The 144,179-nt window shown below is 46.8% G+C and overlaps 1 protein-coding gene across 8 annotated transcripts; it reads right to left on the bottom strand.

The window, feature by feature from the left end:
* Window positions 1-39,194: 39,194 nt before the first annotated feature.
* Window positions 39,195-132,902, bottom strand: LOC137521083 (stAR-related lipid transfer protein 9-like). Of its 8 annotated transcripts, none has more exons than XM_068239856.1 (11): window positions 132,688-132,902; window positions 127,887-127,980; window positions 121,579-121,671; window positions 115,587-115,671; window positions 112,037-112,148; window positions 101,495-101,606; window positions 70,015-70,069; window positions 60,574-60,721; window positions 55,396-55,465; window positions 42,534-42,704; window positions 39,195-40,331 (listed from the first exon to the last, which is right to left on the bottom strand). In XM_068239856.1, exons 10-11 carry the CDS (start codon window positions 42,568-42,570, stop codon window positions 39,997-39,999), a joined length of 372 nt encoding a protein of 123 aa, XP_068095957.1. In that variant the 5' UTR covers window positions 42,571-42,704; window positions 55,396-55,465; window positions 60,574-60,721; window positions 70,015-70,069; window positions 101,495-101,606; window positions 112,037-112,148; window positions 115,587-115,671; window positions 121,579-121,671; window positions 127,887-127,980; window positions 132,688-132,902; the 3' UTR covers window positions 39,195-39,996. The 8 variants fall into 8 exon arrangements, with proteins under 8 accessions (XP_068095957.1, XP_068095958.1, XP_068095960.1 ...); XM_068239857.1 differs by having other exon boundaries at window positions 70,037-70,069; XM_068239859.1 differs by lacking the exon at window positions 70,015-70,069 and adding an exon at window positions 127,175-127,387 and having other exon boundaries at window positions 127,902-127,980.
* Between the last annotated feature and the right edge of the window lie 11,277 nt (window positions 132,903-144,179).

The raw sequence follows: 144,179 nt of genomic DNA, 5'->3' as shown, positions 1-144,179 counted from the left end.
ATAACTTGGCTGCAAGCTATTGCTGACAACCAAATTACAATGTTTTTATAGAAATTTGGACTCCATTTTGACGGGACCTAAATTACTGTCTGAGCGCCGCAATTACTGTTATGGCCTTGCCAAAACCTCCGGCGCAGTTTGTACTTGCTTCACCCCTTAAAGCCCACTAGTCCCCAGGGACCAGCCTCGGTTGCCTAGTGGATGATCCTGCTCTGCATAGAATACTGATTTAATGGACTATTACAGTTTCCCTTTTATAAAATATATGCATGCAAATCTTGCCAACACATCACAAGCAAGTGCAAGGACTGCCAGCGACATAAACACGCCATCAATAAATCATGCAGAAAGTCTTGCATGCAAGGTATAGCTTACATTTTTTATTGCAGGACATGATTGCAAACCAAAATACACATCAAATAATGCACTGGAAAAAATTCCAACCCCACTATTTGAGACAAATAAATAAATAAATAAAGGTGGCCACTACTGTCAAAAATCTAACCAATCAAATCAGATTAAAAAGGGAGAAACTGTTCCTGCAACACTGCAAACAATGGTGTGCTAGGCCATCAAATAGATCAATTTACTAGGGAAGAAAATATAGCCCATAGAATAGCACCACTCCTTGAGTATAGAAAAGTTTAAACGATTTATACATAATGACACTAAATATAAAAATAGGTCAGACACTTCATGCAATGAATGAGCCAATATACTAATAATAAATCATGGAACCAGGGCCGGATTTACCATAAGGCACTGCAGGCACGTGCCTACAGGCGCCTGATGATGGAAAGGCGGCTCACTCCCATCCCAGAGCACCTCCCTCCCTCCTTCCCTATGCAGAGTCCCAAGCAGAGCGTAAATGAGAGGTTACTGACCCAGCTTATGGCATTCCTCTCTCTTACTTTGGGGTACCACTAGCTACTTAATACTGAGGATACCTCTGACTACCTAATACAAAGGGGCATCTGTAGCTACCTATGATGATGGGCAAGGAAAGGGAGAAGTGACAGTTGGGCCCGCCAGCACCCTTGCGGTTCAGTAGGTGTTTGTAGGTTCATGAAGGGCAAAATCTAGGCTGCTAGGACATCTGTGCCTATAAGCTCCTGTGATGTAAATCCGGCCCCGCATGGAACCAACCATGAAAAATGTCAAAATAGTTTATTCCATCACCTGAGGTGTGCACTATAGGTTCAGAAACTGCTCATAGGTTACATTGCAATAATAAGTGCATACACAACAGGGCTGTGGAGTCGGTACAAAAATCTGCCTCCTCAGTTTATGAAACAGACTCCAGGTACCCAAAATTGCTCCGACTCCACAGCTCTGATACACAACATGGGATCAAGCATCCATCATCCAATAACAAGCCATAAAACACAATATTATCAATGTGCAAGTGCAAACAATGAAATAATTCTAAACTGCACAATTGCTAAGGGATGCAGAGCATGGTAAAGCCAGTAAAAATGATGCTGGATACACTGAGTGAGGGAGACATGAGAGTAGTATACGTCACCCGAGAGGAGGAGGCAGCCACGAGGTGTGCGACGAGACAGGGAGCACCCGGCAGATACACCGCTTTATCGAGAGAGGGTACTCCAGGTAATATAGGAGCAGTTTCTGAACCGGAGTTCAAGCCCTGTGGAGGCTCTATAGTGAGCACCTCAATTGATAGTTTATTCCGTTTTACCATTTTTCATGGTTGGTGACATGATGTAATAATAATAATTACAGTGGCTTGCACAAGTATTCATCCCCCTTGAAGTTTTTCACATTTTGTCATATTACTGCCACAAACAGGAATCAATGTTATTGGAATTCCACATGAAAGACCAACACAAAGTGGTGTACACATGAGAAGTGGAACGAAAATCATACATGATTCCAAACATTTTTTACAAACAAACAACTGCAAAGTGGTGTGTGCATCACTATTCGTCCCCTTTGATCTGAGTGCAGTCAGTTGCCTATAGACCTTGCCTGATGAGTGCTAATGACTAAATAGAGTGCACCTGTGTGTAATCTAATGTCAGTACAAATACAGCTGCTCTGTGAGGGCCTCAGAGGTTGTCTAAGAGAATGTTGGGAGCAACAACACCGTGAAGTCCAAAGAACACGCAAGACAGGTCAAGGATCAAGTTATTGAGAAATTTAAAGCAGGCTTAGGCTACAAAAAGATTTCCAAAGCCTTGAACATCTCACGCAGCGCTGTTCAAGCAATCATTCAGAAATGGAAGGAGTATGGAACAACTGTAAACCTACCAAGACAAGGCCATACACCTAAACTCACAGGCCGAACAAGGAGAGCGCTGATCAGAAATGCAGTCAAGAGGCCCATGGTGACTCTGGACGAGCTGCAGAGATCTACAGCTCAAGTGGGAGACTCTGTCCATAGGACAAGTATTAGTCATGCACTGTACAAAGTTGGCCTTTATGGAAGAGTGGCAAGAAGAAAGGCATTGTTAACAGAAAGCATAAGAAGTCCCATTTGCAGATTGCCACAAGTCATGTGGGGGACACAGCAACCATGTGGAAGAAGGTGCTCTGGTCAGATGAGACCAAAATGGAACTTTTTGGCCAAAATGCAAAACGCTATGTGTGACGGAAAACTAACACTGCACATCACTCTGAACACACCATCCTCACTGTCAAATATGGTGGCGGCAGCATCATGCTCGGGGGGTGCATCTCTTCAGCAGGGACAGGGAAGCTGGTCAGAGTTGATGGGAAGATGGATGGAGCCAAATACAGGGCAAACTTGGAAGAAAACCTCTTGGTGACTGCAAAATACTTGAGACTGGGGCGGAGGTTCACCTTCCAGCAGGACAATGACCCTAAACATAAAGCCAGGGCAACAATGGAATGGTTTAAAACAAAACATATCTATGTGTTAGAATGGCCCAGTCAAAGTCCAGATCTAAATCCAATTGAGAATCTGTGGCAAGATCTGAAAACTGCTGTTCACAAACGCTGTCCATCTAATCTGACTGAGCTGGAGCTGTTTTGCAAACAATAATGGGCAAGGATTTCAGTCTCTAGATGTGCAAAGCTGGTAGAGACATACCCTAAAAGACTGGCAGCTGTAATTGCAGCAAAAGGTGGTTCTACAAAGTATTGACTCAGGGGGACGAATAATTACGCACACCCCACTTTGCAGTTATTTATTTGTAAAAAATGTTTGGAATGATGTATGACTTTCGATCCACTTCTCACGGGTACACCACTTTGTATTGGTCTTTCACATGGAATTCCAATAAAATTGATGCATGTTTGTGGCAGTAATGTGTCAAAATGTGGAAAACTTCAAGCAGGCCGAATATTTTTGCAACCCACTTTATATTGGCTCATTCATTGCATGAGGTGTCTGACCCGTTTTTAAATAGTGTCACAATTTATACATAGTTATTGGCTATTCTATGGGCCATATTTTCTTCCCTTGTAACTAAATACAATCAGATTGACAGAATTGATCCAAAAATCATATAGATTTCATCTCATCCGATTGGTTAGGAGATTTTTGTCTATTAGAAGTCCCAAACAATCATTTCCGATCGTTCATATGAATAATCATTTGTAATCAATCCTCAAATCATTTGTAATCAATCCACAAAAACAGAAAACCTCACAAAACTAAGGCCTCTTTCACAGAGCAACTTTAAAGTTGCACGTTAGAAAATGCACACAGTATAGGTAGCCAGGCATAGGTGCCGCAGTATCAGTAGTCAGTATCAGGGATGCTCAAATCCGAATTGGGGTGAAACTGGATAGTTGCTATCCGGATTTCACCCAGTAAACCTGTGCGGGGTGAGCGGTGAGGGGGGAGCAATGGGGTGGGGGGGGGTCAAGCTTACCTGTCCGACGTCTTCTTTGGTCCGTCCCTCGGCGCCTCTCACTATGCGGTCCACGCGCATCACGTGACTACAAACACCCGGAAGGAGGAAGTGTTTGTACTCACGTGACCGCTGCGTGGAATGCATCGTGGGAGGCGCCGAGGGACGGACCGAAGAAGACGTCAGACAGGTAAGCTTGACCCCCCGCCCACCCCGCACAGGTTTACTGGGTGAAATCCGGATAGCAACTATCCAAATTCACCCCAATTCGGATTTGAGCATCCCTGGTCAGTATACAGGTCCTTTTCAAAAAATTAGCATATTGTGATAAAGTTCATTATTTTCTGTAATGTACTGATAAACATTAGACTTTCATATATTTTAGATTCATTACACACAACTGAAGTAGTTCAAGCCTTTTATTGTTTTTAATATTGATAATTTTGGCATACAGCTCATGAAAACCCAAAACTCCTATCTCAAAAAATTAGCATATTTCATCCAACCAATAAAAGAAAAGTGTTTTTAAAACAAAAAAAAAAAGTGCCCTTCAAATAATTATGTTCAGTTATGCACTCAATACTTGGTCGGGAATCCTTTTGCAGAAACAACTGCTTCAATGTAGGGTGGCATGGAGGCAATCAGCTTGTGGCACTGCTCAGGTGTTATGGAGGCCCAGGATGCTTCGATAGCGGCCTTAAGCTCATCCGGAGTGTTGGGTCTTGCGTCTCTCAACTTTCTTTCTGCAATATCCTAAATACAGCACAATATCCCTCTATACTGAATCTAGTTAAAAATTAACTTTTATTGGTCAATTAAAATAGGGACTGACTGACACTATACATACTCTCAAGTATTGTCGGGCCTACTGCGTAAGTAATAAGGAGGTCACTTAGTAACCCAGGCCCAGTAACAATACTGCAAAATTATTAAAATCACACAACCCCCACCAAACAACCCGACATGTTTCACTCCAAAACGGAGCTTTTTCAAGGGTGAAGTGACATAAAAGTGCAATTAGTGATAAGGTGCAAGTTTACATAATTATACAAATATAGAGTATGGCCTATAGGCTCATAACATCATAGCAGCCAAACACAAATGGCAGTTGGCTTCCCTTATATACCCTATCCGAGGGTGTGGTAGACATAGCCCCTCCCCTAGAGGTCATCCTCTGGCAGGGCCAGCACTCCATTGGTTACGAGTGCTGTACATCATGTACTCCACCAATGACAATAGAGGTGTATGTATGCTCTGTGTATCAAATTATCCCCCTAAGAATGATATTGTACTCATTACAAATACATGGGGAAGTACCTCCAGTCTAGATGAAGATATACATGGGTACTGTACAAGCCGGCTCTCATTCTTGTACCCCCAAGACGCTTCCAAACACTTACTCCGTGAAATGAGCCTGCTGATTGGCTCACATTGTCTCTCCCCTCTAGAGCGCATAAGCCAATTGGCAACGAGTACCTCGCATGATGTATGCGGAAGTATTTCCGCATTATACGCGTGAAGCGCATACGTCATATCCTCAATACGGGAGGCCTCGTATTGCGTCCTGCGTTAGATGTGTGGGGATGAGACGTTGCCATGGTAACCCATTTATAAACAAAGGTACGTACGGAGACCAGCAGACTCCGGTCTCCCCCTAGCGTACCAACTAATGTCAAATAAGACATCCTGGGGATCACCATGGCAACGCTACGTATTAGTGAACAGTAGATGCAATATAATTCACAAAAAAGCGTATATATTGGTTAGCGCAGCTGGGGCACTTTCCCCTCCGAGCTGTCACCATGACATGGTAGATATAAAAGCGGGGGGATAGTAATACATACAGGATGTATGGCATAACATAAACACAGGTAAGTGTACATGTAAAGAAAAGGTGGGGACCAGGGATAGGGTATAGCTGAGAGTGGATTCAGCACACATGGTTAGACATCAAAACGAGAAACTATGTCAGAATATCAGAGGTACACTGAGGGGTCTCATTTCCCCAGACAGACCTTTTGGCAGATCATAACCAAAACTATATGGGGATTGGCTTAATGGCAGATACAATTATAAAACCTATTATAAGAAGGGTGAGAAGGTAAAACCCTCATTAGGGCCCTCCGGACTGAGGGTGCCCAGCCTATATATCCACTTGGATTCCAATTGTCTCAATTTAAGATCTAGGTTGCCTCCCCTGGGACCCAACCTCCATTCCTGGATGACCCAAAATTTGAAGGTCCCAATATCGCCCCCATGTTTATCATTGAAATGGCGGGCAACAGAAGTGTTTCTCTTATGTTTTATATCGCCCAGATGTTCAAGAATCCTTGTTTTAACTGCCCTTGTCGTTTCTCCAATATACAATAGTGGGCAGGAACACTGGATTGCATATATGACCCCCTCTGTATCGCAGTTGTAAAAATCCAACAGATCATACTTTTGGCCATTTTTTGGTGCAATGAAATCTCTGCATTTAGATACATGGGTACAGGCCTTACATTTGCCACATTTATGCATGCCATTTAGTCTGTGATCTAGCCAGGTTTTTCTCTTATAGTTACATTTTTCTGCAGAATTCAGAGATTTATCAGACAGAAAAGAGTGTACCAGTGTATCGCCAAGGTTCTTTCCCCTCCTATATGTAATGAGTGGGTTGGGGGGAATGAGGCTCCTAAGATCGCGGTCCAATTGAAGGATGGGCCAGTGTGTACTGATAATTTTCTTTATAGTCGGTGATTGCTTCGAGTAGGTACTGATAATCCTCATCGCACCAGAATCTGATGGCATTCTATCTTTAGGATGCAACAATTCTGTTCTCTCAGTGGATCTCGCTTTAGATTCCGCTTCCTCTAAGACTCTCTGAGGATATCCCCTGTCTCTAAATCTTTTCTGTAGACTATTGCATTCCTTGTCAAATTCTCTCTGATCAGAACAGTTTCTCCGTGCTCTGAGGAACTGACCCCTCGGAAATCCACGTTTTAGGGGCTCAGGATGGTGACTCTCCCAAGCTAATAAGGAGTTGGTTGCTGTAGGTTTACGAAAGATGCTCGTATCCAAACCCCCAGCGAAGTTTTTAACAATATGCACATCCAAAAAGTCTATAGAGGTAGGATTAATCTCATGAGTAAAGAACATACCTATGTTGTTATTGTTCAGTTCGCCAACAAATTCCACAAACATATCCCTGGGGCCGTCCCACAAGACGAACACATCGTCTATGAAACGGCCCCAAAACAGTATATGTGAAGCATAGACTGCCAATTCATCACCAAATACATAGGCATCCTCCCACCAGCCCAGGAAGAGGTTGGCGTACGAGGGGGCACACGCCGTCCCCATGGCACAACCCCTTTCCTGCAGAAAAAACTGGTTCTGGAAGAGAAAGTAATTGTGGGTAAGTATGTATCGCAAGAGATCTAGAACAAATAGGGAGTGTTCCCTGACATGAATACTGCGAGACTTGAGGAAGTAGTCAACCGCTTGAATCCCAAGATTATGTTGTATGTTGTTATACAGGGATTCCACATCCAATGTTGCCAGCCACACATTATCATTTATTTTGATGTCATGTAATTTATTGAGCAGGTCCATAGTGTCCCTAAGATAGGACAGGAGACTCTCCACAAAGGGTCTAAGGAAAAAATCGACATATCTGCTTGCATTTTCAGTCAGACTATTATTGCCCGCAACAATCGGTCTGCCTGGTGGTGTGGATACATTTTTGTGGACCTTTGGAAGTGCATAGAACACTGGGACGGTGGGATGCTTTGTGTTGATACACTCAAAATCACCCTTATCCAATATCTCCTTATCTCGTGCCTGTTTTAATAAAGCCTCAAATTCTGTCTGATACTTAATTGTTGGGTCATGTAGAAGTTTCCGATATTGTCTATCATCTCTGAGCAGTTTGTTACACATCTCAATGTAACCCACTCTTGACATGACCACTATATTGCCACCTTTGTCTGATTTTTTGATGATCAGATTGCCCCAGCTGCGCTAACTAATATATACGCTTTTTCGTGAATTATATTGCATCTACTGTTCACTAATACGTAGCGTTGCCATGGTGATCCCCAGGATGTCTTATTTGACATTAGTTGGTACGCTAGGGGGAGACCGGAGTCTGCTGGTCTCCGTATGTACCTTTGTTTATAAATGGGTTACCATGGCAACGTCTCATCCCCACACATCTAACGCAGGACGCAATACGAGGCCTCCCGTATTGAGGATATGACGTATGCGCTTCACGCGTATAATGCGGAAATACTTCCGCATACGTCATGCGAGGTACTCGTTGCCAATTGGTTTATGCGCTCTAGAGGGGAGAGACAATGTGAGCCAATCAGCAGGCTCATTTCACGGAGTAAGTGTTTGGAAGCGTCTTGGGGGTACAAGAATGAGAGCCGGCTTGTACAGTACCCATGTATATCTTCATCTAGACTGGAGGTACTTCCCCATGTATTTGTAATGAGTACAATATCATTCTTAGGGGGATAATTTGATACACAGAGCATACATACACCTCTATTGTCATTGGTGGAGGACATGATGTACAGCACTCGTAACCAATGGAGTGCTGGCCCTGCTAGAGGATGACCTCTAGGGGAGGGGCTATGTCTACCACACCCTCGGATAGGGTATATAAGGGAAGCCAACTGCTATTTGTGTTTGGCTGCTATGATGTTATGAGCCTATAGGCCATACTCTATATTTGTATAATTATGTAAACTTGCACCTTATCACTAATTGCACTTTTATGTCACTTCACCCTTGAAAAAGCTCCGTTTTGGAGTGAAACATGTCGGGTTGTTTGGTGGGGGTTGTGTGATTTTAATAATTTTGCAGTATTGTTACTGGGCCTGGGTTACTAAGTGACCTCCTTATTACTTACGCAGTAGGCCCGACAATACTTGAGAGTATGTATAGTGTCAGTCAGTCCCTATTTTAATTGACCAATAAAAGTTAATTTTTAACTAGATTCAGTATAGAGGGATATTGTGTTGTATTTTCTGCAATATCCCACAGATTCTCTATGGGGTTCAGATCAGGAGAGTTGGCAGGCCAATTCAGCACAGTAATACCATGGTCAGTAAACCATTTACCAGTGGTTTTGGCACTGTGAGCAGGTGCCAAGTCGTGCTGAAAAATGAAATCTTCATCTCCATAAAGCTTTTCAGCAGATGGAAGCATGAAGTGCTCCAAAATCTCCTGATGGCTAGCTGTATTGACCCTGCCCTTGATAAAACACAGTGGACCAATACCAGCAGCTGACATGGCACCCCAGACTATCACTGACTGTGGGTACTTGACACTGGACTTCAGGCATTTTGGCATTTCCCTCTCCCCAGTCTTCCTCCAAACTCTGGCACCTTGATTTCCAAATGACATGCAAAAGTTGCTTTCATCCAAAAAAAGTACTTTGGACCACTGAGCAACAGTCCAGTGCTGCTTCTCTGTAGCCCAGGTCAGGCGCTTCTGCCGCTGTTTCTGCACCTGTAGCCCATTTCCTGCACACACCTGTACACGGTGGCTCTGGATGTTTCTACTCCAGACTCAGTCCACTGCTTCCACAGGTCCCCCAAGGTCTGGAATCGGTCCTTCTCCACAATCATCCTCAGGGTCCGGTCACCTCTTCTCGTTGTGCAGCGTTTTCTGCCACACTTTTTCCTTCCCACAGATTTCCCACTGAGGTGCCTTGATACAGCACTCTGGGAAGAGCCTATTCATTCAGAAATTTCTTTCTGTGTCTTAACCTCTTGCTTGAGGGTGTCAATGATGGCCTTCAGGTCGTCAGTCTTACCCATGATTGTGGTTTTGAGTAATGGCTGGGGTTTTTTAAAAGCCTCAGGAATCTTTTGCAGGTGTTTAAAGTTAATTAGTTGATTTAGATGATTAGGTTAATAGCTTGTTTAGAGAACCTTTTCGTTATATGCTAATTTTTTGAGATAGGAATGTTGGGTTTTCATGAGTTGTATGCCAAAATCATCAATATTAAACAATAAAAGGCTTTCAACTACTTCAGTTGTGTGTAATGAAACTGAAATATATGAAAGTCTAATGTTTATCAGTACATTACAGAAAATAATGAACTTTATCACAATATGCTAATTTTTTGAAAAGGACCTGTAATTGCCCCCAGTAGAGTTGGGCCAAACGGTTCGCCTGCGAACGGTTCCATGCGAACTTCAGTGGTTCGCGTCCCGCAGGCGAACTTTTGCGGAAGTTCGGTTCGCCCCATAATGCACCATGAGGGTCAACTTTGACCCTCTACATCACAGTCAGCAGGCCCAGTGTAGCCAATTAGGCTACACTAGCCCCTGGAGCCACTCCCCCCCTAATAAAAGGCAGACAGCGGCGACCATTAATGTCACTCGTGTGCCTGCGTTAGTGAGAGTAGGACGAGCTGCTGCAGACTGTCTCTCATAGGGAAAGATTAGTTAGGCTTAGCTTGTTCCTGGCTGCATACCTGTTCTGTTGCATACCTGTACTGTGAACCCACCACTGCATACCTGTACTGTGAACCCACCACTGCATACCTGTTCAGTGAACCCACCACTGCATACCTGTTCAGTGAACCCACCACTGCATACCTGTTCAGTGAACCTGCCACTGCATACCTGTTCTGTGAACCCACCACTGCATACCTGTACTGTGAACCCACCACTGCATACCTGTTCAGTGAACCCACCACTGCATACCTGTTCAGTGAACCCGCCCCAGCATACCTGTTCTGTGAACCCACCACTGAATACCTGTACTGTGAACCCACCACTGCATACCTGTTCAGTGAACCTGCCACTGCATACCTGTTCAGTGAACCCACCACTGCATACCTGTTCAGTGAACCTGCCACTGCATACCTGTTCAGTGAACCCACCACTGCATACCTGTTCAGTGAACCTGCCACTGCATACCTGTTCTGTTCAGTGAACCCGCCACTGTATTCCTGTTCAGTGAACCCGCCACTACATACCTGTTCTGTTCAGTGAACCCGCCACTGTATTCCTGTTCAGTGAACCCCCTACTGCATACCTGTTCAGTGAACCTGCCACTGCATACCTGTTCTGTTCAGTGAACCCGCCACTGTATTCCTGTTCAGTGAACCCGCCACTGCATACCTGTTCTGTTCAGTGAACCCGCCACTGTATTCCTGTTCAGTGAACCCGCCACTGCATACCTGTTGTGTTCAGTGAACCCGCCACTGTATACCTGTTCAGTGAACCTGCCACTGCATACCTGTTCTGTGAACCCGCCACTGTATACCTGTTCTGTTCAGTGAACCCGCCACTGCATACCTGTTCTGTTCAGTGAACCCGCCACTGCATACCTGTTCTGTTCAGTGAACCCGCCACTGCATACCTGTTCTCGCCATGGTGCGCACCAGTCCAGCACGGCCGTCACTACACAAACAGCTGTTTGCGGTGCGTTACACGGTGAGTTTGGTGTGTCAGTGTGAAGCAGTACCTTAAAGGGAAGGTTCAGAGAGGGTGGGTAAAAAATCAAAATCAATTTCCACTTACCTGGGGCTTCCTCCAGCCCGTGGCAGGCAGGATGTGCCCTCGCCGCCGCTCCGCAGGCTCCCGGTGGTCTCCGGTGGCGCGCCCGACCTGGCCAGGCCGGCTGCCAGGTCGGGCTCTTCTGCGCTCCAAGGCCCGGAACTTCTGCGTCCCACGCCGGCGCTCTGACATCATCGGACGTCCTCCGGGCTCTACTGCGCATGCGCAGTAGAGCCCGGAGGACGTCCGATGACATCAGAGCGCCGGCGTGGGACGCAGAAGTTCCGGGCCTTGGAGCGCAGAAGAGCCCGACCTGGCAGCCGGCCTGGCCAGGTCGGGCGCGCCACCGGAGACCAACGGGAGCCTGAGGAGCGGCGGCGAGGGCACCTCCTGCCTGCCACGGGCTGGAGGAAGCCCCAGGTAAGTGGAAATTGATTTTGATTTTTTACCCACCCTCCCTGAACCTTTCCTTTAATTACACTACCTGATTGATGTATACACATGCAAGATGTTTTAAAGCACTTTAGGCCTGTCATTTAGCATTCAATGTGATTTCTGCCCTTAAAACGCTGCTTTGCGTCAAATCCAGATTTTTCCCGGGGACTTTTGGCATGTATCCCACTCCTCCACCTGGGGGTCCAGGTGTTAGACCCCTTGAAACATCTTTTCCATCACTTTTGTGGCCAGCATATTTTTTTTTTTCTTCAAAGTTCGCATCCCCATTGAAGTCTATTGCGGTTCGCGAACTTTTACGCGAACCGAACCTTACGCGGAAGTTCGTGAACCTAAAATCGGAGGTTCGGCCCCACTCTAGCCCCCAGTAGAGGTTAGCCAGGTAGGTGCCTCCAGTATAGGTAACCAGTATTGTTGCCCCCAGTATAGGTTAGATAGGCAGGAACCCCCAGTATAGATAGCCAGTATAGTTGCCTCCAGTATAGGTTGGCTAGGTAGGTGCCTCCAATATTTGCAGCCAGTATAGTTGCCACCAGTATACAGTAGGTTAGATAGGTAGGCGCCCCCAGTATAGGTTAGCTAGATAGGTGCACGCAATATAGGTTATATAGGTAGGAGTCCCCAGTATAGGTTCGATAGGTAGGTGCCATAAACCTTTTTTAGGGTACAACCAGGGACCACAGAGACCCCCATGGACTCAATTTCAACGACCGGAATACGAACCCATGCAACAACCAACCCCCGGGGGACACAAACGAAGACCAGAAGGGGTGTACGAGGAGGGAGGCGCATACAAACGAAGAAGAGAGAAGTAGGGAAAGGAATATTTAACATATCAGGTGCAACACTAAATAGGGAGGAGTTGCAACTTTTAGACCAAGGTTTGAAACATGCACCGAATCAACCGCTCAATAAATTTGGCACGTATATAGACCTGCAAAAAGTACACCAGGACATTAAATATCAAAAAATATTTCCTGAATAAAGAAGGCCCTTCAACTAGATCAAACCCTGTAAGTCAATATCAACACACGGGGATGAAAAATCGGTCCTTATTTAACCCACAATCCAGCAACAATGGAAATTCAGTGGATGTATTCAAAAGAATGGTGGAGAATGATCTAAATAAAATGGAAATGAAAAAAAACTAGGGGGATAACAAAACTAACCCAGGGGTTATTGGAGGATAAGCAGCTAGTAATAAGACCAGCAGACAAGGGGGGAGGAGTGGTTGTGATGAGGCAAGACCAGTACAGTGCAGAGCTGGACCGGATTGTTAATGATACAAGTACCTATGTAAAATTAAGAGGTAATCCACTGATGACCTATACAAATGAATAGAGAAAGATACTACGTGAGGGACTGGATGAGGGTATCCTTGAGGATAAAGAATTCGAATTTTTAATGCCCACAGCACCAAGAACACCTGTAATATATCAGGTACCTAAAGTACATAAAAACGCAGAGCAGCCACCGGGACGACCTATCCTAAGTGGAATTGGATCGCTAACACATAGACTGGGCCAGTACCTGGACTAAGTCTTACAGCCGCTAGAAAGAAACCTCCCACAGACAGTTAAAGATACGAAACATATGTTACAAATATTGGAAACTCTGGAGGTGGAACAAAATGACATTCTGGTGACAGCAGATGTCACAGCATTGTACTCGAACATACCGCATGAGCAAGGGATGGAGGCAGTACATTACTATTTGGCAAAGGATCCTGATATAAAGATTCAACAGAGAGATTTTATAATGAAATTACTGAACTTTGCACTAACAAAAAATTACTTCTGGCATCAAGGGGATTACTATTTGCAGGTGAAGGGATGTGCAATCAGGGCGGGCTTCGCCCCCTCCCTAGCAAATTTATTCATGGGACGATGGGAAGAACTAGTGCTGGGAGAAGAAAGAGATGATAGAATAAAAACTTGGCGAAGATTCATAGACGATTTATTCGTACTGTGGGGAGGATGGAAGGATGATCTACCAGCTTTCTTTGAAATTTATGAGACTGCGGAGGAACTGCAGTAATTTAAACGATTATGTAACTCAATCGCATCTAGTGGCTGAAGGGTTTATTGAGAAAGGTTATGATAATATAGAGATACAGAGAGAAATTATGGAAGTGGGGAGAATAGAGAGGAGGGCTTTGTTAGGACAAGGCCCAAGGAATTTAAAGGGACCTCAACAGATGGACTGTCTACCATTTATCACCGATTATTCCATCCAATATAGGCAGGTAGAATATATAATTAGAAAATATTGGCCTATACTGAAGGAGGATGCAACACTTAAGAGAATCTTGCCAGAAGATCCACGATTTATTTATAGAAGGGCAAAAAATCTGAAAAGCTATGTGGCTCCAAGCTGTGTAAACCCACCAAAGATAGTACTCCTGTTTTGGCAGAAAGACGGTTTCTTCCCATGTAGGGACTGTGTGGGATGTAGGGAAGCAACTCCAATAAAAAGTAAAGAAGTGGTTTCAACATCAAGAGGAATAACATATAAAATAAAACAGAATATAACCTGCAGTACAAAGGAGTCGTATACATGGTGTGGTGCCCAGGCAATATACAGTATAGTGGGAGAACAACCAGACAACTGAAAGCAAGAATCGGAGAGCATATAGGGAATATTAGAAGAGAATTTACAGGTCATAGTGTTTCTGACCATTTCAGGACACATAACTCCGACCCTAGGTCTCTCAAATTTTGTGGACTGGAAAAGGCAAACTACTTTTGGAGAGGATGCAACAAGACAAGAGATATATCAAAATGTGAAACCAAATGGATATATAACATGGGAACCCTAAAACCAAAGGGACATAACATTGAACTAGATCTTAACTGTTTTATAGCAAATAGTTAGGTATAGTGGTGTATCTCATGAAGGTCTTTTAATTTTTAATCTTTAATTTTTAATATTATTTATGCTAGTCCAAAGGATTTGTTGGTTTATAAAATTTGTGACCGTAAAAATTATGCGATTCATTGCAAATCCTTATGTTTGAAACAAGATGGAATGATTTGGTAATAATTCTTAATTCTAATAATTTGTAACTAGATTTATTTTAAAATAAGGAACGTGTAGTATACATTTTTGGCCACAAGATGGCATAAGATATAGGAACATGATTATGTGGCAATGGACTGTGAAAGTAATTAACAACTTTCGTATTATTGTATTGGTAATATCTGTTAGATTGATGTAGTTAACACAGTGCTGGGCCGAAATTACGCATGCGCGTAATTACGCACCGTAATTTACCGCTATTTTACGCGTAAGCGCTACGCGTAATTTACGGTCTTACGCGTAAGTATGCACGCGTAAGTCGTAAAGCGGTATTGTAATTACGCCGGCTACCGTAATAGCGTTGGCATGCGTAATTTTACGGCAAATTACGCATAATTTTACGCGTAATTTCGTAGGCACAACTCCCCTTTTCTAGGAGTAGCCAATCAGTTATCAAGTTTGTTTGGGAGCTACATCCTAAGCAACCAATAGTATCTTCTCCCGCCCTTCAGTATATAAGCTGTCAGCCATGATCTGTGTTCTTTGTGGGTTGCTTTCACTTTCTGAGGAGAAGGAGTAAGACAGAGAGTGATACAGTTACACATCCATATTAATTGCAATTCTATTGCATTTTCTTACATCTTTGATCTGTGTGATTGTAAGCCTGTGTTAGGAAGTTGATTATTGTAGTTAGGGCTTTGTTTAGGGTTAGAATTCTGTTGTTTAGTGAGGCAGGGAAAACTGATTATAGGGCTTGTGATTTTACAGTGAAAGCGTGTAGATTGTAGAGACCAGAGAGGGCCTGTGATATGTAATAGAGTGAAATCAGTTAGATTCAGGGATCGTGTGCTGAGAGTGAATTGTATTTGTGTTTTGTTTTGTTTTTTTTATCATTTTAATTATTTGATTTGATTGAATTTTATTTTCATTTTTTTTGTGGGGGGATTTATTTCAAGTGCGTTGTCCAAAAGCAATTGATATATAATTTGGACTAGCTCTCCAGTCCTCTCCTCCCTCATTACATTGAAATTTTAATTTGATTTATTTTTATTTTATTTTATACGTTTATCATTTGTCACTTTCCCCTACATTTCAATAAAACACTAACGTTTGGCACTTGCTGAACATATTCCCTACAATGTCTGGCAGAGGTGGAGCAGGCCGTGCCCGTGGCCGAGGAATTGAAACCACTGCAAAAAGATGTTTGTTTGACACCTTGACAGGCAGTGATCAAGAACCAGCAGCCCAAAAAGTACATCCCTATTTCACAGCAGGAAGGGGACGCTCTGCACCAAGCAGGGGATGCACTGTACCCGGCAGGGGTCAGTCCAAAACTGGCAGGGGACAGTCAGTTGGTAGTGGACAATCAGTGCGAGGTAGTGGCCAATCCTCAACAGGCACAGTGAGGAGTGAAGATGTAACTCCAAAAAAAGTCTACAACCTTACGCGCGATTCTATGATGATGAAGGGCCCACGACGCCCCATTAGGGAGAGCCAGGCTGATGAAATTGTGGAGTTTGTGATGAGAGATAGCGGTTCTCAGTCCCCCAATCTTCAGGCCCTGGAGAGTAGCAGCAGTACCAGCAGCACACCCATGCCTGCTCAAAGATCTGCCACCAACATCCAAAATGAGCCTTCACTTCCATATACTGCACATATTGCAGACCTTGTGGACAAAGCTCTTTCGCAGTCCGACATAAACCTAGAGTCTGATGCCCAGAATTTTTTTAATGAACCTCAGAATGTTATCGATGAGGGATTGGCGGGTGATGATCATGATGACAACTTGTACCATGCCCGCGATCAGTCTCAGTCCTCAATGGGAGAACATAACATCCAGTATGAGGGCTCTCCCAACCTTCTTTCTCCCAATTATCCTGATGATGATGAGCTGGGTTCTTATAAGGGATATAGTGACGATGATCTGGATAGGGACTATGCCCCGCCTGAACGTCACGATGATGCCAGCTCAGATGATTCAGAGCCGCAGAGGCTGCATCAGCATACCGTGAGACCTAGTGGAAGCAGTGGCTCCTCTGGTAGGCTTTTTCAAACGAGGCAGCAGCCACAGCCTGAGCCTGCATCTGAAAGCACCCTCTCCCAAATTGTTGTGCCTGAGACTGAAAAAACAGTTAAAAAATCATCTAAGAAAGCCCCAGTTTGGAAGTACTTTACCGTTGATGAATCTGATCCCCACATTGCCATATGCAACATTTGTGGTCATAAGGTGCGTTTAGGGAAGGACTTGTCAAGAGCGGGCACAGGTGGACCACTCTCCCACATAAAAAAGCATAAGAGAGAAAATCAGCTTGTTCAGGAAGCAATGGGTAAAAGACCCCGCACAGTGCCCCATCCTTCTTCCCATTCAGGTTCTGACATCGGCACCCCTTCCCCCTGCTTTCACTCCGCAACACAGTCTGGCAGTAGAGGCCACATGTCAGCTACCTCAATTGCACGTTTCTCGTCAGTGGCTCACAGCACCCAGCCCTTAATTACTGAGTCGATAAGGTCGACAAAGCCACTGCCTTCCCATCACAGCAGGATCCGGAGGCTGAATGGGCTGCTGTCACAGGCTATGGTCCAGCAGTTATTGCCCTACAGTCTTGTAGAGGAGGGTACAGCCATTCGCGAGCTGCTGAGGTTTGGCATACCAGAATGGCGGATCCCCAGCCGCCATTTTTTTTGCTAGGACAGCAATACCTGACCTGTATCGCCACACTGTGGATAATGTGACCCTGTCCCTTGACTATTCTGTAGGCAACAGGGTACATCTCACGACGGATTGCTGGACCAGCAGTCATGGCCAGGGACGTTATATGTCCTTTACGGCACATTGGGTCACCCTCCAATGTCAACAGGAGGGTTCCAGTCCTGGGGCGGCCAATGAGCTGGTTGCGCCGCCCCGTGGTGTCAAGGGGAACAGTTCCACACTTGCCTCTAGTCATGTCGCAACCGCTACAGCTGAGGCCCCCAGTAAGCGTGCCCGTGGGACTGGCCACAGCAGGGTGGTACATCGACGCTGTCAGGCGGTTCTGGGCTTAGTCAGCGTTGAGCAGCAGAGACTTACTGCACCAAATGTCCTGGCCATTATCAACGGACAGGTGCAGAAGTGGCTGACCCCAAGAAGACTCCAGGCTGGTCATGTTGTATGTGACAACGCAGCAAATCTGATTGCCGCCCTGAATCAGGGCAACATCCCCCATGTGCCATGTTTTGCCCACATACTCAACCTGGTGGTGCAGCGCTTTATACGCACCTACCCAGGTTTGAGTGATGTGGTGCAGCATGCAAGAAGAGTTGTATCGAAGTTACGTTATTCTTCAAATGCCAAAGATTCGCTGTCTAAATTGCAGGAGAAACATGGCCTGCCCCCCCATAGGCTCATTGCAGACAGTGCAACACGGTGGAACTCCACACTTCGCATGCTGAATAGGTTGTGCGAGCAGAAAAAGGCGGTTGCAGAGTACCTCCGAGGAGGACATGGCACCCAGGGCGCACCTGCCCGATTCACCCAGGAAGAGTGGCGGCTGATGTATCAAGTCTGCCGTGTCTTGTCCCCATTCGATCAGGCTACAACATTCGTAAGTGGGGCACAAGTCTGTATCAGCGAAGTGATCCCTCTCGTGTACATGCTGGACGAGAGTCTGAGTAGCCTGATGGCAGCTGGGGAGGATGCGCTTGATGAGCTTGAACAACAAAGCTTGCTCCAAGCCACCCAAACTCAGGCACATGAGGAGGAGGAGGAGGAGCTTACTTTCACGCGGGACTTACTTGAGGTGCCTGACCATTGTGAGGAGGGAGAGCAGGCCAGTGCGGCATCTGTGGTTCATGGGTGGGTAGACATTGGAAGGCAGGACGAGCAGCAGCAGCAGTCAGAGGATTTTGATGTGTTGAGCAGACCGGATGATTTGGAGGCGCAGGCTCATCTCTTCCCCATGGCTGTTCATATGTTGAAATGCTTACGCAGAGATCCCCGGATCCAAAACATTAAGGAGAGGGATGACTACTGGTTGGCCGCCCTTTTAGACCCTCGATGCAAGGGGAAACTGGGTCAGTTCATTCCAGCAAGCCGGCAGGAGGAGAGGATGCGGGAGCTGCAGCAGGCCCTAATACGTCATGTGCAGGAGGCCTTTCCACAGTCTGAGATCACAGCTATCCCCACTCATCGCACCCAGCAAGTAGCTGAGCCTAGCAGACCCATTCTTCCTGGAGACCTTTTTGGAGCAATGAGATCCTTTTACTTCTCTGAGCGTCCAACAATAACAAGAACAGTAGAAGGAAGTTTTCACCAGCGGGTGAGCCGCATGGTCAGTGATTACATGGGGTCACTTGGTGCATCTGACAGTATGCGCACAGAGGACCCTATGGAATTTTGGTCCGCCAGACTGAAAACCTGTCCCGAGCTGGCGCAGTATGCGCTTCAACTTCTGTCATGCCCGGCTTCCAGCGTCATTTCTGAGCGTGCATTCAGTGCGGCAGGTGGGGTGGTTACTGAAAAGCGATCCTGTTTGTCTACAGATTCAGTGAACAGACTGACCTTCTTAAAAATGAATCAGTCCTGGATTGATGGTGAATACTCAGCCCCTGCCCTCAGAGACAGAAACTGAATGAGATCGCTTTCAACTCCCTCTGATATACCTATGTGTCCTATAAGATAAACATTAAATATTTAATGTTCAGTTTGTGTTCCCAACATTATTGTGCACTGCACAATTTGATTCAAAGGTACAGCAGTCTTCCCACTTTTATGGAGCTCTATGGTTAAACCCCCCCCCCCCCCCCCCCCCCCCCCCCCCCAAAAAAAAAACCTTTTATTGATATCGTTGCTCACACCGTTACAGTGCACTGCACAATTTCATTTTTTTTCTGCTCCTGCTGCAAAAGTATTTCAGTGTTCCTTCCTACCCTCATGGAGCACTGCTATGTCCTGCTATGTTTACTGTTGTCCCTGATGTTGCTGCTGTTTTGTTTATTGGTCTTCCACCTTTCCGGTGACTTTGCCTACTACCTGCCACCAAAATGGCTTTGGCTTACTGAGGGTGATGGTCAACTTACTATATGACTGAGCCGCTGCTCCTCTCAGGGCCACAAGCTAGGACTTTGCCTACTACCTGCCACCAAAATGGCTTTGGCTTACTTGAGGGTGATGGTCAACTTACTATATGACTGAGCCGCTGCTCCTCTCAGGGCCACAAGCTAGGACTTTGCCTACTACCTGCCACCAAAATGGCTTTGGCTTACTGAGGGTGATGGTCAACTTACTATGTGACTGAGCCGCTGCTCCTCTCAGGGCCACAAGCTAGGACTTTGCCTACTACCTGCCACCAAAATGGCTTTGGCTTACTGAGGGTGATGGTCAACTACTATATGACTGAGCCGCTGCTCCTCTCAGGGCCACAAGCTAGGACTTTGCCTACTACCTGCCACCAAAATGGCTTTGGCTTACTGAGGGTGATGGTCCAACTTACTATGTGACTGAGCCGCTGCTCCTCTCAGGGCCACAAGCTAGGACGTTGCCTACTACCTGCCACCAAAATGGCTTTGGCTTACTGAGGGTGATGGTCAACTTACTATATGACTGAGCCGCTGCTCCTCTCAGGGCCACAAGCTAAGACTTTGCCTACTACCTGCCACCAAAATGGCTTTGGCTTACTGAGGGTGATGGTCAACTTACTATATGACTGAGCCGCTGCTCCTCTCAGGGCCACAAGCTAGGACTTTGCCTACTACCTGCCACCAAAATGGCTTTGGCTTACTGAGGGTGATGGTCAACTTACTATATGACTGAGCCGCTGCTCCTCTCAGGGCCACAAGCTAGGACTTTGCCTACTACCTGCCACCAAAATGGCTTTGGCTTACTGAGGGTGATGGTCAACTTACTATATGACTGAGCCGCTGCTCCTCTCAGGGCCACAAGCTAGGACTTTGCCTACTACCTGCCACCAAAATGGCTTCTGCTGACTTAAAAAAAAAAACTCACCTTTTTCTTGTTCAGTTTCTTGGTGTCCCCACCGTTAGGGTGCACCGCACTTTTTTAAATAATTTACCACCTTCTCTTGATTATAGATAGCTGTGTTCCCACTGTCAGGGAGCACTCACACACAAAAAAAAAAAAAAAAAAACTCACCTGTTCCTGTTCAATTTCTTGGGTGTCCCCACCGTTAGGGTACTCCACACTTTTTATTATAATGTACCACCTTCTTTTGATTATAGATAGCAGTGTTCCCACTGTCAGGGAGCACTCCACAAAAAAAAAAAAACAAAAAAAAAAACTCACCTGTTCCTGTTCAATTTCTTGGGTGTCCCCACCGTTAGGGTACTCCACACTTTTTATTATAATGTACCACCTTCTTTTGATTATAGATAGCTGTGCTCCCACTGTCAGGGAGCACTCCACAAAAAAAAAAAAAAAATCACCTGTTCCTGTTCAATTTCTTGGGTGTCCCCACCGTTAGGGTACTCCACACTTTTTATTATAATGTACCACCTTCTTTTGATTATAGATAGCAGTGTTCCCACTGTCAGGGAGCACTCCACAAAAAAAAAAAAACAACTCACCTGTTCCTGTTCAATTTCTTGGGTGTCCCCCACCGTTAGGGTACTCCACACTTTTTATTATAATGTACCACCTTCTTTTGATTATAGATAGCTGTGTTCCCACTGTCAGGGAGCACTCCACAAAAAAAAAAAAAAACTCACTGTTCCTGTTCAATTTCTTGGGTGTCCCCACCGTTAGGGTACTCCACACTTTTTATTATAATGTACCACCTTCTTTTGATTATAGATAGTAGTGTTCCCACTGTCATGGAGCACTCCCAAAAAAAATAAAATATACTGAAACTGAATTTCTGGGGGGAGGGTGGAAGGGGTTCAGGTCTGGTTACCTATGATTTACTGGGGGAGGGTGGAAGGGGTTCAGGTCTGGTTACCTATGAATTTCTGGGGGGAGGGTGGAAGGGGTTCAGGTCTGGTTACCTATGATTTACTGGGGGGAGGGTGGAAGGGGTTCAGGTCTGGTTACCTATGAATTTCTGGGGGGAGGGTGGAAGGGGTTCAGGTCTGGTTACCTATGAATTTCTGGGGGGAGGGTGGAAGGGGTTCAGGTCTGGTTACCTATGGATTACTGGGGGGAAGGGGAGAGGTCTGGCTACCTATGAACTACTGGGGGGAGCGTGGAAGGGGTTCAGGTCTGGTTACCTATGATTTACTGGGGGGAGGGTGGAAGGGGTTCAGGTCTGGTTACCTATGAATTTCTGGGGGAGGGTGGAAGGGGTTCAGGTCTGGTTACCTATGATTTACTGGGGGGAGGGTGGAAGGGGTTCAGGTCTGGTTACCTATGGATTTCTGGGGGGAGGGTGGAGGGTTCAGGTCTGGTTACCTATGATTTACTGGGGGGAGGGTGGAAGGGGTTCAGGTCTGGTTACCTATGAATTTCTGGGGGGAGGGTGGAAGGGGTTCAGGTCTGGTTACCTATGATTTACTGGGGGGAGGGGTGGAAGGGGTTCAGGTCTGGTTACCTATGAATTTCTGGGGGGAGGGTGGAAGGGGGTTCAGGTCTGGTTACCTATGAATTTCTGGGGGGAGGGTGGAAGGGTTCAGGTCTGGTTACCTATGGATTACTGGGGGGAAGGGGAGAGGTCTGGCTACCTATGAACTACTGGGGGGAGCGTGGAAGGGGTTCAGGTCTGGTTACCTATGATTTACTGGGGGGAGGGTGGAAGGGGTTCAGGTCTGGTTACCTATGAATTTCTGGGGGGAGGGTGGAAGGGGTTCAGGTCTGGTTACCTATGATTTACTGGGGGGAGGGTGGAAGGGGTTCAGGTCTGGTTACCTATGGATTTCTGGGGGGAGGGTGGAAGGGGTTCAGGTCTGGTTACCTATGAATTTCTGGGGGGAGGGTGGAAGGGGTTCAGGTCTGGTTACCTATGATTTACTGGGGGGAGGGTGGAAGGGGTTCAGGTCTGGTTACCTATGGATTACTGGGGGAAGGGGAGAGGTCTGGCTACCTATGAATTACTGGGGGGAGAGGGGAGAGGTCTGGGTACCTATGAATTACTGGGGGGGGGGGAGAGGGGAGAGGTCTGGCTACCTATGAATTACTGGGGGGAAAGGGGAGAGGTCTGGCTACCTATGAATTAGTGGGGGGAGAGGTCTGGGTACCTATGAATTACTGGGGGGAGAGGGGTAGAGGTCTGGCTACCTATGAATCACTGGGGGGGGGGGGGGAGAGGGGAGAGGTCTGGCTACCTATGAATTACTGGGGGGAAAGGGGAGAGGTCTGGCTACCTATGAATTACTGGGGGAGATGGGAGAGGTCTGGGTACCTATGAATTACTTGGGAGGGTGGGGGATTAGGTCTGGCTACCTATATTTAACTGGATGGAGAGGTCTGGCTACCTCTATTTATATGTGTATCAGATATACATGCATGGAGATTTATTAATCAGATGCCTATATATATATATATATATATCTATATATATATCTACTATATATATCTATATATATATATATATATATATATATATATATTATTTATACATATACTGTATATACATATGTCCCCAATATCCACCAGCTGTGATCACTTGAAGCCGTATTCATGTGCTTGTCGGTTGCTTACTTGAACCACCAGCAGAAAAAAACGCAAACCTGCTCCAAAATATTCACTGAAACCTCCAGCAACATCTTTCAGCCCTCCTGAAACTCCTAGCGGCTTTCTGCCATCCTCCTTGCATGGAAGCCGGCGTGTTACCTGACCTGCCTAGAGTCGAGTGATACGCCTGCTGCCGTGAACAGAGTACGTCGGAAAGCCAATAGGAGCATGCTAGGAGCTTCAGGAAGGCTACAAAACGCCGCTGGAGGCTCGGTAAGTATTTTGTAATGCCTGCAAACCAGGCCCAAATTCTTCTCCCCCACCCTAAAGAAAGAACCCCTGAAAGGGACACTGAGCAGGGGCACAGGGTATGTTTATAAAGGGACTTCAAGATCAAATTAAACGCAAAATGTGAACTTACCCGGGCTTTGCTGTAGCCCAGTGTTGGTCTGTAGTTGGCCGGCGGATCCTGGCGACACTCGGGCCGAGTGTCGGGCTCCTTCTTCCGCATACATCACGCGTAACGTCATTACGCCGGCCGCCTCGCGTCATCACGGTGGCCGGCGTGACAGTACGGCGCATGCGCGATTAAACCACGCATGCGCCGTACTGTGACGCCGGACGCCGTAATGACGTTACGCGTGATGTATGCGGAAGAAGGAGCCCGACAATCGGCCCGAGTGTCGCCAGGATCCGCCGGCCAACCATTTCTGAAGAGGCATTGGGAGAAGACCCGGAGGTACGTCGTGGGAACTACAGACCAGCACTGGGCTACAGCAAAGCCCGGGTAAGTTCACATTTTGCGTTTAATTTGATCTTGGAGTCCCTTTAAGTATACCCAAGTGTATATGAAGTGTATACACTTCCTCTCTTAATCCCTCTCCATCCCGGTATGCCCACTCTCAATGCTATTGAAAACATGGCTCCTACAGAAAGTAGAGCTGAAACATGAAAAATGATGTCTGTGGGTCCTTACAGCGCATGCGCAGTCTCTGTCTCCTCGAATTATTTTCCGACTCTCTGCATCGCATCATAGTTCCGTGCACTATGACGCGTGCCACAGAGAGGAGGGGAGGAAGAAAGTAGAGTAGCCTGAACCTGCATGCGCTGTAAAAGAGAACTAAAAAGCAATGAATAATTGCTACATATACTCTTTACACTTTAAATGTCTATTTTGCACACTGGTGCTTTGTGTTGGACACAGAAGAAGATCTACAAAATTAAGGGATTGCATCACACAAGCAATGTGACACATACAACTAAGTATTCTGCATAAATATATGTTTTTAAAATGCATTGTATTAACAATGTCATTGCATTTCTTTTGCGATTATTTAGTCCAACACAATGTGTCAGTGTCAGAGATCGTACAACAAAAGAGAAGAAACTTATCCTTTTTTAAGAAAAAAATTTATTTTTTTGTGAAAAGTTTTTCTTTTCTTTTTTTTTTTTTTTTTAAAGGGGAACTTCAGCCTAAACAAATATACTGTCATTAAGTTACATTAGTTATGTTAATTAGAATAGATAGGTAATATAATCTCTTACCCACCCTGTTTTAAAAGAACAGTCAAATGTTTGTGATTCATGGGGACAGCCATCTTTGTCATGGGGGCAGCCATCTTTTTGGTTGAAAGGAGGTGACAGGGAGCAGGAGACACAGTTCCAACTGTCCTGTGTCCTGATCACCCCTCCCAGCTGCACACCCTAGGCTTCAAATGTCAAATTCAAAATGTTAAAAAAAAAAAAAAAATTGAACCAAAACAGCAGAACGAGAACAACAACATCAGAAATCCCATCATGCTTTGCCCGGATTCAGGGGCAAAATGCCCGGGCAGTTTTCTTCTGTACAGCTAAAAATGAGGCTTGTATAAGAGAAACAAAGTTCTGATGCTGTGAAACACCAGGCCTGTGAACCTTGCTGCATTGTGGAAAATAGCTGTTTACAGCTGTTTCCAACTGCCAAAAAACCATGCAGCAGCTACATCACCTGCCAGCAGTAAAAATCTTCAACAACAACAAAAAAAAAAAAACAACAAAAAAAAAAACCCTCAGTCCACCCTACCGCCTACCCCCTGTCCCCTTCAACTGGCGGACCTCCTCCTCCACATTCGCCATATGCTGACGCATTTCAAGCATCTGCTGCTTCAGTAAGCGGATTTCCCGCTCATGCCTCCTCTTCGTCTTCGTCAGCCTCCTCACCTGGCCCCTCAGCCTCGTATATGTTGATAGAGGAACTGTAGAAAAAAATGTGCAAAATAGGTAAACCCAGCAATCCATCAACTTGTACATATTTCAATCTCATTGATCATCCCTAAAATTAAGAACCTGTAATGTAATACATATAACATAGCATTTACTTGCTTTTCCATAGTATGCAATGTTAATCATACAGTAAGAGAATTTTACCATAAAGCGGTGTCCTGGCTCTAAGCAGATAAGCCCTCTGGCTATGATGGCTGGGGCCAGGTGAGGAGGCTCTTGAGGAAGAAGGCCTGGGTGCAGAGGATCCCCGGGGCCGGGCAGTGCGGGTACCACTTGCAGCTGTAGTAAGGAGTAATGAATAATACAATTTAATCAAAATATATGATAAAATGGATAAAAAGTAATAACTTTATTGTTTGAACTACAATTACTTTTATTTCTATTTTCAAGTGAACTTTGATAAGGACCTTACTCTAAACACAGAACAAAAAATCATATTCTTATTCCTTTAATGTATTTATTATACATGAAAGAATATGACTCTTCAATACAGTAAAATAAAACTAGGATAGGCTTTAAAGTGATCCTTTGCGGCTATTGCGGCCTCCGGGACGTAATAGTAGCATAGGGGGCGATATTTTTGCTGGGAACACGAAGAATCACTCGCGTTCCCAATGCCTGTCGGTTCCTGACAGCGAAACCGGAAGTGGTCGCCGTGGGGTCCAGGAGGATCTGAGCGAGGCGGCGAGGGCACCGATCGACTGCAGGGGGCTCAGGGAAGCCACAGTTGAGTCAAAATCTTTTTCTTTTTTTTTTTACAGGCTTAAGGATCACTTTAAAGAGAGCACTTGGAACGCAGACTGGGGCAATGGTTCATCTTGTAGTAGGAATACGACCCTGGGCACACAGTCAAGATATCAATGGTGTGGCTCCGAGACAACTCTGTGTATGTTCTTGAGTGGCCCAGCAAGAGCTTAGGCTTCAATACGATTGAATAGCTCTGGAGAGATCTTTAAAAAAAATTGCTGTGCAACAAAGCCGGACCATCCACAAGGCAAACCTAGCCACTTGCCTAGGGCCTGGAGAGGATATAGGGTCCAGATGGACGACAGCACCTATCAAATTTTTCTAAAAAAAAAAATAAGTTAATTGATCATCAGTGGTTATCAAAAACCAATGTTAAGCCTAGGGGCCCATTTTTTTTAATAACTTTATTTGCATGAATGCAGTATAATCAGTACATATTGCACAAATATCATCACTATGCCCACACAGGAGCACAAAATAATATGTTTTAACCCATTTTGGAATAAGCCCCTAACAAAACAAAATGTGGGAAAAGTGCTGCACTGTGAATACCTTACGGATATATACTTTAACTGTACATACTGCACAACTCTATAGTATTCAGCCCATGGAATTATTTTTTAGGATAAATACATACAGCATATAAAACCCAAAATAGACATACATAAACTAATAGTTTGCTGACTTACATCCAATTTGAGCAACCACCCGCCTGAGCAGGTCCTGGTCCCTCCTCTTAAGGTCGCTCCATAACATTTGGACCTGCTTGGTGGTGAGGTCCCGCCGGTACTCGGCCCTCAGGATCCCCTGCACCCTTCTCACCACGTCCCTTTTCTCCCTCGGGGTGGTGAGGTCATACTGGCCTCTTGTAAATTCCTGGAAAATAAATATTACAGTATTAATGACCACTGTATTATACCTTCATTAATTAAGAATCTTCTTACTTACAGCATAATGTAAAAGATTATAATATTATTCATAATGACAGTTTTCAAAAATTGTGGGAAGCAACCAACTATGACTTCGGGCAGATACTAGGGATCAACGATGACTAGTGCCACCTATAACTGCTGACATTGCTAGCCATAATAACTACATCATTTCATTTCATGTGTGATTGGACTGACAGAGAAGATCCTGTGACAGCAAGCATCAAATATATAATTGAATGGATTCCATGAACTGGCCGCGGCGTCTATAGACTTTGTGCCAGTTCATAGCCATGGGCGTCCGCACAAAATTTTCCAGGGGGGGGGGGTGCAAAAAGGCAGGGAAGAAGTGGTGCGCCGCAAATTTTAGAGAAGATGTGTGTGCCGAAAAACCTGAGGGTTATGTTGTGCGGCGCACGTACGCGCCGCCCCCAAAAATGGGTGCGGCCATGGACCAGAATGTGGGTGTGGCCATGGGTGGCGACAAATTTTCGTTTACTTAGCAATGTGGGACATTAGATTAGGACAGTGGTGGCGAAACTTTTGGAGGCCGAGTGCCCAAACTGCAACCCAAAAGTCAATTTATCTATCGCAAAGTGGCAACAGCAATTTAAAACTTCATACAAACGTTTTAACTCATACATGAACATTATTGAAAATCCAAGTTGCAAATAAACTGTGAAGATAAACAATTTGTTTCATCCTACTCCTGAAAAATGTATTCGTTTTTTAGAACCTCACAGTTTTATTTTCCGTTTTAAAAAGCAAAAATGTAGGTTTAATGCTATTGTCTCATAGGATAATGATTCAGCTTTTCCCAGAGGCCCCCAACAAGACAAATGTAGCAATCATGAGGCCCCCAAGAAATCATCAGGCTCCCAACAAGACACATTCAGCAATCTTGAGACCCCCAACAAGACAAATTCAGCAATCATGTTGCCCCCAACAAGACAAATTCAGCAATCATGAGGCCCCCAACAAATCATGAGGCCCCCAACAAGACATTCAGCAATCATGAGGCCCCCAACAAGACAAATTCAGCAGTCATGAGGCACATAAATAGACAGGATTTCACATAAATAGGCAGAATGCCCCCTTAATATGGTAGACACCTCTCACCTGGATTCTCAATTCTCCTCTACTGGCTGTTGTGCCTGGCAATACTGTTTTTGGTTGGATTGGGGATGACGTGCGGGCTGAAAGGCCTTGCGTGATGCTTGCCTGAAATGTGGCCCAAATTGCGATTTTTTTCCCTGCTAAAATGTGGCCTAAATTGAGTTTGTTTTCTGCTAAAATATGGCCCAAATTGCGTTTACTTTCTGCTGAAATGTGGCCCAAATTGCGTTTATTTTCTGCTGAAATGCAGCCCAAAGTGCGTTCATTTTCTGCTGAAATGTGGCCCAAAGTGCGTTTGTTTTCTGCTAAAATGTGGCCTAAATTGAGTTTGTTTTCTGCTAAAATATGGCCCAAATTGCGTTTACTTTCTGCTGAAATGTGGCCCAAATTGCGTTTATTTTCTGCTGAAATGCAGCCCAAAGTGCGTTCATTTTCTCCTGAAATGTGGCCCAAAGTGCGTTTGTTTTCTGCTAAAATGTGGCCTAAATTGAGTTTGTTTTCTGCTAAAATATGGCCCAAATTGCGTTTACTTTCTGCTGAAATGTGGCCCAAATTGCGTTTATTTTCTGCTGAAATGCAGCCCAAAGTGCGTTCATTTTCTGCTGAAATGTGGCCCAAAGTGCGTTTGTTTTCTGCTAAAATGTGGCCTAAATTGCGTTTGTTTTCTGCTAAAATTTGGCCTAAATTGCGTTTGTTTTCTGCTAAAATGTCTATATTTGCTGCTTTGGGGTTACGGTTACGCTCCACCCATACAATGTCATGACCACACCCATTTTTTGGCGGGGCGCCAAAAAATGGGCGTGGTCATGACATTGTATGGGCGGAGCGTAACCGTAACCCCAAAGCAGCAAATATAGACATTTTAGCAGAAAACAAACGCAATTTAGGCCAAATTTTAGCAGAAAACAAACGCAATTTAGGCCACATTTTAGCAGAAAACAAACGGGCCTGGGGGGCGTGTGCGGCGCGCATAGTGCGCCCCGCACTATGCGCGCCGCACACGCCCCCCAGGCCCGTTTTCCGGCGCGCTGCGACCCCCTCCCCAGCCGTCCACAGCCCACCCCCCACCTTCACTTGTCCCAGGTTGGAACCAGAAAAAACAGGTCACTGTAGTGAATATGTCTCACTCTACTATTAACAGTACTGCTACAAATGCAAAGTTACAGAGATAAACTAAAAACAATTCTCTACTACACTAACACCTATGATATCCTTTTACATGATGGGACATATAAAGATTAGAGAAATGCAGTCAGAAACAGTAGCCAAAAACTATACATTCTGTTAATAGATTGCTTAAGTTACCTCAATTAGCATCTCTTTCATCCTGAGGGGAATCTTAGGAGGCATGGTGGATGGTTGATGGCAGTGCTGCGTGTCTGTTGCCTGTGATGCGTCCTCTCCACGCGTTTGCCGGTGCCTGCTCTGGCCAACTTCCTGTCTCTACGCATCAGCCAATCAAAACTTCCGCTTGTGACGTACGCGTGTACGTACGCGTACGGGGGCAAAGTACGCATGCGCGCGCGCAGTAGTTGCAGAGCGGATACGCATGGTTGTACGCTTGCCGGCTACAACATACGCATCGTTGGCAATCCGGTGCGCGCATGCGCGGTACAATCACGGCTAACGCGTACAGAAAATCCGCATGCGAGCATAATGTTACGCATACGGCTACGATAGCTACGCGGAGATGCGAAGTTCAATGAGTAGATTACGTTATCCTTACGCGTAACGTCGTAAGTGTACGCGTAATTACAGTGTTGTACCGTAGATAATTTCCTACGCCGTAACCGTAATTGCGTAATGCGTAATAGCGTAAAATTACGCGAAATGATCCGTAAGCGTAGATTTTTCCATTACGACCAGCACTAAGTTAACATTTTAAGAATGTTCTGTAAATGCAATACTGAGATGTCATTTTATGTGAAACGGGCTCTCAATCCGAATCTAGGAACCAAGCTGGAACGCATGGCTCCTTCCTTAATCTATACGTGGCGGAGTGACATCAATGAGGCGGAGTCTCACCGCCCGTACTATGACACTTACGCAAGCCTGCCCTCAGTAGGGCGGACGCGACGTAATGTACGCATGACGCATTGTTTTAAATTTACCTGGTGTCCAATGGCTAGCCACGCCCCTGATGGGTCACGCGGAGTGACGAAACGCGTAGGGTGGAGCCGGAGGATAACCAGGAAGAACGCTAGGACGCGAGAGCAGGCAGGCAGGCGGCAGAGAAACAGCGCAATCTTCAGGCCTACCCGGGAGGCACTATGGAGAGCCTGTTATTACTCTAAACGCTGCAATACTTGTATTCTTGTGAGTATTTTTAACACAATAAATTTGTTAACTTTTACGGAGTTACGCTATGGGATCTCATTTATACTTATAAGGTACACTGAGGAACTTCAATCTGCAAGGGAGAAAGTCTGGAAAAAGAGAGATGCTTCCTAAAATCGTGGAAGGTGCATAGAAATCTATTATTGATGTTTTTGCATGCAATTTAAGCCTGGTACATACTTTCAATTATAATTGACCAATCACCTACCAATTTTACTATGTTCATGTAGTACGAGGGTCAACAGATACTGAATACTATGAGCAGATTGTGCAGGGGAACCTCATACTACATAGACATGGTAATATTGGTCAGTGATTGCTCAATTATAATTAAAAGTGTGTACAAGGCTTAAGGCCTGATATACGGTGGCTGGATAGTGTGCTGGTTAAGGGCTCTGCCTCTAACACAGGAGACCTGGGTTCGAATCTCGGCTCTGCCTGTTCAGTAAGCCAGCACCTATTCAGTAAGGAGTTCTTTGGGCGAGACTCCCTAACACTGCTACTGCCTACTGAGTGCGCTCTAGTGGCTGCCTCATAAGCGCTTTGAGTCCGACAGGAGAAAAGCGATATACAAAAAAAAGGAATTGTTATTATATACACTTTCAATTATGATTGGTCAATCACTGATCAAGTTTACCAACTCCGTGTGATATGAGGGCTTACCTACATAATTTGCTCATAGTACAGTATTCAATATCTGTTACCCTAAACTTAATGGAAGTGGTAAGAGTGGTCAGTGATTGGCCAATCATAATTGAAAGTGTGTTCTAAAGCTAAGTACACAATTGAGATAAAAGATCTTTGAAAAAGGCACAGACCAATTTTACCCCCCTTCCATGTAGTATGAGAGCATACTCTACACAGTCTATTCTATTGAGCTGAACTCCCCATCACATAAAACGTACACAAAGATGCTGTACACATGCAAAATATCAGTTCCTGCAAAATGCATTCATAGTCTATGATATCTGCAGATCAGATCCACCAGGATGGATCTTCAGATGATTGTCTGATCTGCAGATGAATTTCCATTAAACAAGGTGTGTTTGAGATCTGTAGATATCATAGACTATGAATGCATTTTGCAGAAATTGATCTTTTGCAGATATGGATCTTTTGCATGTGTACAGCAAAATTGGATGTGTGTATGCACTCTAAAGGTGGCCAATCAAATTTCTAGCAAAAAAAAAAAAAAAACCTGTTAGAGCAATCAGATAATTCTGATCAGATATGATGATCGATAGAAAGCAAAAATTGGTTTGTTGATGGTGTAGTAGTGAATGATGTATTACAATACTTCACTTCCGATCAGAATTATCTGATCGCTCAAACGATTTTTCTGTAGAAATTGAATTGTTTGAGCGATCAGACAATTGTGATCAAACTGGCAAAAAATAAACTCCTTTGATGTTCCAATTCGTCTGAGAACAATTCTTGAATTATTTGTTTGACTGCAATTGTCGGAAAAATAATTTTTATAATTAGTCGTGATGGGTGGGAAGTACATTTTGGCTAGTTGATAAAGAAAATCAATGTATTACATGTTATTTCCAATCACAGTTATCCAATTGTTCTAACGATTCTTAGCTAAAAAAAAAAAAAAATGACTTTTTCCGATTGCCAAAATTGCCATTGAACAATCTATCCTGTGGGAGCAGTAACCAGACAGCCCACCCAGCCATCTCTCTATGCTCAGGGGGTGGTGACCAGACATTCCACCCATCCAGATCTCTATGTTTAGAGATGAGCGTAATGACGTAATTACGATTTCGCGAAATTTCGCGTAATTAGTGTAATTACGATTATGGCCGTAAGTACATAATCGTAATGAAGAAGGATTTCGCGAAATTTCGCGTAAGCGTAATTTTCGCATAATTTTCGCATTACAGTGGGTATTACGAAATTAATGCGTATGGCCATGCTCCCAAGCGGAAAAGTTGACGCATGGATCAATGTTAGGTAGCCGCCGACTTTAAGGGTTAATAGCAAAGCCCCCTTAAATGCTAAGAGCCTCAAATTTGGAGAATATATTAAGGGGATCAGGAGAAATAAGAGGAAATTTTTTTTTTTCAAAAAGACCTTATAGTTTTTGAGAAAATCGATGTTAAAGTTTCAAAGTAAAAATGTATACATTTAAAAACCCGCCGACTTTAACGGTTAATAGCAAAGCCTGCTTAAAGTTTAGGAACACCAAATTCCTAGGGTATATTAAGGGGATCAGTGGGAATAAGAGGAAAAATTTTTTTTTCAAAAAGACCTTATAGTTTTTGAGAAAATCGATTTTTAAGTTTCAAGGGCAAAAATGTCTTTTAAATGCGGAAAATGTCAGTTTTTTTTGCACAGGTAACAATAGTGTATTATTTTCATAGATTCCCCCAAGTGGGAAGAGTTTTACTTACTTCGTTCTGAGTGTGGGAAATATTAAAAAAAAAAACGACGTGGGGTCCCCTCTCCCAGACCTCTTTAACCCCTTGTCCCCCATGCAGGCTGGGATAGCCAGAATGCGGAGCACCGGCCGCGTGGGGCTCCGCACCCTGACTATACCAGCCCGCATGGTCCATGGATTGGGGGGTCTCGGAAGGGGAGGGGCAGCCAAGCTTTCCCCTCCCCCTCCGAGCCCTTGTCCAATCCAAGGACAAGGGGCTCTTCTCCACCTCCGATGGGCGGTGGAGGTGGAGGCCGCGATTTCCTGGGGGGGGGGGGGGGTTCATGGTGGAATCTTTGAGTCCCCTTTAAAAAGGGGTCCCCTAGATGCCCACCCCCCCTCCCAGGAGAAATGAGTATAGAGGTACTTGTACCCCTTACCCATTTCCTTTAAGAGTTAAAAGTAAATAAACACACAAACACTTAGAAAAAGTATTTTAATTGAACAAAAAACATAACCACGAAAAAAGTCCTTTAATATTCTTAATTAACCATTAATACTTACCTGTCCCTCTAAATAAATGATCCCTCGCAATATCCTCGGAAATGTTCTATCAGTTACAATGTAACAAAGTTATTACAATGTAACAACTTTGTTACATTGTAACTACGCCGCACCCGACGTCACTCGCCGCCGCAGCAATTACGCGTCCGTGCAGGACGCTAAGTCCCCGCAGCTCCCGCTGTCCACCCCGCCCACATCTGTCACCCACATGTCACCCACATGTGGGTGACATGTGGGTGACATGTGGGAGAGGCGGGGAGGGCAGAGGAGCCGGCGGGGACTTAGCGTCCTGCACGGAGTCCGGACCCGACAGAGCTCTGAGCTATATAGCTCAGAGCTCTCTAAGCATCTTTGAATTTGGGCTCCAAGGAGCCCCATTGGTCCTTAGCAGACCAATGGGGTTCCTTCAAATCAGAAGGAACCCCATTGGTCTGCTAAGGACCAATGGGGCTCCTTGGAGCCCAAATACAAAGATGCTTACAGAGCTCTGAGCTATATAGCTCAGAGCTCTGTCGGGTCCGTGCGGCGGCTGAGCGGCGAGTGACGTCGGGTGCGGCGTAGTTACAATGTAACAAAGTTGTTACATTGTAATAACTTTGTTACATTGTAACTGATAGAACATTTCCGAGGATATTGCGAGGGATCATTTATTTAAAGGGACAGGTAAGTATTAATGGTTAATTAAGAATATTAAAGGACTTTTTTCGTGGTTATGTTTTTTGTTCAATTAAAATACTTTTTCTAAGTGTTTGTGTGTTTATTTACTTTTAACTCTTAAAGGAAATGGGTAAGGGGTACAAGTACCTCTATACTCATTTCTCCTGGGAGGGGGGGTGGGCATCTGGGGGACCCCTTTTTAAAGGGGACTCCCAGATTCCACCATGAACCCCCCCAGGAAATCGCGGCCTCCACCTCCACCGCCCATCGGAGGTGGAGAAGAGCCCCTTGTCCTTGGATTGGACAAGGGCTCGGAGGGGGAGGGGAAAGCTTGGCTGCCCCTCCCCTTCCGAGACCCCCCAATCCATGGACCATGCAGGCTGGTATAGTCAGAGTGCGGAGCCCCACGCGGCCGGTGCTCCGCATTCTGGCTATCCCAGCCTGCATGGGGGACAAGGGGTTAAAGAGGTCTGGGAGGGGGGACCTCACGTCGTTTTTTTTTATATTTCCCACACTCAGAATGCAGTAAGTAAAACTCTTCCCACTTGGGGGAATCTATGAAAATAATACACTATTGTTACTTGTGCAAAAAAAACTGACATTTTCCGCATTTAAAGGACATTTTTGCCCTTGAAACTTAAAAATCGATTTTCTCAAAAACTATAAGGTCTTTTTGAAAAATTCTGTTTTCCTCTTATTCCCACTGATCCCCTTAATATACCCTAGGAATTTGGTGTTCCTAAACTTTAAGCAGGCTTTGCTATTAACCGTTAAAGTCGGCGGGTTTTTAAATGTATACATTTTTACTTTGAAACTTTAACATCGATTTTCTCAAAAACTATAAGGTCTTTTTGAAAAAAATTTTTCCCTCTTATTCCTCCTGATCTCCTTAATATATTCTCCAAATTTGAGGCTCTTAGCGTTTAAGGGGGCTCTGCTATTAACCCTTAAAGTCGGCTGCTTTTTTATATTATACGGAGCGTTACGGTTTAACGCAAAATTACGGTAGCGTTTAATGCGAAATTACGGCATGAACGAAATGCGAAATTATGCGTTGAAAATTACGCTTACGGTATTTTCAATTACGATTTTAATGGCAATTACGCTACCGTAATTTCGCATCGTAATCGCAAATTTCGCATGCGTAATTATCGTAATGCGAAATTACGAAAATTTCGGCTCAACTCTATGTTCCCAGGGTGGTGACCAGACCGCACATAAATCCATTGCTCTATGCTTCAAGGACAGTAACCAGACAGCCCACCCATCCAGCTCTGTATTGCTCTGAGGACAGTGACCGGACAGCCCACCCATCCAGCTCTCTTTGCTCCGTGGGCAGTGACTGGACAGCCCACCTATCCAGCTCTCTATGCTCCCAGGGCGTTGACCAGACAGTCAACCTATCCAGCTCTCTATGCTCCAAGGGCAGTGACTGGACAGCCCACCTATCCAGCTCTCTATGCTGCCAGGGCGTTGACCAGACAGGTCACTGAGGGTGGTGACCTAGTGTTTAAATAAATAAAGGCATTGATTACTCATTATTGGTGGTGCAGCTTCTTCTTCTCAGGATTACTTGCGCTTCAAATTTGTTCTAGACCTGAACTAATGAGATTGCCTAGTTATCAACAAAGGTAGAATATCACTTTGTCGCAGGCCATAGGTGAGGTGCCCCATGCAGGGGCCACCTTGCATCGCCACTACTACCCCCTTTGCTCACCTGTAGATCATCAGCCACCACTGTAGCAGTAGCAGCAACTGATTAGCAGCTGCCACTATGCCAGCAGCAATAACAGCCGCTGATTAGCAGCTGCCACTGTGCCATCAGCAGTACCAGCCACTGATTAGCAGCTGCAACAGTGCTACTAGCACTATGTAGTGTATTGGTTCAAGGAGTAGTCAAGCAACTAGTGCTACTCATAGTACTACTTACCCAGGGCTTTGTCCAACTCTTGGCAGCCGCTATGTCCCTCGCCGCAGCTGGCCCCCATTCCGACGGTGCGTGGAAAACAACCTCTAGGTTGTCCTCTACTGCGATTGTGCAAGCCACACTGTCAATCACCTCCACGTGGTCTGGAACGTACTGGGCAGGTGCAGTAGTTCTGCGCCTGCGCAGTATGTTCCAGACCATGTGGAGGTGATTGACAGCAGCGGTCAAGGAGGCGCAGTAGAGGATGACCTGGAGGTTGTTCTGCGCGCCGTCGGGGAACGGGGGCCATCGGAGCTGCGGCGAGGGACATAGAGGCTGCCAGGGGCTGGAGGAAGCCCCAGGTTAGTACTACTATGGGTAGCATTAGTTGCTTGATGACTCCTTAAAGGGCAATAACTTTAACATGGGAGACAAGGGTTCGAATCCTGGCTAGGGGTCAGTACTTATTCAGTAAGGAGTCCAAGGCAAGACTCGCTAACACTGCAGGGTGGCCTCTTGAGCGTGTCCCAGTGGCTGCAGCTCTTGAGCACTTTTGAGACTGACAGAAGAAAAGCGCTATACAAATGTCTGTATTATTATTATGCCTGCATATTGAAAGGGACATATCAACTGCACACAGTATATGTTTTTTTTTTCTGTGGAAATGTTTTATTTGACAAATTGTCACAGGCATACTGTACATAACGTTTAAAGGGAATGTCTGAAGAAGGAAAAGAAAAAAAAAAACTTCCTCCAGCCCCTGGCAGCCGTCCTGTGCCCTCGCTGCAGCTCAGATCCCAGACAGTGGCCCTGGGGTCCCCTCCAGTGCAGATGCCGACATCTACTGTGCCTGCATGAGAGCTACTCGTAGTTGCGCTGGCGTCATCTGGAGCGTACGGCGCAGTAGCTCTGCACCTGCGCAGAATAATCCAGATGTCAGCGCGACCGCAAGCGGCTCTTGCACTTCCTCTGACATTCCCTTCAATTTCGCTAGTTTGCCCCCCCCAGCCCTCAGGGCCCGTTCTCACCTGAGCGGGAATCGTGCGATTCCCGCTCACGGCAAACCGCTAGTGGTTCTGCAAGAACCGCTACACAATGTAGCGAGTGGCAGTGTACTCACTGCCGCGGTTGCGGTTAGCGATAACCGCAACCGCGCTGCATGCAGCGGTTTGCCGGCGACGAGCGTTTCGCGATCGTGATTAGCGTGCACAGCACGCTAATCGCGATCGCTCCAAAACCGCCGCAGTGTCCAGTGATTTTTCCGCGCTAATCGCAGGAAAATCACTCCCGCAAGCCGGCGTTCTGCGGTTCTAAGTGTGAACGGGCCCTACAGAATGGCAGCGTGGCCCTAGGCCTAAAAAAGTCTGGTCACCCCTTCCTTAGTGGGTACTTACCTCAGGAGGTGGAAGCCTCTGGATGCTAAAGAGGCTTCCCTAGCCCTACCGTTCTGGCCACAAGAACTTGTCTGAGCAGTCTGCACCTCAGCAGTAGAGTGGACCTGATTGGACCACCATTAAACATCGCTGAATCGCACTGGTTGAGGATGGGAAGTCTCATTAGGATCCAGAGGCTTTCTCCTCCCAAGGTTTTTTTTTTTTAACTCACAGATTCTACTTGAAGTGGAAAGGTTGTCTAGAGTAGACCAAGCAATTGCATCCCAACTGTTATATTCCTGGTGTAGAGCAAAAAAAAAACACCAATCACGAGCAACTTTTTTTATTTTTATTATTGTTATAAACATACATAGTAGATACACTATACAGTACTATGAATGAAATGCACATACCAGTGATTCATTTGAGGCTGGGCCCACTATTAAGCATGCAACCACACCATCTTGTGGTTTAACTTTGTATTACTGCATAAGCATAGTGTAGCTTACAAATCCGAATCAGTTTTATTTTGCCAAGCATCATTGCGACATACCCAGAATTGGTTTTGGCACATATAGGTCACTTAAAGCCAATGTAACCCCGCTGCTAAAAAAAAAAGAAACCAGATATTTACCTAAGGAGAAGGAAGGCTCTAGGTCTGCACCGGCAGAGGAGAGTCTTCCCTCTCCTCTGCCGGTGCCCTCAGTGCAGCGCTGGCTCTCCCGTTCAAAGCCCCCACCGGGGGCTTCGGAAGTCTTCGGGAGCCGAGTCCTCCGGAAGACAGGCAGCACCATACTGCGAATGCGCGATGACACGATAGAGGGCGCTCGCGCGTGCGTAGTGTGAAGCGGCCCATCTTCGGGAGTACTCGGGCTCCCGAAGACTTTCCAAAGTGACCTTTGCCGGCGGAAGGAGCAGTATTTGACCAATTTAGTCAAATACTGCTCCTGGGAACAGCGCAGCACCACGGGCACCGGGAGAGAAGAGGGAAGACTCATTAGGACCTAGAGCCTTACCTCTCATTCGGCAAGTATCTGGGTTCTTTTTTTTAGCAGTGGGGTTATATTGTCTTTAAGAAGCAGCAGCCATGGATTTGGCCTGAGAAGGAAATGGAGAGGGGGATGGACACTAGAGGGGGCGGGGCATAAAGAAAGTTTAAAGGAAACCAGAGATTAATCAATATAAAAGTTTTATACAAACCTGGGGCTTCCTCCAGCCCCCTCCGCACCGATCGTTCCCATGCCATCTTCCCCGCCACCTTCTCCCAGTAGAAGACCCATAGGTTTGGTCAATGCATGCCCGGCTGCACCCCCCCCATCTCGCTCCTGCAGCTGGGAGTTTTCTGAGCTTGCGCATGCCAATTCAGGCCACGGGAGCACCCGCATCCTGATGGGTTGCGAATGTGCAGTGCACCCCGACTGGTCAAGCTAATGGGGCTTCTTCCGGGAGAAGGGGGAAACAGAGGAAGATGGCATGGGAGCAATCGGTACAGAGGGGGCTGAAGGAAGCCCCAGGTATGTATAAAACTTTTATATTGATTAATCTCTGGTTTCCTTTAAGTATTGTGGAAATCACAGAAGGTTCTTGCACTTTATGAACCTGGAGATAAGTCAGTTTCAGTGCATCTTCACTGAAGGCCGGTTCGGGAACTTTTTTTTTAATGTTTTTTTTTTAAAAACTCCACTTTGTGCAGGAAGCCGATCCTAATGTTAAAAATAGGATCCACTTCTACTGGTTAAAAAAAATGGATCCACTTGTCGCAATGCACTAAGCGGAACAGAGTCTGAACTTGGCACATTTTCCTGGACCGGATGGGAAATTCTATGCAATGAAAGCCTATGAGAATGGACACTGTCTGCTCTCACTAGGCTAGTTGCTGCATTAGCTTCGCACGGTTCGCTCGCTGCTGTGACGTAATACTTGTGTGTTCCCACAGATCACCGCCGCTCGGTCCCTCAGGCACAGCTCGTCACCGCTTGGTCCATCTATATTCAGCCCAGTAGCTGGTATTAGCATGGGGCTCTCCATTGAGCTGCAAAAGACTAATGGGTATCCTTAGAAAGAGGGAAAATTCTCATTGGTTCATAGTGGACCAATGAAAATTCTCCGTTGCTAGGGAGAGATGGCCTAATGCAGCCTATGGAGAGCCCCATACTTCTGCTTGCCTCCGGTCTGAATATAGACAGACCGAACGGTGGTGGGATAGATGAGCGGCAATGCAGATGTGATCGATGCAAGACACATGATCGAAGCAGAGGGTGAAATTTCTGCAAGGGGACGCAAAATGAACAGAACTGAGTCCGTCTTGCATCCGCTCTAGTGTGAAATGGTCCTAAATCCAGTGTGCTGCCTGCAGTTGCTGGAGAGCTATTTTAGCCTCAAAGAGTTTTTTCTTTTTTTTTTTCTTTACAATCCTCTCAAGCTGAAATACAACCTTTTCCTCCAGGATATTCCTCTCGGCCCTTCGTAGGGAGCATTTGCGTAGCAGTTCCAGCTGCACTAGCTGCTTCCACTCCAGTTCTTCAGAGTCTGGCTGGATTTCAGTTTGTACGCAGTTCTGTACCTTAACCTCAGCATAGGTTTTGACTTCAGTTTTAACTGCAGATTCTTTTCTTTCCTGGCAAAATACAGTTAGATGCTGTTGCTCTTTCACAAGCCACTGCTGGTCTGCAATCACAGAGAAAGCCAAGTCAGTTATAGGATCTCTTATACATGGCAAACATGATTTAGTTCAGAATCTGACTAAGGCCTAATTCACATTACCAAAGCAGGAGAACACGTGTTGCTCTGCAGTGGGTTGCTATGTAGTGTGATTCTGGGGTTATTCATACACCACAGAAGAAACTGCAGGTAATAACTCCAATTTGTATTTAAATACAGCCAGTAGCTAACACAGCATACCAACATAAACGGGATTTTTGGTGCCACATATCCAACACAGGCATGTGGGATAAGACCCTCTTGCCGAGGCCAATCTCCTATGCTAATGGTGGATGCATCTACATCCTACACATACAATGGGTGTATCCACAACTGGACACGTCTGATATAGGATAAAAAGCCTATAAGCCAGTTTACTAACGTGTCAGATAGTATATATGCTTTCACTTCTGCGGCTTCTGAAAATTTAGACATGCAGTTTTCATGTGTTATCTACTGATTATATATTTTAAGTTTATAAGGGTTAGGGTTTCTTAAATATCAATAAAGCCATTCTGATATCGGTTATATTTTGTGAGCCTGTAACCAACCACTTCCGGACCACGCTGATTGAAATGTACGCCCTGTTTAGAACCCGTTAATCCTGCCAGGGTGTAAATTTCATCCATTTCCACCACACGCTTCTGCCACTCTTGCTGCTGCAGCCCCTCGCTCTATCATCAGTATGGCCTAGTGCACACCAAAAACCGCTAGCAGATCCGCAAAATGCTAGCAGATTTTGAAACGCTTTTTCTTATTTTTCTGCAGCGTTTCAGCTAGCGTTTTGCGGTTTTGTGTAGCAGTTTTGGTATAGTAGATTTCATGTATTGTTACAGTAAAGCTGTTACTGAACAGCTACTGTAACAAAAACCGCCTGGCAAACCGCTCTGAAGTGCCGTTTTTCAGAGCGGTTTGCGGTTTTCCTATACTTAACATTGAGGCAGAAACGCATCCGCAATCCAAAATCTGCAGCACCCCGGGAGTATGCGTTTCTGCAAAACGCCTCCCGCTCTGGTGTGCACCAGCCCATTGAAATACATTACCCTAGCGGATCCGCACCCGCAAGCAGATCGCAAACCGCAGCGGAAACGCTCCGGTGTGCACTAGGCCTCTGAGGGCAGAGCTCCATGAGCAGGTCAGGAGCAGTTTTCATTCGTTTCTGACCCTGTGATCACTGTCAGCCAATCACATTGATCACAGGGTCAGGAGCCAATGAAATCGGCTCCTGACCAGCTCAGAGAGCTCTGCCATCATAGGGACAGCAGAGCGAGGGGGCTACAGCGATGGGAAAGCAGCGTGAGCAGTGGTAGCGGCGGGTCAGTGCGGCGTGAGGTCAGTAAGCCGTTTTTTCAAACCAGAAGTCTCTGGTCCTTAAGGGGCCAAAGACTGCTGGTACCGAAGTGGTCAGGCAAACCAAACCTGACCTGACTTTCAGCCTGCTGCAGGTCTGGTGAGAATTACATGAACAGGTGAGCAACTATTAGAGGAAAAGCAGCAGGACCGTTACCTCACATATATACATATGGTACAAGTGGCAAGTTTACATTTAGGCCCCTCACACACTGTTGCCCGCGTTATTTTTTCATGCTGCTTCAAGGGCTGTGGAATCAGAGTTGGAGTCGAAACAATTTTGGGGTACCTGGAGTTGGAGGTTTCATAAACTGAGGAGTCGGAGTCTGATGATTTTTGTACCCACTCCACAGCCATGCAAGGGCTGTGGAGTAGGATTTGGAGCAATTTTGGGTACCTAGAAGAGTCAGAGTCGATGTTTTTGTAAACTGAGGAGTCGGAATCAGATGATTTTTGTACCGACTCCACAGCCCTGGCTGCTTCCCCACCGCAAGGGCCATGCAGATCTAAGGAGACTTAGATTTGTGTGATGACTGCCAAAGCAAAGGCTGTAGCACATTACTGCATGATCCATGCCTACCACATGATTATGCAGCAATGCAAGTCAATGGGCTACGCATCATGTGTGCATGACTGAAGGGCATCCCAGGGACTTCCTTCCTACCCAGCAGGGAGTAGCTGGGGAGCGGCTCTAGGCATATGACCCTCACACTGCACCGTGGCGCAAGGTCATATAAAGGCTGATTTCTGCGGTGCAATGCAGTGCTTGCACTGCTGTTAGCTATGCAACCAGCCTAAAAGTAATGAAAATGATCTTACTCTCTTGTATCTGCTGAGTGAGCAAGGACCTCTCCATCTCCAGTGCCTTCCCCCGTCACCTGCTCTGCCTGTATTTGCCACTTTAAGTCTTCCACCTCCACTTGCTGCTGATAGGAGGATTTCTAGTCCCTTATTTGCTGCCGATACTCCTCAGACACAGCCGCTGTAGTCCTGCAGAAACAAATAAGCAAAAAGTGCTTTCATAATCCTGTTATGTGCCTCAAGCCAGGTCCCTTGTATACATGTGAAGCTAAACGGCATGTGATGACATCACCAAATCATCTCTCCCATTGCATTCTGGGAAGCTCAATTTTATGAATCACTGGATGTGAATTATTAAAAACGGGATTACAGACTCCAGACACTGGTTGATCTATGGGATCAATTTTTAAAGCCCAAGATAGCACAGTTTTTTTTATGTGCAATTAACGGGATTATTTTCAACCAATTATGCATTAACCGTTTTGTAAAACATATTGCTGGTCTTGCAAAAAGGAAAAAACAGCCATTTGAGTGTTCTTCCCTGAAATGTATTTTAGTTGGGTAAAGCCACAGCTATGTGGTAAAAAGTAGGCGAGTTCAACAGTGGGTAGTGCCATATGCAACATATTTAGTGCTGTAGTTCCGGAGCTCATTTGTGTGCTTAATTTGCCCTGGGCACCCCATAGGTTATTACACTTTTTCAGAGCTCTTCAAAGTATGTCCCAACTTTACAATACTTCTGTATCGTAATCCAATTCCAGAAACCCAAAATCTCCACCACCTTTCTAGGTCCCCTCCATCAAATGTGATTTAGCGTTGTTGGTTTTCTGTAGCTTCGCAGCGCTTATAACTATTACTGCTTATATAGGGCAGACATCCTCCACAGCGCTGTACAGAGTATATTGTCTTGTCACTTAACTCGCCCTCTGAGGGGCTTACAATCTAATCCCTACCATAGTCATATGTCTATGTATGTATTGTGTAGCATATGTATTGCAGTCTAGGGCCAATTTAGAGGGAAGCCAATTGTGGATGGAAACCCAGAGTGCCCAGAGGAAACCGACACAGACACAAGAAGAACATACAGACGCGTGCAGATAATGCCGTGGCTAGGATTGGAACCAGCGCTGCAAGGTAAGAGTGCTATTCACTACCCCACTGTGCTGCCCATACCTATGACTGCTGACAGATTGGGGCAGTAATGAGGTAGCAGTAATCAGGCAGCTGCAAATTAGGAGCTATAAAATTGTGCAGTAGCCCTTTTTTTAATTGAGCAAAAACTACAATTTATTAAAAGACAAAGAAATGTTTTTTGTTTTGTTTTGTTTGGGGGGGGGGGGTCGGCTTTACTTAGTTTATCATTTCAAGGCCGTCAGCGAGCCATATTTATAATAAAGGATATTTATTACTATTCACACCGCAGTCCATGCACACATGCCCTAACACAAAATCAGTTAGAACTGGCAGGCCAAGGTTTAGAGAGAAAGAAGGGACACTCTAGTGCAGCCTTTCTCAACCTTTTCACCCTGGAGTGACCCCTCAAATACTTTTTGGATCTCAAGGAACCCCTGAAATTATTTTGCAGGTGGCATGGTCTTTAAATACTGGTGGGGTAGTTAATGCCCTATTACAGTGCCCTTCATTATAATGTATCTTTATTCTAGTGCTTTTTTATTAATGTGTTCATTATTATTCTGACCACCAATTTTGTGCTTCTTTTTACAGTACCCCCTAATACAGTGTGCTCTCTTTCATACTTGACCCAACACCCACGATTGGGAAAAATGCCATGGAACCCCTGCAGAGTACTCAAGGACCCTGGGGTTCCAGGGAACCCTGGTTGAGAAAACCTGCTATAGTGCAAGCAATGATTCTCTATATATCTCAATAAATGTTACAAACATAAAAAGTAGGATATCAGGAAAGTTATTTTGAAAATTCCCAATCTCCTGCAGACATGTGCAATACTCCTATTATGTTTTGCATTACACTATATAAGCAAATAACGGCATTATGCTGAGCCAGCGCTTCCAGTGTCTCAGAGAATAAACTGCACTGTGGATCTATTGTACTTTCCCCTGCATTAAAAGGATACCTTAGCGCAAAAATAATTTAAAAAAGGGGGAGTAGTCATGTGTAGTGGGCTCTAAACTTACTTCCTGGTTGGGGTGGTCGCGGCTGACTGCGCAGCCATTACCCAGTGGCGCGCCTCCTTTGATTGCTCTCGGACCGCTCTGTGCATGCGCACTACGTAGTTCTGACAGTGAGCATGCGCAGAGCGCTCCTGGCTGCACATAGTGCATGCATGGCCGGCAGCGCCTGCGCAGTCAGCTGCAACCACCCTGACCAGGAAGGAAGTTTGGGGAGGTGGGTAGGCACTACCGGAAGGGGACAGAGGAGAACGGGGGGAGCGGAGGGCATAAGGAGAGCCCACTAAACATGCCTGCACCCCGTTTTTACATTTTCTTTTTTTGCGCTAAGGTATCCTTTAAAAAGGCCATACACTCGGTATCCTTTAAGCAGGCAATATACTCATCGATTACTCTCATTGATATACGGCCCGATCAACCAACCAATTAAGCGAATTTCGACCAAAATCGCTCAATTGGGTCAATCAATCCAGGTGAAACATTTAGGTTAACAGATAGGGAGCGCGTTGCTAGCAGCGTTTTAGTTGGCGACTGATTAGCGTACTCTCACCTGTCCACCGCACAGCCCAGTCTATGCTTCTCCCCAGCATCATCTTCACTTCCGTATCCCCAGGTGCCTGTGTGGCATAATACAGTGGATAGACACTAGGGGCCTGTAGTGGTCACAGTGCCCCTAATGCAGCCATAGGCAAACTACAGCCCGCGGGCCGGATACGGCTTGCAGGCACTATGGAGCCATCCTGTCAAAAGAGGGCCAGATTCTGCTCCTCTCCCTTTCTCCCTCCCGCCGTGCAGAGCATGTACAAGAAATCCAACTCACCCTATCACACTCCCAAGGGGAGATCTCCATGGTAACGGTGGTGTCATGCGAACTGTCATTACATAGTGTGTCACATGATGCTGCTGTTGCCATGGAGATCACCACTGGAGAGTGTGATAGGGCGAGTTATACCCAATCCTTTCCTGCAATTCTTCAGTTTGAAGGAGGAGAGAGCGAGCAAGCTACAGTCGAGAGGAATGTGGCCCGATCCTTAAAAAGTTTGCCCACCCCTGCTCTAGTGTCTGTCCTCTGCATTATATTCCACATGCGCCCAGAGAAACAGAAGTGAAGAAGACTGAGTAGCCACCGGGAAGAAGCAAAGACCACACGGCGGAGAGGTGAGAACCGCAGGGTGGACACTGGGACCCAGCAAGCACAGATAATCAAAGATTTCATGCTGAAATAGATAAATAATCTGTGTGCAAGCAATCGAACAGATAGATCCTATCTCTGATCAGAGAAGGATCTATCTGCTGGCCATATCGACCAATGTATGGCCACCTTTACTATATAATCTCACTAGCACAATGCCAATATCATTCTACACAGAATGAAAGTCACTGGAACAGCAATATTTATATACACTGCTGTGCTAGATAATATGTGCCTCACTGACTAACGGAAATTTGGAAGACACAATCCCTTAATCCTTTAAGCCTCATCTACATGCGTAGATAAGGCTCTGATCCGGCGGCTTGATTAGCCGCCGGATCGCCTGTTCCGCGTCCCCGCTCGCCCGCACGTGCGCCGAATTCGATACCCGCTCGTCCCCGCACCGCGCATCTTCCGCTCAATTCCATGCCATTGTCCCCTCGCGGGGAACGAGCAGGGAATTGGCGGTAGCAAGATCCGACCTGTCAGATCTTATCAATCGAGCCACATTAGCGGCTCGATTGATAAGCCACATCGCCGCCTCATCTACGCGTGTAGATGAGGCTTAAGACTGTAAGGGCTTATTTCCACTATCGATGTGGATGCAAAGCGATCACCTTGCATCCCCTGCAGGTACTTCCGCTTGTCGTCCGTACAACTGGATGCAGTGTCATGCGGCTTCCCGGCGGCGGCTATGGGGAATTGGATGCGTGCTGCGGAAAACTGCAGCATGCTATCCATAAATTCCCCAGCGTTTAATCGCGCTGGATCACGTAGGTCAATTCGCGTTAATGGAAACTTCTCCATTGACGTGAATTGGTTGCAGTTTCTTTACGTTGCGGTGTGGTTTCCGCATAGCAACATGTGAAGTGAAAACGGCCCCAAGCCGTTTTGGCCAGGGCTCTCTCTCTCTCTCTCTCGTCTCACAATGCTGTGTAATGGGTGTGCACAGAGCCGGGGACAAGGTCCTTCAGCACCCAAGGCTGAGACACCAAAGTGCGCCCCCCCATCCCTCCCACCCCAGCCATCACACACTGATTGCTATTAGACTAATAGGTGCCCCAGGCCCCCAACCTCCCCAGCACCTTAATCTCTAGTTATATGGCTTGCAGTCACTGTCATGTATCCCCTTTTCTTATTTCTTTCTGCTTCAAACACTATTGGGAATGACAGCTGAATGAGTTGTGCACCCCCTCCTACACTGCGCCCTGAGGCTGGAGCCTCTCCAGCCTCTGCCTGGCCCTGGGTGTGCATACCTCCTACCCCTGTGTAAGAATCTGTACTTCATTTGTTCATTGCATCACATCACATGTAATCAATCACCATTATCTGGTATTGTTAACTGTATTGTTTATACCTTGTACAGTGCCATGAAATATGCTGGTGCTATAGTAATCGATAATAACAACACATCTTGTTTAGAATTCATACGAGGGTTGAATGAAAAGTAATGCCTCCACCTCCATAACTTGGGTTTGGATGGGAATATTTTAATAAATTAAACACAGAAATAATCCTTAGAATGTGATCTTTAATATTCAATATTCACTTTTCCACATAATCACCAGACAATTGGTTACATTTCTGCCAACGATGAACAAGTTTCCTGAAGCCGTCACAAAAGCAGTCGACACTGTTTCCGCAACCAGCTTCTCACAGTTCTCTCAACTTCTTCATCGGAAGCGTAATGACGTCCCCGAAGACTTTCTTTCATTATCGGGAACAGATGGAAGTCAGACGGCGCCAAATCTGGACTGTATGGAGGATGCCGTACGGTGGTGAGGTTCAGTCTCTGCAGTTCTGCTGTGGTGACATTTGATGTGTGTGGTCTGGCATTGTCATTGCCTGGTTACCCATCGTGCACAGATCTTCCTATAGCCAGGCAAAGCAATAATTTGACCCACACGTTCTTGTGAAATGCCTATTATGCTTGCAATTTCCCTGTGATACGGCGATTGTCCTGAAATCAGTCTGTCAACTTTCTGCCTGTGAAACTGTGAGGTTTCTGTCACAGGACGGCAAACTCTTTCTTTGTCCCGCAAGTCAGATGTTCTCACCTCAACATCTTTAAATTTACTGGCCCAATGACGCACAGTACTCACATCAACACAACCACCATAAACAGCTTTCATTCTCTGGTGAATCTCCTTTGGGGTGACACCTTCTGCTGTCAGGAATTCAATAACAGCACGTTGCTTAAATCGCATTGACCGACCTTCTGCGCAGGGTTCCATACTTTGCACTGCAACAACACAACCGTCCAACGCTAAGGCTTCCTACCAACTGGAACTGTAGAGGAGAGTCTACTGAACAATCCAGTACTTGCCACAAACCAGTGCTGCCATCTGTTGACGAGTTATGGAGGTGGAGGCATTACTTTTCATTCAACCCTCGTAAGTCTGTGGCACATGTAAAGTGAGTTTATGATCATCTGCAGCGAACCAAGTGATAAACTAGGGGAATATTAATGTACTAGCCAAATACATATCTTCTATTTTGCTCTGTTACAAATGTCTATTTACCATTAGTACTACATATTTAATTCATTCAGGCTTGCTTTAACTTTTCAGGGTGAGAAGAGGCCTATTTAGGCATTTTTGGTGGATAATAAGTGGGGATTTCTGTCAGAGGCATTTTCAAATAATATATATACAAATGATGGGATAGCTACCAAATACTCAAGCATCTCACCCATTGCAGAATACATCCAATAGAAAAATTATGGGGAGCCACTGAGTATATAAAAATGAAAAAAACTTTATTAGCACAATATCATACCAAATATTAATAATAGCCCTTTTCCTTCCCATTAAAACCAAACAGCTGAGTCCCTATATCTTGACCCACCCTTACTAGCTAATTGGAGTGCACTCCATTAGGTCCTATAGTGATAGGAAATAGCAAGTTCTTCAGGGCCCTCTTTGGAGGTGGTCTTTAGTATATAAATTGGAACAGCCGCCTTTGAAGCATGAAGTAAAAGGTATGCATCGGTGCGGAAACTGTGATATTTGCACCTATGTGGAAAAGGTGACAAGTTCTGCAACTCTGATGGATCTGAGAGCTTCTCGATAAATGACTATATATCTTGTACCACAGAAAAGGTAATCTACCAATTGAGATGTAGCTGCAATAAATTCTACATTGGAAAAACATACAGACCCCTGAAAAAAAGATACAAGAACATGTGAATAATATTATGGGAAAAAAATGAAGAGTCCAGTTGCGGTGCATTTTGAAAGGTATCATAATTCAGACCCAAAATACCTAAAGGTGAAAGGAATCATATATAAATTAAATATCAGCCCTAGGAGAGGGGACTTTGATAAAGAGTTGTTAAAAAAAAAGAATCATATTGGATTTACAGATGTAAATCCATGTTTCCATATGGTTTAAACAGTGGATTAAATTTGAAAGTCTTCTTATAAACAGCCACTAGATGTCGCACCTGTGCACCTCAAATTTAGCCTGTTTGTTTTTAATGAACTTTACACTCTTGAATCCCGCGATATAAGGGGAAGGAAATACCACTGACGTCACGTCTGAAGAAACCCGGAAAGGGTGAAACGCGTCACGTGCCTGCTGACGCCGCTCGAGAAGTCCATGCTCCACTAAGCAGTGACGGCCTCCGCCATCTCCCCCAACCTGGCGTCCATCTTTCCGACCTGGAGTATTCTCAGCAAGTTAGAACCTGACCTATTACCCGGCACAACCCGGCACGCAGGGAAACCAGCAAGGCCAGCTGGCGGTACCCGCCGGAGGGGTGATCTACAACGCCAAATGGACTTTAAACGGATACGCGAGTACCGGTAATACCGGCTTAACTTGAAACACGGAAAGTGTCACTGGGGTGTGCATTCTATGTGCACGTAATGAGATGGCGTGTAGAGGCTTAGTCTTACATTGATGTGCAACATACGATTGTGTGATGGAGAATTTTGGATACTTCAAAGGCGGCTGTTCCAATTTATATACTAAAGACCGCCTCTAAAGAGGGCCCTGAAGAATTTGCTATTTCCTATCACTTAGCCACTTACATACCTGATATTTTTACTCTTTCAGACAGAGAAAGAAAAAAAGGAACACAGCATAGTTATTTGTGTGCTAGGCACTGTACATACACATGTCTATCTCATTATGTCACATTTCAGTTCGGGTATCCTTTAAACAAAACAAATCTAACTTCAATTTTAGCTCTATAGTTCTTTATAGTGAACTACACCGCAGTAACTCTTCTCACTTGTCAATAAAACAGCAAATGATGTCCAAATAAATATTACAATTTCATATGCAATATTTATTTTTTTCTGATTTATTTATTATTAATCTTAAGTAAAAGTAGATTTTTTTGTACTAATCCATAAAACAAAACCACTATACACTGCCTTAAAGGAAACCTGAGATGGGATTAATTGGTGTATTTATACTTACCTGGGGCTTCCTACAGGCACACGAGGTGCGCGATAGCATCCTTGCTATCCTCTCCAATCACTTGATATGCCCCCCCCTCCGGTAATATGGCCGGCCTTCATCAGTACTGTGGAGGCGCAGAAAACTCCAGAGAATGAGAGTGCTGCATGGTGAGGAAGCGCATGACTAGCTGTGACTGGCCAGCTTACCCGGGGGGAGGGGATTATATCAAGTGAACGGAGCGGCCAGAGAGGAAGACAAGGGAGCCCACACATCTCATGGGGCTGCAGGAGGCCTGAGGCAAGTATAAATACACCCATTAATCCTGGTCCTAATAACAGGTACACTTTAAACTGGGGTTCAGCAATGGCAGCCTCCACATTTCTGTAAGCAGTTTCCTTTGAGACACATCTTACATGGTATTCAGCCTACCCTACACAACTTTATCAGGTGCAAGTAGATCTTACACCCTGTACAGACATTCAGTAAGTATTGCCCGGAGAAAACAGCATGTTCTGTTCTAAGGAGAGGCAAGAGAGATAAGTGGGAGGTGCTGAACAACAGCAGCAGCTGTTTAGTGATGAAGCACAGCAGGCTATTAAATAGCATGGGACACCTGTACTGATGCTAGATTTTCACTTAAATCTTTACAAACAATTGCCTTAAATGGTTACCATTTAGTATTTATATAGCACCAGACATCTTCTGCAGCACTGTACAGAGTATATTGTCAATTAACTGTCCCTCACAGGGGCTCACAATCTAATCCCTACCATAGTCATATGTCTATGTATGTATTGTGTAGTGTATGTATTGTAGTTTAGGGCCAATTCAGGGGGAAGCTAATTAACTTTTCTGTATGTTTTTGGATGTGAAAGGAAACTGGAGTGCCCAGAGGAAACCTACTCAGATGCAGGGAGAACATACAAACTCTGTGCAGATAATGCCCTGGCTGGGATTAGAACCAGGGACCCAGCAATGCAAGGCGAGATTGCCAACCAGTACGCTACTGTGCTGATTAACATCTACCACCTGCATGTAGATTTTAACTGCTTGCCGACTGTGTCACTCCGACAGGCTTGGCCGCAGCCCGAGGACCGCCTAACGCCGATCGGCGCAAAGTCCTGGGGCTTCATTTTGCAGGGGATCGCGTGCGCATCTCCGCTTGGTAGGCGGAGCTCCTGAAGCCTATGACAGCCGATCACAGTGATTGGCTGGAGGAGGGAGGGAGGGCTTACAAAAAAATATATATAAATAAAAGGGAAATATTTAATCAAAAAATAATCACAAAAATATTTATAAAAAAAACAAAAACAAACATCGGGGGAGCGATCAGACTCCACCAACAGAGTGATCTCTGGTGGAGAGAAAAGGCGGGGGGGGGGGTAAATCACTTGTGTGCTGTGTTGTGCGGCCCTGCAGCTTGGCCTTAAAGCTGCAGTGGCCTATTTTACAAAAAATAGCCTGGTCTTTAAAGGGAACCTTAACTGAGAGGGATATGAGTGTTTCCTTTCAAACAATACCAGTTTCTTGGCAGTCTGCTGATCTCTTTAGCCGTAATAGTGGCTGAATCACACACCTGAAACAAGCATGCAGCTAATCCAGTCTGACTTCAGTCAGAGCACTTGATCTGCATGCTTGTTGAGGGACTGTGGCTAAATGTATTAGAGACACAGGTTCAGCAGGAGAGTCAGGCAACTGGTATTATTTTAAAAGGAAAAAATGCACATCCTTTTAGTTTAGGTTCCCTTTAAAGGGGGTAAAGCCTGTGGTCCTGAAGTGGTTTAAGTCAGTGGTGCCCAACCTTTTTTGGCCCGAGGGCCGAACTTTAAATCAAGAAAAATCTCGAGGGCCGGAACACATGCATACAAATTTTTGTTGTAAAACTTTAAACGTTTTTCTAGTAACAGTTAACATGGTGTTGGAAATGGAAAGAAAACGACAATATAAGAATTGTTGTACTCACCATTTGATGCACATTTTCTTAATGAGAAGTTTGCGGCTGTTTTTCAGAATCCAATTTCTGGATATTTGGCTCCAAATTTGTAACATTTATTCTTAATACAGAATGAAGATGATCATCTGTGATGCGAGAACGTGAGCCAGTTTCTGTGTGGGGCTGCCCGCTCTGTGTGGGGCTGAGGGGGCTGTCTGCTCTGTGTGGGGCTGAGGGGGCTACCCTGTCTGTGTGGGGCTGAGGAGGCTGCCCTGTCTGTGTGGGGCTGAGGAGGCTGCCCTGTCTGTGTGGGGCTGAGGAGGCTGCCCTGTCTGTGTGGGGCTGAGGAGGCTGCCCTGTCTGTGTGGGGCTGAGGAGGCTGCCCTGTCTGTGTGGGGCTGAGGAGGCTGCCCTGTCTGTGTGGGGCTGAGGAGGCTGCCCTGTCTGTGTGGGGCTGAGGAGGCTGCCCTGTCTGTGTGGGGCTGAGGAGGCTGCCCTGTCTGTGTGGGGCTGAGGAGGCTGCCCTGTCTGTGTGGGGCTGAGGAGGCTGCCCTGTCTGTGTGGGGCTGAGGAGGCTGCCCTGTCTGTGTGGGGCTGAGGAGGCTGCCCTGTCTGTGTGGGGCTGAGGAGGCTGCCCTGTCTGTGTGGGGCTGAGGAGGCTGCCCTGTCTGTGTGGGGCTGAGGAGGCTGCCCTGTCTGTGTGGGGCTGAGGAGGCTGCCCTGTCTGTGTGGGGCTGAGGAGGCTGCCCTGTCTGTGTGGGGCTGAGGAGGCTGCCCTGTCTGTGTGGGGCTGAGGAGGCTGCCCTGTCTGTGTGGGGCTGAGGAGGCTGCCCTGTCTGTGTGGGGCTGAGGAGGCTGCCCTGTCTGTGTGGGGCTGAGGGGGCTGCCCTGTCTGTGTGGGGCTGAGGGGGCTGCCCTGTCTGTGTGGGGCTGAGGGGGCTGCCCTGTCTGTGTGGGGGCTGAGGGGGCTGCCCTGTCTGTGTGGGGCTGAGGGGGCTGCCCTGTCTGTGTGGGGCTGAGGGGGCTGCCCTGTCTGTGTGGGGCTGAGGGGGCTGCCCTGTCTGTGTGGGGCTGAGGGGGCTGCCCTGTCTGTGTGGGGCTGAGGGGGCTGCCCTGTCTGTGTGGGGCTGAGGGGGCTGCCCTGTCTGTGTGGGGCTGAGGGGGCTGCCCTGTCTGTGTGGGGCTGAGGGGGCTGCCCTGTCTGTGTGGGGCTGAGGAGGCTGCCCTGTCTGTGTGGGGCTGAGGAGGCTGCCCTGTCTGTGTGGGGCTGAGGAGGCTGCCCTGTCTGTGTGGGGCTGAGGAGGCTGCCCTGTCTGTGTGGGGCTGAGGAGGCTGCCCTGTCTGTGTGGGGCTGAGTGGGCTGCCCTGTCTGTGTGGGGCTGAGGAGGCTGCCCTGTCTGTGTGGGGCTGAGGAGGCTGCCCTGTCTGTGTGGGGCTGAGTGGGCTGCCCTGTCTGTGTGGGGCTGAGGGGGCTGCCCTGTCTGTGTGGGGCTGAGTGGGCTGCCCTGTGTGTGGGGCTGAGGAGGCTGCCCTGTCTGTGTGGGGCTGAGGAGGCTGCCCTGTCTGTGTGGGGCTGAGGAGGCTGCCCTGTCTGTGTGGGGCTGAGTGGGCTGCCCTGTCTGTGTGGGGCTGAGTGGGCTGCCCTGTCTGTGTGGGGCTGAGGAGGCTGCCCTGTCTGTGTGGGGCTGAGTGGGCTGCCCTGTCTGTGTGGGGCTGAGGAGGCTGCCCTGTCTGTGTGGGGCTGAGGAGGCTGCCCTGTCTGTGTGGGGCTGAGGAGGCTGCCATGTCTGTGTGGGGCTGAGTGGGCTGCCCTGTCTGTGTGGGGCTGAGTGGGCTGCCCTGTCTGTGTGGGGCTGAGGAGGCTGCCCTGTCTGTGTGGGGCTGAGGAGGCTGCCCTGTCTGTGTGGGGCTGAGGAGGCTGCCCTGTCTGTGTGGGGCTGAGGAGGCTGCCCTGTCTGTGTGGGGCTGAGGAGGCTGCCCTGTCTGTGTGGGGCTGAGTGGGCTGCCCGCTCTGTGTGGGGCTGAGGAGGCTGAACGAGGAGGAGAGGATCGGGTGGTATTGCGTAGTAAAGTATCGGCGTAGTCCCGCGCATACTTGAGAATGTGCTGGTATTCAGCCCCGGGTATCGCTGGGATAGTTAGAAAGCCTCGCTCATTGGTTAGTGCAGAAACCTTCCTCCAATAGGAGGAAGGTTCCTGCACTAATTCCTATTGGAGGAAGGTTCCTACACTAACCAATGAGCGAGGCTTTCTAACTATCCCAGCGCTACCCGGGGCTGAATACCAGCGTGTATGCGCGGGACTACGCCGATACTTTACTACGCAATACCACCCGATCCTCTACCCCTCCGCGGGCAGCCTCCTCAGTCTCCCCCAGCCTCCCCCTCCACAGGACACCGCCGTGCGGGCCACTGAAACTGGCCTCGCGGGCCACAAATGGCCGCGGGCCGTAGGTTGGGCACAGCTGGTTTAAGTGAACCAGATGGGAAACCAGAAGGGAATAAAAGTGCCCCTGGGAGGTACTTACCTCTTGAGGGGGAAGCCTCTGGATCCTAAAGAGGCTTACATTGTCCTCAGCAGAGGCAACCCAGAGCTGGGACCCCTGAAAGCCCATTTGTTGCTGCTGCGTACAGGCGCACTAGCAGCTTACTGCTCGGCCTCTCTGAAAGCTGCCTGAGCGGAAAGCCACTAAAGGCAATCGTCATTGTTTTGGTTAGTTCAGGGGTGCCAGCGCTGGATCGCCTCTGTTATGCTGGGTACACACGATGTGATTTCCCGCTCGATTCGCGGGATCGATTATTTCTGACATGTTCGATTGGGTTTCAATCGTTACAGCCGTCGATTTTGCATGTTAAGTGTGCAAAAACAACGGCCGTATCGATCAAAACCCGATTGAACATGTTGGAAATAATCGATCCCGTGGATAGAGCGAGAAATCGCATCGTGTGTACCCAGCATAAAGGATGATGGGGAAGCCTCATTAGGATCCAGTGACTTCCTGCTTCCGATGTAAGTATCTGTTTTTTAAAATGACAGATTCTCTTTTATGTAAACTGTCTCTAGTAGACAGATGTTTATAAAGCCAAACACTCAGATTATGAAGTCGCTCTCTGTAGATCAGAATATAGGGGCAACACCCCTCCACCAAGGGTGGACAGCTTGCAGTAGTGGACAGATGGGGAGTTCAGTGGTTACCTTTGAGTTCCGGATCCATGCTATCTTCTCATCCTCATCCAGAATGATTCTTGCTCAGTCTGCATTCTACCTAAAAGAAAATGAAAAGATTTGAAAGTGAATTTCCAGTTTAACCACTTGAAGACCCACCCTTTACCCCCCCTTAAGGACCAACGCTGTTTTAGGTGATCTGTGCTGGGTGGGCTCTGCAGCCCCCAGCACAGATCAGCGTGCAGGCAGAGCGACCAGATCGCCCCCCTTTTTTCCCCACTAGGGGGATGATGTGCTGGGGGGGGTCTGATCGCTCCTGCCTGATGGGTGTTGCGGGGGGGGAACACCTCAAAGCCCCCCTCCGCGGCGAAATTTTTCAACCCCTCCCTCTCCTATCTGTCTCCTCTGGGGATCGGGGCTGCACAGGACGCTATCCGTCCTGTGCAGCCAGTGACAGGACGTCCCCTGTCACATGGCGGCGATCCCCGGCCGCTGATTGGCCGGGGATCGCCGATCTGCCTTACGGCGCTGCTGCGCAGCAGCGCCGTACAATGTAAACAAAGCGGATTATTTCCGCTTGTGTTTACATTTAGCCTGCGAGCCGCCATCGGCGGCCCGCAGGCTATTCACGGAGCCCCCCGCCGTGAATTGACAGGAAGCAGCCGCTCTTCCTGATTAATCAGCCTGCAGCTGGCGACGCAATACTGCGTCGCTGGTCCTGCAGCTGCCACTTTGCCGACGCGCGGTATGAGTGCGCGGTCGGCAAGTGGTTAATATAACAATACATAACGTCTTCTAACAGTAAATGTGACTGTCACTGCAAACTTGAATATATTATGCCTGGAAAGCAAATCTATAGACATGTTCTCATCAGAGCACATAAAAAAAGCATACATTTGATGCAGTGAGTGCAGGGTATTGGTCCAAATGTTTCCCAATACCTGAATGGTCGAATACATGTACATGAGCCCTTTGTAGCCTTCAGAAGCACTTCATGTTACTTGAAAAAGGGCGGCTCCACACTGCGCATGCGCCAGCGCGCACACTTGCATATGCACTGTACAAAGCCACCCGTCTTCAGAAAGCAGTTGGGACACAAGCACTTTCAAAGCCTCCCTAGGCAGCAATATAAGCGGGGATGACAGGGTTGGAACAAGATGTCCCATATTAACCCCCCCCCCCCGAATACACAAAGCTAAAAGAAAAACGTTTAATTACCTGTGGCTGCTTCCAGCCCTTTGCAGTTCTGTTCCCTTGCTTTTATTACGTGACCCTCCAAGTCAGCCGCAGAGCTCCTCTGGAAGCTGGGCAGTTGCGGGCTACTGCACATGCACAGCCCCGGGCCGCACACCTCCTGATCGCCTGCGCAGTAGCAATGTTTACGTGCATGAGAGCACATCAGGTACATACAGCTGACAGAAGGGCACTGCAGCTGACCAAAGGTCACAGAATGAGGCAAGGGCACAGAAAGACTACAGGAAAAAGTTAAATTGCTGTTTTATTTTTGTGTTTAGGTTTGCTTTAAGCAAAGTTGAACTGATTAAGAAACCAATCTACCAGTAAGTGCCTAATCACTCAAATCAGAACATCCAAGTAATATATTATTCAATTAACACAAATCAGTTACAAGGTTAAAACGACAAGCAATACAACTAAAGAACACCAATTATGCACTGGTCAAAGGGTAGGATATACTGGCACCAAGTGAATAGTCAACTACAGATCCAAAGTATAAAGAAGTGGGTTGAATTGTGATGACAAGATGCCTGGGTGACCAAAATGGCAGGTCTGGTGGACAGTTACAGGTACATAGTAGACAGTACCTACCAAAAGTGATCCAAAAAAAGAAGAGGAAGAGCCAGTGAAGTGGCTGCAGGGTAAGGCCCTGTTCACATCATTAAATGCGGATGGCCGTGCGTTCGGAACGCAATGCATACGAATGCACGCCATTTGCGTTTGTATGCATTGTGCGGCTGATGTCAGCCACACGTTTTGGGAAAAAATGCGTGCGGACCGCACTGGTCTGGAACGCATGCAGTGTGAACATCACACAGTGCAGTCTATGCACTTTCTGATATAGTGCATGTCTGCCTCCTGCACGCGTTGCCGAAATCCGGACGTCAACGTGTGCAGTGTGAACGGGGCCTAATGGGTGCCCAAGACTCACTGGCAGGCATAGGGAGCAAAGGATGGCCATTCTGACCCAACCATAGAAGAGCACTGTGGTATTAAATTGCTGTAGAACTTAAAGGGAACCCGAGGCGAGAGGGATATGGAGGCTGACATGTTTATTTCCTTTTACTGGGCACATTGCCTGACTGCTCTGCTGATTCTCTGCCTCTAGTACTTTAAGCAATAGACCCTGAAGAAGAATGCAGATCAGGTGTCTTTGACAAATCTGACAATATTAGCTGCATGCTTGTTTCAGGGGTGTGATTTAGACTATAGTGACCAGGAAAATGAGCAGGACTGTGAGGCTAGGTTCACAGTGGGATGTTGTGTTGTGATGCGGGGTTAAAGTATCAACATCATAACGCAACAAAAAAGTCACATCACATGCAATGAAAAGTACCGTATTATTTGGACTATAAGACGCATCTAGTTTCAGAAGTCAAAAACCAAGGGGGAAAAAAAAAATTAAACCTGGTGCCTTTCCCTGCACAGCTGTCTCAAAGCTGTCCAGCACTGCCCAGCTAAACTAACCCCAGCTGCCCCACTAGCTACACTACACAAACTACACTAAGCTGAACTGTCCCCACAACCTACACTAAGCTGCACTGTCCCTACAACCTACACTAAGCTGCACTGTCCCCACAACCTACACTAAGCTGCACTGTCCCCACAACCTACACTAAGCTGCACTGTCCCCACAACCTACACTAAGCTGCACTGTCCCCACAACCTACACTAAGCTGCACTGTCCCCACAACCTACACTAAGCTGCACTGTCCCCACAACCTACACTAAGCTGCACTGTCCCCACAACCTACACTAAGCTGCACTGTCCCCACAACAAACACTAAGCTGCACTGTCCCCACAACCTACACTAAACTGCAATGTTCCCACAACCTACAAGAAGCTGCACTGTCCCTACATCCTACACTAAGCTGCACTGTCCCTACATCCTACACTAAGCTGCTCTGTCCCCACAACCTATAGTAACCTACACTGTCACCATAACAAAGCTGCACCGTCCCCACTACCTACAGTAACCTACACTGACCCCACAACCTACAGTAATGTACACTGACCCCACAACCTACAGTAACCTACACTGACCCCACAACCTACAGTAACCTACACTGACCCCACAACTTACATTAACATACACTGACCCCACAACCTACACTAAAGGTGCCCATACACTCGTCAGCTTGGCAGCAGATAGATAAGAAATGCATCTGATGATCTATCTGATGCGTTTTTAGAACATTTTTTACCAGGATAGAATTCCAATAGATTTCAGTTTGAAATCTATTGAAATTCGATCTGATGGCATTTTTTTGCCATCAGATTTCCATTAAGGCCAATGCAAAATGATAAGCAATCTCATCAGATCGACCTAAATTTTCCACCCTGCCGTTCGATGGAAATCCATCGAAATCGTTCGAAATCGGCCATCGATCGGTCGGTTGGCCAACCAATTTGCAATAGATCGATCAATCGGCAAGAAAATCGCCTGAGTGTATGGGCCCCTTAAAGCTGCACTGTCCCCACAACCTACACTAAGCTGCACTTTTCCCACAACCTACACTAAGCTGCACTTTCCCCACAACCTACACTAAGCTGCACTTTCCCCACAACCTACACTAAGCTGCACTTTCCCCACAACCTACACTAAGCTGCACTGTCCCCACAACAAACACTAAGCTGCACTGTCCCCACAACCTACACTAAGCTGCACTTTCCCCACAACCTACACTAAGCTGCACTGTCCCCACAACCTACACTAAGCTGCACTTTCCCCACAACCTACACTAAGCTGCACTTTCCCCACAACCTACACTAAGCTGCACTGTCCCCACAACCTACAGTAACCTACACTGTCCCCACAACCTACAGTAACCTACACTGTCCCCACAACCTACAGTAACCTACACTGTCCCCACAACCTACAGTAACCTACACTGTCCTCACAACCTACACTGACCCCACAACCTACAGTAACCAACACTGACCCCACAACATACACTAAGCTACACTGTCCCCACAACCTACACTAAAGCTGCATTGTCCCCACAACCTACACTAAGCTGAACTGTCCCCACAACCTACACCAAGCTGCACTGTCCCCATAATCTACACTAAGCTACACGGTTCCCACAACCTACTTTTTTCTCACAACATAAACTGTCTTCCAACATGTAATACATAATACTTGCAGGGGACATCGGTCCAGGTGTCTCAACTGCGGTAGAGCCGAGCCTGCAGGAGCCACATGGACAGAGTGAGCAGTTGAGAAGCAGCTAAGCAAGATGATCAGTGCGTGGTTCAGGAGTAATAATGGCGGAGCCGGTGTTGGAGTTTCTGCAGGAACCGCCCATTAGGACGATTGGTGCGCGGATGCAGAGGAGTGACAGCGGTGGAGCAAGAGCCACTCCACGTGGGCGCCCCGAATAGAGCAAGCGGGTGAGAGGCACCCCAACAGGAAGATTGGTGAGTTGAGCCACAACAGGAGCCACATGGTGAGAGTGTGAGCCATCCATGTCATGCTGGATGCACAGAAGCAGGATGCAGGACTTTGAGCCCGCAGCTGGAATAGGCGAGAGCTTCCGCACTGTCCTGCACCTGCTTGTGGGGGGACACCTGCCTGACTACATTCGGACTATAAGATGCAGGGGCTCCCCCCCCCCCCCCCACACACACTTTTGGGGGGAGAAAAAGTGGTTCTTATAGTCTGAAAAATTATGTATGCTTCCCTGTATCTGTTAAAGTCAGTGTTAAAAAGTTCCGTACTGCAGCAGCACATTACCTTAATGCAACATTTACAATGCGACTTTAACGGCGCACTGTGAAAATGCAGTGCGGTATCTTGCGTTATATCACTATATAAACGCAGGAAAACAACGTCCCTCTGTAAAACTAGCCTCAGGCAACTGGCACTGTTTAAAAGGAAATAAATATGGCCGCTTCTATAGGCCTCACATCTCTGGTTCCCTTTAAAGTATTGAAGTAAACCTGAGGGGTAAAATAAGATTTCTAATTACCTGGGGCTACCTCCAGCTCCTGTTTGTCAGCTCTCAATGTCCTTCTGGTCTGATCCGCTGTACTTCTGTGAAGTTTGTGATCCACCTTGGTTGCAGGTCACTTGGCATGTGCTGTTCCAGGCTATGCACTTCCTCCATCAGGAGCATTCTGCATATCAGAAAAACAAACATTGGCTGGCCTTTAGCACTCCGTGACAATGATGGTCCATCAGGACCAAGACATAGTTATGTCTGCTGCAATCCATTCAGAGAAACATCTGGCTACACTATAAATCACTGGTATTCCAAGTAACAGTCACAAAGATTTCAAAATGGTCTGGTAGATCAGCACACCAGATAGTCTAGTTAGGATGCAACGCACATTTATTTTGCACTATTCCACATAATAATCCGACAATTGTTTCTGGGGCCACACAGGGTCACCCTTTCTCAAGGCATGTGGCATAATCATAAGATTAACACAACACAAATAAGATCCTGTAACACACAAACATGGTAACTGAACCTTCAGGGCTCATTCACACCTAAAGCCTTTTTGCCCTTTTTTCAAGCGCCGGCGAATTTGAAAATCGCCCTAAAAACACTTGTGCAATGAATCCTTATGGGATAGTTCATATCAGCGTGTTTTGTCCGCTTTCCACTCAGCAAAGCGCTGCATGTACCATTTTTTGAGCGATTTTGCACAATGGAAGATATAGGAAAAACCGCATAATGCTCACAAATCGATTTATACGCCGATTGCGTTCGCGTTTTAAGAATAAATACATTGTGTTTTTTCTGGGTCAAAGAGTTCACTTCCTGACTTGTGCCATGAAGTGAAAAAGCAGAATCGCTCAGCAAAAGCGCTTAAAAAAAAAAAAAAAGGGCTTTATAAAAACTACAGCGCCCACCCGAGCACCAGGAGGCGGCAAAGCGCGCACAAAATCGCAAAATGCTGGCGTTTGCAATTTCTATTTTAAATGTGAACAAAGCCTCACAGTCACAACATGCGGTGTGAAGTTGAGTTCCATTTTCGGACCAAACAGTCTCTGGTCCTAAACGGGCCAGAGATTGCCGGTCCGGAAGCAGTTAAAATGTTATCTGCCTTTGGGAACAAAACAAAGGACCTGGCCAGGAAGCCAACACCTGTTGGCACCTCAAGCCTTTCATTGCCAGCGTGAATGCACTGGAAAGTAATCTCTATAATAGGATTCAGCAGAGCCCCATACTACCTGGGTTCTGGCACATAGCCCTGCCCTACTCCCCCCCCCCCTACTGCGTGTGTGTGTGTGTGTGGGGGGGGGGGGGGGCAGTGGCTGAGGAGTCATCAAATACTACCTTTGCAGGGAGCCAGCGACGCATGTACTACAAACTTCTTCCTGTCCTGCGTTTCAGCTCACAGTAATAGCGCCCCCTAGGGGATGCTGTTACTGTGAGATGGAATGCAGGAACAGGAAGAAATAATTAGATGCAGCCAGTGGATTCCGGCAAAGGTAGTATTTGATGACTCCTCAGCCACTGCTTGTGTGCGTCTTGCAGCATTCCCCCTCCGTTTGGCTACCTATACTGAGGCACCTATCCCGGGCAGTCTATATTGAGGCCAGGCCTGTTTCTAGGGCTGTGCGGCCTTCCCTGAGCACTATTGGGAGGGGGGCACTGTAATGGAGGGGGGAGTCGCAGCCGCTGGTAGGGCAGCCTGACCTCTCCCTCCCTTCCTCTCCCTGCCCTCCATGCTCCCCCCTCGCACTGCAGAGTGAGAGCGCAGGGAAGCGCTGTATACAGCTACTCACCTCCGTCCCAGGTTCCAATGGCCGCTCACCAGCCGCTGGTCTCCTCTTTGCATAGACTCTTATACACACACTGCGTGTGTATACCGGCTATGCAGAGAGGAGACCAGCGGCGAGTGAGCTGCGATTGGAACCTGGGACGGAAGTGAGTAGCTTTATACAGCGCTTCCCTGCGTTCTCACTCTGCAGTGTGAGGGGGGGCATGGAGGGAGGGAGGGGAAGGGAGGGCTGCCCTACCAGCGGCTGCGGCTCCCCCCTCCATTATGGAGGGGGCACCTACCTACCTCACCTATATTGGGGGGCAGCTATCTAATATAACCTACGAGACAAGAGCAAAGAAAGGGTGTCCGCACGATATCCCTTGCATCAAGTTCCTTTATTATGGACGTATCCACACCAAATCACACATCATATAGCTGACATGTTTCGAACCAAACGGTTCTTACTCATAGCTAATATAACCTATACTGGGGGCAGCTACCTAACATACTGGGGGGCAGCTACCTAATCTAACCTATACTGGGGGCCAGCTACCTATATAACCTATACTGGGGGGCAGCTACCTATCTAACCTATACTGAGGGGGCAGCTACATATCTAACCTGTATTGGGGGCCCCAACCTACCTAGCTTATACAGGTAGCAACTATACTGGCTACCTATATTGGAGGCACCTACCTAACTAACCTATACTGGGGGCAACTACTCTGGCTACATATATTAGAGGCACCCACCTGGCTAACCTGTACTGGGGGCACCTACCTAACTTTTCCCGGGGGCGCCTGCCTATCTAACCTATACTGGGGGCAACTATACTGGCTACCTATACTGGAGGCATCTACCTGGCTAACCTATACTGGCTCACCTATGCCTGGCTACCTATACTGGGGGGGGGGGACCTATAGCTGGCTACTTATACTGGGGTACCTATTCCTGGCTACCTGTACTAGGGGGACCTATACTGAGTGCAACTAGACCTGGCTAACCTATACTGCGGGCACCTATACCTGGCTCTGCGGCCTCACCCTGGGTGCATTTTAGCCTAGAAACTGCACTGACTGAGGCATCTAATCCTGCCTATCTACACTGAGGCACCTATCCCTGGCTAACCATACTGAGGCACCTAATCCTGACTACCTATACTAGGGCACCTATTCCTGGCTACCTATACTGATGCACCTACAGTGGTGTGAAAAACTATTTGCCCCCTTCCTGATTTCTTATTCTTTTGCATGTTTGTCACACAAATGTTTCTGCTCATCAAAAACCGTTAACTATTAGTCAAAGATAACATAATTGAACACAAAATGCAGTTTTAAATGATGGTTTTTATTATATAGTGAGAAAAAAAAAACTCAAAACCTACATGGCCCTGTGTGAAAAAGAGATTGCCCCCTGAACCTAATAACTGGTTGGGCCACCCTTAGCAGCAATAACTGCAATCAAGCGTTTGAGATAACTTGCAAGGAATCTTTTACAGCGCTCTGGAGGAATTTTGGCCCACTCATCTTTGCAGAATTGTTGTAATTCAGCTTTATTTGAGGGTTTTCTAGCATGAACCGCCTTTTTAAGGTCATGCCACAACATCTCAATAGGATTCAGGTCAGGACTTTGACTAGGCCACTCCAAAGTCTTCATTTTGTTTTTCTTTAGCCATTCAGAGGTGGATTTACTGGTGTGTTTTGGGTCATTGTCCTGCTGCAGCACCCAAGATCGCTTTAGCTTGAGTTGACGAACAGATGGCCGGACATTCTCCTTCAGAATTTTTTGGTAGACAGTAGAATTCATGGTTCCATCTATCACAGCAAGCCTTCCAGGTCCTGAAGCAGCAAAACAACCCCAGACCATCACACGACCACCACCATATTTTACTGTTGGTATGATGTTCTTATGCTGAAATGCTGTGTTACTTCTACGCCAGACGTAACGGGACACGCACCTTCCAAAAAGTTCAACTTTTGTCTCGTCGGTCCACAAGGTATTTTCCCAAAAGTCTTGGCAATCATTGAGATGTTTTTTAGCAAAATTGAGACGAGCCTTAATGTTTTTTTTGCTTAAAAGTGGTTTGCGCCTTGGATATCTGCCATGCAGGCCGTTTTTGTCCAGTCTCTTTCTTATGGTGGAGTCATGAACACTGACCTTAATTGAGGCAAGTGAGGCCTGCAGTTCTTTAGATGTTGTCCTGGGGTCTTTTGTGACCTCTCGGATGAGTTTTCTCTGCGCTCTTGGGGTAATTTTGGCCGGCTGGCCACTCCTGGGAAGGTTCATCACTGTTCCATGTTTTTGCCATTTGTGGATAATGGCTCTCACTGTGGTTCGCTGGAGTCCCAAAGCTTTAGAAATTACTTTATAACCTTTACCAGACTGATAGATCTCAATTACTTTTGTTCTCATTTGTTCCTGAATTTCTTTGGATCTTGGCATGATGTCTAGCTTTTGAGGTGCTTTTGGTCTAATTCTCTGTGTCAGATAGCTCCTATTTAAGTGATTTCTTGATTGAAACCGGTGTGGCAGTAATCAGGCCTGGGGGTGACTACAGAAATTGAACAGTTATTTTTTAACAAGGGGGGCAATCACTTTTTCACACAGGGCCATGTAGATTTGGAGTTTTTTTTTCTCACTAAATAATAAAAACAATCATTTAAAACTGCATTTTGTGTTCAATTATGTTATCTTTGACTAATAGTTAACGGTTTTTGATGAGCAGAAACATTTAATTGCGACAAACATGTAAAGAATAAGAAATCAGGAGGGGGGCAAATAGTTTTTCACACCACTGTATTTCTTGCTATCTATACTGTAATCATCTATTCCTGGCTGCCTATACTGGGAGAACCTATTCCCAGGTTGCCTATACTGAAGCACCTATACCTGGCTACCTATACTGGAAGCACCTTTTCCCGGGTTGCCTATACTGGAAGCACCTATACCTGGCTACCTATACTGGGGCACCTATACCTGGCTACCTATACTGGGGCACCTATTCCTGGCTACCTATACTGAGGTACCCATTACTGGCTACCTACAGTGGAGACGCCTATACCTGGCTATTTAATGTAGGGTTGGGGGGCACCCAGGTCCAAATTCTACATCGAGCCCTCAGAAAAAGGCCTCTGACTGCAACCCTGCTGCCACTGAAATTCCGGGCAGCGTTAAATACTATTCTCCCCTTTTATAATTCGGGTCTGGCTATTGTCGGCACCCGGATTACATTGATATTGAAAATCTCGCTGCACCGCTGTAGCAAGCGTGCAAGAAACCGCCTCTCGCATAAAATAAATCCTGCACTAAATGCATACAACACACTTTTGCCACTTGAACATATACAATACAAACATTGTTGCACCAAAATCATTCATTACTAGATTTTTCTCATACACTTACATTGTGCTATCACAACCTTTGTGGCTCTAAAAATAAAATGATGCAACATTGTGGAAATAAAATGATGCAACAAATATCTTGCTTCAATGCCACACTGTCAACTTTTACACTCACCGAAAGGAAAATTAGGAACACCTGTTCAAATTCTCATGAATGCAATTATCTAACCAACCAATCACATGGCAGTTGCTTCAATGCATTTAGGGGTGTGGTCCTGGTCAAGACAATCTCCTGAACATCAAACAATGTCAGAATGGGAAAGAAGGGGGATTTAAGCAGTTTTGAGCGTGGCATGGTTGTTGGTGCCAGACAGGCCGGTCTGAGTATTTCACAATCTGCTCAGTTACTGGGATTTTCACGCACAACCATTTCTAGGGTTTACAAAGAATGGTGTGAAAAGTGAAAAACATCCAGTATGCGGTAGTCCTGTGGGCGAAAATGCCTTGTTGATGCTAGTGGTCAGAAGAGAATGGGCCGACTGATTCAAGCTGGTAGAAGAGCAACGTTGACTGAAATAACCACTCGTTACAACCGAGGTATGCAGCAAAGCATTTGTGAAGCTACAACACGCACAACCTTGAGGCGGATGGGCTTCAACAGCAGAAGACCCCACTGGGTACCACTCATCTCCTCTACAAATAGGAAAAAGAGGCTACAAATTCCACAAGCTCACCAAAATTGTACAGTTGAAGACTGGAAAAATGTTACCTGGTCTGAGGAGTCTCGATAGTCAGAATTTGGCGTAAACAGAATGAGAACATGGATCCATCATGCCTTGTTACCACTGTGCAGGCTGGTGGTGGTGGTGTAATGGTGTGGGGGATGTTTTCTTGGCACACTTTTGGCCCCTTAGTGCCAATTGGGCATCGTTTAAATGCCATGGGCTACCTGAGCATTGTTTCTGACCATTTCCATCCCTTCATGACCACTATGTACCCATCCTCTGATGGCTAATTCCAGCAGGATAATGCACCATGTCACAAAGCTCGAATCATTTCAAATTGGTTTCTTGAACATGACAATGAGTTCACTGTACTAAAATGGTACTTCACTGTCACCAGATCTCAACCCAATCGAGCATCTTTGGGATGTGATTGAACGGGAGCTTCATGCCCTGGATGTGCATCCCACAAATCTCCATCAACTGCAAGACACTATCCTATCAATATGGGCCAACTATAGAATGTTTTCAGCACCTTGTTGAATCAATAGAATTAAGGCAGTTCTGAAGGCGAAAGAGGGTCAAACACCGAATTAGTATGGTGTTCCTAATAATCCTTTAGGTGAGTGTATATCACCTGACAAATCCTCCATAGACGTCACATACAAACTGTTCACAGTGAGAAGTTGCACGGCGTTCCCTGTAAAAACAGAAATGCATTGGAGGGAAAGAGTCACATCACACATTACGCCCCCAGTGTGATTCCTACAGTACATGCAACGTATGCTTCACTGCAACTGTTAACGCAGGTTATGCAATACCGCACTACATGCACCGCATTATGCTCAACAGTCCTGTCGTACCGCACTTCTAACGCCCCGATATAAACGTATCATTAAAAAGTAATTGCATCATGTTAGTAAGGACATCATCTTGTCCAATGCAATGCAATGCACTACTGTGAACATAGCCTTAAAAGTGTAACCGACAAGGTGAAAGAAAAGTTTTATACATACCTGGGGCTTCCACCAGACCCCTCTGCGCAGATCGCTCCTTCACCGTAGTCCAAAGCCTCATAGATCTCCCGGTAGTAGCCCTGTTCTCCACAGCCAGTCTGGCGTACTGTGCATGCCCGGCCGTGTGCGCCCACCCCACTTCCCCCTCGTCTCAGTGTCACTTTAAGGTAAGGTCCAGGATATATATAAAAAAAAAAAGGAAAAATCTACTTACCTGGGGCTTTCTCCAGCCCCTGGCAGCTGTCCTGTGCCCTCGCTGCAGCTCCAGTGGCTCCCAGTCCCCGCCAGTGCAGATGCCAACCTCGGGAGTCAACCGGAATGTACTGCACATGCGCAGAGCTACTGCGCCGTACAGTCCAGATGGCGTCACCGCGACTAAGTGAGTCGCACGCTGGAATGCAAGTGGGCCTCTGGTACCGGAAAGGACTCTGGGACACCGGCAAGGAGCGGAGCTGCGGCGAGGGCACAGGACGGCTGGCAGGGGCTGGAGGAAGCCCCAGGTAAGTGGATTCTTTATTTTTAGTCTTCCTGGATGTAAAAAAAAGCTTTTTGAAATGGTCTCGCATACACACACAGATTCACAGTAGACTAGTCTTCACCAGCCTCCCCAGTTTAAGCTAGCGAGTATACAAAGGTTTAGATCTTATTTTTTTTTTAATAGCATCCATCCGTGCTGTATAGTGCATATACTCCCTCCCTGCATGGTCTCTGTGTGCAAAATTATCCGAGACAAGGAAGACATTTTACACCTGATATGTTACTGTACAACAATAACAGTGGCTTGAAGTAATGGAGTAGTGGAGTGAAGAAATGGATCTCTGGTTAGAATCCCAGCCAGGGCACTTTCTGCACAGTTTGTATGTTCTTCCTGTGTCTGTTTGGGTTTCCTTCCTCCCACATCCTAAAAACATACAGATAAGTTGATTGGCTTCCCCCTAAATTGCCCCTAGACTACTATACCTACACCATACGATACGTACAGACATACAGGGCTGTTTCTAGCCTTTTTTTCACTCCAGGCAAGAAAACCTCTCCCCAAGTGCCCTACCCCAGATCAACTCGCACTCGCCAGAACATATTGGGGGGGTGGGGGGGGGGGTTGAGCACTGATGTCAGCCCGGATCTCGGTAAATAAACAAAATACAAGTGAATCTATAGCAGTCACGGCAGTAGCGGTGGGCAGCCGCTCCTTTTTCCCGTACGGGGCTCCAAGCGGCTGCCTGTACTGACTGGTGGGTGAAACTGCCCAGTAGGCATATGACTATGGCAGGGATTAGTTTGTGAAACCCTCTGACGAACAATTAAGTGACAAGACAAAATACGCTGTACAGCTCAGCGGAAAATGTCGGCGCTATATAAATACTAAATAATATTCTAAGCTGCCCATAGATGTGTTAATTTTTTTATGAGTTTACAGTCAATTCAATTACACTGATCTAATATGCAAATATCCATTGTTCAAACAGATCTGATCAATTCACTTGCCATGCATTTTGACCACCTTACCAAATGACAGTTTGATGATCGGCCATCTTGGAAAATGTAAGTGAAAGGGTACAGTGGCGGATTGATGACCCCTTAGTCTTCCGCTGCATTGCACAACATGCACAGTATACCTACCCACCCTTCACATTTGTACACACTTGCACTGTAAGCACTTGACAGGCAGCCTATTGCGCCAAAGTGCAGGGATCACCTCCTATAAAGCTGCTGGACCCGACAGGACTCAGGATGAGATGTGTGTAGCACCCGTTACGTGAATAGAGCGTGTGCAAGTTACTAGTGCTCGTTACGCAGCACTACCATGCACATAACTCGCACTGCACACATCATTAAAGCGCAGCTTAATGAATCAACCCCTTTATTCATTATCGCGTTGTTAAATGTTACACTTGTATGCCAAGTTCACTGCCAGCAGCGTAGCCTCCGTTCATAAATTAAGGGCGCTAGTGCAGCACCACTACTACGATAAGTGACATAGTAGCTGTTGCACTAGTCAAATGTTGCGGTGCTGTACTAGCGCACGGACCTTAAGAGCGTACTGCACTGGCGGCAGCACGTGTAGCGTGCAAGTGTAACTTTTTTTTTTTAAACAAAAAGCAAGGCTTTATTAACAGTATAATAAGATCACAAGGCATACAGATATACAAGGTACGTGCATACAGAATGGTCGCTGCATTTCAATTTTTTAAGTAAAAGTCACACATGAGATCATGGCATTAATATTACACATATATAGAAGTACATTGATTGGAATTGGCACAGAAATGATAAATAAGTAGCGTTCGAGGACTTGATCTTCAGCAAAATTTTATGTGTAGCCTTTTGGGGTCCGTTTATGAACGTAACCAAGTAGGGTGAAAGGGAACTATCGATTTTTCCATCTGTTTAGATGAATTTTTTTCTGTGATCCTCTATGAAGGTATACAAGTATTTTATAGGGTAAAGCAGTGCTGACACGTTTAACCCAACTATCAAAAGTGGGAGGCATGGGCGTAAGCCATGTACACACCACCTCTTGTCTTCCCAGCACTGGTGATGTCAGTACTGTGTGCAGAACAGGGAGAATTCACAACATAGTCAATCCAAGTCTGTAATTTGAAATAGAAAAAAACCTGTAACAATTTCTCTTCTTACTTTTCTCCTGTACAAGTAAGTCATTTTTCCAGTCTAGAAAAATATACAAAAAAAAGTCAGAATCACTTAGATGAATAAAGTTATAAAGCTTAATCACCATGATAGCCCCCTGCCCTCAACAGGCACAGGCATGTGACTGTTGCCTTGCTTTTAGACCACGCTCAAAGTGGTGCCTTGCAGTATAAGGGCTTGTTTCCACTGTAGCGGTGCGGAATCGCCTGGATTCCACCGCTGAAGAAATCGCATGCGGCTGCGTTTCCGCATGCAGATTTACCCGCGATTTCGCATGGCAAGGAGCCATGCGAATTTAACCATGTCACTGCCTGTGTTAAGTTCCATTGGCTTTCATGCGAAATCGCATGCGAAATCGCAGGGAAATCCGCATGACAAAGCCGCATGCGATTTCCCTGTCGTGCAGATTTTCCCCGCACCGAAAAATGCCTGCCGCCGCCGCACACGTGGAAACAGCCCCATCCACTAACATTAAGTATGCGAATCTGCATGCAGTGCCCGCATGCGGATTCGCTATAGTGGAAACGAGCCCTTAGGCCTCTTACACACTACATGCAATTCCAATTTTTTTTTTATACAATCCGATTTTTGATTCTGATTAAAAAAGTACTGCGCGCAGCTAAGTTTATTAATCAGAATCAAAAATCGGATCGTATAAAGAAAAAAAAAAAAAAAAAAAAGGAATCGCATGTACTGTGCAAGAGGCCTAACAGCCGCTTTGTAACTACATTCACCACCTATGTGAAGTTCACAGTGCGGCGGGAGAGTTTCAGTGTAACAGGTTGCGGATTGGTAGTGTGTTACCACTTAACACGTGAGTTAACAGTAAAAGTGAAGCATACTTTTCATTGACTGTATGCTTCATTGTACCGGATGCACTTGTTCACTTCTTGTTGCTGGATGTTTTGCTGGTGTGGCAGCTGAGACGGCTACTATGTATTGGGGATGCAGAACAAAAGGCCGCAGTCTGGGAGGGCTGATCCTTCTGCAGGGAGGATGAGTGCCAGGATGACATCATGCAGCTATTGTGAAGAACGTGTGCTGATGGGCTGCATTTGCACCACAGAGGATGACTGTATGAGTCACTGTACCGGATACACCATGAGCATAACATACAGTGCCATTGTCCCGTCTGTTGTGTTCCTGTTGTCACAGGGAATGCAATAGCCACTGTGAACATGGCCTTAAAAGGATACGTCCAGGCACAAAAATCCACTTACCTGGGGCTCCCTCCAGCCCCTGGCAGCCGTCCTGTTCCTTCCCTGCAGCTCCAGTGGCTCCCGGTGTCCTCCGCTGCAAAAGCCGACCTTGCCAGGTCAGCTTTCCGGGCCGGATTCTTGTGCGCTCCACAGCAAGGGTCATGTGGTAGCGCCGACGTCATCAGGTCTGAACTGCGCAGGCGCAGAACTACTGGCGAGGTCGGCATCTGTAGCGGAGGAGACTGGGAGCCACTGTAGCTGCGGCGAGGCCTAGGACGGCTGCCAGAGGCTGGAAGAAGCCACAGGTAAGTGTGCCTGGGCGTATCCTTTAAGCACTCCCTACCCAAAGAAAAATAGAAAAAAATAAACAAAAAAAAGTATCTAGAGGTGACAATGTAAATCTATGCTCCCGTTCTGCTTGGTAGCAAAAAAGCATTCAGCATCAGCTAAATAAGATGCAGGTAGAATAACGTGAACTGAACCTTCAACCTCTTCCCGTCAAAATACAGTTTTTTGTGTGTGTCTCTTGTACATTACCTGTGCAGAGCATTAGCAAATGACCGTCTGGTGATCGGGAGCGCGCGTGTGTGTGTTCTGTACATCAGCATACACAGCCATACAAAGCACGGCGGCATACAGAGCACAACAGGCTACACAGCACAATACATCAGCATACAGTGCACAGCAGCATACAGAGCACGGTACAGAAGCATGCACAGCACAGCAGCACACGCTCCTTCAAATTTCCCAGTTGCATGTAATTCCTCATCTCTGTGTAACTGTTCCTTCAGAAATAATACAGTAATTGCAGTGAGACTACTAGTGGTGACAGACTCCTATTAGCAATAGCATGGAACAGTAGTAGCAGTAGGGCCGTGGCCATGTAGATCCGCATGAGCCATCCTCAGCGGTACACGAGCAGCCACCTGCACACGTGCGTCAGCCCGGTGTAGTTTCAGAATGGGCAGCCCCGCAGAATGGGCAGCCCCGCATGCGCAGTAGGAGCCTGCATCCCATTAAATTGTGCAGCCACGTAAAACGTCCTAAATATCTCCGCTTCCGCATCACGTACACTCCCAAAATTTTCAGGGGAGGGAGGGGACCCCCAGATCTAGCTCTGTGCCATATTGCAGCCCCCGAGCCCCACTAGTTCCCGTGGCTGATTGCAGCAAACCTATCGCGGGAACTAGCGGGGCTCAGGGGCTGCAATTCGGCACAGAGCTAGATCTGGGGGTCCCCTCCCTCCCCTGAAAATTTCAGGAGTGTACGTGGTGCAGAAGCGGAGATATTTTAGTTAAATAATGTCTAACTTCCCACTGAGCATGCGTCATACTCCGTGAGGAAGGCTGCTTCCGGGCTGCCCATTCTGACATTACACCGGCACCCCCCATCCTGCAGATGGAGCGGAGGAGAAAGACGTGCAGCATTTCGCATCCCCGACAGCCAGGAGCCTTCTCAGCTACGCCACCTACCGGCAAACCATCCAGGAACAAGAAATGGAACAGAGCAGCTGTCCAATCAGTAATACCAGCTACAGTCGGGAGCGCCCCCTAGGAGCTGGTAGGAGAAATAGCACTGTAGAGTTTAGAGTGAATGCAATGTAAAAAGATTTCCGCGAATATAAATAGGTTTATAGTATTACGGTACCAGGGCACCGGCCTTTGCCACAATGTTCCCCTCAGAAGGGGAGACGCTCTCGCCTCGTTATATTGCCCACCTGTATGTACTGCACTCCCATCCTCCACAGCTGTGTGCAGCAATAATATGGGCAGTGCAGAGTGGGGGAAGGCTGGCACTAGGGATTTATTTTCCTATTAGCACTAGCATGGTGCAGCAATAGCAGAAGGGCCGAGGTCACGTGTCACTGCATGAGCCATCCTCAGCTCAGCACGAGCATCACACCTGCCATGACGTCATCCTGGCACTCACCCTCACCGCAGACCGAGCGGCAGAGAAAGACATGCGGCCTTTCGCTCCGCATTCCCAATACGCAGGAGCCGTCTCAGCTGCCACACCCACCGGCAATCATCCAGGAACAAGAGCGGCTGTCCTATCAGCAATGCCAGCTACAGCTCGGAGCTCCCCCTAGCGGCTGGTAGGATAAATGGCACTGTTGAGTTAGAATGGGTGCAGAGTAAATAGATGTCCGAGAGTAAAACCTAGTTTATTATCACCAAGGGGCCGGCCTTTGCCTCAGAAGGGGAGGAGCACAAGCCCCGTCATATTTCCCAGTGGCATGTACTGCCTCATCCCCATCCTCCAGTCCACAGCTCCAGGGCCGGGCCGAGGCATAGGCTGGAGAGGCTCCAGCCTCAGGGCGCAGTGTAGGAGGGGGCACAGAATTCATTCAGCTGTCATTCCTAATCATGTATGAAGCAGAGAGAAATAAGAAAAGGGGATACATAGCAGTGACTGCAAGCCAGATAACTAGATATTAAGGTGTTGGGGAGGTTTTGGGCCCTGTGGCCCTCTTAGTCTTATAGCAATCAGTGTGTGACGGCTGGGGTGGGAGGGATGGAGGGGCGCACTTTGGTGTCTCAGCCTTGGGTGCTGGAGGACCTTGTCCCGGCTCTGCACAGCTCTGCCCAGCAATAAGTGGCAGTGCAGAGAGGCTGCTGGTGGGAACAGGCTGGCACTAGGGATTTCTTTTCCTATTAGCACTAGTGTTGTCCGGATCATGAACGATTCGGATCTTTGATCCGAATCACTTGTGAGTCGAATCATCCGGATCACCAAAATGAATGATTCGGATCAAAAAAGGGGTGGAGCCAGGAGCAGCACGCCCCCCTCTCAGCGGGCAGTGAGGTCCTGGAAGCAGAGCAGAGATGGATCGCTCTGTTGGAAGGGAGCTAGCCTTGCAGGGACAGGTAGATGAGAGAGAGGGGACATGGGTGCCACTGCCAGATATGTGTAGAGCACACATACTGGCTATAATGTGCTGCTGATTTTAGGCTGTCTGTTCCGTAGTTGTACATAGTGAACACATGGGAAACTTTTGGCTCAGAAGCACAGCTCAGTAACTTTGCAGACAGGTGCTGGGCTAGAAGGGCAGGCATTGTGATTGCTGTGCAATATGATCCTCCTGCACTCTGCTCTAAACAGCTGCACTTCACTTCTCCCTACATTTATGATGCGTGTTGGAGGTGAAAACAGGACACATTGGGGTGGGGAATGCTTTCTTTCACTGTGAGCATATGATTGCAACATGTGGGTGATGTGTGCAAAAAACATTTCTGCTCTCTGCTCACACCTCTTTGTCCACTTCCTCCCTTCTCTATCTGTCCACCACCCTCCCCCTCTCTGTCCGTCCACCCCCTCCCCTTCTCTGTCCGTCCACCCCCTCCCCTTCTCTGTCCACTGCAGGGAGAGTCCTGTCCTGCTAGTCATTTCACCCCCCCCCCCCCCCCAATGGTTCCCTAGTAAAAATGATTCGAGATTCGGATCAAAGATCCGGATCTTTTCAATGATCCGATTCGAATCATCCAAATCATTGAAAATATCCGAACTTCCCATCTCTAATTAGCACTAGCATGGTTCAGTAATAGCAGCAGAAGGCTATAAGGTCACGTGTCACTGCATGAGCCATCCTCAGCGGTACACGAGTGGCCCAGCTGCACACGTGTCACACCTGCCATGACGTCATCCTGACACATCCAGCAGCTCTCAGGCCTGACGCCCACCAGCAGAACTTCCAGAAACGAAGTGAAGAAGAGAGGCCATCCAATCAATAGAAACTACAACCCAGAGCGCCTCCTAGCGGCTGTCCAATCAGTAAAGACAGCTCCAGCCCGGAGCTCCCCCTAGCAGCCGTGCAATCAGCAGAGACCGCTACATCCTGAAGATCCCCTTAGCGGCTGTCCAATTAGTGGGACAACTACAGTCTGGAGTACCCTCTAGCAGCTAATAGAAGAAATGACAGGGTTGCTTTAGAATGGATGTAAGTAGATTTCTATGAGTAGTAATTTTTTTGACACTCGTCATGGGCTGATGCAGACTTAAAAAAAAAAAATGCTGTGAATGCCATTTGGTATAAATTATACAATACTGGTCAGGGTCTTTTCCAGGTCTTGCCTTTGCCACCATGTTCCCCTCAGTAGGGGTGCATGGCCACTGTGAAGCCACGCCCCCAGATCGGCACAACATTTTGCCCCCAAATCGCCATGGTAAGTTCTGCCTCCAAACAGTCGTATGCTTCTGGCTGTGAACCTGGAGGTGAGCAAAATGTAAGCCTTAAGTAAAAAAAAAAAGTTTCACTTAACTGGAGCTTCTGCCAGCCCCTACAGCCACCGTGTATCCTCAATGTCCTGGGACAATGCTCCTGTTTCCTGCAGCAGCTAAGTTTCGTTTTCGGCATTCACAGAGCCACGGTGCGTGCGCAGCCCTGGTTGTGCACATCCTCGCTCATGTTGCCATCCCCGTCATGCGCATGCACAGTACGAGATTTCTCTGCATGCGCAAGACAGGGACGGCAACATGAGTAATACCGAGGATGCGCACGACCAAGGCCATGCAGGCACAGTGGTTTGGCGACTGGTCAGTTGCCGAAAAAGAGAACTTAGCTGCTGCGGGGGACCGGAGCATCGTTCCAGAATGTCGAGGGAACAGGGGGGTAAGTGAAATTCTTTTTTAAATTTTGAGTTAAGATTCCCTTTAACTACTTCAGTCCACAGGTTGTTTTCACCTTAACCTGAACTCAGAACATCCTCTTTGCTCTAAAAGATACACAACAGCATAATAAACTTATTAAAGAACATTTCTTTGTTACAGCTGATAAAAATCCTGCAATAAATCTGCACTGTTTCTACTTCCTGCTTTCATGGAAGCAGACATATTGTTAACATCCTGTGTTTACCAATGACCTCTCTGCCGTGGCAGGCAGCTGATACAGCTCATGGAACAAATTACAAATTGTGCTTAGACAAAGATGAAGGGGAATGAGACAGGCAACTCTATCTAAATACAGATAGGGAACAATTCTATTTGTTTTCCTTCTGTCCTGTGCAATAGTTCATGTTATTGCTTTATACATCTTATACAGATTAACAGTAGGGAAGGGGTACGCACATTGATGAGATTTAGATTAGATCAGGGATACTCTTATACACAGACCTAACTACAAGTCATATTGGAGCAGGAGATATAGTAATTATGGTATTAGGGTAACTAGCACCAGACAGCATAGGCCATCATAGTGTAGTGAAGGACCCACTCTTAAAGAGTCCTCCTTGACGTGGTGGCTTTGCTTAAGATCCTATTGGCTAAAAGGGTTTTCCTTTTGGGCAGCTGGCTTATCTAAGGGACTCTAAATACTTGGATCACCAATCATAATTAAATAAAAAAACACCGCGCCACAGTTAAACTTTAAACATGTAACTGCCTGCACCAGTATGTGAGATCGCTCCAGAAAGTCCAGTCCAGGAAAATTCAAAATATATGATTACTGTTGCGCTCCTCACACCTGTGCCTTCAACTTTGCAATAAAACTATATCCTTGACCTGCAAAAAAAAGCTTCACATAGGGTGATACCGTTCTGTAACATTAAATCTCTTCACTTTGCATGCACGTTAGCCCAAGTGACAATTCACATCCGTGTCAGGTGCTCTCATTCAGTGCTCATTCCGTGACAGTCCCCGACTAATACATGCCAAAACGCTCACCAGATGTAGCCCACCTCGAATTGCAGGTGGAGAAATCACTTTTGGCCCACTGCCAGTAAATCCCATAACACCAAATCGTCATAAGTCTTCATTTATTCCAATATAAAACAGCTTCATAAAACGACATAAAAACATAACATAGCGTAATCCTGTTAGACACTCCGGGCGCATCTATGATTGCACTTACGCGTCCCGGTGTTAAAATCGCATGTAGTACTGTTTTTAACTTATTTTATACTTCATTGGCGACTCTGTTCCTCAAAATGATCTTTTACCCACCCGGTGGATGGGTGTTACTACCCTTTTCAATCTACAGAGAGCGACATCTTAGCCCGAGTGGGGACGGGAAAAATTCCCCATTGGTGTATTCAGTGTTTGCCTATCTTGGCAACCTGTGTTTGTGAGTATACTAATCTATCAATTAATAACCTGTATAGCATTGATTTTACACTATTGGGGCTCCTGAATCTTCCTTTTTGTCTCTACTCTTCTGTAACCATGCATTTATTGCAAGGGTCATTCACTCCCCGGATGGCCTTATGTGCTTCCCAGCTTCCATTTGTAGATAGAAAGGACCATAAACACTTCATGCAGAGTCGTTATAGGTACAAAAGTTATCAAAAATACTTTGACACAAATACAAAAAGAGGGTTTCCAAAAAATTACTCTCTGTGAGAGGCTCCTTATAGATATGCAAATATCTTCCAAAACAGGAATATAACAACTTAGTGCTACAGAAAAGGCAGGCAACGACACATTCGTTTCGGGCAAGGCCCTTCGTCAGGCCCAATAAATAAAGCACTGTTAGTCCTGGGGGAAATGCAAGGCAGGAGCGCCAGAGACTGGGAAAAACATCTGCAGCAACCAGATGTAAAAGACACGATCCTGAGGGCTGGTAAATAAACGACACAGCTGCTACATCAGCTTCCATTCAAGTGAATGAAGCTGAGAATTGGCACTTTCGGGCAATTATGATTGGTGAATTCAAAATATATGATTACTGTTGCGCTCCTCACACCTGTGCCTTCAACTTTGCAATAAAACTATATCCTTGACCTGCAAAAAAAGCTTCACATAGGGTGATACCGTTCTGTAACATTAAATCTCTTCACTTTGCATGCACGTTAGCCCAAGTGACAATTCACATCCGTGTCAGGTGCTCTCATTCAGTGCTCATTCCGTGACAGTCCCCGACTAATACATGCCAAAACGCTCACCAGATGTAGCCCACCTCGAATTGCAGGTGGAGAAATCACTTTTGGCCCACTGCCAGTAAATCCCATAACACCAAATCGTCATAAGTCTTCATTTATTCCAATATAAAACAGCTTCATAAAACGACATAAAAACATAACAGAGCGCAATCCTGTTAAACAGACACTCCGGGCGCATCTATGATTGCACTTACACGTCCCGGTGTTAAAATCGCATGTAGTATTATCCTTTGCCAATGCCCATTCGCCTGAAGTGTGGGTAGGATGTCCGCGGAGAAACCGCTCCTGATCCTCCCTCTAGCCACAGGGTGTATGCCGCTTGTGCGCACTGCTCAATCCCGACCGGCCGGTCAGCTTACTTCCGCGTGTACGTCACTTTGCTCCGCCCTACGTACGTTTCGTCCTCACTTCCGGACTCATCAGGGGCTCCGCCTCCCGACTCGCAACGTCGCTTGACATACTGCCTGCTTGCTTGTGATTGGTTGAATCACTCAACACCGGCGAATGGGCGTTGTTTACATATGCTTCCCATAATTTTAAAACGTTACTATAATAGAATTTCCTCCTAACTCTCTCCTGCTGGAATGAAACATACATCCATAAATTAATATTAAGCATTACCCCCATCTGGTGGTATATTTACATACTTCTCCATACCTAGCCATATAAAAGGCTTGTGTCTGGTGCTGTGCCAGTTATATATAAAGTTATATATAAAATGACCATCTAGTGGTCATTTTATATATAACTGTTTACTAATCAACATCATATCTCACATCCCCTCTAGTGATAATGAATACAAAACCCTGTACTTTCTTGTCATAACATAACTGCAGCTCCATTTTCAAGATTGTCACTCTCATTTGGAACTACATTCCTCTACATATACTGTGCTTCAGTCATTAGAAATATGGCAATTTAAATCAAACTCTATATGGAGTCCTCCTGGATTAAGAGAATTCAAATTATAGATCCATTTTCCTTCAGACTTACAAATTTCTTTTGTGAGATTGGAGCCTCTCCACTTCTTAATGTATTTTTCTACCCCCATAAATTTCAGACCTGCTGGATCTTGATTGTGATGTGTCTTAAAGTGCTTGGAAACACTATGGGCCTCCAAGCCCTTTTTTATATTGTTTACATGTTCTCTGATCCGCTTGTACAGTTCCCTAGTTGTTCGCCCAACATATTCTAGCCCACATGGGCACCACATGATGTACACCACACCTTTGCATCTACATGTGATGCATTGCTGGATCTTCCACGTTTTTCCTGAGTTCCTTAAGATCACCTGATTTCCCCTTACTCCTGTGGACACTCTGCACCCCATGCAGCTCCTGCATGGGAAGAACCCCACCTGTCCCAATAGGTCTCCCCCCATGGTCCTGGGTGGTTCAATGTAACTCTTGACCAAAGTTGATTTGAGTGTTGGGGCCCTCCTATAGATGAATTGTGGTCTTTCTGGTAACACTTTGTTCAACACACCATCAGTTTTTAGAATATTCCAGTTTTTCCTAATGATCCTTTCCATATCCCTGTGTTGTGAATTATAATCAAAGATGATGGCAAAATCCCTCTTTTCTCTCACCACTCTGGATTTGTTCAACAGTAATTCTTGTCTGGGGAGTTCCGCCACCTGGGCTGCTTCTGATCTCAATTCGCTTGCTTCATATCCCTTTTCCCAAAACCTATTAATAAGTGTTTCACTCTGCGTAACATAGTCTTCCATATGGGTACAATTCCGCCTAATCCTGACAAATTGACCTCTAGGAATGTTCCTCAACCAATTATTATGATGGCAACTTTGCCTCGGAATGTACCCATTCCTATCTGTACTTTTGAAATAGGTTTTGGTGGTGAGTACGTTCTTTTCCTTCTTAATCTGTAAATCCAGAAAGTTCACTTGTTCTTTACTCACAGTTACTGATATCTTTAGTTCAGACCAGATCAAATTTAGATCGTCACAGAACTGTGCTAATGCACTCTCTGAGCCTCTCCATACAAAAAACAGGTCATCTATAAACCTTGACCAGGATACCACCTGTGTGTAGGCCTCTATCTGTTGTACTTGCCTTTCCCATTCCTCCATATAGAGGTTTGCCACGCTGGGAGCAAATTTTGCCCCCATGGCACAGCCTGTTTGTTGCACATAGTATGTGCCTCCATACCAAAAGTAATTATGATCTAAAGAATATTGTAATAATTTTATGATGAATTCAATCTGGGCCTCTTTAAGAGTTTCATCTTCCTTCAAGCTATTGCTGATGATTTGCACACTTTTGGCATGGGGAATGACCGTATACAGTGAGGCCACATCTCCGGTGACAAGATAGTCTCCCTCCTGCACTTCCAGTTCTCCCAAACGCTGTAACATGTGTTTCGTATCTTTTAGAAGGTTCGGTACTTTATCTACTCGGGGCTGCAAGAAAAAGTCTATATATTCTCCTACTCTCTGCGTGAGGGACCCCACCCCACTCACTATGGGCCGCCCTGGGGGTTGTTGTAGATCTTTATGTATTTTAGGGTTGCAGTATATAACAGGAATTCTCGGGGTGTTCGGAAGGAGATATTTAAATTCATCTGTCGTGATAATCCTTTCCTTTTCTCCCTCCAAAAGTATTGTCTTTAGAAGCTCTGTATATTTCTTAGTTGGATCTCCTCTGAGTTTTTTATATGTTGAACGGTCTCCCACTATCCGAGTCATTTCTTCTAAATATTGTCCTTTACTCATCACCACTATCCCTCCACCTTTATCTGCTGGCTTCAATATGAGATCTTTGTTTTCAGCCAGACTTTTGATTTCTTCCTTCATCTGCACATACCCCTGGATTTTCTTACACTGTATTTTTTCCAGGTCATTAAGGACCACCCTTTTAAAAGTCTCAAGTGTATTTTCTTTGCTGGTATCCTGTGGATTGAACAGGGAACGGTTTCTCAAATTTATATGTCTATGTTGTGCAGGGGGGTTATATCGAGTATTAGGCCCCTCTTTGCCCAGGAAATATTTCTTAATGTTGAGTTTCCTTGTATATCTTTGAATATCTAAATAAGTTCCGAATTTATTGATAGGTTTCGGGGGGGCATAGTTAAGGCCTTTATCTAATAACTTTGTGACTCAGTCAGGGGGATTCCACTGATATTGAAAATTCCTGTTCCCCTAGTGGCTTTCACCTTCTCCTTTTGTTTCCTAACTCCTCCTCTGCATCCTCTTTTGTTGGTCTTTTGTTTCCTCTGGCCCATCCCTCCTCCTCTTTCTCTTGTAAGTAATCCCACTCTTCCCATTGACCTATCCCTAAAAAACGCTCCCTTTCTTCTCTTCTATCCGAGTGGTTAGTATATGAGGAAGGATCTCTATCATCATCTTCCAGTTCTGTGACGATCTAAATTTGATCTGGTCTGAACTAAAGATATCAGTAACTGTGAGTAAAGAACAAGTGAACTTTCTGGATTTACAGATTAACCACCCTGGCGTTCTATTAAGATCGCCAGGGCGGCTGCGGGAGGGTTTTTTTTAAATTAAAATTAAACTGAAAGTTGGCTGCATGAAAGCCCACTAGATGGCGCTCCGGAGGCGTTCTTCTGATCGCCTCCGGCGGCCAAAAGTAACACGGAAGGCCGCAATGAGCGGCCTTCCGTGTTTTGCTTACTTTGTCGCCATGGCGACAAGCGGAGTGACGTCATGGACGTCAGCCGACGTCAGCCGCCTCCGATCCAGCCCTTAGCGCTGGCCGGAACTATTTGTTCCGGCTGCGCAGGGCTCAGGCGGCTGGGGGGACCCTCTTTCGCCGCTGCTCGCGACGGATCGCCGCAGAGCGGCGGCGATCAGGCAGCACACGCGGCTGGCAAAGTGCCGGCTGCGTGTGCTGCTTTTTATTTCGTAAAAATCGGCCCAGCAGGGCCTGAGCGGCAGCCATCGGCGGGGATGGACGAGCTGAGCTCGTCCATACCGCTAAGATGGTTAAGAAGGAAAAGAACGTACTCACCACCAAAACCTATTTCAAAAGTACAGATAGGAATGGGTACATTCCGAGGCAAAGTTGCCATCATAATAATTGGTTGAGGAACATTCCTAGAGGTCAATTTGTCAGGATTAGGCGGAATTGTACCCATATGGAAAACTATGTTACGCAGAGTGAAACACTTATTAATAGGTTTTGGGAAAAGGGATATGAAGCAAGCGAATTGAGATCAGAAGCAGCCCAGGTGGCGGAACTCCCCAGACAAGAATTACTGTTGAACAAATCCAGAGTGGTGAGAGAAAAGAGGGATTTTGCCATCATCTTTGATTATAATTCACAACACAGGGATATGGAAAGGATCATTAGGAAAAACTGGAATATTCTAAAAACTGATGGTGTGTTGAACAAAGTGTTACCAGAAAGACCACAATTCATCTATAGGAGGGCCCCAACACTCAAATCAACTTTGGTCAAGAGTTACATTGAACCACCCAGGACCATGGGGGGAGACCTATTGGGACAGGTGGGGTTCTTCCCATGCAGGAGCTGCATGGGGTGCAGAGTGTCCACAGGAGTAAGGGGAAATCAGGTGATCTCAAAGGAACTCAGGAAAAACGTGGAAAATCCAGCAATGCATCACATGTAGATGCAAATGTAAACAAGCATATGTAAACAACGCCCATTCGCCGGTGTTGAGTGATTCAGCCAATCACAAGCAAGCAGGCAGTATGTCAAGCGACGTTGCGAGTCGGGAGGCGGAGCCCCTGATGAGTCCGGAAGTGAGGACGAAACGTACGTAGGGCGGAGCAAAGTGACGTACACGCGGAAGTAAGCTGACCGGCCGGTCGGGATTGAGCAGTGCGCACAAGCGGCATACACCCTGCGGCTAGAGGGAGGATCAGGAGCGGTTTCTCCGCGGACATCCTACCCACACTTCAGGCGAATGGGCATTGGCAAAGGATAATACTACATGCGATTTTAACACCGGGACGCGTAAGTGCAATCATAGATGCGCCCGGAGTGTCTGTTTAACAGGATTACGCTCTGTTATGTTTTTATGTCGTTTTATGAAGCTGTTTTATATTGGAATAAATGAAGACTTATGACGATTTGGTGTTATGGGATTTACTGGCAGTGGGCCAAAAGTGATTTCTCCACCTGCAATTCGAGGTGGGCTACATCTGGTGAGCGTTTTGGCATGTATTAGTCGGGGACTGTCACGGAATGAGCACTGAATGAGAGCACCTGACACGGATGTGAATTGTCACTTGGGCTAACGTGCATGCAAAGTGAAGAGATTTAATGTTACAGAACGGTATTACCCTATGTGAAGCTTTTTTTGCAGGTCAAGGATATAGTTTTATTGCAAAGTTGAAGGCACAGGTGTGAGGAGCGCAACAGTAATCATATATTTTGAATTCACCAATCATAATTGCCCGAAAGTGCCAATTCTCAGCTTCATTCACTTGAATGGAAGCTGATGTAGCAGCTGTGTCGTTTATTTACCAGCCCTCAGGATCGTGTCTTTTACATCTGGTTGCTGCAGATGTTTTTCCCAGTCTCTGGCGCTCCTGCCTTGCATTTCCCCCAGGACTAACAGTGCTTTATTTATTGGGCCTGACGAAGGGCCTTGCCCGAAACGAATGTGTCGTTGCCTGCCTTTTCTGTAGCACTAAGTTGTTATATTCCTGTTTTGGAAGATATTTGCATATCTATAAGGAGCCTCTCACAGAGAGTAATTTTTTGGAAACCCTCTTTTTGTATTTGTGTCAAAGTATTTTTGATAACTTTTGTACCTATAACGACTCTGCATGAAGTGTTTATGGTCCTTTCTATCTACAAATGGAAGCTGGGAAGCACATAAGGCCATCCGGGGAGTGAATGACCCTTGCAATAAATGCATGGTTACAGAAGAGTAGAGACAAAAAGGAAGATTCAGGAGCCCCAATAGTGTAAAATCAATGCTATACAGGTTATTAATTGATAGATTAGTATACTCACAAACACAGGTTGCCAAGATAGGCAAACACTGAATACACCAATGGGGAATTTTTCCCGTCCCCACTCGGGCTAAGATGTCGCTCTCTGTAGATTGAAAAGGGTAGTAACACCCATCCACCGGGTGGGTAAAAGATCATTTTGAGGAACAGAGTCGCCAATGAAGTATAAAATAAGTTAAAAACAGTTTAAAATGGGGGGGGGGGGGGGGACTTACCTCCCCGCAAATGAAGACACAATAATGTGTAATAGACAAATTACATTTATTTCTTACTCCAAAAGATCTGCAACGCGTTTTGCGGGTCTCATGCCCACTTCCTCAAAAATACAAAAAGGAGCAACTGTAAGTGTGTCTATATGTGGTATACAGAGGCACTATACCACATATACACACTCTTAACCACTTGAGGACCCAGCCTCACCCCCCCCCCCCCCCTTAAGGACCAGCGCTGTTTTTTGTGATCTGTGCTGGGTGGGCTCTGCAGCCCCCAGCACAGATCGGGTGGCATGCAGAGCGATCAGATCGTCCCCCTTTTTCCCCCCCTATGGGGATGATGTGCAGGGGGGGTCTGATCGCTCCTGCTGGCTGGCATGTTGGGGGGGGGGGCCTCAATGACCCCCTCCACGGCAAAATTCCCCCCTCCCTCTCCTACCTGTCCCCCCTGGTGATAGGGGCTGCACAGGACGCTATCCGTCCTGTGCAGCCTGTGACAGGATGTCCTCTGTCACATGGCGGCGATCCCCGGCTGCTGATTGGCCGGGGATCGCCGATCTGCCTTACAGCGCTGCTGCGTAGCAGCGCCGTTCAATGTAAACAAAGGAGACAAACGTCTCCTGCATTTACATTTAGTCTGCGAGCCGCGATTAGCGGCTCGCAGGCTATTCACCGAGACCCGCTCCGTGATATAACAGGAAACGGCCTTTCCTGATTAATTAGGGAGGCAACTGGCGACGCAGATGTGCGTCGCTGGTCCTCCAGCTACCACTTTGCCGCCGCACGGTATGAGTGTGCGGTCGGCAAGTGGTTAAGGTGGCCACACGATACAATAAAATGACCCAATTTTACGGTAATTCAATAAAAACGATCGGATCTCCTGAAAAAAAAATCGAAAGTTCTTTTTTCCATTCAACTGAAAAAAAAATGATCGGATTTCCCATTTTCTTCGATTTTTATCGATCCGGAATGCCAGATATTTTTCTTCAATCTTTTTAAAGATTGTATGATGTGTGTTACATTGCCAATTTATAAATATATATACCCTAATTTTGTCAGAGTTAGGGATGCTCAAATTCGGCTTCGGGAGATATCCGGATTTTTGCTATCCGGATATCTCCCAGTAATGCTGTGCGGGCTGGGCGGGGGGGTCAAGCTTACCTCTCTGACGTCTTCTTCGGTCGTCCCTCGGCGCCTCCCACGATGCGCTCCATGCGCGTCACGTGATTACAAACACTTCCTCCTTCAACCCGGAAGGAGGAAGTGTTTGTAATCAGGTGACCGCCGCTTGGAGCGCATCGTGGGAGGCGCTGAGGGACGACCGAAGAAGACGTCAGAGAGGTAAGCTTGACACATGGCACAGCATTACTGGGAGATATCCGGATAGCAAAAATCCGGATATCTCCCGAAGCCGAATTTGAGCATGCCTGGTCAGAGTATCCAATCATTTTTTTCATAATTGGGGAAAAAAATGAACAAAGGTGTGTGTGGTACATTGGTCATATTTTTGAAATGTTACAATCAGTCAGAAAAATTGATTGCAATTCTTAAATTGAACAGATATTTAAAAAATTGTATGGTGTGCGGCCACCATTAGAGTTGCGCCTATTTTTGCCTTGTATATTACACATTATTGTGTCTTCTTTTGTAGGGAGGTAAGTCCATCATTAACCCCCCAATTTTAAACGTTTTTAAATTGATTTTATACCTCATTGGCGCCTCTGCTCCTCACAGTAACAAAAGAGTAGAGGGTCAGGCAGGTGCCCCCACTCCTTCCCACCCCAGTGATCAGAAGCCTGGGTGCAAAAGAGTTGAGGGACTGGGACTCCCATCCATCCTCGAGATCAAAGGAGGAGGACAGCGGCGAGGGACGGATCAGGCCGAAGGAGGCTGGAGGAAGCCCCAGGTATGTATGAATTTCTTCTATCCCCGCCCCCCATCTCAGGGCCCCTTTAAGGCTAATTTGATATACAGTCCTTGATTTACTAAAACTACTGTGCACAAACAGCACCAGTTATTATATTAGTACGAGGTCCAGTCAGCGTAGTGTGCGCTCTTAACTTATGCACAATGCTTTTAACTTCTGCGCAATGTGCTCACAGCGCCACCGCCATAATCCACTGTAGCAGTGGCACTACAAGCACATTGCACCGCAGTTAGAAGCATCTCGTGTAAATTAAGCGCACACTATGTTAACAGGACTGCACGTGTGCTAATAATACCCTGCACTGTTTGTGCGCAGTAGCTTTAGGCCTCTTTTCCACGGACAGTTGAACTGTGTGCTCAGCAAGCAGTTGCCAGGCAGCAGCAAGCATTTGAGAGGCGTTTCACTACCTATCAACTGTCCATGGAAAAGAGGCCTTAGTGAATCAAGGCCATTGCAGCAGGAGAGCTCAGGGCACACCAATTTCCCATGCATATTACACTGCGCCAAAGTGCACCGACAGGGTAATAGGTGTAGTGCTTCCCCCACTCAGTGATGTACTGCCTGCTGGACAGGAAGTACGTCACTGGAATTTCATCGCTCTGTGCCTATGTGCCGCATTACTGCTGCAGTCGGGGATTCACACTTACCGTGTCATCATACACTTGCATTGTTGCATAATCCATGAAGTAGGTACAGATCATGCGGCAATGCACTGCAGAGTTTGGGGCAGCCTTGTGTCTATTGTAAGTACCCATTGACTTACATTGCCCTTGCGTGGTGGTCAGAAGTCGTGCCCAGCTCTCCTCAGTAAGCTCCCTCACACCTCTGTCCAGCTACTACCTTCCCTTGTCTTCACTATCTTTCCTATTTTCATCTGGTTGTTGTGCCTGCACGCTGCTCTCACAGTGCTTCTGAGCGTCATTTCCTTCACTTCCCTCACCGTTGCCCACACTCTTCACTATTCATGTCCCTTTTGGATTCTTGGTTTGTTTTCTCACCATTTATATTTCACTTATACTTTGGGGATTCATTCTCATCCTATTGCACATTATCCATGATATATATATTTTCTTAGCACATTGCACTTTATAGTGGAAGTTGCTGGCATAATTTATGCATATATTGCATTGCACTTTCAATAGTGTTTGAACCATATGTTGGCTACCTTGGAGTCATAGGGCCATATCATTTATCTGTATTTATTGGGATGATCAATATTATCATTATTTGTTGATACTCATTTTGAGCGCTACATCTCATGCATCTGGATTTTAAGTGTTTTTATGTGCAATATTTGTATTAATAAAGACTGATTCATATTCTAATTGGTTATTTGTGAGTGGTGAGGTACTTTTTAGGATCTTCTTGTCCTTATGTCATGCTCAAGGAAGGGGTAAGTTTTGCTAGTGTCTCTTGCAAAGTACCTCATCATTCCCAGAATCATTACCATGTGGATGGGCTAGCGAGGAGGTTAGCAGGGAAACGCCTCATAGGTCCCTATTCCTGTGGGCCTCTAGCCATCATAGCTGGTCAGGGCTCTACTTACCATCTTTAGTAATGCTACTGCTATGCATTTCTTTTTCCAATTTTAGCAAAAAAAAAGGATGGAAGATGATCAGAAATGATATTTGAGGTTGCAGTGATGTTTTGTCATATAAATCTTCAATAGTAGATGAATTCCCCGGCACTGCGTAAACTTGTGATACAAAAAGCTTTATTGTGTTGGCTTACATGTGTCGTGCCCCACAGCCATTCCATCATTTAGGAACGGATGTATGTTTGTACATGGGATACGTGTCATGCTGGCAGCATACTGTTTTTTATACGGATGTAAGCAAACTAGGGTTCCAACGGTATGAAATATGACGGTATGATAACGGTCTACAAAAAACACCGTATGACAGAATTACAAAATTATTTCCTTGCCGCTAATCTTTCGGGGGGCGCGCTCAGCAACGGGGGACAATGGAGTAGTGAGGGAAGCCTCAATAGGATCCTGAGGCTTCCCTCTCAAGATAAGTATCTAATTTTGTACTCGAGCTTTGGCTCTGGTACACTTTGAAGTTAAAGTATGATACGGCCAGAACCCGAAAAATTTGGGGTCTGCCCAGCCAATACCCAAAACTGGCCAGCTATTGGTGCCCACAGTATAGGTTAGTCAGGTAGCTGCCTCCAGTACTGGTAGCCAGTATAGTTGCCCCCGGATAGGTTAGCCAGGTAGGTGCCTTCAGCATTGGTAGCCAGTATAGTTGCCCCCAGTGTAGACTAGCAAGGACTTTTTTCGTTGTAGTGTTTTTATTTCTTTTTTTTAACTCTGCTGAAATGGGTAAGGGGAACAGTGTACCCCTATACTCATTTCTCCTAGGGAGGGGGCGGCTTCCGGAGTCTGCTTGTTAAAGGGGACCCCCGGATGGCACCATAAACCCCCCAGGACGTCGGCGGCCCCCACCTCCTCCTCGGGCACCAGAGGTGGGGAAGAGCCCCTTATCCATAGATTGGACAAGGGCTCTGGGGGAGGTTGGCCGCCCCTCTCCTCCAGAGTCCCCCCATACCATGGACCATGCGGGCTGGTATAGCTCAGGGTGCGAAGCCCCACGTGGCCAGGACTCCACATTCTGGCTATCCCAGCCTGCATGGGGGACAAGGGGTTAAGGAGGCTTGGGAGGGGGGGACCCCACGCTGTCTGTTTTCATGAAATGTATACAATTTGTATGTAGAACTCGGAATGCAGTAACCTGTACTGCAGCAGTGTCATTTTACAGTTTAAAAACCATTTTTCCTATGAAACTTTAAAATCGTTTAATTCAAAAACTAAGGTCTTTTCACAAAATGTTTTTTTTTTACCATGTTCCTACTCATCTGCTTAATATACATGCCAAATTTGGTGATGATAGCATGTAAGGGGGCTTTACAATTAACCACGGAATTTAGCACTATTGACTTCAATATAAACGCGAATTCGGTACTCTGAATTGCCGAATTTTCGAGTTTCGAGTGCTTACTCGGAACTGCCAAATTCCGATGGCAAACTCGAAATTCGGAATCCGAGAGCTCAGCCCTAATAGTTGCTCCCAGTTAGATAGCTAGTATATCTAAAACATATATTAGCGCTCACTAGGTGTGGCTGCCTTAATAGCAGCCTAAATTACCGTATATACTCGCATATAAGCCGACCCGCATACAAGCCGACCCCCCAACTTTTCCCTGAAAAAACTGGGAAAAATGATTGACCCCCATATAAGCCGGGGGTAGGAAATGCTGGATTGGTGCAGCCCCCCAGTGTGTCCCAGTATAGCTAGTATAGTGCCCAGTATAGGTAGGTAGTGCCCAGTATAGCTAGTAAAGTGCCCAGTATAGCGCCCAGTATGGGTAGGTAGTGCCTCAGTTTAGCTAGTATAGTGCCCAGTTTAGCCAGTATATAGTGCCCAGTTTAGCCAGTATAGTGCCCAGTTTAGCCAGTATAGTGCCCAGTTTAGCCAGTATAGTGCCCAGTTTAGCCAGTATAGTGCCCAGTTTAGCCAGTATAGTGCCCAGTTTAGCTAGTATAGTGCCCAGTTTAGCTAGTATAGTGCCCAGTTTAGCCAGTATAGTGCCCAGTTTAGCCAGTATAGTGCCCAGCATAGGTAGGTAGTACTCCTGGCTCCCCCCCCCCCCTCCCCGCCGCTGCTATTACCTGCAGGCAGCGGCCGCTTCCTAATCCACGTTCCTCTTCTTAAACTTTTCAGCGTGTATCACAGCAGCGCGCCCGGCGCTGCTGCTGTGACGATGCAGAGTGCAGGAAAGAGCGCGGCTCCCTATAACGGCGATCTGTATCGCCGTTACCAAGGGAACCGCTCTTTCCTGCCCCTGCATCGTCACAGCAGCAGCGCCGGGCGCGCTGCTGTGATACACGCTGAAAAGTTTAAGAAGAGGAACGCGGATTAGGAAGCGGCCGCTGCCTGCAGGTAATAGCAGCGGCGGCCGCGGGGGGAGCGGGGAGCAGAACACCCACCACCCACCACTATACCACCAGGGAAGACTCGCATACAAGCCGACCCCCCAACTTTTGACCCCCTTTTTGGGGGTCAAAAATTCGGCTTGTATGCGAGTATATACGGTATTCAAGAACTGCACAAATAAACAAAAAGCAGTTACAAAAGTCTGAGACTATTCAAACACCCGGTTCATTTAGGTGGAGCGCTCCCTGCTCTCTGTGGTAAGCAAAACGTGAATAGTAAATAGTATGGGTTCAGCGCTCAGTATACAGTCTCTGGTACAAGGTCTTGCAATTCAAAGCACATATAGGGGGAGTATGCCAAGCACCATTCCCCCTCAAGCTGAATAAACTCACCGGATCCACTGGCCTGATTGGGCCCGTCAGCGCTTGTGGGGTATAGGCCCCCCCTCAGCCAATCCAGGCAACCTCAGCTGGGCACTTGTAATCTTAGGCCAGCGGGAGCTCTGTCCAATGAAGATGGTAATCCAGTGATTTAAGCCTCAGAAGAAAAGAACGCTTGACATAGCGTAAAAGTATAAAGAGATTCCTCAGTTTATTAAAAAGAAGTAAAAAAGTGCCGATACAGCAGCACGTTTCATACAAAATGTACAATCAAAATTAAAACGGATAAGCTGAAGTTTGGGAAGCACGCAGCATTAGCTAGCGTGATGGCCAGTTATGCTTCCGCCCCAGCCCTTCCCCTGCAGGGGCCCCTGATGAGTTACCATAGTAACGAAACGCGTTGGGCGGAGCGGCGTTGCGTGTGACGCCATCGGACGCGGTGGCCGTCGGGAACACGCTGATCATCTTACTAGCGGCTCGCTGCAGGGGAAGGGCTGGGGCGGAAGCATAACTGGCCATCACGCTAGCTAATGCTGCGTGCTTCCCAAACTTCAGCTTATCAGTTTTAATTTTGATTGTACATTTTGTATGAAAAGCAGAGTTAGTACCTGCTAACGATGTTTTCAACAATCCTTCAGGGCAAAGGTGAGACGTAGCTCCTCCCAGGAACAGACAGCACTTCCCCTCTAAAAAAGTCACATGGTTAGTCCACCCTCAGTGCGTTTAGCCAAGTACCCGACAGGTGAACATTCCACTAACCCATAACCGTGCAACTATCAGACACAGACAATTAACACCCGGGTGGGATCGTTGCCCTGAAGGATTGTTGAAAACATCGTTAGCAGGTACTAACTCTGCTTTTTCCCCACAATCCTTCAGGGCAAAGGTGAGACGATTAACAAGTAATACAACCTCAGGGTGGGACCAATGCTTGGAGAACCTTTCTACCAACCGCCTGGTCGTGTGCAGACAATGCATCAATTCGGTAAGGACAGATGAACGTAGAAAAGCTTGACCACGTTGCTGCCTTACATATTTGCTCAGGCGAAGCCCCTGCATTATTAGCCCAAGAAGCTGCCCTAGCTCTAGTAGAATGCGCTTTAAATGAAGCAGGAGCCTCACTTCCCATAACTCTGAGGGCTCGTTCCCACTATCGCGAATCTGCATGCGTCCAACGCATGCAGATCCGCACATGTAATGCAAGTGGATGGGCCTGTTTCCACTGTAGCGTTGTTGAGGTGCGTTTTTTTCAGCGGTAAAAAAACGCACAAAAGAGCCAACGATTTCGCCTGCGTCGGGAATCCGTGCGAATCGCCGCTAATGTATTTAATAGTAAAAACGCATGCGTTTGTTACATGCGTTTTTACCCGCGATTTCGCGTGCGATTTCGCACCTTTTTCAATTTTGTTTAGCCCTGGCAGTGTCATGGTTAATTTCGCATGGCACCCTGCCATGCGAAATCGCATGCGAAATCGCGGGTAAAAACGCATGCGGAAACGCATCCGCATGCGTTTTTACAAGCGTCGGAATGCGGCCGAAATCGCGTCGCAACAGTGGGAACGAGCCCTGAAAGCTTCTATAATAGCTAACCTAATCCAATTAGCTATAGTAGATTTAGAAGCTCTCTGACCTACAGTTTTCCCTGAAATAAAACAGATAAGGAATCGGTCTTCCAGACATCTGCAGCTCTGTTTAAGTATTCCAGAACACATCTTCTAACATCTAATGAGTGAAAAATCCTCTCTTTTCCACAACTTGGATTCACAGAGGGTAGGCAAAATAATATCCTGCGACCTGTGAAACCTAGACCTAACTTTTGGACAAAAGTTTGGATCCGTCTGTAATACTAACCTATCCTGAAAATAAGGACTTTTCATAGACAAGGCCTGTAGCTCACTAACCCTTCTGGCTGTAGTGATGGCTACTAAAAATACCGTCTTTAATGTAAGAAATTTAAAAGAACTGTCCCCTAGCGGCTCAAAAGGACCTTTGGACAGCCCCTCTAATACTAACGATAAATCCCAAGGAGAAACGTATGGCTTGTAAACTGGCAGTTTCCTAGATAGAGCCTTCCGAAATCTCAGTATTGGAGAGGAAGACAAGGGGATACCTGAAAAAGCAGATAAGGTAGCAATCTGCACCTTAAGCGTACTCACAAATATTTTTATCCCAACCGTCCTGGAGAAACCAGGACTGCTGGGACTGACCAGCTATCAAACTTAGAGCCAGATAACCAAAGATGGAAAGTCTTCCAGTATTTCAGATAGATCCTCCTAGTAACTTCCTTACAGCTAGTAACAAATGTAGAGGCTGCCTTCTCAGATACTCCCAACTTTTTGAGTAAGGCTAATTTAAGATCCAGACTAACAGATTCAATTTTCCTGGATGCGGATGCCACAGGTTCCCTTGTAGCAGTAGATCCGGCCTGCAAGGAAGTCTCCAAGGGTCTTCTGATGCTAACCTGAGAGCTGAAAACCAGCTCCTTCTCGGGTCACCAAGGTGCTATCAAAATCATCCAATTTTGACAACCTCTCCATTTGCTGATGACCGCGGGAATCAAATTGAGAGGAGGAAATGCATACAGAAGTGGAAAGTTCTACTCTTGAATGAATGCATTCACCCCCCTGCTTTGATCTCTTGGATTGAGAGAGAAACAAGTCTGAATCTGGGTATTGTCTTCTGTTGCAAACAGATCGATTGACGGTGTTCCCCATCGTTTTATGATGTCTGCGAAAAAACACCTCCTTGTTTAGAGACCATTCTGATGACAGAATCCTGCTTCTGTTCAGTTTGTCTGCATGTATATTGAGTGTTCCCTTGAGATGAACAGCTCTCAAGGATGACACATTCTTTTCTGCCCAAGACAAGATGTCCTCCGCTTCCTCCTGCAACAACAGGAATCGCGTGCCTCTGTTTGTTGATAAACGCTACTGCCGTAACGTTGTTCGACTGGATCAAAACATTGGACTGCAACAGTATCGATTGCACCTGAAATAAAGCCAGCCTTACTACTGTTAATTCCTTTCAATTGGATAACCTTTGAGACTGATTTTGTCCATTTCCCCTGAAAGGCTTTGTGAGCTATATGAACTCCTCAGCCCCAGGCGCTTGCATCCGTAGTTATTACGTTGTCTACAGGCCCCTTCCAAGGCCTGCCCTTCATAAGGTAGGATTCCTCCAACCACCGTTGCAGAGACACACAGTTTGAGGGATTTTGACTTTGAAATCTAATGTTTGTGGACGACCGTCCCAATTTTCTAGGAGGAACCTCTGTATCTTCCTGATATGCGCTAATGCCCAGGGAACTGCCACCATCGTGGATGACATTAACCCAAACACCGACAAAATCGTTCTTAGGGAAACTTTGTCTTCCCCTTGTAATGATTTCACTGCCAAACTTATCTTCAGAATCTTCTTGGGAGGAAGGAAAATCATCTGTTTTACTGAATCCACTAGCATGCCAAGAAACTGAGTTCTCTGACTTGGAATTAGAGAGGACTTCTCCAGGTTGATGATCCAACCTAGGGATCGGAGATGTTCCGATACCAGATTCAAATGGATTTTCAGCTGTTTTGCTGAACTTCCTAGAATAAGCAAGTCGTCTAAATACGGAATGATTAAAATCGATTGTTCCCTTAACGGAATTAATGCTTCTCCCAGAATTTTTGTGAACATTCTTGGGGCAGAAGTGATCCCAAACAGGAGGCAAACAAACTGGTAGTGTTCTACCATCCCATTTATTCTCACTGCAAAACTTAAGAATTTTTGTGATTTTTGGTGAATCGGCATATGCCAATATGCATCTCTTAGATCCAGAGATGCCATAAAGGCCTCTGGAAACAATAACTCCCTTACTGATTCCATCCGAAAATTTTTCATAAACCGACTCAGGTTTGTTAGGTGCAGAATCAGGCACAGGATGAATTCCATTACCTTGTACAGCTCCACGGAATATGTTGGCGCTTTAAAAATCAATAATAATAATAATAATAATTCTTCTGTCTTAGCATGTTCTGCAATATGCTCAAAATCTCTGGAACCAGAGTGGGATCTCTTAGGGCCTTTGAGATCACAAATCTTGATGGTGGAGGAAGGGCAAACTATTTGGAAACCAAACATTATTGTCTGGCGAATAAATGGATTTTTTGACACTTTTGCCCACCTAAGAGAAAGTATCTTAGCCTTCCCCCCACCGCCTGACACGAGTCATTGGGATTCTGACTGGGACTCTAGAGCTTTAGACTTAAAGCCCCCTTTCCTGGACTTGTCAAAAGTCCACCTCCTGCCTTTACTTTGATCCTTAGAGGCATCCTTTTGATCACTCCTTGGCTTACGAAAAATATTGCTACCACAGTCTTCTGTTTCTTAAGCAAAACTTTATTTTTATTCAATGTTTTTTTCAAAGCTGAATCCAGTTCTGGACCAAACAACAATTCACCTGAAAAAAGGGACACCACACAGCCTGTTTTTGGATGAGATATTACCATCCCATATTTTAAGCCACAAGGCTCTAATAGAAACAGAGCAATGGACCTGGCAGTAAACCTAATTGCTTCAGCAGAAGCATTTGATAAATATGCAGCAGTTTAAATGAAAATAGCAATAGAATTAAACAATTGCAAAACAGGTGCACCAGCCAGTATGTTAGCTTTGAGCTGATTAATCCACAGCTCCAAAGTTGTGGCCACACATGTAGAGGTAAAAGCCGGCCTAAACATAGCCGCACTAGCCTCCCAAGACCTTTTCAAATAAACATCCACCTTTTAATTAAGTGGATCCTTCAGCTTTGTATAATTGATTATGAATAAACAAAACAGCTACCACATCCTCAATACAGAATTTAAACTTTGAAACAGATTCAGATTCTATTTCTCTAGTGTCTGAAACTATCAACTTCAGTCACAGATACTCCAGATACAGCAACCTGAGAAGTGGATGGATTAGCATTCAATAATGAGGACTTAATTGATTCCAATGAAGCATTAATCACCTCTCTAAAGGATTCAATGTATCCTGAACAGAGTGACCCGGCTCCTCCCCTACAACCCTCTGTATGCACAACTGACAGTCTTTGCATAGGGCAACATAAAATTGCACAAAGGCCATGTTTTATCATTAGGAGGATGCCTGTGCTTATCTGCAGCAGCAGCAGCGGATTTAGCAGAAGCCTTAGTATTGGCATAAACAACAACACAACAAGGCATGTAACTCTGCTCACACATATAGCACAATCAGCCCAGAAAGAGAAACCATTATCTCACCTTTTGGGCGGCCTGGTTGCTCTCAATCCTCTCAGCGTCTGACATGCTTCCAGCTGACACATCCAGCGCAGGACAAACTCTCTCTGAGCAACAGTGCTACAGGCCCGCGCAGCTCCCCTTGAAACATACCTGGCCTGCCGCGAATGGATGAGTGGCGGCCCGGAAGCTGCAGAGAGAGTAATGAGCCGGCACTACAAATTGTTACTTTCGGCATACCCGCCGGAAAGTACGCATCCGGATGCGGCCAAGCGTCCTAATGGCCGCAATGCGCTCCACGCTGCACATGGCCGCCGGCTTACCTCCGTCCTGCTCACTCCGCCGCAAGGCCGCCAAGGGGAACCCACGCCTTCCACTCTTGCTCTCCCTGGAAGCGGGAGAGAAAGGTAGGCAAACCCCAGGAAAGCTCCAGCCTGGGGCGCATGGCCAGACTGCCTCAGTACCACAGTCTCAGCCACCCAGAGAGATCCACCTGCAGCCCAGCACACAGGCTTCACCCAAAGGGGAGATGCCGACCTGCCTGGACGCAGGAACAAACAGCACTGAGGGTGGACTAACCATGTGACTTTTTTATAGGGGAAGTGCTGTCTGTTCCTGTTCCTGGGAGGAGCTACGTCTCACCTTTGCCCTGAAGGATTGTGGGGAAAACATGTGCTGCTGTATCGGCACTTTTTACTTCTTTTTAATAAACTGAGGAATCCCTTTATACTTTTACGCTATGTCAAGCGTTCTTTTCTTCTGAGGCTTAAATCACTGGATTACCATCTTCATTGGACAGAGCTCCCACTGGCCTAGGATTACAAGTGCCCAGCTGAGGTTGCCTGGATTGGCTGAGGGGTGGCCTATACCCCACAAGCGCTGACGGGCCCAATCAGGCCAGTGGATCCGGTGAGTTTATTCAGCTTGAGGGGGAGTGGTGCTTGGCATACTCCCCCTATATGTGCTTTGAATTGCAAGACCTTGTACCAGAGACTGTATACTGAGCGCTGAACCCATACTATTTACTATTCAAGATAGCTAGTATAGTTGCCCCCGATATAGGTGCCTCCAGTGTGCGGTGGGGGAGAGCAAGCAGAAACAATTCACCTGCCTTCAGTCAGCCACACGCAGCATCTATCTCCTTCTTCCTAGGCATCGTCACGTTAATAACAGCGCCCCGTGATGAAGTCACAAGGGGCTCCCTGTGATGACATCACAGGGGATGGTGTTACCAAAGCGACTACGCCTGGGAGGAAGTAGATTGTAGCCGCATGTGGCCAAACGAAGGTGAGTTTCTGCCCGCTCTCCCCGCCGATGCGGCCGTTCTCTTCACCGCCGATGCCCCACCCCCTAAAACCGGTAAACCAGGATTGTGCATAGTACGATTACCATGCACAATCAAACTGCGGTATACAGTCATACTGCAGCAACTCTAAAGCCGACAAAGAATTTTTGGTACTTTTCCATTAGCCGGGCGCAAGTTGCGGGCGGTTAACGGCCTCACAGAACATGTTACTTTTGCCCTATTACACTTATGCCCGGCTAACGGAAAAGTACTGATTTTTTTTATCCTATGTTTAAGTAGTGCCGGGGGAATTCATCTACTAATGAAGATTTACATAGGACTCTTTTTCTGTACCCAGAGCACACGTGTTAAAGGGGCAGTACATCTTACCCTAACCCCTCCATTACTGGGTAAACAACCAATCACGAACCACCGCAATTCCTGACGCTGATTTTATTTATCGCCTTTTGTCATATAGCAGTCTTGTAATTGTAGCCATATACAGTATCTGCAGTACATTTTTACAAAGTGTCATTGTTGCCATTAAATGTACAGTATGCTACAGCAACTTCACACACGCCATTTCATTCATCCTTTAGCAATACTTACTGTGATCTGATGGGTCCCAGATAAATGTTGCAGTACTTTAGAGTACCCAATAGCTGTTAGGTTCTCAACATGGCATACGTGTACCCCCGGGTGTACTTTAGTAGGCCTCAGGGAGTACAGTATATGTTTTAAGAATTTCTGAGGCTTAAAGAGTATCTGTATGAAAAAAAAAAAATGCCCCTAGGGGGTACTCACCTCGGGAGGGGGAAGCCTCTAGAACTTATCGAGGCTTCCCCTGTCCTCCTCCGTCCCACTGTGGTCTTGCTATGCCACTCTGAACGGCGGGCATGTAAATATTTACATTCCCGGGTCCAGCACAGGTGCAGTAGCGGCTTGGGAATAGCTGATCCCAGTCAGGTCCGCTCTACTGCGCAGGTACAAGTCTGCACAGTAGAGTGGACCTGACTGATTGGCTATTTCCAAGCCGAGAGCCTCTACAGCGCCCCCGAGAGAGTCCAGAGGCTTTCCCGTCCCAAGGTAAGTACCCCCCGGGGCACTTTTTCAGTACAGGGTCTCTTTAATAATGATAATATACAAATACATCTGAACAAGTATTAATAGTGAATTAAAAATCAAGGAATCACAGAAACAGTCTTGTACTGGGAGAATGATAGAAAAGTATTATTTTTTTCTCTTTCACAATGTATGCAATCCTGATATTGCAGTGTGTGTGTGTGTGTGTGTGTGTGTGTGTGTGTGTGTGTGTGTGTGTGTGTGTGTGTGTGTGTGTGTGTGTGTGTGTGTGTGTGTGTGTGTGTGTGTGTGTGTGTGTGTGTGTGTGTGTGTGTGTGTGTGTGTGTGTGTGTGTGTGTGTGTGTGTGTGTGTGTGTGTGTGTGTGTGTGTGTGTGCGCGCGCGCGCGCACACACCATCCTCTACAATCCTCTGTTACCCGCCACCACTATTTGATCGCCAGCGATTCGCATTTTGCGGAAAACGAAAAATCTTTTTAGAGTGATCACGATTCTAATGTTTAAACATTGTGAATCTCAATTGCTCAAAAAAAAAAAAAAATTACAAAAATGTCCAGTGAGAGATTGTGTTTTGCAGAGGGGTTTTTCCCAATTTCTCAGTGGACATTTTTGTGATTTTTGAGCAATCGAGATTCACAATGTTTAAACATTAGAACCGTGATCACTCTAAAAACATTTTTCGTTTTCCGCAAAATGCAAATCGCCAGTGATCCCCGCTGTGAGACCACTGCCATATATTATGTTAGCGCTTTTGAAAGCGCTAGCGACAAATAATAGAACGATGATGGCGGCGGGGAACGGAGGATCTTAGAGGACGGTGCGGACACATGACAGCTGCAGGGGGCTAGTAGAAGCCCCAGGTAAGTGTCAGTTTTTGTTTTAACCCCCCCACAGAACCCCTTTAATTGTAATATCAGGGGTGTATGGCTGACCCCGACGAGATCCCCGCACTTTGATTGGCCCAATAGGCTGTCTGTCACTTGACTTTGGACCAATAAGCTGCCTGTAAAGTGACAGCCTGTTGGGCCAATCAAAGTAAGGATCTCATCCAACAAAGTGAACCAAACCCCACGTCAGCTAGCTAATTGTACAAGCTGTTAGTGGGTATTTCTCCTGTCTGGCTCTCAGGGAAATTGCTGATGTTGCTGAAACCCAAGATAAGCTGAAGACATGTCTGACACTTCCCCTAACCGGAGGATCAACTGTGTACACATACCCATGGCCACACTTCCCCTACCCGGAGGATCAACTGTGTACACATACCCATGGACATGAGCTCTCTGCTGCGCATGCACACTATCCCAGTTTGAAATCTATTGTATGGCTCTCACAGAATTACATTTTAAAATGTGGCGTTTATGGCTCTCAGACAAAAAAAGTTCCTGACCCCTGACATATACAGTAGCAGAATGTAATAAATTATGCAGTATAACCATTATTTATCCTGGTTTCCACATCAGAAATGCTTCTGACACGTGTTCCTTGAAAATAAGGCAGGGTCTTAAACTGTACTACCGTATATACTCGGCTATAAGTCGAGAAATTTAGGTCTGATCTACTTTTGTAAAGTAGGGGGGTCGACTTATACTCGCGTCAGACCTAAATTTCTGACTTGTAGCTGAGTATCAATTGACCCCTCTGCTCTGCATCTGCTGCAGTATGATCCCACTAGTGCTGCCAGCCAACCGGATTTTATCCCCCTGCTCTAGGATTCCTAGATGCCACAATGCTGTGCCCCCCTGCAAGCAGGAGAATGGACTAACCCCCGCTCATTACTTATTCTCTCAGGCGGCAGCTGAGAATGCTGGTCCCCGCTGAGCATGTGATGCTCCGGCGGCTGCCGGGGTAGGAGCCGCTCACTTTTCCCCATTAAAATGAATAATACAGCTCTCTCCCTGGCACTCGCTGTATGTGCTGACACTTCAGGGAGGAGCAGCAATTAGATGGGCATGGGACAATGATGAGAATGGCGGGGGGCGGAGATTAAATCGCCGGTGTCCTGTCATGAAAAGCTGCTTGCATCAGGGATAGGCAGGTGAGGACAGTGATCGGTGGCTAGAACGGAGGGATTTAGAGCGGCTCCTACAACCGCTGCGGGAGTAGAAGCCGCTCTAAAAATCCTTCTGTTCCAGCCACCGATCACTGTCCTGACCTGCCTATCCCTGATGCAAGCAGCTTTTCATGACAGGACACCGGCGATTAAGCTTCATTGCCAGTGCGGTATCCTCTATACTCCCTCCTTTCCGCTCTCTGTCCAATAGTACAGCGCGACTCCCGATGTCACATGACAAATAAAGTCACATGACATCAGGAACCGGAGCTGTACTATTGGACAGAGAGCGGCATGAATGGAGAGTGTATAGAGGATTCAGCGCTGGCAATCGAACTGTAAGTGTTGGCTTCTGCTGCAGTGCTCACTGTGATCGCACAGAGGGGGGGAGAGAGGATGGAAGCACAAAATAGTTTAGCATTGCGGGGAAGGGGACAGAAAGAAGCTGCCTTCCCAGCGCATAACATTACAGAGTTGTGCTGGGAGGGAGGGGGGATTTTCAGTGTGTTGCAGGTGATTTAGCACTGTGGGGAGGGATAGAGAGATGTTGGCTGCTGGGGCTCTGGGAAGGGTTTATTGTTTAAAGCAGACCTGATCTCAGATCTTTCTCTCTGCTCTAAAAGATATGCAATAGCATGATATCCTTTAAAAGAAAAATGCCTTTTGTTTGCAGATGAATTGCAGAATTTGTATCAGCTGTAGTGTGTCTACTTCCTGCTTTCATGGAAGCAGGCATATTGTTAACATCCTGTGCTTTCAAATGAGTTTATCTGCCTTGTCAGGTGACACAGAGAAGAGATCAAATTACAACTTGTTATTAGACACAGATGAGTAGGGATTAGACAGGCTAAACTCTCTTAATACATACAGTTTGCATTTCTCTATGTTTTCATTATGTCTTGTGCAAGGCTTCAAGTCTACTGTGCAGCCATTAACTTTGCTAGATAGACTTATACTTGAGTTATTAAAAAATTCCAGCTTAAGAGGGTCAAATAGTGGGGTCGACTTATACACGAAGTCGACTTATATCCGAGTATATACGGTATTTTATTTTTTCTTCAAAAGATCGTTTAGGCCAGAGTCACATTGGGAATAGCAAACCGCTGCTTGAGCAGTGTAGCTTAGTAAATCAACCCCTAACTGTGAGCCAGATGTAGCCCTGAAAAGAGCCACATCTGGCTGACGAGCCATAGGTTCCCTACCCATGGTATGTCATTACAGTTTTTTTTAAAGAGGAACTTTAACCAAGGATTGAACTTCATCCCAATCAGTAGGCAATAACCCATTTATCATGAGAAATCTTTACCTATTTCAAATAGATCACCAAGGGGGTCTGTATGACTGGTATTGCAGCGAAACCACTCCCACAATGTGATGTCATGACCATGGTCCTGATAATTTGCTGTCTGTGATCCTCGCTGCGTTAAGAGAAAGAACGTATTTTTTTCAATTGTAAGGCAAGCAGTATCTCCCTCTGTGCATAGACCTCTCAGTAAGCAAACATTCTGCAGAGATCAGCTGGCAGGACTAAGGCCTGGAACCTACTAGCAGTACGTTACTAAGCAATTTCTAAGCGCTTATGATTTGAAAAGCTCACGCTAATGTAATGCTATGGGTGTGATCCCACTTGAGCAATATGATTTTTTTTAGCATTGTATTAGCTAACAGGTTGTTAAACCACTAGTGCTTAGAAAAGGCTGCTAGTGGGTTTCAGCCCTAAACAGTAGCCCCCTTTGATAAATGTCAGAATGTAAATCGGGGTGAGGAAAGATTTTAAAAGTGGGCAAACATGGTCTAAATGAATATTGTAAAAAATGAGGAATTGTATTTATTGTGCCATTTTCACTACAAGTTTGCGGGAAGTCTTAAATACTGCATGCCATCAGCACACTGTTACGTTTACAATAACTAACAAAATGGAAAAATATGATTGGGTTTACCAAAATAAAATTAAAATAAACAAGATATTTAGTGTATAGAGGAACATTTATTTATATTATTACAAAAGTTCCATCTATTGACAACAACCACCTTAAAGGACTTACGAGCCCAAAACAGGAAAAAAATGTCTTTACCTGTATGAATTTGTAACGCACGGAGGACGCCATTCGCACGCGTGTGGATCGGGGAGGGAGGCCCTAGAGCTGCGCAGCCGCACTCGCATCGGTGCGGACTGCGCAGCCGCGGCCTCCTCCGGCGGCCATATTTGAGGAGGAAGGAGCGACCGACCCGGGCTGTGAGGTCGGGGTCCGGGTGGGGGGAGCAAAAGCAGCGGGGACCCGGCGGAGCTGCACGGAGGGCGCGGATGGCGTCCTCCGTGCGTTACAAATTCATACAGGTAAAGACATTTTTTTCCTGTTTTGGGCTCGTAAGTCCTTTAACCAAGCATAATTCATTTCATTGCAACGTAATTTTAAAAGGACCCGCTGTCTACTCACAGCAGTAGTAGCCATTTTGTATCCAGACTTAAAGGGAACCTAAACTGAGAAGGATATGGATTTTTCCTTTTAAAATAATACCAGTTGCCTGACTCTCCCGCTGATCCTGTGTCTCTAATACAGTTAGTCACAGCCCCTCAACAAACATGCAGATCAGGTGCTCTGACTGAAGTCAGACTGGATTAACTGCATGCTTGTTTCAGGTGTGTAATTCAGCCACTACTCTAGCCAAAGAGATCAGCAGAACTGACAAACAACTGGTACTGTTTAAAAAGAAACTTCCATATCCCTATGTTAAGGTTCCCTGTAAGACGTGCCCGCTAGTTATGTATTTGTGTAACATCCATTTTATGCTGATGGTTAATCTTACTGGGGTTACATCAATTCATGTCATTTGCACATAAACCATTCATGTTATGTCTTCTAATGTACCTGAAATGAAGGGAGCATTTCTGGTGATTTGGACACTTAGGGCTTAATTCACTAACTGGCGCTAAGTGATAGCGCCGGAGTGAACAGCCATTTCGTGCCCCATAAGTAGCTTTGCGGGCACTAATAGTCCCTCAAAGCTACATAGCGCACAAGACCACCCACATCGCGCGCGGCGAGACAGTAATAATGCGCAGTGTGACGATAATGTCGCACCCGCTACCTTGTAAACGTCGCACCCAGTGTGTCGAAAACGGATGCACTGACAAGGCAGCGTGTGCGATGTTATCATTGCACCGTGCACTATTACTGCGCGCGATGTGGGTGGTCCTGTGGGCAAACCACCTAACACTGTGGTTTGCGCCCACTAACTGCTAAGGCCACCTAACCGGCTTAGTGCCGGTTAGTGAATCGAGGCCTTCATGTGCTTTAGTGATGATCACCAAAGCTGCTTGTCTATTAGCACAGCATGGTTAAAGGAATACCCCACAAGGTGTTAATAGAATTAGCCCACACGTTTTAGAAAACTGTACAAACAACAAGGTTGCTATAGAAATCACTGTGGATTATGGAGTGAATTTAATGTATCAGAATCTGACTTTTTTTTTTTTAATTACTCTGACAAAAAATACTGACACATCCTAACTGTTTTATCTTTGAAGCTTATAAAGTGAACCTGAGGTAAAAATAAACTGATGAAATAAAGTCATTTTTAGGAGTAGTAAACATAACGGTTAAAGAGCAAAATGTTTTTTTTTTTTTTTATATACCTCCCCCTTCCCCTCCTAATTTGGCCCTACACTACCATTCACACATTACATGATGCATACATAGGCATACAGTGTGCCTACGATAAGGATTAGATTGTTATCTAGACCAAAGCACTGTACGTTTTACCTTTTTTTTTTTTTTTTTTTTTTTTAAATCTGAGCTGGCAGGCTTGATTGCGGCGACCCCCTCTGCGTAGTGCAGGGAACACAGGCTCATGCGGGTGCTTGTTCCCTGCTAATCTCGCAAGAAGCGAGATGACTCCTTTTGGTGGTCCCCAGAGAGCTACACTGCTACTGCCAATCGGCGTTAGGTGGTCGGGAGCAGGTTAAACATCTACAAAGTAGGTTGAATGTTTTAGGGCACGTTTCCACTTGAGCGGAAACCGCCGCGAATCCGCAGAGTTTCCCCGCAGGAGAATAGTGCGGGGAAACTCTGCCATAGGGTGCAATGGTAACGCCGGCCGAATCGCTACCGCTAGCGATACGGCCGGCTTTTCCATCCGAATAGGCGCGGGAGGCTGCGGATCCCATAGCCGTGCATGGCACGGCTGATGGGATTCATGTGCTTTCCCCGCAGACCCGGAAGAGCCGGTTCGCGTATCCCAGACGCGCGCCGCTCTAGTGGAATCGCGCCCTCACAGTCTCTAATCAGTGTCAGCCTATTAAGTGTCCCAAAGTTAGAAAAAGATCAATAGTTCATGTATTTTATGTATCCCTGCCCTCAGAAGTTGTATTCTCCCAGAAAACGTATGTCTGTAATTCGCTTATCGTTGATGTTTACTATATACCCAACAATCTACTGGCAAGACAAAATCTCTCACTTACATGCCTAGAAATTAACTTTTTCAGGCAGGAAAATAAAGCAGGTTAAACAGCCTGGTTATTAGTATTTTGTACTGCACATACCCGTTTATCTCATGTCACATTTTGCCTCAGGTACATTTTAATCAAAGAACTTTTATTTTTCAGACTATAAGATGCACCTAGGTTTAGAGGGCAAACATTGGGGGGGGGGCGAAAAAAACTAAACCTGGTGCATCTACGGTCCAGGGGCATCTTGTAGATGTTCTTTCCCTTTGGTGCCCTCCTCCTGTCCCCTTGGTTTCCTCCTAATGCCCCATTTATGTCCCTCTTTGTATCAATATCATATCCCCCTTTGTGTCCTCCAGATTTTCCCCTTCGTGTCCTCCAAATGTCCCACTTTGTGTCCAGATTTTCCCCAGAGTGTCCTCTAAATATCCCTCTTTAACCACTTGAGGACCTAGGGCTTTCTACCCCTTAAGGACCGGCCACTTTTTTTCCATTCAGACCACTGCAGCTTTCACGGTTTATTGCTCGCTCATACAACCTACCACCTAAATGAATTTTGGCTCCTTTTCTTGTCACTAATAAAGCTTTCTTTTGGTGCTATTTGATTGCTCCTGCGATTTTTACTTTTTATTATATTCATCAAAAAAGACATGAATTTTGGCAAAAAAATGATTTTTTTTAACTTTCTGTGCTGACATTTTTCAAATAAAGTAAAATTTCTATATACATGCAGCGCGAAAAATGTGGACAAACATGTTTTTGATAAAAAAAAAACCCATTCAGTGTATATTTATTGGTTTGGGTAAAAGTTATAGCGTTTACAAACTATGGTGCAAAAAGTGAATTTTCCCATTTTCAAGCATCTCTGACTTTTCTAAACCCCTGTCATGTTTCATGAGGGGCTAGAATTCCAGGATAGTATAAATACCCCCCAAATGACCCCATTTTGGAAAGAAGACATCCCAAAGTATTCACTGAGAGGCATAGTGAGTTCATAGAAGATATTATTTTTTGTCACAAGTAAGCGGAAAATGACACTTTGTGAGAAAAAAAAAAACTTTGGGCCCTTTAGCGCAGTTAGGGTGCAAAAAAGTGCCACACATGTGGTATCGCCGTACTCAGGAGAAGTAGTATAATGTGTTTCGTGGTGTATTTTTACACATACCCATGCTGAGTGGGAGAAAGATCTCTGTAAATGGACAATTGTGTGTTATAAAAATTAACAAATTGTCATTTACAGAGATATTTCTCCCACCCAGCATGGGTATGTGTAAAAATACACCCCAAAACACATTATACTACTTCTCCCGAGTACGGCGATACCACATGTGTGGCACTTTTTTGCACCCTAACTGCACTAAGGGGCCCAAAGTCCAATGAGTAACTTTAGGATTTCACAGGTCATTTTTGTTTCAAGACTACTCCTCGCGGTTTAGGGCCCCTAAAATGCCAGGGCAGTATAGGAACCCCACTAATGATCCCATTTTAGAAAGAAGACACCCCAAGGTATTCCGTTAGGAGTATGGTGAGTTCATAGAAGTTTTTAGTTTTTTGTCACAAGTTAGCGGACATTGATTTTAATAGTTTTTTTTCACAAAGTGTCATTTTCCGCTAACTTGTGACAAAAAATAAAATCTTCTATGAACTCACCATACTCCGTACGGAATACCTTTGGGTGTCTTCTTTCTAGAATGGGGTCATTTGTGGGGTTCCTATACTGCCCTGGCATTTTAGGGGCCCTAAACCGTGAGGAGTAGTCTTGAAACCAAATGTCGCAAAATGACCTGTGAAATCCTAAAGGTACTCATTGGACTTTGGGCCCCTTAGCGTACTTAGGGTGTAAAAAGTGCCACACATGTGGTACCGCCGTACTCAGGAGAAGTAGTATAATGCGTTTTGGGGTGTATTTTTACACATACCCATGCTAAGTGGGAGAAATATCTCTGTAAATGACAATTGTTTGATTTTTTTACACACAATTGTCCATTTACATAGAAATTTCTCCCACCCAGCATGGGTATGTGTAAAAATACACCCCAAAACACATTATACTACTTTTCCTGAGTACGGCGGTACCACATGTGTGACACTTTTTTGCAGCCTAGGTGCGCTAAGGGGCCCAACGTCCTATTCACAGATCATTTTGAAGCATTTGTTTTCTAGACTACTCCTCGCGGTTTAGGGGCCCTAAAATGCCAGGGCAGTATAGGAACCCCACAAGTGACCCCATTTTAGAAAGAAGACACCCCAAGGTATTCTGTTAGGAGTATGGCGAGTTCATAGAAGATTTTATTTTTTGTCACAAGTTAGTGAAAAATGACACTTTGTGAAAAAAAACCAATAAAAATTAATTTCCGCTAACTTTTGACAAAAAATAAAATCTTCTATGAACTCGTCATACACCTAACAAAATACCTTGGGGTGTCTTTTTTTCTAAAATGGGGTCACTTGTGGGGTTCCTATACCGCCCTGGCATTTTACAGGCCCAAAACCGTGAGTAGTCTGGAAACCAAATGTCTCAAAATGACTGTTCAGGGGTATAAGCATCTGCAAATTTTGATGACAGGTGGTCTATGAGGGGGCGAATTTTGTGGAACCGGTCATAAGCAGGGTGGCCTTTTAGATGACAGATTGTATTGGGCCTGATCTGATGGATAGGAGTGCTAGGGGGGTGACAGGAGGTGATTGATGGGTGTCTCAGGGGGTGGTTAGAGGGGAAAATAGATGCAATCAATGCACTGGGGAGGTGATCGGAAGGGGGTCTGAGGGGGATCTGAGGGTTTGGCCGAGTGATCAGGAGCCCACACGGGGCAAATTGGGGCCTGATCTGATGGGTAGGTGTGCTAGGGGGTGACAGGAGGTGATTGATGGGTGTCTCAAGGTGTGATTAGAGGGGGGAATAGATGCAAGCAATGCACTGGCGAGGTGATCAGGGCTGGGGTCTGAGGGCATTCTGAGGGTGTGGGCGGGTGATTGAGTGCCCTAGGGGCAGATAGGGGTCTAATCTGATACGTAGCAGTGACAGGGGGTGATTGATGGGTAATTAGTGGGTGTTTAGGGTAGAGAATAGATGGAAACACTGCGCTTGGGTGGTGATCTGATGTCGGATCTGCGGGCGATCTATTGGTGTGGGTGGGTGATCAGTTTGCCCGCAAGGGGCAGGTTAGGGGCTGATTGATGGGTGGCAGTGACAGGGGGTGATTGATGGGTGATAGGTGATTGGCAGGTGATTGACAGGTGATCAGTGGGTTATTACAGGGAAGGACAGATGTAAATAATGCACTGGCGAATTGATAAGGGGGGGGGGGTCTGAGGGCAATCTGAGCGTGTAGGCGGGTGATTGGGTGCCCGCAAGGGGCAGATTAGGGTCTGATCTGATGGGTAACAGTGACAGGTGGTGATAGGGGGTGATTGATGGGTAATTAGTGGGTGTTTAGAGGAGAGAATAGATGTAAACGCTGCGCTTGGGTGGTGATCTGATGTCGGATCTGCGGGCGATCTATTTGTGTGGGTGGGTGATCAGATTGCCCGCAAGGGGCAGGTTAGGGGCTGATTGTTGGGTGGCAGTGACAGGGGGTGATTGATGGGTGATAGGTGATTGGCAGGTGATTGACAGGTGATCAGTGGGTTATTACAGGGAAGGACAGATGTAATTAATGCACTGGCGAATTTATAAGGGGGGGGGGGGGGGGTCTGAGGGCAATCTGAGCGTGTGGGCAAGAGATTGGGTGCCCGCAAGGGGCAGATTAGGGTCTGATCTGATAGGTAACAGTGACAGGTGGTGATAGGGGGTGATTGATGGGTAATTAGTGGGTGTTTAGAGGAGAGAATAGATGTAAACAATGGATTTGGGAGGTGATCTGATGTCGGATCTGCGGGCGATCTATTGGTGTGGGGGGGTGATCAGATTGCCCGCAAGGGGCAGGTTAGGGGCTGATTGATGGGTGGCAGTGACAGGGGGTGATTGATGGGTGATTGACAGGCAATTGACAGGCGATTGACAGGTGATTGACAGGTGATCAGGGGGGATAGATGCATACAGTACATGGGGGGGGGGGGGGGGGGGTCTGGGGAGAATCTGAGGGGTGGGGGGGTGATCAGGAGGGAGCAGTGGGCAGGGGGGGGGGATAAAAAAAAAAAAATAGCGTTGACAGATAGTGACAGGGAGTGATTGATGGGTGATTAGGGGGGTGATTGGGTGCAAACAGGGGTCTGGGGGGTGGGCAGGGGGGGGGGGGTCTGATGGGTGCTGTGGGCGATCTGGGGCAGGGGGGGTAAAAAAATCAGTGTGCTTGGTGCAGACTAGGGTGGCTGCAGCCTGCCCTGGTGGTCCCTCGGACACTGGGACCACCAGGGCAGGAGGCAGCCTGTATAATACACTTTGTAAACATTACAAAGTGTATTATACACTTTGTATGCGGCGATCGTCGGGTTAACATCCCGCCGGCGCTTCCGTATGGCCGGCGGGATGTTGCGGCGGGTGAGCGGCGCCAGGCGGAGGATCGCATCACGGATGACGCGATCGCTCCGCCCATGCCCCTACAAGGACCGCCGCCATTTGTCAATACGGCGGTCCTTGCGGGGTGCACTTCCCGGCCGCCAATTGTACATACGGCGGTCGGGAAGTGGTTAAGTCCTCCATTTGCCCCCCTTCAAGTCCTTAATATGTATCCCTTTGTGTCCTTCTGATGTCCCCCTCCACTCGCTTCATCGCTGGAGCCCGCAGTGATGAGCTTTTGGCTGCCTCCTGTCTTCCTGATGTCCCCCTCTATGTCCTACTGCATGAATGCAATTAGCGGCAGTGGCAGCCGCTATCACTCACCTCATCACTGGAGCCTGCGGTGATGAGCCACTGCCGTCCCCCTCCGGTCCTCGGTGTTGTCCTCGGTGTGTCCGGCGTCTGGATCGATTTCCCCCTCTGTTAATATAACAAGCAGCGGCAGCCGCGGGCATCATCATCCAGACGCGACCGGCACTAGAGTGAAGGCATGTGAGAGGGAAGCGCCTGACCATGCGGGTTTCAAGGATGAGGTATGTGATGCCCGCGGCTGCCGCTGCTTGTTATATTAACAGAGGGGGAAATCGATCCAGACGCCGGACACACCGAGGACAACACCGAGGACAGGAGGGGGCCGGCAGCAGCTCATCACCGCAGGCTCCAGCAATGAGGCGAGTGACAGCGGCTGCCGCTAATTGCATTCATGCAGGGAAAGTTTAGGACACCGGTGAGTGCAGGGAGTCTCCGACATCGTGGCAGGTCAGCGGTTAATATTGGCAAGTCGGGGGCTCCCTGCCTTTGGACTATAAGACGCAGGAACTTTTTCTCCCTACATTAGGGGGAGAAAAAGTGCGTCATATAGTCCAGAAAATACGGTAGTTCTCTAGTTGTCTTTAGAGACTCATATAAACAGAGTTAGCTCATCAACTGGCCAGAGAACGTGCTTACAATGTTGAAATACACTTTCAAATGTAATGAAAAGCACCATATTTTTTCGGACTATAAGATGCACCTTTTCTCCCCCTAAAGTGTGTCTGTGTATCTTATAGTCCGAATAATAACACATTCGGATTGGCGCCAGGTGTCCCCCACAAATTCCTTCATATTGCAGCGTCTGCTGCCACCAGTCCCAGACACTGTGCCAGGGGTGCCCTTAAGCATCATAGGTATGGCGTGATAGGTGCATGCCTCTCCAATCAGCAGGAAGTACCGTGGCATCTGGTTACTGCTGCTGAGGGAGTGCACCAATGATGGAGCCGTGGTCTCGCCCACAAAAATCATCGGTTCCAGTTAAGAAAGGGAGCAGTGTGCAGCTGTGATTGGTGGGTATGGGGCAGCACCCCTGCCTGATTGGTATATAGCTTTTCAAGGCTTGTCGAAGGCTATGTGCGGACCGAAGCGGCGCACACCGCACTGGCTGCATGGGAGAGAGATGACACAGAAGGACAAATTACACTGGAGGACATGGAGATGAAGGAGGACATGGGGATAAATGAGGAGACGAGGAAAATAAGGAGACAAAGTGACACAAGAGGTACAAGGAAGGCACAAGGGGGACAGACTAAATGGGGGCAAAAAGGTCCATAAGATGACACTGCACCATGGACGCACCAGGTTTAGTATATTTTTTCCCTGTTTTATGTCCTCTAAACCTAGGTGCATCTCATCATCAGTGTTACTCAGACGTTTCAGCAGGACAAGCTGTTCTTTGTATAGAGTTCTATGGCTTAGGCGCGGTTCACATTAGCGTTTTCTTCCGGATCGTTACGTATACTGTACAAACGGAACTGATGTGAATGGATCCAATGTTAACAGATTGGATCCATTCACATGCGTCCGTTGGTACGGATACGTTCCGGTCCACAGATCTAAAAAATGCTGCAGGCCCTAATTTTCCGGACCGTTCTGCCCAGCGGAATGGATCCGGACACAAAATACTGCAGCATTGGGGCAATGAGAAACGGAACGTTTTTTCTAACTAGTGAATAAACAGACTGTTCCACAGGGGATGGGGGCATGTGCCGACGTGCCGGGTGTTTGAGGGTTTATTCATACCTTATTTTCAGTAGTAGCCGGCGGTAAAGGCTTCCGTCGTCTTCCGCGTCATGTGACTGTGTAGTCACAGCGGAAGAAGAGGAAGCCTCTACCGCCGGCTACTACTGAAAATAAGGTATATATTTTCTGAATGAAAACGGATCTGATCAATCATTGATCAGATCCGTTTTCACTATGTGAACCAGGCCACGACTGAGCCATCCGGATCCGGTGAAGCGTAGACCGGATCCGCTCACTGGATCCTTTTGGCTCAAAACGCCAATGTGAATTGGGCCTTACTAGATGGATAGTTGCAGTGAGGTTCCTAGTTAAACTGAGAAATATGTAACATTAGCGGTTGATGTTGGTCTCTTGGCTTCAGCTTTATCTTGTCAGTACTTCTTAGAAAGTTCAGTGTTTACTGGGGACAAAGTTTTTTTTTTTTTTTTTTTTGCCTGCAGTCTAACTTGAGACAAGTGAAAGTGGCCAGGGGGGTGCTTGTTTTTGGAAATGCTGAAATATCTGGCTTGAGGTGGAAAAAGCTCCCACAGTCCCAAGGTTTGAACCTGAGTCTTCTCCTAGCTGAATACTAGGATGGTTAAGGACGTCAGGAGGTGCTCTTCATAACCCAAGACCCGGACGTTGGGTTCCAGAGGTATTGTTTGAGGGACATTTGGGGTTTTTATCTCTGTGCTGGAGATTGGGTTTGATGGAGCCCATGAAACCTCTGGAGTTTCACCAGTACATTGCAGAGTGGGTGCTCTGAGGCTCCAGCCCAACCAGGTTTTCCACCGGTAATTCCTCAGGAATATCTGCTATCTTATGTTCCATGGTTTGCATGTCCAGCATAGCCGGGAGAAAAGGCTTACCAATCAGAGGAGTCATGCTGTTGCAACTGGTTGGGCGCATTAGCGTACTACCTTTGTCTTCTGGAGCTGGGCCACTTTCTACAGGAAGTTCACTGCTGATGACATCAGGATCCTGAAAGATATAATAGCTGGTGAGGATTTGTTATAGATGTATACAGCAGCATCAATACTAATACACAAAACTGCTCGGCAATCCAACAGTATGCCCATGCTGTAAAACATAGGTGTTAAACTCCAGTCCTCGACGGCCATATCCATGCCAATGTTTAGGATAGACTGAGAAATGAGTTCTAGTTGATGAACACCACCTTTTCTGATTTAGGCTTTGTTCACATTATAAAATCGCCAGTGCAATCGCAAGCGCTGGGCTATTTATTGAGTTTTCAATATAGCAGAGGAGTTGGGTGTAGCGAGTGCACACTATATATATCAGCTGCAAAAACATTTAGAATGATGGTGCAACATCCAGAATAATGTATAGTTTATCCAACATTGCTAAGAGAAAAATAGATTTCCAGGAGCAGCTCATCATAACAGTAAAACTCAACTTTTAATAGACTTCCTTAAAATGAATGGGAACCGCTTTAAAAAAAAAAAAAAAATGAGATAGATACTTACCCAAGGAGAGGGAAGGCTTTGGGTCCTATAGAGCTTTCCGGCTCCTCTCCTGGTCCCGTCGTTCCGGTGTTGGCTCGCCTGGTAGCAGTATTTGATTAAATTAGTCAAATACTGCTTTGCCTGGCCAAAGGAGACTCCAGAAGTCTTCAGGGAGCCCGAGTGCTCCTGAAGAAGGGCGGCCCTGTATTGCGCCTGCGCACTCTCTTGCACGCTCACACCTGTGCAGTATGGAGCCGCACGTCTTTGGGAGGACACGGCTCCCGAAGACTTCCAAATATCCTTTCGGTGGGGGATTGAAACAGGGGGAGCCAGCACAGGATAGAGAGCCCCGAGAGAGGAGACGGAAGGCTCTATACAACCCAGAGCCTTCCCTCAAGTATTTGCTTCATTTTTTGTTTTTTTAAATGCGGTTCCCGTTTACTTTAAAAAGTACTTCCATGCAGCAATAAAATTGTAGATGCAGAGAGATACTTATCAAGCACATGCAGTCAGATAAAGGTGCTTAGGATGAGTCAATCCTCCGCACCGCTATGACTGCATGTGCTTGATAAGTATCTCTCTGTATCTACAATTTTATTGCTGCATGGAAGTACTTTTTAAGGAAGTCTATTAAAAGTTGAGTTTTACTGTTATGAGCAGCTGCTCCCGGAAATCTCTTTTTCTCTTAGCAATGTTGTATTTGAGTTTTTCCCTGCGCTTAGAAAAACACTTTTGTGAGCTCTTTTCTAAGCGCTTTTGCTAAGCGGTTAAGATTTTCACTTCCTGACGTTGGTCAGGAAAGGAACTCTTGTAGCCGGAAATAAATACAATGTATTTATTAATAAAAGCACTTTTTCAAGCATTTTGCGATTTCCCTGTACCTTCCATTGAGCCAAAGTGCTCAGAAAATGGTACATGTAGACCGTTTGCGATTTCAAGGAAACAAACGCTAAAATGTAAACACTGTCATAGGAAATCATTGCACAAGCACTTTTAGGGCAATTTGCTAAATCGCCATGGCTTAAAAAAAAAAAAAAAAATTGGCTAACACTCAGTGTGAACAAGCCCTCAGTCCCATCAATTTGAGCTGTGCCAAAAATGTGTGAGGACTTCAGCTATTGAGGACTGAAGTCTGACATCCCTGCTCTAAGCCAAGGTAATGGTTAATATAGTGGTGTCCAGTAAAGTGAAGCTGACTGCATACAGTTCAATAGAAATGATCCGTTTACAAAAGACATCGATTGTTTTGACCAAAACCTTAGGTTCCTTTCAGACTGGTGCGGTGCAATGGGTCATTTTACCACATCTCACCGCTATGCTAATGAAAGCCTGTGGGTGATTTCATACAGTATGCGGTGTGCCAGAAGTAGCCAATCTACCACATGGACAAACAAACGTTACCACGCAACCTCAGCGGCGGACTGGAAGTCATGTAAGTCTATGGCAAAACAGGGTTTGATACAATGTTTGCATTATGATGTTGCGGCTCTAAAACAGGAAGTGACCACAACAAGAGTCACTTCCTGTTTGGATCTCGGCCAGAAGAGGATTACCGCATTCTAACACGGGAATCCCTGAAGGCCTGATTTTTGGTGGTGTGGTGCAGCCCCTGTATACAGTCTGAAGCCGGCCTTACTGCAATCCTGCTACTGCACTGAAGATCAGTTTTCTAACTTTTTTTCAAGTTAAATTGAAAAAAAAAAATTGTCAGGCAGGTTGGAAATTTTGATTTCATTTCATCATCAATGTGATGCGCGGACAACAGCAAGTTGGGGTCGGCAAGCACGGTGACCGGAATTCATGTAAGTCTATGGTGATGTAGTTTTTTTTTTTTTTTTTTTTACATTTTCTGCGTTTGTGCTGAGACGCGCATGCGTGGAAGCATATTTTTTCAATACACTTCCGTGCAATACTAGTTTCGGGCCCAGGAAGTACCTCGCAGGTTGCGGCTTAGCTTCCGATTGGAGGAAGCTCACGGAGGTGGGGACAGAAGCGGGCAGAGAGCACAATACGTTAAATGAGAGAATTCAAGTTTTCACTATACATATATATGCAGGCTCTTAAATTTCAGCGTAGTTCTCAGCTGAGATGGTTGGTCATAGTTGCCTCTGCTGAGAATCTAGGGTATGTCTGGTGGCCCCAATGCATCCCTGAGAGATCTATAGTGCCAGATTGTCTCAGCTGCCTGCATTGTTCTGCCTACCACTCCTGCTTGAAGCCACTCTGCCAAAATATTATTATATATATGGGAGGAGTGGGTATCCACTGCATCCTAATGAGGCTTCCTTGCTGTCCTTTGATCCGCCAGCTGATCGGGGCCTGCACGCTTCTGGCATAAGCAAGGCCACATCTGCACAGTAGCATGGAGCTGCTTGTGCATGAGCGGGTTCGGCTTAGACAGGCGTGGCCACTCTTTTGCCTCAAGAAGAGCGCAGCCCTGGTCAAATTACTGACAAGCCCTCGTCAGAGAACTTAGGAGGGTCTGTGCTCGGCCCCCAGAGGGAAGGATTAAGATCCAGAGGCTTCCCTCTTCTTAAGTATGCAATTTTGTACCCGAGCGTACGAGAGGAATTGGCGCAGGAGACTTGGGCGCTGGATACAGCCTGTATGGCTTTTCCTGCTCCTGCAAAATTCTCATCGATGTTAAATACTATTCCCCCTCCAGGCCACCATGGATGGTGGGGAATGAAATAATTCAGCTTCCAGCAGTTGCTGGAGGCCCGAATTATAGTGTTTTATAAGTAACTTCAGCTCCGTCTTCTGACGGCGCCGAAGTTACTCACTGCTGCGCCCAAGTCTCCTGCTCTGGAATGAAAGTGTACCCAAGTTTCGGCTCAGGTATACTTTAAATCTTACATTCACAGGGGAAGGTAAAGTTTCTTGGGTACCTGTCCTTTACATTTGCTCTTTGCACTGTTTCACTGATTAAGGCAAATAATGTCACAGATCCTACCTGTGTGCAGTAGATGATCCGCTCCAGTATGGTAGAGAAGTTTAGTCAGTAATCAGGTGTGTGCTGCCAACACTGCGTCATTATTCTATATGTAAAACACAGAGTGCAGAAAGCAGGTCAGTTAGCCACCACTACTTGCTCTTAGATTCCTGAGATATTCCAACTTCCTACCTAAAAGGTGCCCATTAACCGTACAATACTTTTTCTCGGATGTGATCATGCGATCAGATATTTTTAAAGATCAAATTGTACAGAAAACCACCCAGTATGTGGCGAAAATCAACATAAGACAATTCTATGATTAATTGGTATACAGAATTTTGTCTATATGAATGTTTGATTTTACAATCGAAACTGAAGAGAGAAAGCACACTAATAAATCAGTTTATGGGAACAATCAATAATTACCCACCAATTACTTGTGATCATTAGATTTGCTGGGATCATATCTAAGTAAAATATTGTACCGTTAATGGGCACCTTTAGAGGACACAAACAGGAAGTGGCAATATCTGAGGAACGGGATCTGACAGAGACAAAGTAAAGGTAAGTAGCTAATCATGCTACAGAGGAGAACATACAAACAATTTTTATTTAAAGTAAACCTAAAGCTTAAAAAAAAAAAAAAAAAAAACCCTCATACTTACCTCAGTAGGGGCGAAGCCTCTGGATCCTGATGTTTATGACACCTTAGCTGCCAGCTGTGTCCCTCTTCCTCTGCATGGCCACGCTCCCCTCAGTGTACGAGCAGGGGCACATGGACGGCCATGCCTGTGCAGTAGCACAAAGCTGTGCATGCACGAAGATAAAAGCTGTGCATAAGTGGCTCCGTGATACTGCATAGGCGCCGGAAGTACTGTGAGCCTGCACCTACGTACACACCTACAGGCACCTGCGTACATGGAGGGGAGCACAGCCGAAAGGCTGTAGGAGAGGGCCTTTGGAAGATCAGAAAAGCCTCAGAACCATCTAGAGCAGGGGTGCCCAATAGGTGGATCGCAAACTACCGGTAGATCGCTACTGCCCATTTGGTAGATCGTGGCCATTTGCCCGCGTCACATTAAATTTTGAGGTCGGCAGCTGTCAGATTCTGCTGCCGGTCAATCGGAAGAGGCAGAGAGGAGAGGTAGCCAATAGGAGAAAGGCGGTGGAGGAAGCCGCAACATCATAGCCGGGGCGGCGCTGGGCACACTGCATCCACGCACGTTGCCTGCCGCCCCCTTCACCCGAGTGTTCCTTTAGCCGCCCATTTGCACTCCAACCGCGGCTGAAGGAGGGGAGACCAGGACAAGCCCCAGACACCCTGCTGGAACTGGAGGGAGGTAAGTGGCCCAGACCCCTGCACCTAGCTATATATACACTGAAGGCACCTACACCTAACCATGCTGTACCTGGCAACCTATACAGAAGGCCACTACACCTAGCTATATATACTGAAGGCACCTACACCCAACCATGCTGTACCTGGCTACCTATACAGAAGGCCACTACACCTAGCTATATATACTGAAGGGACTGACACCCAACCATACTGTACCTGGATACCTATACAGAAGGCCCCTACACCTAGCTATATATACACTGAAGGCACCTACACCTTACCATGCTGTACCTGGCAACCTATACAGAAGGCCACTACACCTAGCTATATATACTGAAGGCACCTACACCCAACCATGCTGTACCTGGCTACCTATACAGAAGGCCACTACCGTATTTCGCGCCGTATAAGACGCTCCGGAATATAAGACGCACCCAGGTTTAGAGGGCAAAAAACGGGGAAAAAAAATATATAAACTAAACCTGGTGCATCCATATTTCAGGAGTGTCTTATACATGACCTCCCCCAAATGGTGTCCTCCTGTGTACCTCATGTGCCCTCTTATCTCACCCTGTCTACCCAAGTTGTCCTGTGGTCTCCCCCGTGTGTCCTCTGGTCTCCCCCGTGTGTCCTCTGGTCTCCCCCGTGTGTCCTCTGGTCTCCCCCGTGTGCCCTCTGGTCCCCCCCCTGTAGTTACCCCGTGGTCTCCCTTGTACCCTGTGGTTGCCCTCCTGTGTCCTCTGGTCCCCCCTGTGCCCTCCCCCGTGTCCTCTGGTCCCCCCCTGTGCTCTGTGGTTGCCCCCTGTGTCCTCTGGTCCCCTCCTGTCCCCTGCGGTTGCCCCCGTGTCCTCTGCCCCCCTGTGCCCTGTGGTCACCCCCCGTGTCCTCTGGTCCCCCCTGTGATCGCCCCGTCTCCTCTTGTTTCCCTCTGTGGTCCCCCCTGTGTCCTCTGGTCCCCCTGCTGTGTACTCTTGTCCCCCCCTGTACCCTGGGGTCACCCCCCTGTGTCCTCTGGTCCCCCCTGTGGTCGCCCCCCTGTGTCCTCTTGTCACCCATGTACCCTGTGGTCCCCCCTGTGGTCCACCTCCTGTGTCCTCCTGTCCCCTGTGGTCCCCCCTGTGGTCGCCCCTGCTGTGTCCTCTTGCCCCCCCCAGCGTCCTCATGTGTCCCCGCTGGCCTGGCCTGGCCCTCGCTTGTGTCTCCGGTCCCCCGCTTAGGTCTCCAGGTCCCCTGCAGTCAGCGGTAGCAGCTGAGCTTACCTCCTCCATGTGTCCCCGCTGGCCTGGCCTGCCCCTCGCTTGTGTCTCCGGTCCCCTGCAGTCAGCGGCAGCAGCTTACCTCCTCCATCTTGCCCGCGGCGATTGAAGACATCCGGCTTCCTCTAGTGCCGGCTACTAATGACGCGTCATTGATGACGCGTCATTAGAAGCCAGCACTAGAGGAAGCCGCATGTCCTGGGGAATCTTTTAAGGGGGGGAGGGGGATTCATACGTCCACTACTCGTTACAAATTCCAGCACCTCTTGGTTGATTTTGCATGGGTACGGCATATATCCTAATGAGAAGAACTCCCACAGCAGCACTCCAAAGAACCTGTAACAGATTGGAAGTCTTAACTATACTTTTATGGCCTAAAGACTAATATTATGTAAAGCAAACTTGACCTATTTTTTCCTTGCTTAAAGTGGAGCCCGCTCCCCACCATGTATGAGCAGGACAGCTGTGCTCGTACACAAAGATGAGCGCAGCCACAAACTTTCAGAGGGTCCCTGCAACTGTGGTGGTCTCAAAGAAAATGAGGGAAGTTTCTGGAGAATCCAGAGGCTCACCTCTTCTTAGGTAAGTATCTCCAGTATTGGGCATCTCCAGTGATCTTTGAGAATCCACAGGGAATAGCTTAAGCGAAACCGTTAATGTGGACTGGATTTTTTAAAGTCTGTCTTTAAAAAATCCAAAGGTTGTGGGACTGCGGTCACATTTTCCTTTTGAATAAACCTGGGTTATCCTGGAGTTAAGGAAAAAAAAAAATCCCTTCTAGTGAGGATGCTGAATGCAGCTTCATTTAACAACCACTAACACACACACACACACACACACACACACACACACACACACACACACACACACACACACACACACACACACACACACACACACACACACACCTTAGCAGCTTTCACTATGATCTGATATGTCACAGGTGATGGCAGAAAATCCTAACCACTTAATGGCAGACAGTCAAAGTCCTAGTTATAGCTGTGTTTAGAAAAAGAAGCGTTAGTAGTCAGGGCCAGCGCTACAATACAGGCAAGAGGGGCAATTGCCCCCAGGCCCCAGAGTCCATAATGGCCCCCCCAAGCAAGTGGATCTTGGTCAGCCGCAGATATGCGGCATAAGTTGTGTGGGTAAAGGAGGGTAGCCAGCAGCAGGCAGGAGCTCCCCGAGTGCTCTCCCCCCAATGTGCTGTGCGGGTCCCTGAGGGTACTACACACCTGTCAGCATCGTTGGGAAGTCCAGAAAGTCTTCTCCACTTCTTTCAGTCACAGCGTCTCCTCTCTGCTACCATCTAGTGGTGCCTCAGTACTGCATCACTGGAAGATTCAGAGAAGAGACGCCGTGACTGTGTGAAGTGGAGAAACCTTTCTAGACTTCCCGACGACGCTGATAGATGAGTAGTATCCTGGTCCTTTTGTTGCGATGCCCACCACACTGCATATGAGGAGGCGGCAACTCAATCCAGGGGACACCTCTAGCTATCTTGATGGGGGGCTAACTAATCATGTGGGGGGCACATCTTGATACCTCTATTGAAGGGGGGCTACCTATTTATGGGGGCACATCTACTTATCTACACTGGGGGGGGGGGGGGGGGGGACTACCTAATCATGAGGGCACATCTAGCTATCTATTCCGGGAGGGGGGCTGCCTAATCCTGGGGGGCACATACATCCATATTGGGGGAAGGGGGGCTACCTAATCATGTGTGGATGGGGACACATCTGGCTAACTCTACTGGAGGGGGGGGGGGGCTGCCTATTTATGGGGCACATTTATCTATACTGGAGGGCTACCCAATCATGGGGGCACATCTAGCTATCTATTCTGGGCTACCTAATCCTGGGGAAAACTACTGGCCATCTATACTGGAGGATGGGGGGACTACCTAACACTGGGGAGCACAGCTGGCCAGTCTGATGGAGACTTTGGGGGGGAAGGGGGTCCATCAGTGGTTGGGGGAAGGAGGAGGGGTCGAGGCCCCCCCCCCCCAGTTACTTTTGCCCCGGGGCCCCATTGGAGCTAGAACCGGCCCTGTGGGTAGTGAATAGATGACATCAGTGTATTGGTTACCAGGAGTCGGTCTTGGAGGTAAAAATTCCTTCTACAAAGGCTTCAGGTGGCATCCACTTAAAGTGGACCCAAATTAAAAATATAAGATTTCAGAAATAAAATCTATTTTCTAAATAATAATAATAATAATAATAATAATAAATAACAGCCTTTTTTCAGCTGCATGATGACAAATATAAAATATTTTACATTTATTGGAGGAACCCCTCCCTTCCTTCCAAATTGCTAGGAAAAAAAAACGGCGAGTAGGTGGTGTCCGGCAATGGAGGAATTGCTCAGGGCTGCCCCCAGTATAATCCTAGTTGAAAAGAGAAGGGTGAAAAGCATGCACTGAAATGCTCATAGGTTTGAAGGAGTCTTACGCATTTTCTGAGAGGGACAGCGAGATGGAAAAAATACTCCAGACAGAGCATTATAAAAGGTTACATGGTACAATACAAAAAAGACAGGCAGTTATTTAATTAGCTTTTCTCTTAAAGGGAAACCGAGGTGAGAGTGATATGGGGGCTGCCAAATGTATTTCTCTGTAAACAATGCCACTTTCCTGGCAGTCCTGTTGCTCTTCTGGCATACGTAGTATCGAGTCAAAACTCTGAAACAAGCATATGGCTAATCCAGTAAAACCTGAGTCAGAGTACCTGATCTGCTGCATGTTTGTTCAGCGTCTATGGCTAAAATATTAAAGACACGGGACCAGGAAGACTGCCAGGCTACTGGTTTTGTTTTAAAAGGAAATAAATAGCAATGGCAGCCTCCATACAGTGGCGTAGCTAAGGAGCTGTGTGCCCCGATGCAAGGTTTACAATGGGGCCCCCCAAGCATTCTGTACATAACAATTGGTACAGCGCACCAAAACCTGCCAAGGACAACTACAGTGTCAGAAGTGCAAGAAGAGGATGGGGAACAGTTTGTTAATAATCACTACTATTCAAAGTATCTATAGAAGTGATTATTATGAGCACAGGACCAATAGAGAGCTAATACTGTAGTAGAGGGCGGGCCCTTCGGGGCCCCTCTTGCCCAAGGGCCCCGATGCGGTCGCAACCTCTGCAACCACTATTGCTACGCCCCTGCCTCCATATCTTTTTGCAAAAGAGATATATTTTTATCTTATCTACAGATTACCTTTTTAGCAACTAGAAATTGCCCCAGAGGCTTCCCATGTCATCCTCAACCCCACCGCTGACCAGGGTCCTCTTTAGGCCCACACTTCCCTCCATGTACGAGTATGCACCTGTTTCATACTTGTGTTTGCAAGTCCTAGTGGTAATAGTTATAAATCAGCATGGTACCACAGCGTAATACTCAGACTTTAGATTCTTACCTGTAAATGTCACATGCCATTCCAAAGTCAACTAGTTTGGCCACACGTCCACTGCTGGTGTGAGTCAGAAGGCAGTTTCGGGCCGCAATATCCCTTGTGGACAACAAAACCAGGTAAGTGCACTATGTAAAGGACTTTCAATCAGTTTCTCAGTTTCTCTGACATAACTGTATAGCTATATACTTAAAGAAACACTGAAGCGGAAAAAAAAATTATTTGTATGTGTAGTACAGCTAAGAAATAAAACATTAGGAGCAGAGATATGTGTCTAATATTGTTTCCAATACAGGAAGAGTTAAGAAACTCCTGTTATCTATGCAAAAAAGCCACTGAGCTCCAAGACTTTCAAAGTCGCAGAGAGCTCCTCTTCTGAAGTTGTTATCTCAAGTGTCAGTCACTATTTTCTTTTTCTCTGCCAGAAGCCAGGTCAAAAGTTTGCTGGGCTGCTCTGTAAAAGCATTTAGAATGCTGAGTAGTGTATATACTGCAAATGATACAATAAACTGAGAATGATACAATGTTATAAAAACACCATAAAACTGAAAATAAAAATATGAGAATATTTTCTTTGCTTCTAATGTTCTAGTAATTATCCATACTACACAACTAATTCATTATATTACAATTTTTTCCGCTTCAGTGTCTCTTTAAGAGGCCTGGCTGAATCTGGGGCCTAAGGCCGTATACTATATGCTTTAAAGGAGTTATCAGGCAATTATAAAGGAAAATAAGTGCTACTTACCGGAGGCTTTGTCCAGCCCCAAGCTCCCAGCATGTCCCTCGCTGCAACTCCTGTGAGGTAAATCTCGGCCTGAACTCTGTGTGATATAAACTTTGATGTCTGGCTTACCTACGACTACCCTTTTTCTGTACACTTTTAAATACTTAATAAATCCCAATTGATCGTCTTTAACCAAGTGAGGTGGTGGGTCCACGTATTATCAACCATATCGGTGGCCAATGTGGTTTGCATAGGCTGAGTGACCACTATTGAGCATGACCTGATGGTGATAAGTGGAAAAGTGTGATGGAGTGCTCCCCTCCTGTCTTTATGGTTTCAATTGGAGTTTTAATAGGGGATATCAAGCGGTTTTGTATTGCATATATTTGATAAGGACATATAGAGCCTCCTGATTCAGTTACTATATTATAGTGGTTTCAAATTACAGAAGGGGGGTAGTTTACTACATCTGAAACCTAGCAGTTCAAGACAGGGCTGTGGAATCAGAGTTGGAGTCTGAGTCGTGGTTTCAGAAACTGAGGAGTCAGGAGTCGGAGTCGCATGATTTTTGTACAAAATCCACAGCCCTGTTAAGTATTAGACTAAGGAGTCGGAGTCGAGGAGTCGGAGTCTGTGCAATTTTGGGTACCCGGAGTCGTGGTTTCAGAAACTGAGGAGTCGGAGTTGGAAGATTTTTGTACTGACTCCACAGCCCTGGTTCAAGAGGGTGCCGTCCACCCAATCAAGCAGAATTTCCCTATGAGGTTTTCTGCTGGGTCCCTTAAAGTGAACCTAAAGTCAAGATTAAAAAAAAAAAAAAAAAAAAAGAGAGATTAACCACTTGAGGACCACAGTCTTTCTACCCCTTAAGGACCAGAGCCTTTTCTCCATTCAATCCACTGCAGCTTTCACGGTTTATTGCTCGGTCATACACCCTACCACCTAAATGAATTTTAATTCCTTTTCTTCTCACTAATACAGCTTTCTTTTGGTGCTATTTGATTGCTGCTGCGAGTTTTAGTTTTTATTATATTCATCAAAAAACACATGAATTTTGTCAAAAAAATGACTTTTTTTTAACTTTCTGTGCTGACATTTTTCAAATAAAGTAAAATTTCCTATACATTTGAGCGCGAAAGTTATTTTGCTACATGTCTTTGATAAAAAAAAAAAAAAAAAAAAACATTCAGTGTATATTTATTGGATTGGGTAAAAGTTATAGCGTTTACAAACTATGGTGCCAAAAGTGAATTTTCCCATTTTCAGGCATCTCTGACTTTTCTGCCCACCTGTCATGTTTCATGAGGTGCTAAAATTCCAGGATAGTATAAATACCCCCCAAATGACCCCATTTTGGAAAGAAGACATCCCAAAGTATTCACTGAGAGGCATGGTGAGTTCATAGAAGATTTTATTTTTTGTCACAAGTTAGCGGAAAATGACACTTTGTGACAAAAAAAAAAAAAAAAAAAAAGGTCACAGGTCATTTTGAGGCATTTGTTTTCTAGACTACTCCTCACGGTTTAGGGCCCCTAAAATGCCAGGGCAGTATAGGAACCCCACAAGTGACCCCATTTTAGAAAGAAGACACCCCAAGGTATTCCGTTAGGTGTATGGCGAGTTCATAGAAGATTTTATTCTTTGTCACAAGTTAGTGCAAAATGACACTTTGTGAAAAAAAAACAATAAAAATTAATTTCCGCTAACTTTTGACAAAAAATAAAATCTTCTATGAACTCGTCATACACCTAACAGAATACCTTGGGGTGTCTTTTTTTTCTAAAATGGGGTCACTTGTGGGGTTCCTATACCGCCCTGGCATTTTACGGGCCCAAAACCGTGAGTAGTCTGGAAACCAAATGTCTCAAAATGACTGTTCAGGGGTATAAGCATCTGCAAATTTTGAAGACAGGTGGTCTATGAGGGGCCGAATTTTGTGGAACCGGTCATAAGCAAGGTGGCCTTTTAGATGACAGGTTGTATTGGGCCTGATCTGATGGATAGGAGTGCTAGGGGGGTGACAGGAGGTGATTGATGGGTGTCTCAGGGGGTGATTAGAGGGGAAAATAGATGCACTCAATGCACTGGGGAGGTGATCGGAAGGGGGTCTGAGGGGGATCTGAGGGTTTGGCCGAGTGATCAGGAGCCTACACAGGGCAAATTACGGCCTGATCTGATGGGTAGGTGTGCTAGGGGGTGACAGGAGGTGATTGATGGGTGTCTCAAGGTGTGATTAGTGGGGGGAATAGATGCAAGTAATGTACTGGCGAGGTGATCAGGGCTGGGGTCTGAGGGTGTGGGCGGGTGATTGGGTGCCCTAGGGGCAGATAGGGGTCTAATCTGATGGGTAGCAGTGACAGGGGGTGATTGATGGGTAATTAGTGGGTGCTTAGAGGAGAGAACAGATGCAATGCACTTGGGAGGTGATCTGACTGCGGGTCTGCAGGCGATCGGATGGTGTGGGTGGGTGATCAGATTGCCCGCAAGGGGCAGGTTAGGGACTGATTGATGGGTGGCAGTGACAGGGGCTGATTGATGGGTGATAGGTGATTGGCAGGTGATTGACAGGTGATCAGTGGGTTATTACAGGGAAGAACAGATGTAATTAATGCACTGGCAAATTGATAAGGTGGGGGGGGGGGTCTGAGGGCAATCTGAGCGTGTGGGCGAGTGATTGGGTGCCCGCAAGGGGCAGATTAGGGTCTGATCTGATAGGTAACAGTGACAGGTGGTGATAGGGGGTGATTGATGGGTAATTAGTGGGTGTTTAGAGAAGATAACATATGTAAACAATACATTTGGGAGGTAATCTGACAGCGGGTTTGTGGGCGATCTAATGGTGTGGGTGGGTGATCAGATTGCCGGCAAGGGGCAGGTTAGGGACTGATTAATGGGTGGCAGTGACAGGGGGTGATTGATGGGTGGCAGTGACAGGGGCTGATTGATGGTTGGCAGTGACAGAGGGTGATTGATGGGTGATAGGTGATTGGCAGGTGATTGACAGGTGATCAGTGGGTTATTACAGGGAAGAACAGATGTAATTAATGCACTGGTGAATTGATAAGAGGGGGTCAGAGGGCAATCTGAGCGTGTGGGCGGGTGATTGGGTGCCCGCAAGGGGCAGATTAGGGTCTGATCTGATAGGTAAAAGTGACAGGTGGTGATAGGGGGTAATTGATGGGTGATTGATGGGTAATTAGTGGGTGTTTAGAGGAGAGAATAGATGTAAACAATGGATTTGGGAGGTGATCTGATGTCGGATCTGCGGGTGATCTATTGGTGTGGGTGGGTGATCAGATTGCCCGCAAGGGGCAGGTTAGGGGCTGATTGTTGGGTGGATAAAAAAAAAATAGCGTTGACAGATAGTGACAGGGAGTGATTGATGGGTTATTGGGGGGTGATTGGGTGCAAACAGTGGTCTGGGGGCTGGGCAGGAGGGGGTCTGAGGGGTGCTGTGGGCGATCAGGGGGCGGGGGGGGGGGGGGGCGATCAGTGTGTTTGGGTGCAGACTAGGGTGGCTGCAACCTGCCCTGGTGGTCCCTCGGACACTGGGACCACCAGGGCAGGAGGCAGCATGTATAATATACTTTGTATACATTACAAAGTGTATTATACACTTTGTAGCGGCGATTGCGGGGTTAACATCCCGCCAGCGCTTCCGTATGGCCGGCGGGATGTTGCGGAGGGTGGGCGGAGCCATCAATGACGCGATCGCTCCCCCGGCATACGAAAAGGACGCAACGCCCTTGGGCGTATTGCGGTCCTTTAGGGATCCACTTTGCCGCCGCCCATCGGCTGTGGGCGGTCGGCAAGTGGTTAACTCACCTGGGGCTTCCCTCAGCCCCTTGCAGCCAATCGGTGCCCTCGCAGCCCCGCTCCGATGGTCCAGGACCTGCCGGTGAACACTTCCGGTTTGGCAGTCACCGGCCGACAGGCATGGGAACGCGAGTGATTCTTCGCGTTCCCAGCCTGTATATCGCCCCCTATGCTGCTATTGCGGACCATCGGCGCGGGGCTGCGAGGGCACCGATCGGCTGCAGGGGGCTGAGGGAAGCCCCAGGTGAGTTAATCTCATTATTTTACTTGACTTTAGGTTCACATTAAAGGTAACCTTAAGTCAAAAATAAAAAATGAGTTTTACTCACCTGTGGCTTCCCTTAGCCCCCTGCAGCTGATCGGTACCCACGTAGAGTCGCTCTGATGCTTCTGGACCGCCCGGAGGTTACTTCCGGGCCGGGAACGCGAGTGATTCTTTGCGTTCCCAGCTACAATAGCACCCTTCCTTGCCGCAATAGCAGTATAGGGGGTGCTATTGCAGCTGGTGACGGCGAAACCGGAAGTAGGTCCAGGAGCATCAGAGCGACTCTACGTGGGTACCGATCAGCTGCAGAGGGCTGAGGGAAGCCCCAGGTGAGTAAAACTCATTTTTTATTTTTGACTTAAGGTTACCTTTAACCCCCCTGGCGGTATAAAAAATTCCGCCAGGAGGGAGCGCAGCAGTTTTTTTTTCTTATATCATGTAGCGAGCCCAGGGCTCGCTACATGATAGCCGCTGCTCAGCGGCATCCCCCCGCCCGCTTCGATCGCCTTCGGCGATCTCCGATCAGGAAATCCCATTCAAAGAACAGGATTTCCTGGAGGGCTTCCCCCGTTGCCATGGCGACGGGGCGGGATGACGTCACAGACGTCGGGACGTCATTGGGAGTCCCGAACCACCCCTCAGCGCTACCTGGTACTGATTGGCCAGGCAGCGCACGGAGTCGGGGGGGCGCGGCACGACGGATACCGGCGATCGAGCGCGGGGCGGCGGCGATCGGTGTGCTGACGCGTCCAGCAAAAAAAATAAAATTAAACAAAACCTCCTGCGCGGCTTACCCCGCCAAGGAGGTTAAACAAGGTGCTACTGCTCAGAGGGGAGCGCAGACCTGGACTTCAAGAGAGTACTGGGCAACAGGGAAGGTCTGGAGGAGGACATGGGAAAACTCTGCAGGATCCATAGACTTCCATCTTTATAGGTAAGTATCTGTGCTTTAGGTCACAATCCCATCAATGCGGCAAAGATGGAGGCCCGAGCATTTGCAGCAATATCTACAATATGAATAAAAGTTAGTACAAAGGATTTGTTCCCCCATTAAAGAATACCACAACCGAAGGGTTGTGGTAAAAATGATTGCAGCATGATTAGCATGTGACGCTCGGTGTAATGGAGCGCACACGCAGCACAGAGGGGTCAACGTGCTTCTGAGTCTCGCACTGTGCACCGGCCAGAAGTGAAGGGGGAAGGACATACTGCGCACACAGTGCGCAGTATGTCCGGGGCAAAGTTCAGAAAAGTCGCCGCACACCGGCATGTATAGAGTGAGAACGGCGGCAGATGGAGGGGGGCAGGAGGATGAGCAGGTATGTGCTGATTACTACCTACACAGTGCTGCAATCATTTTTACCACAACCCTTCGGTTGTGGTATCCTTTATCAATGCTCGCCAAGTTTTGCAAATCAGGCCCACAGTGACTGAACAAAAAATAAATAAATAAAAATCCATCCAATGAGAAGTGGCAGTGGGCAAAAAGCAGTGCACCATACCCACCAAGCGATCCCTCACCAGGCGTCATGGTCAAGCTGTCGAAGGCCACCACTGCGCTGGGACTGGTCACCACAGGCTCTTCTTTCTTCATCCAGACCTGGGCAAATTAGAGGTGGTGAGTTCAGAAAGCAGTTAATGTCCATGCTAAAGCCTGGTACACACATGCAATTTTGATTGGACAATTTTACTACTTCCATGTGGTATAAGAGCTTACCTGCACAATCTGTTCATACACAGTGTTCTCCTCAGGCCTAATTAGGTGGGCGGGTCGCCCGGGTGTTTTAAATCCCGGCCCAGCTGCCAAAAGTCAGGCAGGACTTTTTTTTTTAATACAAGCCGGCGCCGTAAGAGGGCTGCGTGACACACAGGCACTCTGGCCCTTCTATCCCCCTTCCTTCCCACAGCACTATCTCCTTTTCATGGGATGGAGGCGTGGGGGAGGGATTACTGGACATCCAGGGCGCACTGTGTATCTGTGCTGCAGGAGCCGGCTACGGGACGGCTACCCACATAGACTTGAAGTCGGCTGCAGTACCGGATCAGCTGAGCCCTGGGATGGCTACTGGCACATGGAGGGACCAGAAGACAGCCCCCGGCAGCACCTCAGCATCAAGGACAGCAAGGGAAGTCGACCACCAGCTGCACCGGGCTCCCAGCTTCAAGCACGAGACGCCAGAACACCGCTCATTGCAACCATGCAGTCGCACCACTTGGCTGCCAGGACGCAAGCTGGGGAAGTCGGAGGCTCGCTTGGGAAACAACACTGAGCCTCAGCAGCTGAGTGGCCGCCACACACGTGGTTGCGACCGCGGGCCCAGGAACCTCACTGCCTCACTCTGGCCACCCACGTGCCCGGCCCTCCGCGTTGGAAATCCATTGCTACTGTTTCCAGGTATGCAAGACCCCACCTGACGCCATTCAGCGTGTGAAAGTGGGAACGGACCGTACCATTAGCACCGGCTCCCCCTGTCTGCTGCGTAGAAGAATCCTCTGGCTAGTAATAAGGTGCAGTTATTAGGAATATCTAGAATAATTGATTGTGCTGACAGCTGGGATCAGAGGCGCACCGGGGCCCAGGGGGAGCATGTCTGTGGCCTTTGCTTCAGCCAGACCCAGGGGGAAGGGAGAGGTCACCCAGCAAACCATCCAAAAGGTTTAATCATCTTATTCTAAGGTGGAGGGGACACCTGCAGCCTCATCTTGCAGCCCCCGTGTATCATCATGCAACCCCCATGTGTCACGGTCACCATGCAGTCCCTCATCATACAGCCCCCCAGTGTCAACATCATCCATGTGTCACCGACTCAACATGCAACCCCTTATCATGCAGCCTCCATGTGTCATCGTGCAACCCCCATGTCACACCATGCAGCCCCCATGTGTCATCATGCAGCTGTCGCTGTGCAGACCCTCCTGTGTCATCATGCATGACAAATCATGTGCATGATGGATGGGGCATATATGAGAGCATGCTGCATCATTAGGTTAACATCTGTCCATATGTAGCAGGACGTATATCTGTCATCAGGTGTATATTTATATCAGTATATACATCCACATCCCATATATAAATTTATAATCTATAATGTACTGGCACACCTATCCATTGCTGGGCACTGAGCTCTGCACAGGTGCCATGGCTGAAGCTAGACCCTTCACTGTTGAATTTTCTGGGGCCCTTCCGGCCCCTCGGCTGCTGGGCCCTGCTCCACCTGCATCTCACGCTAGCGCCCTGGTCCTACTTACTATGATGTCGAACAGCTGCAAGCCAGCCAAACTGACCACAACCACAATCCCATGGGGGTCAAACTCTCACTTTTGCTGTCTTTCACCTTCTCTATCTTCTTGCTCTCCCTTTCCTCTACTCTTGCTCTGCTCTTTCCTCTCTTCTCTAAAAGTACCCCAATATACTACACTGCTCTGTGCTCAGTACTGTTCCCCAGTATACTACACTGCTCTGTGCTCAGTAATGTGCCCCAGTATATTACAATGCACTATATTGACCTTAGGGCCCTTTTCCACTAGCTGCGATCTGCTTCAGAAAGCGCATCGCAGCAGTTTTGCAGATCACAATGAGCACCATGATAACATGTTAATCGCCGTGCTCCTTTCCCACTAGCATTCGTCGTTTTTTTTCTGAATCGCAATTGGTGGGCGATTGTGCTCTGTTCCCGGCAGCTATATGTTGCAATCGCGGGTAGTGGAAATTGTAGGTTTCGCGATTGCATTTCCTAGTGTAAAAGGGACCTTACTTCCCCACCCGGCTACTTTGTCATGCCACCCGGCTGAAAAGAATTTCTGGGGAGAACACTGCATACAAACCACAATCTGTTGACCTTCCTACTACATGCAGGTAGTAAAATTGGACAGTGATCTGCCAATCAAAATAGCATGTGTGTATGCACCTTAAGTTGCAGTGGATGAGGTGGGGGCTGCAGAAGCTATGTTCCGACTCAGACTGCTGGTGTGTCGGTACGCCCTAGATAGTTGGCCTCTCCTAAATGTCATAACATAACCATATTGTGTCACAGTGAGTAGAACAACTGGTGCGCTCAACCACCTTACAGTTGCCATGTGCCTCGATCGATCCAGCAGCTCCCAGGATCATCAATGAAATCAAAAGCAAAGGATCGGCACTGTCGCCCTGTTCTTTTAATAACATATTGGGACATCACGCTTGCTCAATGTTACTCCTGCACATTCGCAAAAGAACTTTTAGTCTCTGAAATAGCCGATTATCAGCTGATTTCAGGGACATGAGCATTTGCCCTACATTTTGTGCTGCCCTGCCTGGAAACCACACCTTAAGCTGTCTAAAGGTCTGCACCATTCTCTGTATGAATTGCAGAATTCTGCAGACGGACTGCTCCTTTCTGCGTACGCGCTGCCCATTCTCTGTACGGACTGCACCTTTACTTCAGTGCCACAGCAAGCAATAGAGCACTATGTATGGAGAATGCTGCACTCCAAACAAGGAATGGTACAGTCCTTTATGCAGCTTCCAATGTGGCTTGCTGGCAGTGCAAAATTACAGGGCAAATGCGCATGTCTCCAAAACCAGCTGATAATCAGCTGTTTCAGACACTGCAAGTTCTATTGCACATGACTAACATGTTGCTAGCGTGATGACGCAATACACTTACAATCTTCTAGGACATACCAAGGAGGTAAGCTGAAGGGCAAAGGGCTTGAACATTGGGGCCAGTGTGCAGACACAGGGACATACATACAGCACCAGTAGCATTGAAGAGGGCAGCAGCAGTGACATACTGAGGGGCAGACCAGTGTTACAATGCCTAGCTTTAGGTAACAAGATGATGGCTGCAGCAGCTTTGCTCGAATTATAATCATGCTGCCAGAAAGAAGGCAGTAATGCCTAGAGATGGGGATGGAGCCTCCTACTAGGCAACAATAGGGAGGGGAGAAGCAGCCACATTCTAAGGGGCAGGCCAGAGGAGAACATTTTAAATCGGCGCCGGTATACTTGGGCGCAGGATACAGCGGTATATGGCTGATCCTGCTTCTGCACAAGTTTTTAAATTTCTATTACCCCTCCAGGCCGCCATGGATAGTGGGGGAATGAAATAATTCGGCTTCCACCGATTGCTGGAGGACGAATTATTGTATTTTTTAAGCAACCCCGGCTCCGTCTTCTGACGGAGCCGACGTTACTCACTGAGCGCTGCAATAGGAGTGATTCCTATTGTAGACTATGGAGGCGCCGGCTGCGTCCAAATCTAGCAGCGCTAAAAAGCACTGCTCCGAGGCCAGAGTACTCTAAACAGTTGGGCCCTGTGTACATCACATTAAAGTAGAGGGAGGGGCAAAGTAACTAAAAGGTGGCCACTAACAATCTAAATTCTAGTGAAAAATCGTTCAAGCGATCAATAAATTCTAATTGGAAAAAAAATTGTTCACTACACCATCAACAGACCAATCTTTGCTTCCTATCACAACCAACAAGAAAAGCCAAATTTTGATTTGACAAACATCCAATCGGACAACTAATTTTTTTTTTTTTTTTTTTTTTTAAATCGAATGTGCCCATCAACAGATTATTTACAACCAATCCGATCAGAATGTCTGAGCGCTCAAACAATTTTTCCACTACAAATTGGACAGTTAGTGGCCACCTTAGGGTGCATACACACATCCAAAATTGCACAAAAATAGAGGGAAAGACTGGCACCAGACGTTACCAGAATTGCATGAGTCCGATTCACCGGGTTTTGTATTCAGTACAAACACGTGCAGCCCTGAACACAGCACTGTATATTAGGCAAAAAGAAGGATGAGGGGCACTGTGTTTGCAAAAGCTTTGTTTTTAAGCGAAACAGCTGTCAGGCCTCCCTCACCCCACTGTTCACCCAGATGTGTCTCCCCACCGAGGATTAAAGGTATTTCTTTTTTGCAAACACAGTGCCCCTCATCCTTATTTTTGCCTAATACACATCCAAAATTGATTTGCCAATCACAAGCCACTTTTACCGCCTCCATGTAACATGAGGGCCAACAGACTTTGAATGCTAAACACAGATTATGCAAGTAAGCTCAGAATCACATACCACATGGCAGTGGTAAAATTGGCCAATCAAAATTGGAGTGTGGGTAGGCATGTGCACGCCTGAATGCATAACTGCATGATGCACGTGCAGCAGTATATACAGCACGGCGCTCTCCCTCATCTTTCCCTGTTGCACATAATGCCTCCCCTCCATCCACTAGCATGGCACAGCAATAGCAGATGGAGCAGTGGTCACGTGTCACTGCAGGTATCATCCTCAGCGGTACACGCGAGGCCCACCTGCGTCACAGTAGCAGCTATGACGTCATCCTGGCACGCGACCGACCTCCTCGCAGACAGAGCAGCAGCAACGGCGGAGACAGACGTGCGACCCTCTCTCCGTATCCCCGACAGCTAGGAGCTCTCAGTCAGCCCCGACATACACCGGCTCCAGGAACAAGCAGTCATAGAGACCGGCTGTCCTGATAGTAGAGACGGCTACATCCCGGAGCTCCCCCTAGCGGCCGCTCGTAAAAATGACACTGTGAAGGTAAAATAGATGCCAATTAGATTTCTGAGAGCAGAAATCAGTTTCTGGCGTTTTGACGCTCATCCTGGGCTGATATTACTTAAAAAAAAACGGATGTAAATTCCTTGTGGTAGCAATAATACATGATCAGTCATTTCCAGGGCCAGACTTTGTCCTGAGCAGCCAGACATTGGCCAAAATGTTCCCCTGCTGCCGCTGCAAAGCCCCTCCTCCAAATCGAAGAGCATTCCCGCCCCCCATTTGGTCGCGATAAGCCCCGTCCGTTTTAAGCTCCGCCTTCACAGCCTTTTGCATATGTGCAGTAGGCTGCGAACCTGGCGAATTAAAGGGCAACTGAAGCAAGAGAGATATGGAGGCTGCCATATTTATGATCCTCTGCCCCTAATACTTTCAGCCGTAGCCCCTGAACAAGCATGCCGCAGATCAGGTGTTTGTGACATTATTGTCACATCTGACAGATTAGCTCCATGCTTGTTTCTGGTGCTATTTAGACACTACAGCATCCTAATACATCAGCAGGGCTGCCAAGCAACTGGTATGATTTAAAAGGAAATAAATATGGCAGCCTCCATTTACCTCTTGCTTTAGCTGCCCTTTAACTCAAATGAAGGAGAAAAAAAAAACAAAAAGAAGAAGGCTTTTCAGTAACCTAGCACTTTTACCAACACACTGCAGTCACCTGTGCCTTTGACATCCTAAAACGATGCTCCAGTCACCCCCAGCGGCTAAGTTTCATTGCCGAGCCACTGCGCCTGCATGGCCCTAGACACGCATTCTTGCTCACGTCACCAACCCCGATTTCTCTTATTGCGCATGCGCAGGACAGCAATGTGAGCGAGAGCGCAGATGAGCAGGCAGGGCCGCGCAGGTGCAGTAGCTTGGCGACTGGCCAGTCACCGAAAACAGGGCCGGATTTGTACTTTTTACCGCCCAAGGCCCACTACCTTCAGCCGCCCCATGACAATCAGTGGAATTAGGATCTGATAGATCAGGATATTAGGGTTAGGTATTTACAAAAAAAAAAAAAGTGGTTAGTGGAGATTAAAGGCTAGGCCTTTTGGCAATTTAGGGTGAGGCTCGGAATTTGACAATAGGATTATGGGAAAAAGGGTTAAAATTGATGTGACCTTGAGATGGTACACTGGGCTTTATTTATACTTACCTGGGGCTTCCTCCAGCCTCATGAGCACTGTGTCCTCTTGCGGTATGCCTCCCGGTAATCCGTCTGGAAGTGCTCTTCTGCGCATGCGCAGCTCGTCCAGACGTGCACCCCTCATTGCGCTACTGTGTCCAAGAGCGTTTTGTGCCTGCGCAGCAGTACTGCACAGGACGCTCCTGGGGACAAGAGCGTGGCAGAGGGTGCCTACACCGCAGGGGATTACCAGCAGTCATAGCACCAGAACAGAGGGGGCAAAGAGGCCAGGGAAGGAGGCCACAAGGCTCATGGGGCTGGAGGAAGTCCCAGGTGAGTGTATATATAAAGTCCAGTGTACCATCTCAGGTTAGAGAGTCTGATCACAAGATTATGGTGATTAAATTGACTGAGGATAGCGACTATGCATTCTGTACAGTGCTGCAGAAGGTGTGCTAGATAAATACATAATAGTATGGTAGGACATTACACTATAGGTGGCCATACACTGGTCGATTTGCCATCAGATTCGACCAACAGATAGATCCCTCTCTGATCGAATCTGATCAGAGAGAGATCGTATGGCCACCTTTACTGCAAACAGATTGTGAACCGATTTCAGCCTGAAACCATTCACAATCTCTGGTGGTGCTGCCGCCTTCCCCCGCATACATTACCTGCTCCGCCGGCGCGACTCCCCTGGTCTCTGCTGTCTTCTTCTCCGCTCTGGTCTGGTCTCAGGCATGCTTCACTTCTTCCTGCCCGGCAGGAAGTTTAAACAGTAGAGCGCCCTCTACTGTTTAAACTTCCTGCCGGGCAGGAAGAAGTGAAGCATGCCAGAGACCAGACCAGAGCAGAGAAGACAGCAGAGACCAGGGGACTTGCACTGGCCGGAACAGGTAATGTATACCCGCTGTATTGCGTCGGTCGTCGGGCATTCGAACGCCGCTATCGACGCACTCCCGACCCGCCGGCGATCGAGAAAAATCTTCCGCACGGACGGATCGACGGGAACGATCGATTTCGGACGGAAATTGATCGTTCTGTCAGCGGTGTGCGCGGCGATTTCACAGCCGATTCGATCACTGTGATCGAATCGCCCGTATATCGGCGGGAAAATCGTTAGGTGTATGGGCCCCTTATGACTATGGTAGGGATGAGATTGTGAGCCCCTCTGAGGACAGTCAGTGACATGACCATGTTCTCTGTACAGTACTGCAGAAGGTATCAGCGCTATATAAATACATAATGATAGGACATTAGACTATGGTTATGGTAGGATTAGAGTGTGAGCTCCTCTGACAGTCAGTGGCATGACTCTGTAAAGTGCTGCAGGAGATGTCAGTGCCATATAAATACATCATAGTAATATGGTAGTGCATTAGATTGTGACTATAGTAGGAATAACAAAAGGAACACTGCATATATGAATAGCCTTGTTTGTGTGACAGGGAAATGACGGTGGGAGGAGGAGAAGAGAGGGGGCTGTTTGGAGATAAGAGTGATAGAAGCCAGCTAACACAGGACAGTAGGGGAGTGTCAGGCAGCCCTGTTAAAGCAGCTTCAGAAGTCACAACAAAGGCTCCGGGGGAGAGGAAGAAGGAGGGAGAGGGAGACAGCTGGTTACTCACGACTCCACAGCAGCTTAGGACGAAGTGTGTAAAATGCCTGCAGTTCTGCATACACACTTCTCCCTCCTTGCCCCTCACAGCGCTGACTCCAGTTGCCTACCCGTCTGCTGACTTCCTTCCTCCTCCCTGGGCTCAAATCTCCCGGCTTGTCTCTTCTCAGCCCCGCCCCATAGTGTGACAGAGCGGAAAGAAGGGAAGGGGAAGGGCGCGCCGCTCTGCTCTGTGGTATGCACGCAGGGGAGACTGGGGACAGCGCAGCAACAGACAGCAGATTACGTAAAAACAGCTGTTCTGCTGCCGGTGTGTGACACCCGCCCCAGCTCTCCTGTCGGCAGGTTTCCGCCCTAGGAACCGGCCTAGGTGGCCTGTGCGGAAATCCGGCCCTGACCGAAAACGAAACTTAGCTGCTGCGGGGGACTGTAGCATTGCTCCAGCATGTTGAGGAGGGCACACGGCCACTGCGGGATGCTGGTAAAAGCCCCAGGTAAATAAAACTATTTTGAGATAAGGTTCCCTTCAAAGCGGAACTGAAAGCTGAAAAAAAAAAAGTTTCACTTTAAAAGCTTGGGCGCTTTTGGGATGTTTTAAGCGCGCTTTTGGTATTTTTTTAAGCGCCAATGATTTTCAAAATCGCCCTAAAAGCTTTTGTGCAATTATTCCCTATGAGAGTGTTCACATATGAGCGGTTTGATTCCAATCCGCTCACCAAAGCGATGCCTGTACCATTTTTAGGGCTATTTGCCTTAATGGAAGGTATAGGGAAATTGCAAAGCGCTTGAAAATACGCTTTGTATAGTGATTTCCCGAGCGCTTTTAAGAATAAATACATTGGGCTCTATTCTCAAAGACTTCCCGCATGCGGTAAAGTACATGCGGGAAGTTTGCGACCAAAACACCGTCAAGTTGACATTCTCAAAATGTTCCGCATGTTTTTCGGCATGCAGAAAAAGTGCGGTAAAAGTGCGGGATTCATGCGGAAAAATTTCCGCAAAAGTCGGTATTTTCCACAATAAAAAATCAATTCTCAAAAATGTTCAGGCGCATCATTTCATCGTTATTTACCAATTTTTTATCACCTACAAATAGTAGGTGATATATTCCGCATCCCATTGAATTTAATGAGGTGTGGAGGCTAAGGGCTGTGCTTGGTGGACTTTAATTTTTTTTTTTTTTAAACACTTTTTCATGCGACCTTTTTACCGCATGATTCCCGCATGAATAATGGCTGTTTCCGCCTCTTTTTTCCCGCATGCGGAAAACATGCGGAAAATATTACTGAATGTGGAAAAAATGCGGAGTTTACTGCTGGTGGGAATATAGCGGTAAAATTTTGCGGAAAATTTGGCTCTTTGTGAATAGAGCCCATTACATTTATTATTTTACGGATCAAAGAGTTCATTTCCCGACTTGAGTCACAAAGTGAAAATACAAATCGCTCTGCAAAAGCGCTAAGAAAAGCACTGTAAAAAAAAAAAACAAAAAAAACGAACGCGCAGTTAAGAGTTAAAATCTAAATCACTCACAAGATCGCAAAACATTGGCAACAGCATTCTGCATGTGCAATACTTCGTTTTTCATATTTCACATGTGCAGAGCGCTCTCGTCCATGGGAGCACGATTAGGAGGCCTGCAGACCAGGGCAGTGCATTAGAACGAAAGGAGGGTGCTGCGGGGGACCAGAGCATCGGTCTGTCCCCTGCAGGAAACTGGTACAAGCCCCAGGTAACTTGAAGGGATACTGTAGGGGGGTCAGGGGAAAATGAGTTGAACTTACCCGGGGCTTCTAATGGTCCCCCGCAGACATCCTGTGTTGGCGCAGCCACTCACCGATGCTCCGGCCCCGCCTCCGGTTCACTTCTGGAATTTCAGACTTTAAAGTCAGAAAACCACTGCGCCTGCGTTGCCGTGCCCTCGATCCCGCTGATGGCACCAGGAGTGTACTGCGCAGGCCCAGTATGGTCTGTGCCTGCACCGTGTGCTCCTGGTGACATCAGGGGAAGCGAGGACATGGCAACGCAGGCGCAGTGGTTTTCAGACTTTAAAGTCAGAAATTCCAGAAGTGAACTGGAGGCGGGGCCGGAGCATCGGTGAGTGGCTGTGCGAGCACAGGATGTCTGCGGGGGACCGTTAGAAGCCCCGGGTAAGTTCAGCTCATTTCCCCCCGACCCCCCTACAGTATCCCTTTAAAGAACACCTGTAGTGAGAAGTAAGTGGATGCTGCCATATTTATTTCCTTTTAAACAATACACATTGCATGGCAGTCCTTCTAGAGTACATTTGAAATCGGCGCCGGTAGACTTGGGTGCAGGATACAGCCGGTACATGGCTGATCCTGCTTCTGCACAAGTCCGGGCCGTTTTAATTACTATTCCCCCTCCAGGCCGCCATGGATAGTGGGGGAATGAAATAAGACGGCTTCCAGCGATTGCTGGGGGCCGAATTATTGTGTTTTTTAAGCAACCTCGGCTCCGTCTTCTGACGGAGCCGACGTTACTCACTGAGCACTGCAATAGGAATGATTCCTATTGTAGTCTATGGAGGCGCCGGCTGCGCCCAAATCTAGCAGCGCTGAAGAGCACTGCTCCGGTCCTGCTAAACTATATGGCTGCAGTAGTGTCTGAATCTGCATCAGAAACAAGCATGCAGCTAATCTTGTCAGATCTGACAATAATGGCAGAAACACCTGATCTACTGCATGCTTGTTCAGGGTCTATGGCTAAGTGTAGGGTCGGATTACCGACCAGGCAACAAAAGCAGTCGCTTGGGGCCCCATTCAGAGTCAAAGGGGCCCCATCAGCACATAAACCAGCCCTCGCCATCCTGTCAGCGGTGGCTGGATGGTATAATGGTTAAAGGGACTCTGAGCAGTGCAGCAACTATGGAAAGATGCATATCATTTTAAAGCTCTCTTTCTCCTCTTTCCAATGATATATAAACTGCCACCCTATGCCTTTTAGTTTTCGCTATTTTCGTGATCGCGGCCATGGCAACTTTGATCGCGAAAATAGCGAAAACTAAAAGGCGTAGGGTGGCAGTTTATCATTGGAAAGAGGAGAAAGAGAGCTTCAAAATGATATGCATCTTTCCATAGTTACATTGTATTACACAGGACGACTTTTCTCCAAAGTCGGCAGCCGATTCAGCACAATGCAATGAAATATAAGGAACCCAGGGGGATATAATTACAAACATCATGCTGGTAGGTGTGAGGATGTAATTAATTCGTTGTGGGTATGCTTAAAGGCATACCCATAGGTACTGCTCAGAGTCCCTTTAAGCGCCAGAGCTGCAGCCACTAGGACGCGCTCTATAGGCAGTAGCAGTGTTAAGGAGACTAGCCCAAGGTCTCCTACTGAATAGGTGCAGGCTTACTGAACAGGCAGAGCCGAGATTCGAACCTAGGCTGCCTGTGTCAGAGGCAGAGCCCTTAACCATTACACCGTCCAGCCATGGACGTTTTACAAGGACTCTGGGAATTTCTTATTATGGACCATCATCATTCTTGCGTCGCTCTTTGGAGTTTTCATCGTTTTGATGATACGTGGTGTTTTTATACCACTAAGATTGATTGGATATTCAATTACTGCCTCAAAGAACTTTATATCAAAATATGGATGGTCTATGGCAGGGGTCTCAAACTCGCGGCCCGCGGGCCATTTGCGGCCCTCGATACAATATTTTGTGGCCCCAGGGCCCCAGAGCTTGTAGGGGCCCCCAGTGGCTACAAGAGGGGAAAAAAAATTTCAAATCGGCCTTATAGTTTTTGAGAAAATCGATTTTAAAGTTGCAAAGGAAAAAAATACACATTTAAAAACCCGCCGACTTTAATGGTTAATAGCAAATCCACCTTAAATGCTAGAAACTCTAAATTTGCAAGATATGTTAAGGAGATCATTAGGAATAAGAGGAAAAAACAATTTTTCAAAAAGACCTTAAAGTTTTTGAGAAAATCGATTTTAAAGTTTCGAAGGAAAATAGTATACTTTTAAATGCGGTAAATGTCACTTTTAGTAGCAAGCCTAACGGTAGTGTAATTTTACATGTATCAAAAGAAAGAGCAATACATTTCCTGACAGAGTTTCCAGGGGGTCCATACGCAGCCGCAGCGCTTTGGCCAGGGATCGCTATACAGCCGCAATATGGCTGTATGAAGGTTCCTGGCATTTTTTCCTATTTTCCCAATTATTATTTTTTTTTTATGTTTAGAGTGTGGGAATTTTTTTTTTTTTTAATTATGTGGGGTCCCCCCTCCTGAAACTTTTTAACCCCTTGTCCCCCATGCAGGCTGGGGTAGCCAGAATGTGTAGCTCCGACCGATTGGGGCTTCACACCCTGACTATACCAGCTGCAAAAAAAGGTCCCTTCATGCCGATTTTTGTTCCAGGGTATCTGTTGGGGGTGGGGCAGGTTTATTTTGCTCTGGGGCCCCATTGTTGCTTAAACCGGCCCTGCCTGCCGGCAAAAGCAAAAGAGACATGGAAGCGAACTATATTTGCCCATTTTACCTTATAGTTCGCTTCAGTGCTCCCAAGTAATCCGCCGCATCCCCGCCGCTAAACAAGGGCTGCAGACCCCCAAATCCCCCGCGCAAACATCCACGACTGCGCTGAGGGGCAGAGCTTCCAGCTGTAGCTCTGCCCCTCCTGACGTCAATCGCCGAATGGATCGCCGCCTCTCCCCCGCCCCTCTCTGTGAAGGAAGAGTGAGAGGGGCGGGCAGAGGCGGCGCGATTTGGGGGCTCTGCAGCCCTCGTTTTGCGGCGGGGACACGTGAACTCCCTTATGCGGCCCAGCCTCATCCTGACTTTGCCTCCTGCGGCCCCCGGGTAAATTGAGTTTGAGACCCCTGGTCTATGGTGTTGTTTATACACCTTTTGGAACTCTGGTTTGCCTGCTATTTCTATGCAATGCAATTTGTTTGCCGTTGTAATTGTTGTGTATAGATATATGTGTATTGTTATTGATTGTATATGCATGAAATTGTATTATTTATAATAAGGCTAATAAATATATAATTACACTATGGGGCTATGGAGGTATGGATGTTGAAGTTACTGCATATAGGAGCGGGAGTCTATTTATTTGTATCATATTTTTCTGCTGGCTTTGTTATATTCAATACCGGCATTGTATTCTTTTTGCTCCCTCTGATTCACCTTAACCCCCTTGCCGGTCCAATTCCCGCGGCAAGGGGGCAGCAGAGCACTTTTTTTAATTTATTTTTTTAAATCATGTAGCGAGCCCAGGGCTCGCTACATGATAGCCACTGAGCAGCGGCATCCCCCCACCCACTCCGATTGCCTCCGGCGATCAGAGTTAGCAGGAAATCCCGTACAGAATGGCGCGGTAGCGGCGAATCGGCAGGTAGCGGCGGCGATCGCGTACCACACACAGCTAGCAAAGTGCTAGCTCCAAGTAGGGAACATTTTTTTCAAAATCGGCCCAGCGGGGCCTGAGAAATCCTCCTACGCAGGTTACCCCGAGCTGAGCTCGAACGACGGGTCCCGGAGGCCCGATTTGGCGTGCGGACGACTGAATGACGGGACGTTCAAACGACCCTTCGTTCGCAAAAATCCGCCGTGTGTATGGGCCTTTATACTTACGTCATATGCGCTCCAGCGTTATCCTACTCTCCTTCTTGTGATGTGGACTACTTGTCCCTCCGGGCTGCCCATACACTTACATGTTGTGCGTTCCAGCGTGGACTGTTTGCTTCCTTCTGATGCCTCCTCTTCGCTGCATTGGCTGGCGTAATGGGGGCGGATCATGTGATGCGCGTCTGGCGCTCACGTGACCGCGCCTCTAGCGCTATATCTTCCTGGCATACATGCCGGTTTGACACAGGATCCACCTCTCTTGAGAAAGCGGCGTGACTGCCGCGATACCGGTAGAGACCGGTAGAGAAGTCTGCCGGGGGCCTCCTCCATTCTTGAGACACCTCCATGGTCTTATCCTTCCTGGGTCATGTAAGCCTCGTTTTTCTGCGCTCCATGCTGTCTATACGGTCCCAGCATCCTACCACTTAGCTTTTTCAGCATCATGGGTTATAATTACCACAGATTTTCATGTATGGTCTTGCACTATATGCACTTTTTTTCGCAGGTTGCACTTTCTATATATGGTTTATCCATAACCTCGTATAATGTTTTTGTATATGTGTTTGCACTTTATTATAATATGATCTTATGAACCCGGGTTCAATCCCCGTGGCAGTTCTTACGTTGAACTACCCAGGTGATAGCATTATTAGTATGCCATCAGCTACTACATTATGTATTATATATTAACCATTGCAGTGTGGTGTCTCATGGGTTTTTAATTGTTTTTAAGTTTGATAGCGCTGTATAAATTGTATCAATAAAACTGTGATATTTTGTGATATATAATTGTGTGGTGCTATTTGTGGTCATAATTCTAGTTGTACATTGTTCTCAGTGACTTAGCACACATTTATTTTCCCCAGTGCTGCCAGAACTTTTGTTTGGTGGTTGAGCCTCCATATATCTCTCAACAGGCGTGGAGCTCACGAGTCCCTAAGGACTCTAATTTGGGATTTAAATGGGGCTTAATTGCCTTAGCTGTGCGGCTGGGAGAGAGGGGGTTAGTTACCCATAAGTCCGTCGGCTTTCCTGCGTTCCAAACGTCTTGCACGCGTCCTATTGGATGCGTTGCAAGACTCACTACTGCACACTTCCTCCTTCCGGTTTGAAGCCTAGAAACTTCCCTGACCCTTTCTCCCTATCTACCCCCAGAATCCTTATTAGCCTTACACTCTTCCCGTTCACACTGGGGATAGCAAAACGCTGGCTTTTTTGCGATTATCGTATATTTAATACCATACATTTTTGCAATTGTGATTCACGTTTTAAAACATTGCAATCATGATAGCTCTAAAATCGCAAAAAATGCTGCTTGTATCGCGTTTGCATTTACCACAAATCTTCGGTAATTGCAACAGTGAGATCTCTACCATTCTACCATATAGTTTACATTACACTAGCGACTTAAAAAGCCGATTGGGCCCTTACAGGCTGTTAATAAGCACCTCTCTCTCCCCATCCATCCTCAGTAGCCTTACCCTTTTTTCTTCAGATCACACAGATCACATTGTAGGAATGTCATGTTTAGTCAATGACGGACAAAGTCAACAGTGGGCCCCTGTGCAGAATAAATGTAGGGGCCCTATGTGAGTGGGCGTGGTCATAACAGATCATGGGTCAATTTAAATATTGTCAATAACATAAAAGTATGTGAACCTAAGTTACAATCTGTAAGCACTGTATTAATGTCGCACATATTTTCCACCTATTCATCATATCTTGTACTTCACTAGACCACAAGCAATTATCACTGCTCCCCATGCAGAAGTGTCATAGACCAAAACTTGTAAAAATATAAATGGGCAAAAACCTTTTGTTGTTATTATTTAGCACTGTTATCTTCCACAGTCGTTTTACAGAGTAGTCTAATGTCCTACCATATTATTATTATTATTATTATTATGTATTTAAATAGCACTGACATCTTCTGCAGCACATTACAGAGTGCATAGTCATGTCACTGACTGTCCTCAGAGGAGCTCACACTCTAACCACTACTATACTCAAGGTCTAATGTCCTTCCATACTATAATTATGTATTTATATAGCACTGACATCTTCTGCAGCACATTACAGAGTGTATAGTCATGTCACTGACTGTCCTCAGAGGAGCTCACATGCTAACCACTACCATTCTTATGGTCTAATGTCCTTCCATACTATAATTAATTATGTATTTATATAGCACTGACATCTTCAGCAGCACATTACAGAGCACATAGGCATGCCGTTCACTGTCCTCAGAGAAACTCACACAATCTGCCGACATACACAAACCTAGAGGATGATCTGGGCCTGACTGATGGAGCTAAATGGGCCCCACATGACATAGAGCCCCTGTGAGGATGCACAGACAGCACAGGCTTATGTCCGTCACTGGATGTAGTATTTTATATCTGTCATTGTATATGTATACATATGAGTTGGATTGTCCATTTCTGTGTTGTCTCTCTTCTATTCTCTTTCAGATGGGGTTTAACAAGTAGTTTTCATGTTAAAGAAGAGTTGGGCATGTGAACAGTTAAAACATTTATTTGTTCCTCCTCCTTTCAACTTTCTTCCAATCTTTGGGCTTGATTCACAAAAGGGTGCTAACTTAAAGCCCCTTAGCATGCCTAACGCCCTTTAGCACGCAAAACATTGCACCGGGTGCACCTAAAACGTTGCACTGGGTGCCCCCTAAACGTCGCGCCGTGCGCCGTTTCAGCCACACCCGGTGCGACGTTTTGCGCACTACCAGCAGTGCTAAACTTTGCGCGCGATCAATAAAAGCTTTAGGCTGGTTTCACACCAGGACGTTGCGTTTTAGGGGACGTTATGGTCGCATAACGTGCCCCTAATGCAACGCCTGGTGCTCTCTAATGTGGACGTCAGAGTGAG

This window comes from Hyperolius riggenbachi, chromosome 6, assembly GCF_040937935.1.
Source record: "Hyperolius riggenbachi isolate aHypRig1 chromosome 6, aHypRig1.pri, whole genome shotgun sequence".
Lineage (NCBI taxonomy): Eukaryota > Metazoa > Chordata > Amphibia > Anura > Hyperoliidae > Hyperolius > Hyperolius riggenbachi.
The sequence above is the reverse complement of the archived record's forward strand: the minus strand, read 5'-3'. Positions and strand labels throughout refer to the sequence as shown.

Coding starts and splice junctions, on each gene's coding strand:
- LOC137521083 (XM_068239856.1), bottom strand. CDS start 42,570: ATGGAGAGGTCCTTGCTCACTCAGCAGATACAAGAGA. Junction 40,332..42,533: donor CACTCAGCAGATACAAGAGA/GTAAGATCATTT, acceptor CTGTGATTGCAG/ACCAGCAGTGGCTTGTGAAA.